The sequence below is a fragment of the Oryctolagus cuniculus genome, chromosome 8 (assembly GCF_051225735.1).
Source record: "Oryctolagus cuniculus isolate XC-2025 breed Fujian yellow rabbit chromosome 8, ASM5122573v1, whole genome shotgun sequence".
Classification (NCBI taxonomy): Eukaryota; Metazoa; Chordata; class Mammalia; order Lagomorpha; family Leporidae; genus Oryctolagus; species Oryctolagus cuniculus.
In genome coordinates this window covers 21,337,987-21,447,028 of record NC_142874.1, presented here as the reverse complement: position 1 = coordinate 21,447,028, position 109,042 = coordinate 21,337,987, and the positions used below count along the sequence as shown (strand labels likewise).

The following is a 109,042-nucleotide window of genomic DNA, read 5'->3' as shown; positions in this document are numbered from 1 at the left end:
CAATAGTGACTGACAGAGGTAGAAACTGTTCAGGAGCAGACAGGGAGTTTCAGAGAAGGGGCTGCAGGACAGAGATGGGGAGAGAGTGTGGAGAGAGAGACAGGAAGTGAGAAACACAAAGGTGCCAGCCTGGAAGCACAGGGAGACACAGACAGACACGGGCAGACAGTGGTCAGATGTGATTGGAGTGAACAGCGGTTAGTTAGTTTCAAGTCAGCAGCAAAAATAGAGCACAAGGCAGTTGATCATCAGACTCCGCTGAGAGCTGTGTCGGGGCCAGGGATGGATTTTGCTACTTGCCTGGAGGGACGCTGGGCCTGCATGGCGCATCTTCCTCTTGGAATTCTTACTGTGTTGCTTCAGTGTTTCCTCATTACCCCAGGATGAGCTGGAGCTGCCTCCAGCATTGTGGGAATGATGTCAGCAGGTGTATGAGGGAAAATTGGGCACATGGCTGCTGTGAGGAAGGCATGTGAAGAAAGGATCAGTGCATTTGAGGTTGGGCTGCATTCTACTTTCTCAGGTCTTATGCATGAATGCCACTTAGGACAGAACTGCTCTGTTTATGAACTTGAGGTTCTAGCCTAAAACACAACTGCTCTTCCCAGAAATGCATCTAACTCTGCCTGCTAAAGCCTTCTAACACATAAAATCAGGCTTCAGTCAAAGGACATATGCCTTCATTTGATTTTGCAAACTGTGTGTGTGTTTCAGACTTTCAGGAAGATTGTATCCAGGCTGAGATGGACAAGAGGAGGCTCCGGTCTGATCAGGCTGTTACAGCGGGGCATTGGCTACCATCATGGTTTAATGGAGTACAAACAGAGACAAGTTGTTGAGACCCTTTTCAGACTGAAGCACGTCAAGGTAGGTGAACTCACTACAAAGCACAGCTTTCACTTTAATTAGGTAGCTGCAGTGGCTATGGGACGGAAGATGCTCTATCTAGCTCTCTCCCTCAATCCCTGCACCTGGGGAGATGCGCCACCTACATTTATCATATTTCCTTCCATACATTTTACATAGTTAATATGATATTGTGTACCCAATTTGGGATCTTGTCTGCCTTGCCTAATATTATTTTAATAATTAGCATGAGGTAATAAACATGTGTGCAACAGAAAATACACATATTTAATTTACTTAAGCATTATACTAATGTTAATTTTCTTTCAACATAGACAATCATTTTTTAAAAGATTTATTTATGTATTTGAAAGACAGAGTTACAGAGAGAGAGAGAGAGAGAGAGAGAGGTCTTCCATCTGCTGGTTCACTCCCCAAGTGGCTGTAATGGCTGGAGTTGGGATGATCTGAAGCCAGGAATCAGGAGCTTCTTCCAGGTCTCCCACTGTGGTGGGTGCAGGAGCCCAAGTGCTTGGGCCATTTTCTGCTGCTTTCTGAGGCCATAGCAGAGTTGGATTGGAAGTGGAGCAGCTGGGACTTGAACTGGCGCCCATATGGGATGCTGGCACGGCAGGCAGTGGCTTTACCCACTGCACCACAGTATTGGCCCCATCGATCATCATTTTAATTATTTATTTAGAATTGATTGATTCTGCTAAGTGAAAGAAATGTCTCAGAAGGCAAAGGTAGCAGGCTCTGGAAATACATAGCCAAATTTCTTTCCAGGATGACTCTTTTTAACTTCATTTAGATTTTGAGTATTAGGGTTAAAAACTGAAGTTGTTATGATGGTACAGAGAATATCTCATGCCACCCAATTTCTCCTTTTATTAACACCTTACACTATTACAACATATTATTGCCACAGATGAATCCATATTGTTACATTTTTATTAAATAAAATCCATTTTTTTTTTGAAGATGTATTTACTTTTTTTTTTTTTTTTTTTTTTGACAGGCAGAGTGGACAGTGAGAGAGAGAGACAGAGAGAAAGGTCTTCCTTTGCCGTTGGTTCACCCTCCAATGGCCACTGCTGCAGCCGGCGCACCGCACTGATCCGATGGCAGGAGCCAGGATCCAGGTGCTTTTCCTGGTCTCCCATGGGGTGCAGGGCCCAAGCACCTGGGCCATCCTCCACTGCACTCCCTGGCCATAGCAGAGAGCTGGCCTGAAAGAGGGGCAACCGGGACAGAATCCGGCGCCCTGACTGGGACTAGAACCCGGTGTGCCGGCGCCGCAAGGTGGAGGATTAGCCTATTGAGCCACGGCGCCGGCCCTTTATTTTAAAGACAGACAGACACACACACACACACACACACACACACACACGGGGGGGGGGAATCTTCCCTCTATTGATTCGCTCCCCAAATGACCACAATGGCCACAGTGGGCCAGAGTGAAGCCAGGAACCAGGAACTCCATCTGGTCTCCCACATGGGTGTCAAGGGCCCAAGTACTTGGTTATTTTCCACTGTTTTCCCAGGCACTTTAGCAGGGGGCTGGGTAGGCAATGAAACAGCCAGAGCTCAAACTTGCTCTCCTATGGGATGCAGGCACCTCAGGTGGCAGCTTAACCTGCTGAGCTACAGTCCCAGCCCCGAAAGTCCATTCTTTGTTCAGATAGCTCAGTCATTCCCCAGTGATCCAGAAAGATAACTGTATAAACTGCAGTGTGAAAATTAAGAGTAAATTAACGGGGTAAAGGAGAACTAATAATGGAAATAAGAAAGTTTATTTATTTATTTATTTTTAAAGAATTATTTATTCATTTGAAAGTCGGGGTTACACAGAGAGAGAAGGAGAGGCAGAGAGAGAGAGAGGTCTTCCATCTGCTGGTTCACTCCCCAGTTGGCCGCACTGGCTGGAGCTTCGCTTATTGAAGCCAGGAGCCAGGAGCTTCTTCCTGGTCTCTCACGTGGGTGCAGGGGCCCAAGTGCTTGGGCCATCTTGTACTGCTTTCCCAGGCCATAGCAGAGAGCTGGATTGGAAGAGGAGCAGCCGGGACTCGAACCGGCGCCCATATGGGGTGCCAGCACTGCAGGCGGCAGCTTTATCCGCTATGCCACAGCGCCAGCCCCAGAAAATTTATTTATTTGCTAGGTAAATAAAATGCTGTATAGACAAACTTCTGTGATGCAGCTAAGCTAGTAGTTGGAGGAAAATGTATAACCTAACTATGTTTATTTTCAAGAGAAGAAAAGGCTACATGAGAAACAAAAATGTATCTGAGCAACCTTAGGTAGGTTTGAGATAAGACAGTTTCCAGCAGTAGATTGACCTTTCTCTAAGAAATGTGAACCCCTCGGTATCTGCAGGGGACTGATTCTAGGACTTGCACAGATACCAAAATCCATCAGTGCTCTAGTCTTTTATATAAGACAGCATAGCTTTGGCATAGAACCAATGCATATCCTCTGTGTCTCTAGGTTACTTACATTACTTAGTGCAGTGTATTGTATGTAAGTAGTTGCTACAGTATATTATTTAGAAAATAATGACAGGAAAAAAAAAAAGACTGTAAGTGTTCAGTACACTTTTTTGTCCAAATATTTCCAGTCTTTGGTTGGTTGAATTCACAGATACAGAACTCAGGGACATGGAACCCAGTGCTTTTTCCTTCCACATTAAAACAGCCAGAATACGTCAGCAAGTGCTTATCAACTCTCTCTCTCTCTCTCACACACACACATGCACGCACACACACACGTGCACACACATGCATGTACAGCCCACATCTCTCCACTAGGAATATTTCCTGTTCAATTATGTCATAATATGTTGTCTAGAATAATCTAAAAGCATTCTGTCAGACTTCTACTTTTGGTAATCACCTCCTACAATTATTTCCTCCCAGAGCTGCCAAATCAATCTTGTAAATATTAATTATATCATATTACCTTTCTTTCTTTTTACAATCTAAACGTCTTAGAATGGTTTTGTCATGCTTATTATGACTTGCTTCCTGCTTAGTCTGACTTTGTATCATTTACTATTTTCTGTTCTTGGAAATCTTTTAACGTGAAAATAAACTCCTTGTATAACATATTGCTCTTATTCATGCCAAACACACACAGACAGTAACACTGAAGGCTTACTGAATGGCTTTGATTTTGTATCATTTTGTTACCTGGAAAATGCTGTATAATTGTAATGTTCAGCAAGAATATGAGAATGAATGAACATCCAAGTGGGATGTAGAGCTGTCTATTCCAAAAGCAAGCATAGAGTTTGATGTTTTGCAATACTGTCTTAACACTGCACTTTTACTCAAGAAAAATAATGTAAGGGGATTTAATTTGGTCAATACTACGTATGCATCTGTGTATGCTACATGAAATATGTTTTCCCAATTTTTTATTTTTTTGCTTTCCATCATAGGTAGTGACAGCTACATCATCCCTTGCTTTGGGAATTAATATGCCCTGTAAAACCGTTGTTTTTACAGAAGACTCTGTTTATTTGGATGCTCTGAACTTTCGACAGGTATTTATAATACATGACTTCTGTTACGGTTCTATATACAGGTATCTGAAATGCTCATTCAGTAGGCCAGGAAAAGCCATTTGTTCTGAAATATTTGGTGGCCATAAAAATATTTGAAACTGAGTTTTTATATATGTATATTAATGAATATGATTACACTTAAAAAACTTGTAAAATATATTGTCAGTAGCTTAGTTTTCCTGAAGATATTCTCAATTTGATAAATATTCTTGAACATAAACAAAAATAATATTGGAGGGAAGTAACTACATCTTTGAGCACCCAATTCATGCCAACCACCAATAATTATATGTTAAGTGTCTATAAGGTTTTGATTTTAGGCTCGTTTCTGGAACTACGTTGGTAAATCAGAAATTGTGCCTGCTTTAAAGGCCATGATTTTAATTTAATTTTATAGGCAGAGAGAGAGAAACGAGAGAGGAAGGAAAAAAGAGACAAAGAGGTTTCCTACCCACTGGTTCATTCCTCAGACACCTACGGTGGCTAGGGTTAGGCCAGGCTGAAGTCAGGAGTCAGTAACTCAGTCCGGATTTCCAGTGTGAGTGATAGGAACCTGACTACTTGAGCTGCCACCTGCTGCCTTCCAGGAAGCTGGGAAGGGGACCAGAGCTGGTGTTTGAACCCAGGCGTTCCAATCTAGGTGTCAGGCATCCCAAGCATCCTACACCAAATGCCTTCCCTAAGGTCATGATCTTTATTTGTTTATTTAAAGATTTATTTACTTATTTGAAAGACAGAGTTATAGACAGAGAGAGGTGGGGGGGGGTCTTTCATCGTTTGGTTCACTCCCCAAATGGACCCAAAGGCTGGAGCTAGGCCAATCTGAAGCCAGGCGCTAGGAGCTTCTTCCACATTTCCAACATGGGTGCAGGGACCCCAGCACTTGAGCCATCTTCCAGTGCCTTCTCAGGCCATGAGCAGGGAGCTGGATCTGAAGGGAAGCAGCCGGGACTCCAAGTGGTGCCCATATGGGATGCTGGCACTGCAGGCGGCCCAACCTAGTTAAACCACAGCACCGATCCCAGATCATGATCTCTAAACACAGGAGCTGGTACTCCATTTATTTTTTTAAAAAAGAGGCAATACTGTCTTAACACTGGACTTTAAAATGTATCTATAAAAATATATCTATAAAATAAAATAATTCTGCAAGATTTGACAACATCAATATACCAAGAAACAAAAAACTCATTGAAGATTTATTTTCAAATGTTTAATGTTCCACATGGTATAGGTAAGTGAGACATTATTTACAGTGCCAGGATTTGAACTTGCATAAGTTTTGTGGTCATCTCTTTAGATGTCTGGGCGTGCAGGAAGGCGTGGAGAAGATCTTATAGGAAGTGTGATCTTCTATGATATTCCATTACCCAAGATAGACCGGCTCTTGAAGTCTGATGTGCCCAAGCTGAAGGGTCAGTTTCCCCTAAACATCACCGTGGTTCTCAGACTCATGCTGTTGGTTGCCAAAGCAGATGACAAAGAGGATGCCAAAGCAAAGGTACAGTCTCTACCCTCTCTAACAGACATAATCATCTTAGCTCAAGTCTAAAGTAAGCCTCGCCTGTTAGGTATCTTGGAGAGAATAAAATCACAATGTGCAGTTCGCAAACTCTTAGCAACATTTGATTCTTGTCTTAGTGCCTTTCCTTCACACAAGAACATGGTGGTAACTTCTGTACACGTGACAAATTAAGTCCATGATTATAAATACACTCTGCATATATGAGAAATTTTTTTCAATAAATATATCTAGCCTAGAACATTTAAAAGTAAATTTTCAAAGAATTAATGGTTGAAAATGTACTAAATACTGGAATGTTCCTAACTCTTACTTTTATATATTCATAAGCTTACATTTATTTCTCAGTGGTTATGAGTGAAGTTGTCATTGTTCATCTCTCCCAGTAAATTTTTCATCCTATTATGTTTTATTCATACATAGAGAATGTAAAACTTATGGCATATCTGTAATAATTATTTAGAGTATATAATATAACAAAGTCATTAGTGATATCTCAAACTTTATAGCTAGCCTGTCTAACTTTGGTGTTTTGACATGTGTGCATAGGCATTGTCACTGCTCCAGTATTCCTTGATGTCCTTCAAGCGACCAAAGGTCAAGTGCATGTTAAAATTTTACTTCATATATTCTTTGCAATTCTTGATCAGAGAGGTAAGATTTAAACCTGTTTTCACTAAAGTGTTCGTACATGTATTTAACTTTACTACTGAAATCTCCTTACTTGATGACTTACCTGTTGGGTATTTCTGAGATCTAGGGACTGAGGCTAAATTGTTAAATTGATTCACAGGGATACCTGAATCAAGAATGTGTTCCCGTTGGATATGCTGGCCTTGTGTCCCACCTGCACTACCACGAACCTTCAAACTTTGCTTTAGTAAGCATGCTGGTGAAAGGTCTGTTTCACAAGCTGTGTGTTCCAGTCATCGTAGATGGTGAGCAGCTATCCTTTTCCCAACTCCTACCCCTTACACTGTACATGTACACACACTGACATCCCGTACGACTGCTTCACATATACCTGCACGTTCCCCAGAACTACATTTGCTTTTGATGGTGTGTCATCTTTAAAAGATTGAGAGGGAGGGAGGGACAGGGGGAAGAAGGGGGAGAGACAGGGAAGGAGGGAAGAAGGGAAAGATGGGGAGAGAGGGGGGGAGGAGGGAAAAGAGAGAGAGAGGATGAATGAATGAATGAATGAGCGAGTAGACCAAGAGAAATCTTCCACTGATTTGCTTTCCGATGTCCACAGTAGCTGGTCCTGGGCCAGGTCAAAGTTGGGAGCTGGAAACTCAATCCATGTCTCTCATGTGGGTGGGAAGAACCCAGTCAATCACTTGCGCCATCATCTGCATTAGCAGGAAGTAAGAGCTGGATCTGAATTTTAAACCTGGGTACCCCATATGAGATGTAGGCATCTTAACTGCTAGGCTAAGCATGCATCTTGGCAGGCCATTTTCTGATTGCCCATTCTCCTAATGTATCTTGAAGGTTTTTCTTGTCATTTTACAAAATTAAATATGTTTATAAAATATTATTAGCATCTGAATTTTGTATGTATAATCATAATATAAATATGATTCTTAATGATTATTTAATATACTTTTAAATTTTAAGAAATTATAACCTTTAGCTTTGTTAAAGACAATAAGCATTATTCTACTGAAAAATTTTTGGAAGTTATTTACATAAAACATTGTCATCTGTAATGATTTCCTTTACTATAATTTTAAATTAGTTTTTCCCTTTTCTATAACTGAAACACAATGCTGTAAGGTAAAGAGGGAAATAGAACGGTGTGATCCAAACACAAATGCAGGCAGCTAAGGCTAGAATATACAGTTAGTGACCCATTGTTCTATTTTATTTTTGGAAACATCAACTTTTATCAAAATAGTACAGAAATAATTAAGATGATATGGTAGTATATATCTTTTTAAAAAATATTTATTTATTTATTTGAAAGTCAGAGTTACACAGAGAGAGGAGAGGCAAAGAGAGAGAGAGAGGTCTTCCATCTGCTGGTTCACTCCCCAATTGGCTGCAATGGCCAGAGCTATGCTGATCTGAAGCCAGGAGCCAGGAGCTTCTTCCAGTTCTCCCACATGGGTGCAGGGGCCGAAGGACCTGGGTCATCTTCTACTGCTTTCCCAGGCCATAACAGAGAGCTGGATCAGAAGTGGAGCAGCCAGGACTTGAACCGGTGCCCATATGGGATGCCGGCACTGCAGGCCAGGTGTTAACCCACTATGCCACAGTGCTGACCCATGATATCTTAACACTAATAATAAATCAAATCATAAAGCCTTTGATCCATGTGAACCTGTTTTTTTTTTTTTCAAGAAAGAGTCATGAATTTTACTTATGATATAAATATTGCGTAGAGGGTCTCAGAATGCTAAAGCAATTTGAAAGCTGGGCACAATTTTCACATGATGCTAACAATGTATAGAAATCAAGTTCGAGCCGGCGCCACGGCTCACTAGGCTAATCCTCCACCTAGCGGTGCCGGCACACCGGGTTCTAGTCCCGGTCGGGGCGCCGGATTCTGTCCCGGTTGCCCCTCTTCCAGGCCAGCTCTCTGCTGTGGCCAGGGAGTGCAGTGGAGGATGGCCCAAGTGCTTGGGCCCTGCATCCACCCCATGGGAGACCAGGATAAGTACCTGGCTCCTGCCATCGGATCAGCGCGGTGCGCCGGCCGCAGCGCGCCGGCTGCAGCGGCCATTGGAGGGTGAACCAACGGCAAAGGAAGACCTTTCTCTCTGTCTCTCTCTCTCACTGTCCACTCTGTCAAAAAAAAAAAAAAAATCAAGTTTGAAAGCCTCACTCTGCACGGCATTTCTCTGATACTGCAGGTAGTTGTAGCCTGTTTCCTAGTCTCTCATGAGTGCCTGTCATTCAGCTCCTTCATCCATCATGCTCCCAGTGGTCTGGACCCTGGCCCTCTGCAAAATGCTGGAGCAGATCAAATATCGGGAATTTCACATAGGCTTTCCCTCTAGGAGATTTAGTCCCTAGTGTATTGCGAGGGTTTGGGCATAAGAAAATATGGGGAATAAATATTCCAGGGAAAAAGCAATATTGGCAGCAAAGGCCTGTCAAGAGGAGCAGGTGCGAGTTCTTTCTGTAACGTGCACCAAAGAGAGAGTGGGCGCAGATTCACGTCACACAGGGCCTGGAAGGGCAGACGAGGAGTTTAGCAAGCAGCTTCGGGCCTTTGTTCCTTGGCAGGGGTTGCACCAAGGTAGAAAAAAATGAGTAGAATGGAGACAGAGGAGCAAAGGCAAGACTTGGAGCCAGTGAGGGAATCCCAGGGCAGTTACAGAGTAGGGGCAACCATCGCTCATTGACCACCAGGCTTCTACAGGTAAGAGTGGGTAGGAGGATGCAAAGCGTTTTGTAGCAAGATGCCATCAGTTAGCCTGCAATATTGTGAAATGCTGGTGTAGTTTGTTAAAAAGTCACCAAATTCATAGGAAGTAAGTTTTCAGCTGTGTCTTACACATTACATTTGTTCTCCAAGGTTTTGAAAAATTTAACTTTTTTTTTTTAATAACAAAATACAGGCAAAAAGACATTTTCTGAAGATGTGATGGAAACCTTGGTGGTGGTTTTAGCGCATCTTTTTGGAAAGAGATACCTTCCTCCCTGTGCGAAAAAGTTTAAGAAGGTGTTTTCTCATTCAATGGTAAGAAAATAAAATACTGCAATACTCGTACTTTGATGTAACCTCTTTCTGCTTTAATAATAATGAAGTGCAACAGCATTTTCCCAGTAACAAGATTTTGCCATCATTCACTCGAGTTACTTCTTCATGCTCCAGTTAGTCTTTGGGATGCATGAGTGCAGATTTGTATATGAATGCTTTGTTTTTTACTAATATGCGTTCTCCATGAACTTTTTGAAGATCCCTTGTATGAATAGATGTCAGTTTGTTTTGCAGTCAAACTTACCTTTTAATTACAGTTTCCATGAACTTTCTGAAGTGTCATAGTGTAGTAATTGCAGATGAATGGAACTTATTCCTAACAGAGATGAATAGCCAGCTAGTCATTTAATATTAATATTAATAAAGAAGAAGATAAGAAGATCAATTTAACACCTATCTGGAAATAGTGTTCTGGGAATTCTAATCCTTGCCAAATGGAAAGAAAGGAAAATCGGATGGTTTTCATTCGATGCAAAGGTGGACAAGGTGAACAGCAAAATACTACAGCGTATGATGGAGTAATGTGCTGGGTCACCCGCCCAGCCCTGCCACTGAACTGATGGCACATTTCTGTACCAGACCTGTTTTCTTATCTGAAAACTGGCAATTGGAATAGCACCCACTTTGAAGAGTTGCCATGAGGATTAGATGAGTGAATACCTGCAAAGTGGGGCCAGCATTGTGGCTCAGCAGGTTAAGCCACCACTTGCAATGCAGGAATCCCCTATCAAATGCTGGCTTGAGTCTCAGCTCCTCTGCTTCTGACCCAGCTTCTTGCTAATGTGCCTAGGAAGGCAGTGGAAGGTGACATAAATACTTGGGTCCCTGCAACCTACATGGGAGAGACCACGATGGAGGTCTTGGCTCCTGGTTTTGCCCTGGCCTAGACCTGGCTGTTGTGGCCATTTGGGGAGTGAACCAGCAGATGGAAGATCTCTGTCTGTCTGTCTGTCTGTCTCTCTCTCTGTCTCTTCCCCTTTCTCTGTTGCTCTGCCTTTCAAATCAATCAATCAATCTTTAAAAATACACGCAAAATGCTTAAAACAATGTTTGGCATATAAAAACACTCAGTAATGTTGGCTCTTATTTTTGTAATTGTTATTTACAGATAAAATCTCTGGCTATGTAAAAAGCCAAGAAAATCAACAGAAAAATGTTTATAATTTGCCAAAATAATCTATTGAAATGTATAACTTTCCCTATACTAAAGTTACAAAGAAAACAAAATGTAAAATCTCAGCTGTAATTAAAGGTAGAGAGTAATAAAATGCTTGGCTCATCTGAAAATGTGGCAAAGATCTCAATGAACAGTTACACTGATCTCATAGATCCTTTAACAACATGCTTTAAGGCGGGCATTTGACTGAGTGGTTCAGGCTGCCAGTTAAGACGCCCATGTTTCATGTTGGAATATCTGGGTCAGTGCCTGGTGACAGCTCCAGCTCTCTGTTAATATGCACTTTGGGAGACGGTAGGTGATACTCGAGTACTTTGGTCCCTGCCACCTATGTGGGAGGCCTGGATCACCTTCCTGCTTCCCAGCCCTGATGGTTATTGGCATTTGGGACACAAACCAGCAGATGGGAGCTCTCTGTCTCTCCATTTCTCTGTCTCTCAAATAAATAAATAAAAATTTAAAACATAACAATTGCAAGAGAAAGTGATTATTAAAAAGGAAAACTTTACATACATTTCAAGACTGTTTTGCACCACAATAAGCTTATCTTTTAATTGCATTTTCCCTGAATTCTTTGAAGTTTCTCATAGTTAAAATTGTATGCACTTTCTAGTAAATGTTCCAGAAAAGGGAGGTTGGGTACCTCTTACCAGCTGTGCATTGACTAGAACACATAGGAAATTTCTGCTGGCCACTATCACTTTAAGTGAGGGTTGCAGGGCTAGAATTACCTAGAAACCCAACCTCAGGCTGCTAGAAGCCTTGTTAGAGTCTGGTCATGTCTCTTAGTGTGGGATTCGGATGGAGCTGTCCTGTGCCCAGAGTTCTGCAGCATTGGGAGAGAGGAGCTGGCAGGCTGCAAATATAAAGAAAAGGTAAGGAGGGGTCGCTGCTGTGGCATAGTGGGTAAACGCTCCGCCGGCAATGCTGGCGTCCCATGTGTGCACTAGTTTGTGTCCCAGCTGCTCCACTACCAATCTAGCTCCCTGCTAAAGGTGTTGGGAAAACAGTGGAAGATTGCCCAAGTGCTTTAGGCCCTGCAACCCACATGGAAGACCTGATGAAGCTCCTGGCTCCTGGCTTTCACCTGGCTCAGCCTTGGCCATTGCAGCCATTTAGGGAGTGAACCAGTGGATGGAGAGAATCTCTCTCTGCCTCTGTATTCTGACTTCCAAATAAAGAAATCTTTTTTTTTTAAAGGTAAGGAAATGGAAAGGCTAATTACCTCATTGATCTGCTTACATGTGATGAAACAGTATACTGTACCCCAGAGAAACGAACAAGTCTTATATGTTCTTCTAAATTTTTTTTTTCTTTAGTATTTGAAGTTCTCAGTAGAAATGCGTGATGACCAAGGATTAGTTTCTTAAAGCTGCTCTAATGAAGTGGTACAAACCAGGTAGCTTACATGGCAGAAATGAATTGCCTCAGCTGGCACCGTGGCTCACTAGGCTAATCCTCCGTCTGCGGCACTGGCACCCCAGGTTCTAGTCCCAGTTGGGGCACCAGATTCTGTCCTGGTTGCTCCTCTTCCAGTCCAGCTCTCTGCTGTGGCCTGGGAGTGCAGTGGAGGATGGCCCAGGTGCTTGAGCCCTGCACCCGCATGGGAGACCAGGAGAAGCACCTGGCTCCTGGCTTCAGATCATTCAGATCAGCGCAGCATGCTGCTTGGCTTCCCAAATAGCTGCAGCAGCTAGGGCTGCCCCAGGCAAAAGCCAGGAGCCTGGAACTCTATCCAGATCTTGCAGGTGGGTACAGGGGTCCAAGAGACATCTTCCACTGCCTTCCCTGGCACATTAACAGGGGCCTGGATTGGAAGTGGAGCAGCTGGGACATGAGCTGGTGCCCACATGGGATGCCAGCATTGCAGGTGGTGGCTTTATCTGCTTGCAATGCTGACCGCTAAAATTCATCATTTTAAATGAAGTCTGTGACGTGGGAAAATGCACCAAATACAATGCTGAGTATGAACATTCTGTTGTGAAGCTGCATACTGCACCCTAGTTAGAAGGTGATTCTAATCACCAAAATCTTTATAACCTATATCCCTGAATGGTAGGATTACACATTAGTTTTTACTTCAGTTTATGTATTTGTGTGTCCATGAGTAAAAGAGTTTATATTTAGAAGTACATTTCCATCTATATTTTTAAAATATACATTTTAAATATGCATTTATTTCATCTACTTGCAAAGCAGAGAGCAAGTGGAGGGGGGGAAAGAGAGCGAGTGCACACGCGAATGAAAATTCTTCCATTTGCTGGTTCATTCTCCAAATGCCCATAGCAATAGGGGCTGGACCAAGAGCCTCAATCCCAGTCTCTCGCATAGCTGGCAGAGGTCCAAGTACTTGTGCCATCATCGGCTGCCTCCCAGGATGCACTGGCAGGCAGCTGATATGGGATGAGGATATCCCAGGCAGCAGCTTAATCGCTGTCCCTAAGAAGATTTTGGCCCCGTGTCTCCCAGACCTTGGCCATGCTCTGCTCCTGGTTTGAGCGGTCAGGCCCATCTGACTCCTTGTTCACAGGTGTTCCTCCGCCATCTTCCAGAGGACTTCGCTGCTGCAGTGAAGGAGTACAATGCCAGGATTCGGAAGAGCTTTGGTTCCTTCCTCCTGACCGTTTCTAAGCTGGCTGATGGGAGCCAGGAATACCGACTCCCTCTTTCAGAAATAGGTAAGAGGAACAGAAGGCCCATAAAGTAAAACATATCTAACTATGCTGAGATAAAACGGAAGTTTGGAAGATAAAGACGTAACTATTGCAAGAGAATATACAAAAAAAACCCAAACCCCCTAAAAGTCCTTCAGTTTATGCTGTGGAAATTTTACCCTGATAAAAATCTTTTATTGTCTGGAATTAGGTAAGTCACTGTAGATTTCATTTGACACTAAATGCTTAAAATAGTTCTATTTTCTTCTGGCACAATCATGAAGAAGCACCCCCTTGCCTAGTCTGAATTTATTATAGAATATTTCTTTACCTATTGATATTATTTGTCCTTTAGTGGATATTGACACTCTCCACTTAGTTCAACTTTTCAATGTGAATAGCTTTGAAACTATGAGAAGAGGCATGTTGACATATTTCTTTAGGACCATCAGTGCGTTGTGACTCCCTCAGTACAAAGTGGGCGGTGAGGGAGATAAGGCATCGCCCATCTGATTCAGGAAGGGAGAAAACTGCACGAGAAAGAAAATGACAAAAATATAAAGAAAAATAATGAATCTATGACAAATAAAGGTTCTGGAAGCAGGTCATGCACTCAGTGTCCTTAGCAGGGAGACAGAGAGAGCTAAGAAGATGTGGGAATGTGGCAGGATTCTGTTTTCATCCACTTCCTGTAGAAACAAGGAGAAAACCGTGGTTCTGGTGGGCTGCTTTGACTTCTTCCTATTTCAGGATCCATGATTATATTGGAATATGGAAGGCGTGTGAGGGACAAGGCAAAATGTTGGCCTTTTCAGCCAGGGAATGAGAAGTTCACCAGTCATGAGTCAGTTTCATGGGAAAGAACCCAGTGTCTCCGAGCCATGGCTGTCATCCAGAATTGGAGGGGTGTGGCAGGGCGGTGATCTCCTTTTCCTCTGGGGTGACTTCTGGGGTTGGCAGGGTGAGTCCCTCCCCTGCCTCCATGGATGTCCGGATCCTCATCTGAGGAGCCTGAATGTTTTGTGGCAAAGGGAGGATGAAGCCTGCAGATCGAATCACATCTTCTGATCTGCTGCTCTTGGCTTGGGGAGACACGCAGACTGGGTGGACCTGATCAAGTTGAAGAGGGAGGCAGGAGCATCAGAGTGAGAGGACATGGCATGGGAAGAGTTAACCGACCAGCTGGCTCTGAAGGTGGGAGGAACCAGAGAGGCAGCTTCTAGGAGCCCTCCCAGGACACCCAAAAAGAACAAGCAGAGAGCCCTGCTTATGACTTGCTTTAGCCCAATGACACCAATTTCTGCCTTCTGACAGATTTGGCTTATGTTACACCACAAAGGTGGTGTCCGTTTCTTACATCAGCATTAGGAAACTAATAGAACTTCCAAGAAGAGCCATGTGAACAAAAGATGACAAGTAACAGGCAGCATGTTTTTGCTGTTGTTGAGGTGAAATTCATGTGGCATACATTAACTTCTTTAAGATGTACAAGCCAGAGGCATTTGATACAGTCAGATTGTGCAACCCCTCCCTCAGGTTGCTGTGTGTGGCTATGGGATTGGCTTGGTCCAGCTTCTTGCCCCATCACAGGAAGGAATTCAAGGAAGAGACGTAGGTAGACGCTAACAGACAAGCAAGATTTATTTACGTGAGAAGTGAAAGTATACAGGAAGGAGTGCAGGCAAAGCCAGGAGAGAGAGTTGCAATCAACATGGCTTGGGGGCTGTCTTTTTATACCATTTGGAGGCATAGGGGCTGTGGGCCTTAATCAGACATTCAAATTCGTGGAGTTTGGAGTTTGGAGTGCCACATGCTTCCTTGCCCTTTGCAATCAGAAGTGTCATGCTCTCAGGTGTGTGATGGGAACAGGCGTGTCACCCATGGTAATATTAGTGACCCTGTGTTGAGCTGAAGATCATCATGGGGGCACAGCCTGCAGCCATATTGAGTATTTCTAGCTGGCACTGGTTCTAAGTTGCAGCACTGCAGAACCTGCAGTCCTCCGCTACACAGAAGGGGTGGGGGGCTGTGCATGAAAGGGGATTTGAGTGGTGTGGGGGCAGGCAGTTTGGTAAGTGTGGGCCAGATCGTCACAAGGGCTGGGGCCAGCAATTCCTCTCTGCTCTTGCTACCTCCCTGCCTCCGTCAAGATGATCATAAAGGTTAAATGTCAAAGGATTATTCTTTATAGGAAAAATAAATCCAAGTTATACATTTAATTGTGGAGGCTTAAGGGTCAGGCATTAAACCTTGGTATTCATAGTCCCCTCCTAAAGTTGGAATCAAATGAGCAATTAATGTGGGAGTCCTAGGGATGAGACTGAGTAAGAGAACATGGTTTTCACGTTCAGTGAAATAAAGCAAAGCCCTGAGTAGAACACTTGCCCGTCCCCCAGGTAGAACTACAGTGCCTGTCTCTTTTAGATGAACAGAGAAGACAGTAGAATCTATCTCCCTAGTGGTCACATGGACCTGAAATACAGAAAGATCAAAGAAAGGCACAGACTGATGGGGGAAGACACAGAGAAGTGTGTGTTAAAAAAGTAAAGAAAAAAGAGACAAAAGCGATGTAGAGACATTCGGAGAGAGAGAGAGAGAGAGATGAGAAACAAACACAGGAAGATTGTCAGACAGATGGAAATGGAGATGTAAATAGATAAATGCATGGATAGAACGACAGAAGGAGAGAGACAGGAACGCAAAGTACAGAGAAAGCTGTGAGGGAAAGAGGAACAGAGGATGGGGTGGGCTTTCGGTGCAGCCGTAAAGTCACTGTTGGGACACCTGATCCCACATCTGAGTGCCTGGTTCAAGTCCCAGCTACTCCACTTCCCATCCAGCTTCCTGCTAATGCACAAGCTGGGAGGCAACAGATGATGGCTCAAGCACTTGGGTCCCCACCACCCACGAGGGAGACCTGATGCAGCTCCAGGCTCCTGGCTTTGGCCCCGTGCCAACTGTTACAGGCCTTTGGGGTGTGACTCAGTAGATGGAAGATTCATGTCTGTCTCTCCACCTTTCAAATAAAATAAAAAGAAAGCTTTTAAAAAGAGGAAGAAATGGGGCAAGGAGGAGCAGAAAGACGGAGAGGAAACAGAAGAGAGCGAATCATTCACAGAGGGAGAGCAGGACACATGGGATCCAAGAAATCAGCACACTAGAAGCACGGAAGGAAGACATGGGGACGGTGGAGAGAGAGAGAGAATGATTTGATTGGACGTTGAGTATCTCCCTCTACCAGACCCACTGTTCAGGCCTGCAGTGAGATGGGTGAGCTGCACAGGGACCGGAAGTGTCCCTCCCCACTTTTGCCTCCTGGTGAGGGAAGTGGGACTTCCTTGCCATCCGCGGGTGTATACACAGTAGAGTTAACACAGGAGAGTAGGCGGTGAAGCCAGCTTTAACTCCATTATGCGAAACTTTGCAGCTGTAACACTCCCCTGCGTCTTGAGAGGAATCTGAATATGAAGCTGTTGTAGAGGGCAGGTAGGTGACCCCGGTTTTTGAGCTCAGGTCCTTGGATCCAATAGGGCTCGATGAAGCATCTGCATCCCCCTTAGTAAACAGTGTCCACATAAGTTCGCAGTGGGTGGACGCACGGAGACCACCGAGTGGTAGAGCCACCCACGCACGGGACCACCGAGTGGTAGAGCCACTAGCAGATGCTAGAATGAGTTTGGTTTAGGGAGAAGAAAGTCTTCACAGTGGTGATCCAGCAATACGATCCCCAGAGTGTTTGCTTAAAAAAAACCTCCAATAAATTTTCTGGGAATAATGGTATAAATGAGTTTGATTAGTTTCAAATGGTTTATGTTTCATAGGAGAACAGTTTTCCATTTGCTTCTTCCTAGACTTTTCGGGTAAAGAGCGTGAAGACTCTGAGCTGGTGTCTCATCTGATGCCCGGGACTGAGAGCAGATCTGCTGTCTCCCCATTTGCTTGCCTGTCCAATATCACGGATCAGGATTTGTTTGGTGTTCACATGACAAATGACGTAAGTCCGTTTTGTTGTGACAATTTCTTTCATTCTGTTTATTCATCAATGAGAAATAGCCTTTATCTGATTAGAACACTAGGTCAGTGTCCATGTCTGAATAGTGATGCTTCCCAGTGGAGTGGGAAAATACTTTTAAAATAAAAAATACCAGGAAAACAGGGAGGTTTCTCAGTCACCATGGCATTAGTCAGCTTTTCAATACTACAGTGAAATACCAGAGGCAACTCACTCTGGTAAGGAAAAAAGTTTGTTTAGCTCACAGGTTTGGAGGTTCAAGTCTGGGGACCTGGTGCAGACCCTGGTGAGGCTCTGTATTGTGTGTGCAGGAAAGATCATGTGGTGAGCCAGGAAGCAGAGAGCCTGGGCCCGAGCTCAGGTGTTAGGAACAACCCGCATCACCTGAAGGCCTCCCACTCAGCCCCACCTCCTAAAGGTTTCCTCTCCTCCTAATGCCACCACCTTAGGGAACAGGCTTCTACCACGGGGGCCTTTTGGGGACCTGCGACATCCAAAGCCATATCCGGACCACAGCAGCTGTATGCACTGCCTCTCATAAGCCCCTGCTACTCCAGGTGTGAGCCAAGGAGACCTGTGCCGTCCACGTCACCTGCCAGCAGTGCAGTCTCGGGAGCGTCTCTGGGTGTTACGTCCAGAGTGCACACTGGAGTTAGATCCTGCTGTCAGTCATTCGAGGGCAATGTGTTTTGTTTCTCCTTGTTTTTATTTTTATTTTTTATGTCTGAATGCATAGAGTGGTGTGTTGTGCAGCATGGAGATATGAATGATTCAGCATGAGCCAAAGAGGTCACTGTGGCATGGTCAGACTCCCAGTCCTGACTGTCCCTGGACAGTTTATTCAGGTAGCAAGTTGAGAGGAAATGAGCCCTGATGACTGGGACTATGTCACTTGCCACGATCTGGTCATTGTGTCCTGGAAAGCAGTATAAGAACAGATATTGTGGAGTGTGGGGAAGAACAACACTCTCACTGTGTATTGTTGCCAAGATAAAGCTTGGACATTCAGAAATATTTTCTTCAGGGAGAATTAATCTAAGAAATATTCGTAATATGTTTCTGAAGTTGTAAAAGTGGCCGTGTAAATTCTTTTACTTATTGAAAGGCAAAGTTACAGAAAGAGAGAGAGAGAGAGAGAGAGAGATCTCCCATTTGCTGATTACTCCCCAAGTGGCTGAAATGGCTGGGGCTGGGGCTGGGCCAGGCCAAAGCCAGGAGCCCAGAGCCTTTCCCAGGTCTCCCACGTGTGTGCAGGGGCGCAAGTACTTGGGCCATCCTCCACCACCCTCCCAGGCGCTCTAGCAGGGAGCTGGTTTGGAAGCAGAGCAGCTGGACCGCGAACAGGTGCCCATATTGGATGCAGGCACTGAAGGCAGTGGCCCAACCTGCTACACCACAACAAAGGCCTGACCATGTAAAATTAATTCTAAATAAATTGGAGCCATCATTTCCATGCTTTCAAAAACAGTTTTGATATTTTATCTGGTCAGTCATATTATAGTTTTGGGAAACTTGGTACACTGTTTACTGTCTGATACTAGTACTAAACATGTATTGAGTTATTGTTTTATTTTAAATGATTTATTTATCTGTGAGGCAGAGTGACAGTGGGGTGGGGTGAGAGATGCTGGCTCATTCTCCAAAAGGCCATAGAAGCTGGGGATGGGCCAGTCAATAGCCAGGAGCCAGGAGCTTCTTCTGGGTCTCCCATGTGGGTGCAGGGGCCCAAGCTCCTGGGCCATTCTCCACTGCTTTCCCAGGCACATCAGCAGGGATCTGGATGGGAAGCAGAGCAGGTGGTCTAGAAAAAGCACTTCAATGTGGTGAGCCTTTATTGCAGGTGAGACTTAACCTGCTGTACAACGCTGCCTCCTGGGTTACTGCTTTAACTAGCTACCGACAATGAACCGTGGTGACCAGATTTTATAATAAAGGTCACTTTAAGAGAAAAATGTGAGTAACCTGAGGCCTCTGTGTACCCTCAGGCTATCTTACGAACACTCAGTGTGGATGTCAGCAATGTTCCTCTCCTTTGCTTGTACAAACGGGATCAAAGTGGCCGGAAGTATTTTTTGAATGCCTATGCACTGGACTTCTACAAGCATGGTTCCTTGTTCTCACTGGCTTCAGACAACTGGTATGACTGCTCCTACTTTAACATGCTCCAGATACATCTGTGTGTTTGTGTAATGGAGGTTAAGGGGGCTGATGCATTGCTATGGTTTCTGTGGCATTAATTTTAAGATGCAGTGTTTAAGAAGGGTAATTAAGAGGCAGTTTGTTTTGAACAATTACAAGGTTTTTTTTTCCTAGAGATGAAGTCCACATGACATAAAATTAACCATTTTTAAGTGAGTAGTACAGTGGCTTTAGGTATATTTGCAGCATTGTGCATGCACTGCTGCTATCTAGTGACAAAACATGTTCATACCCCAAGGGTAAGTCCCTGACCTTCAAGGAATAGTTCCTGTCCTCTCTCTGACACTGCCAGTCTGCCCTCTGGCTCCGTGGGTTTGCCTTGGTCTGGGTGTTTACTATGAAGGGAATCACGTGGCTGTGTAACCTTGCGTGTCTGGCTTCTTTCGCTGTAATACTCCAGTGTCCATGCTGGTGCAGGTTTCAGTACTTTGGTCCGTTGTAGGAGGGGTCTTCCAAATGTTCTTGGCAGATGCATATTATGAAAAGAATGCCTGCCTGGATTTCAAAATATTTTTTGAATGAAAGTAAACGTTTTGTTTTATTTCATTTTTTTCCCCAAACACTTTATATTTGTCTTTTATTTGAGAGGCAGAGAGAAGAGACAGAGAGGGATCTTTCATTCACTGATTTACTTCTCAAATGCCAAATATGGCCGTGGCTGGGATCTTAGTCCAGGTCTCTCATGTGGGTGACAGGGACCCAATAACTTGAGCCATTACTGGTGCCTCCCAGGGTACACGTTAGCAGGCAACAGGAATCAGGAATCAGCCAGAACTCAAACCCAGGCACTCTGAGATGGGATAAGACCATCCCAAGCAGCATTTTCACTGCTGCGCCAAATGCGTATCACTGTGTTTTATTTTTGCAGACTTCTTGAAGTGTCCTCGTGTGTACATACACAGTTCTTTTATGTAGTTGAACATTTGGGTTGTTTCTACGTTTGGCAGTTGTGAGCACTGGTGCTATGAACATGCATGCACACGCGTTGCTTTGCATTCCTGTTCTCAATTCTTTTGGATCTGTATGTAGGGATAGAATTGCTGAGTCATGTTAACTCAATGTGTACCATTTTGAGAGACTGAAAATTGTTTTCCACAAAAGTAAACCAGGTTCCATGAAAGTAAACATTGCCCCAGCAATGTACAAGGATTTAAATTTCTCCACCATCTACCATGCTTGTTATTTCATTTTTCCCCTTTATTATAACCATGGTGGTAGGTATCAAGGGGTATCTCATGGTTCTGATCTAAATTTTTCTAAATACTAACAATGCTGAGCATGTGTTCATACACTTGCATGTCATTTGCACCATGGTGTTAAAATTATCCCGTGTTAACCTTCTCCAGAGAAAGAGTATCTGTCTAGCAAGTCCCTTTGTATCTATCATCCATCTATCATTTAATTTTTTATTTAAGGAGTTGGCTCAAATGATTATGGAGACTACGAAGACCCAGCCAGAGACCCAGGGAAGTCAGTGCTGTAAATTCTAGCTTGAGTCCCAAAGCCTGAGAACCATGAACTCCTGATAGTTCAGGTTCGAGTTCAAGAGTGGATCAGCATCTCGGGCAGTCAGGCCGAGAGAGAACGCATTCTGCCTTCCTCTGCCTTTTGTCTGTTGAGACGTTGTCATGGAGTATTGAAAACTGATGAGGAATTGCTGGAAGAAAGTTTATTTGAGAATAAAGAGTATACTAAAGCAGTGTGTGTTGGGGGAATTAAAAAACTACGACGACCATGGTGACAAGGTCAACAACATGTACATGCCTAAGGCAGAAGGTTCGCTCAGGGAAAGCGTGAGATGAGCCTACGCTTTCACCTCTCGCAGGTCTCTAGGAACAGTGCAAGAAGGGAGTGAATTTAAGACAAAGATCAAAAACGGAACCAGACAGACGGCAGCAGGTTGTTAGATTGCCTTGCCGTGTTCTCAAGGAGTGCCTGCTGCTTCTCTCTCTCTGAGTGCCGACGCAGGCTCCGCAAGGGCAAGTGCCTCACCCCTCCTTCAGGCGGCCCCTGGACAGCTCAGAACTGACAGGGCGGCTCCGCTCCCCCTGCAACCAGGGAACAAGGGCCCCCACAGCGAGCATGGGCTGCTGTCTTCAACAGTGCCCCTGAGCTCAAGGGGAGGATGGAGGAGGGGGAGTAAAGATGTCACAGTTTTCCCGCCTTTTTCTTGATTCAGAGTTAAGCCTTTGTTTCCCAGAGTCTGATAAAGCTGACTGATAGTTTTTGCCTGCTCTCTATTTTATGCTTTTACTAGGGGATGTGTCCTTACAGCAGCCCACTCTGTCTCTCACTGACTCTCCCGTACTGGACACTGTAATATTAATTCTGGTAATATCAATGCCCTAATATACAAGAGCATGGAAAGTTGTGTCTTTTTTTTAGCCAAATGATGAGCCTGTTTACCAGGCTACCTGGAGCTGAACGCAGAAGCAAAGCATTGGCCCTGCCGAGGGCAAGCCAGAGACTGCGCGCTCCCAGAGCTGCGTTGACAGTGTCTCTGGACAGGCCGACAGTGCAGCATCCATGGATTACTCCCCCTGCTTCGGGGGGCACACCAGAACCCACTTCATTCCCTCACGTGTCATTTTACTCTTGTTTATCTGTAGGTTGAACATGGGCGATGCTTTTCACTTAATCAGAGACTTCACACTGACCATTCAGTCCATCAGGTACCGTACACTTCTCAGTGTTGGAAGCCCATAGAACCAGTTAAACATCTCTAGGCACACATCACAGTGCTAATAAACACTGTATGTTTTTATACAGAATTTCACTAAGTGAGCTGTGCGGTGATGAGGATGACAATGTTGTGTTAGCATTTCAACAACTGAGTGATGCCTTCAGTAAGAAACTTTGGAAACGAAGATGACGCTGTCTGTGTTAAACCAGGTCCTAGGAACTTCCTGGAAGATGAAGACGGCTAAGAGCTCCCTGCACCTTAGCGCTTCAGGAAAGAGGCTTGCAAATGGCTGTGCAGGAACCACCCTTTCCCATAAGACTCTGATAAGACACCCAGCATTCCCTCGCTTCCCTGTGCCAATGCTTGATTCTCCCTCCAAATTCCCATTCATGTCTCCCAAAAAAGCCAGCTGATGTGTTTTCTTCCCTAAGCAATCTGGACATAATAGCAGTTACCTTGACCTGCTCCTGCTTGACCTTGACCTGCTCCAACTTTACTCAGGATTCTTCCCTCCTCACAGGGGTCCTGAACCGTGGCCCACCCTCAGACTAAGCCCCGCTGAGTGGCCTCTCCTTAAACAGCTCCCCAGTGACATCTCAGATGATTGTCCCCGAGCGGCTGTGCTTGCACACATCAGCTGTGACTGGCAGTGTCAGCCCAGGATGTTCCCCGAGCCACTGTTCACCTCACTCTCCCACAGCTGATTCTAGAAGTAAAATACGTTGCCTAGCTAAAGTATAGGTTGCGTAATTATTGAAAGACATCATAGCAAAGAAACCCTTTTTTTAAATACCTGAATTCTCAACAGAATCTAACATTTTCCTTCTATGAGCATTTTAGCATGCAAAAGTAATATATGCTAAATAGCTCAAACAGTTGCTATTTTCAAATTATTTTAATTGTACTTACTTGTGGGCTGCAGTGTGATAATTTGATAGATGTATGCAATGACTATTTTGGCCTTGAAATGTTCAGATCATGAGAATTTAAAACTAGAAGTCAAGCTCGATTTAAAATTATGTGATAACAGCCCTTAGAAGGGAGTTGGAATCTTGACATTGACTTCAGAAGTCTAATTATTGCTGAGAGTTCATGTTGTACCCAAGTCCTGTAATGTGAGTGCTCCATTTCATTCCTCCTATCAGACACTTAGGCTCTGGGTACGTTCCCCCATCCCCCCCGAGACCAGCAGGAGCAAGCACACAGGGACTAGACCATATGCTGTTGAAAAAGTCCCATGTGGGATAAGCACAGTAGAACCCTCACCAGGCCATCCGGCTGGATCGCCTTGCTCAGCCTCACCCACCACCGCTCCCGACCACCCTGGTGTGTTGTCTGCTCTGGCTGAGCCCGGGAGTCTTCTGAGCTAAACTCACCTGTCCCTGCCTCTGCTTTCCTTCGTGGCTGGATTGTGGCATCAGTTTGTGTTCTCTCCCAAATCTGAGCTGAGTGTGTTGCTGACCTGCTGAATTGTGGGAGACAGAGGGAATCGGGCTTTACTGATGGCACAAAGCATTTGAGAGTCTTTGATGCCGATCTGAAGAAGTGAAGACAAAAACGTGGAGCGATGGATTTCCTCACATTGCTTGGGCAACTGATTGGCATTACGCTTGGTTGTTAAGATGCCTGGCGTTGTGGCATAGCAGGTAAAGCTGCTGCCTGCAGTGCCAGCACCCCATATGGATGCTGGTTCAAGTCCTGGCTGTTCCACTTCCAATCCAGCTCTCTGCTATGGCCTGGGAAAGCCGTAGAAGATAGCTCAGGTCCTTGGATGCCTGTACCTGCGTGGGAAACCTGGAAGAAAATCCTGGCTCCTGGCTTCGGATCAGCACAGCTCTGGCCATTGTGGCCAATTGGGGAGTGAACCAGCAGATGGAAGACCTCTCTCTCTCTCTTTGCCTCTCCTCTCTCTGTGTAACTCTGACTTCCAAATAAATAAATACATCTTTAAAAAAAAGCCTTTGTCCCACCTAGTAGTGCTTTTGTTCAGTGCCTGGCTCTGGCTCCTGATTCCAGCTTCCTGCTAATGTGGACCCCTGGTGGTGGGGGTGTGGGTGGTTGGTGATTGCTTAGGTAGTTAGATCTCTGCCATTCACATGGAGAACCAACTTTGGTTCCTGTCTCTTGGTTTTTGTCACAGATGGGAGGTCTCAGCCTGTCAGTTTCTCTGCTTCTCAAAATAAAAATTAGCAGGAGATAAGTTGCCTTTAACAGAGTGTTGTCAAATATGCATATCTTATTAGGACATCCAAGTCTCTTGTGAACTTGATATGCATATGTCTGGCTGCATTTTGCTGCTTTATATGCATTTTATTTTATTTATGTATTTTTTTATTTAGTAAATATAAATTTCCAAAGTACAGTTTATGGATTGCATTGGCTCCCCCCCATAATTTCCCTCCCACTCGCACCCCTCCCATCTTCTGCTCCCTCTCCCATTCCATTCCCATCAAGATTCATTTTCAATTATCTTTATATACAGAAGATCAATTCAGTATATATTAAGTAAAGATTTCATCAGTTTGCACCCACACAGAAACACAAAGTGTAAAAATACTATTTCAGTACTAGTTATAGCATTACTTCACATTGGACAACACATTAAGGACAGATCCCACATGAGAATTAAGTACACAGTGACTCCTGTTGTTGACTTAAAAATTTGACACTCTTGTTTATGGCATCAGTAATCTCCCTAGGCCCTAGTCATGAGTTGTCAAGGCTATGGAAGCCTTTTGGGTTCGCCGACTTTGATCTTATTCTGACAGGGTCATAGTCAAAGTGGAAGTTCTCTCCTCCCTTCAGAGAAAGGTACCTCCTTCTTTGATGGCCCTGTTCTTTCCACTGGGATCTCACTCGCAGATCTCACTTGCAAGAGATCTTTCATTTAGTGTTTTTTTTTTTTTTTTTTTTTTTTTTTTTTTTTTTTTTTTTTTGCCAGAGTGTCTTGGCTTTCCATGCCTAAAATACTCTCATGGGCTCTTCAGCCAGATCTGAATGTCTTAAGGGATGATGCTGAGGCCAGAGTGCTATTTAGGACATCTGCCATTCTATGAGTCTGCTGTGTATCCCGCTTCCCATGTTGGATCGTTCTCTCCCTTTTTGATTCTATCAGCTAGTATTAGCAGACACTAGTCTTGTTTGTGTGATCCCTTTGACTCTAAGTCCTATCAGTGTGATCAATTGTGAACTGAAATTGATCACTTGGACTAGTGAGATGGCATTGGTACATGCCACCTTGATGGGATTGTATTGGAATCCCCTGGCACATTTCTAACTCCACCATTTGGGGCAAGTCCGATTGAGCATGTCCCAAATTGTACGTATCCTCCCTCTCTTATTGCCACTCTTATATTTAACAGGGATCACTTTTCAGTTAAATTTAAATACCTAAGAATAATTGTGTGTTAATTACAGAGTTCAAACAATAGTACTAGAACAAAAAAATACTAAAATGGTTATGGGACATGTACTCTATAGAATACTATACAGCAGTCAAAAACAATGAAACCCGGTCATTTGCAACAAGATAGAGGAATCTGGAAAACATTATGCTGAGTGAATTAAGCCAGTCCCAAAGGGACAAATATCATATGTTCTCCCTGATTGGCGACAACTAACTGAGCATTTTATTTTAAAGACTGCCATAGGAGTTCACTTGAACTTTATTGTATTTTTACAGAAGTTTGAAAATTCCTCTAAATAGGATGATCACACAATGCATTTTCCTTGCTGTCCCAAAATACACTAAGGAAAGTCTTGAGTAGATTCCCTGTCGGGTACAGATAATTCTCATTTAAATAAAACCTATTCTGGGGCCGGCACAGTGGATTAAGCTGCCACCTGTGACATTAGTATCCCATAAGAACACCCAGCTGCTCTACCTCTGATCCAGTTCCCTGCCAGTGTACCTGGGAAAGCAGACAAAGATGGTTCAAGTGCTTGGGTCCTTGTACCCACATGGAGGACTTGGATGGAGTTCTAGGTTCCTGGCTGCTTGTGGCCATTTGGGTAGTGAACCACAGATGGAGGATCTCTCTCTTTCATTCTCTATCTCTCCCTCTGTGTTAACTCTGCCTTTCAAATGATTAAGTCTTGAAGAAAAACCAAAACACCGTATTCCATGGCAATATTGTTATTATTCCATCATATACAAATTAATTCTTTGATGATCAAATAACAGGTGCAAATCCTTGATCATAGATTTTCATTCATAGATTTTGGAATAATTTTACAGACAGAAGAGAAAATTTGATCTTGTAGTTTGGTGGTGGTGTGAGTGACAACGCATGTGTCACACTCTGTGCTCTGATGTGTCTGTGAAGAGTGCCCGGCGCTCCCCATCCTCCCCTCTGTGTCAGCAGTCCTCCATGTCACCAGCACAGATGGCCAGCAGTGCCTTCTTATAGTGCCCTGAAGCAAAGTGCTGAAAAGGAAAGAAAAAAAAATACAACGTATATGAAATAAAATTGTCGGAGAAACACAGTGTTTCTGAAGTGCAAAATTAGCCTTCCCAAAATTATTCACTTTTTTTTAATCTAAAGATTTAATGTTTCTGAGAATGGTTCCCAGTGAAACCACTGAAACATAATGCTGTGGGGATAGTCAGCAGTGTGTGGGTGAAAGCGCGTTGATTGACGTCTGCTTAGCACAACAGTGACTTGCAGTAGAATTCAATCTCCTCAGCTGTAGAAAGAGCTGTCTTACATTATTATTGGTATAAATCAGGGCGGAGCCTGGGGAAAAATTGTTGCTGCATCTCCAAAGATTTAAAAATGCTCATATTCATGAATGCAGTAATCCTATCTCAGGAAATAGATTTGAAATTATTAGTTATGCTGTGTATAATAGTGAAAAACTGAAAAGCGGTGTAAAATCATGTGAGGTAGCTTAAGTATGTTACAGTTTATAGAGTGGGATACCATGATTCAGTAGAAGGATTCCTTTTATTAATGAGACATATCAGTAGTTATTTATTTTTAAAAGACAACCCAAAGCAGCCATCTATTTGGGTTGCTATAACAAAATACCATCAAGCTGGAATGTTATAAATGACAAGAACTTATTTCTCTTGGATCTGGGTGCTGGAATGGCCAAGATCAAGTTGCTGGCAGATCCGGTGTCTACCCAGGGTCCGTGCTCATATGGACAGCCGCCTTCTCACTCTAACCTCATGTGGTGAACCCCATTCTATGAAGACATTAATCCCATACAGAGGATTAGGAGACTAGGATTTCCCCATCTGAATTTTGTGGGGTCCTCCAACATTCAGACCATAGCAGCACCTACAACAAAATTTTATTCTGCAGTGGAGAATTAGGGAAGTTTTTATTTTTACTTTTTTGCTCTTCTGTAGTTTCTAAATTTCCCCAAACAATGATAGTAATAAATAAAATATGATAAAAATTTATCTTTGTTAAAAAATCAGCTATCGTATTAATGTTCTCTTGCACAATGTTGTCATGTAATTCTCATTCACGGCTTTGAATGCATCCTGAAGTTGCTCTAATTATGTGAACTCTTAGCAGACTTTGAGGTGGCTGAGATTCATTATGCTAAGCAGCTAAGACCTAGCCATTCATGTGGAGAAGGAGTTATGACCTGCATTGCTCCATGGGAAATATTTAGTGTCCCAAACGAGTTGAAGGTTTCGGAGGTTTTAGAGGTGGATGTAAGGAGAGCTTTAGCAAAGATAAAGGAATTGGATTCCCTTAACTGCTCCACCTGGGCTGCAAAGGGCCTGCAAAGTCTTCTGGATTTATGATCTCTGGGTCTTTGGGTTGTTGAATTGCTTCTGGATCACTCTTCCAATAAATTAAAGAGCTGTTTCCAGAAGTTGAAAATTTCCATTGAAAACACATGAACAAGGATACAGCCCTTAGCTCTGTGCAGATGCAAACTATGACATGTTCTCAGTGCCCCATTGCCAGCATCTTTAGAATTAGTTTGAACAAGAGGCCAAGGAGTGTTTATTTTTCGCTGGGTCCTAAAAATTACATAGCTGATCTTATGTATTCTGATAGCTTTTATCAAAACCCACAGTAGAGGTTAGAGGTATCAGGATGAAGAGCTGACTTGTTTCCTTCTGATGTGTAGAGTGTTCTACAACCAGTAGTGCCAAACTTCACAGTGGCCGGTTGACAGCGTCTGGCTGGCTGCTTGCTTTCCATGGCTTGTGAGAGCCCAGCTGGACTGGTTTTAGAATCTCTTCACCATTAATATGATCTTGCTGCAAAAACGTGTTTTTCCTCATCCTGATCACACTTCAGAATTTAGCTCATAAGGTGCAATTCTAGGGCATGGATGTTTTATTTGGTTACATCTGTGATTTACCTTAGACTAAGAGGAGTCAGCTCTGTCAATTCAGGTGAAGGGGTTGTCTGCGGCTGCAAACTGTTGTACTCAAAGGCAACAGTAGTAGTTGCTCGAGTAGTAACCCAGACTGCCCCTATTAGGACTCTACCAAGAAAGCATTCAAATCAAAGCGTTTAGCACAGTCACAGTTTCAGAAACGATGAGAAGGGGGTCACGTTGCTCACACGCAGTAGACTTACTCTGATATCATGAAACAGGGATTTCCCATATCTCTCTTTGTACCGTGTTCTTATGGTCATCAAGTCTATTTCACTTCTAGCAATGAGGATCCGGATCACGGTTTTATTATGGAAACCAAAGTCCTAAAAGATACAGAAGGGGAGGGAGGTGGGTTGAGGAAATAGTACTTCAGCATCAAGAGAGATTGAGCCCTTGGCTGGAGCGACTGCTGTTCTCCTAGTCCTCAAATGCAGGCACTGCTGTCCCATCCCATGGTGCTCAGCCTGACCCCGAGAGCTGCCTCTGTGACTTCTGCTCACTTCAAGCGCACTTAGGGTGAGTTATTCTGTTCCACCTGACGTCTCGCCTGCCCTGGGTCATGGCCTTGACTCTGACCCCTGTCCTTTCTCCCTGACTCTGTAATAGTTTCTCCCTTTTCCATCCTGGCCAACCTTCATATTGTCTCTGTCACATTTCATGCTGTAAATAGCAAATCTCTTTATGTGTTCTTTCTAGATAAATATCCTGGGGAGGAGAGATTCCAACCTTTATTAGTAGAGCATGGATATAAGACATTACATTGTCATTCTGTAATCTGGTGATTGTTGAAAAGTTGTAAAAATAAGAGCCCCAGGTGCTTGAAGTACTTTCTGATTTAAATACCCCAGAATACAAGATCAATGGCCATGTACTTCTCGCAGATATACTGCTTGACAAATGGTTCCAACTCTTTCCAGATTGGGGAATGGTGATCTCTAGTGGCCAGCAAGCATAATGCAATTTTTGATAATTGGGATAATAGATCTCACAATTTGAGGTGATTAAAATGAATGATCCAACCAAGTTCCCAAATGTAGATTGTAGGTCATTAACTTAGAGTGCCCTGGGGAGAACACAGGAAGATGCTTTAGTGTGTGAATGGGGAAATGGCCTTTTTGACAAATATTTGGCATCTGAGGTCCTCATATATCAGACATTTGATTACCTGACTATGCAGCCCTCCCCCTCGCCTCCCAACCACTTGTGAGTGCACACGCCTTCCTGCTCCCATACAACCTATGGACATATGCGATACTTAGACTAAGTAGCTCTGAATTTAGGCATCAGTGGGATCAGGGTAGCTGAGGTGATTTTCCATGGTCATGGACTAGTGAAGCTTTCTCTGTTGTTAGCTCTTTGGAGCAAAGACTTGAATCACCCCATAGCTTTGCCCAACACACTGCTCTACTTCAAATACAACTTCAATCAAATCAATCTTTTCTCCTTGGAAGGGTTACTTCCTTTCTATAACTGGAACTTACTTCGGTTCTTGTGCGTAAATAAATACTCAACTCAGAAGATGCACAATAAAGTACCCTTGACTATAAGTATTTTCTTGGCATGCTGGCTGCATTTAAGAGGTTGGTGTATAAAAATTACTTTGAAGATAAAGCTACTAAAATTACTGTGTCATTAGATTTTTTTAAGTTTTCAAGGTTCTCTCTCTACACACACACACACACACACACAGATGTATATACAATCTTCAAATATATTTCATGCACATTATGGATAAAGTGTACATGAGAGGACTTCAGAAAGTTTGTGGAAAAATAGAATTAAAAAATAAGTATTTTGGTGCAAAAAAGTTTAAAATCTATGTCTAGTTTTGTTTTTATAATATGAATTTTATATTCTTTTTTTTTTTTTTTTTGACAGGCAGAGTGGACAGTGAGAGAGAGACAGAGAGAAAGGTCTTGCTTTTGCCATTGGTTCACCCTCCAATGGCCGCTGCGGCCAGTGTGCTGCGACCGGCGCACCACGCTGATCCGATGGCAGGAGCCAGGTGCTTCTCCTGGTCTCCCATGGGGTGCAGGGCCCAAGCACTTGGGCCATCCTCCACTGCACTCCCTGGCCACAGCAGAGAGCTGGCCTGGAAGAGGGGCAACCGGGACAGAATCTGGCGCCCCGACCAGGACTAGAACTCTGTGTGCCGGTGCCGCAAGGCGGAGGATTAGCCTAGTGAGCTGCGGCGCCGGCTGAATTTTATTTTCTTAAAGACTGTATAAATGCATGGATTTCAAAATTTGGGCATCAAAACAAATTTATCTTTTAAATCCATTTCCATGAACTTTTTGAAGTCCCCTCATATTATCTGGTGTACCTGTTTGTTTCCCTAAACACAAATGCTCCAAAGAATGTGATTATCATAATAAAATGTGAAAAAAAATGTCAATTATAAAATAGCTTAGAATTTAGCACTGTCTAGCCATTACTTTAAGTATGTTTGGAAAACAACACCTCATGTTTAAAAATAACCATTAGCATTATTTTGTGTTTTTAAACTTTAGGAAAGTAGCAATTCCTTGCCAAGAGTATAATTTTTTGACATGTTCTTCTTGGTGCCACATATTTTGTGTTTGCATAAGATGATGTGTGCTCTTTGGAAATAAAAAGCATTTGAATTTGCCATTTCTGTGGCTGCTGAGACTCCAAAGGACATGGGGGACAGGAAAACAAAGAACCACACTTCTTAGGTACCTACATCTGTACAGAGAGCAGAGCACTACTTTTCTTTGATGAGTCTTATTTCCGTTGCATAACATGATTTTTTTCCCCACTTGGACATATATTTTTTGTACCTGTTTACATACATGTTCAAGAATGGAAATCAATATTTAAATAATCGAAATAAAAATAGCTATTGGAGAAAACAGATTCCATTTCTGAAGAAAGTTTGAAAACGTGTGGGTCTTACTTACATGGATGGCACTGTGCAGTCGATAAGCAAAGTAGGCTGGTTTATCTCGAACACAGAGCACTAGGAGAAATCAGAATGAAAAGGAGGAGCGCTGGGTGTGATAATGTTTGAGAAACAACGAGATGCTTTTTTCCTGCTGTTACAATCCTCATGTTGAATGGTGATTTCAACATGTAGAGCAATGATCACACTTGTGACAGTTTATGACACCAAGGTGAGATCATTCCTGTCATCTCTAGACAGAATTCGGGCTGGGGCCGGCGCCGCGGCTCACTAGGCTAATCCTCCACCTAGCGGCGCCGGCACACCAGGTTCTAGTCCCGGTTGGGGCGCCGGATTCTGTCCCGGTTGCCCCTCTTCCAGGCCAGCTCTCTGCTGTGGCCAGGGAGTGCAGTGGAGGATGGCCCAGGTGCTTGGGCCCTGCACCCCATGGGAGACCAGGAAAAGCACCTGGCTCCTGGCTCCTGCCATCGGATCAGCGCGGTGTGCCGGCCGCAGCGCGCCGGCCACAGCGGCCATTGGAGGGTGAACCAACGGCAAAGGAAGACCTTTCTCTCTGTCTCTCTCTCTCACTGTCCACTCTGCCTGTCAAAAAAAAAAAAAAAAAAAAAAAAAAAAAAAAAAGAATTCGGGCTGGGAAGTATTGCAGGAACGGCTCATGTCTGTCTGTCCGGGATAACAACTTTCTTGAGATCCCAAAGCGATTCTTTCTCTTCTACAAGCACTCCATGCTTTGTACTACTCACACCTGCAGGTATCCACAGATTTCGGGAACAAGGTTGATCTTGAACACTGTTTATGATTGCAGCTTATTCAGACAAAACGCTCTAGAGAGAACGCTTGTCCAGCAATGGACCAACACCCATGAACTGATGTCAACTGCTGCCTTGGTTTTCCAAGAACAAAGAACTTCGTATCCAAGTCCTTGCATAAATTTCTTCCCTTTGCCTAAATAAACCTCCTTGAACCCTCCCATAGTTTACTAAAACACTCATATCCCCTTCACAATGCTCTGTCATTGTCAAATCCATGTCTTCATTCTTTAGAGACTCTCTTCTCTGATTGTTATTTAGACTGATACACCACAACTCTTAGAAAACACATGAAGCAGCAGTGTTGTAATGATTCATTCAGAATTTCATTTAATCTCTATCTTTCTCTTGGAACTCTGTTGGTTCCTGGAAAAGCAAAGTTTGTCATCTTTGAAAAGGAACTAAGTAGGGCTTCCAAAAGGCCCAGTTTATCAGCATTGTTACTGAAGCTTTGCTAATGTGGGATTCACCAAGACATAGCCCCCATGCAGTTCCTTCATCTTCCCAAATGCTACTTTTAGTCCCTTATAGACTTGTGGGTAGATCTGAAGTCACTTAAGCAGAACATGTAAGGGCCATAACTAGTCTAGGCCAGTTTTAGGAGTCATCCAATCAAAACTGCCATAGCATTAGAACAGCATAGAGCCTTGGTCAACAACTATCCTGGATGGAATTCAGTTGATGACTGTAGCACTCAACAGAGTAAGTGGATGAATGCGTGACTGAGTGATTAATGTGTGAGAGGTTATGACATAGAATAACCGTAGAATAAGTGCATCGCAACAGCATTTTCTCTGTCGTTCAAGTAATTGCTTTAGGTTGTGAGCCCACATCTTCCTCCCTCTCCTGAACAGTGAACTCAGTGATCGCCCTTGAGTCCCTTCTGGGATGTGAGCTCCTTGAAGGAGGAGGACTTTGGCTGTGTCTGTTGATGCTTTCCTCTTCCGTCTGCAGTGCCTACATCAAAGGTCAGTAGTGCTCACTGAGTGAGTTAATGACTCAAGGTAAGATGTTTTATGGTGTTTCTGATACCCACTGTGGCCTGTCTTATGTCCACGCTTTGTGCCAATGATCTACATTGGAAAGAGAGCTGGCAAGGTTCAGATGACATGAGCTCCACTCGTAACTTTGTTGCTCATTAGCTCATAGACTTTGGAAGTCACTTAACCTCCTTTGGCCTTGTTTGTAAATGGCAGGGTTTTGATGTGATGTATGGTTACTAGATTTTGTTGAGAATTTTCTAGAACATATGTACCTTATTGTCAGAAAAATACAAAGATGTAAGCAGTCATATACTCTTTCAGGGTTTTGTAAACTCCACCAGACCATTTTCATAGAAACTGCACCCCATGGGAGACCAGGAGCAGCACCTGGCTCCCGCCTTTGGATCAGCGTGGTGCACCGGTCGCAGCGCGCCGGCCGTGGCAGCCATTGGAGGGTGAACCAACGGCAAAAAGGAAGACCTTTCTCTCTCTCTCTCTCTCACTGTCCACTCTGCCTGTCCAAAAAAAAAAAAAAAAAAAAAAAACAACTCCTTTACTAGATAAACTATGAGAATACTGTTCTCAGCTCCATGTTCATGCAGGTATATGCTATTCTATGCATGGAAAATCAAAATGCTCATTGATTTTGCTCATATCCAAGTAATTCCTGCGTACCTACTATGGGGATATTTCACAATGACCTGTCTTTTATAGTCATTGAACTGTCACAACCCAGGACAAGAAAAGCAAGGGTGACTTATGGTTGATTTTGTAGATAACTATCACTGTTTCTCTGCATGGAAGGTAGTGTTTTTCTACCTAGGAAGCAGGGGGAAGTGTGTGTCTCACAATTGTCTGCAGAAATCACGACTAAATAACAACTCAGTGAATCTCTTTTAGGTAGGATTTACTCTTTTTTTTTTTTTTTTTTACTCTTAAACTTTTTGGAGAAGGTGACCAACTCTTCTCCACCTCCCTACCAACCCAAACAAAAAACTAAAACCCCTTTTCTTCTTGGAGGAAAAGAAGCCACATGGCTGGCCTTGATCTGCTCTTGAACAGGGGATCAGGAATCAGAAAATGTGACATGGATTTAACAGAGTGAGAACCGTTCCTGAGAGACAGCATCCGAGAATGCTGTTTGTTAGTCAGAAAGTTGACGCAGATGTTAGAAGAGCGCTCAGTTCTTCAGTAAAGTCATCAGCCTGGCCGTATCGTACGTTCTGTCTCCTGATGTCCTTTCTCTATGTAGGGTTTATATCCCCTTTAAATAATTATTCAGTGGAGAACAGCCAGGCCAGCCAAGAGCTCACTCATGCACCTGTAATTCACTAATTCACTCTGGCACACACAGGTCCGCTGAACCTCATATTTATGATCACTCACCAATGGCAACCAGCAGCTGCTGGAAGTATCCGTCATAACAATCATTGATGGCATCTACTATGTCTTGCCCAGAGATATTTTGAAATTCCTGGAAAACTTCAACAAATTGGTAGAATTCAAAGGAGATTTTTTTGTATCATAACAATTGCTGATTGCCGTACATAATGAAGGTGAACATTTTATGTAAAGCAATGGACAATACTGCTATTGGTTGTGTAAGTGGAGTCAGCATAGATCTTGGACTTCAAGGATCTACTATTCTCTTCTGGGGAATGATCACTACTTCCTGGGGATCACTGCTGATTTAAATTGACAGGAGGCACATGTCTAGCTGTTATTTATGGGCCTTTTGTTTAGGACATACACTCAGCTGTACTTAGATCAATAGCAAACTTCTTCTAGAGCTTAGATATTAGAATAAATAAGTGTTAAAATTCTTTGAGTCAGGGCTGGCGCTGTGGCGCAGTGAATTAAGGCCCTGGCCTGAAGCACTGGCATCCCACAAGGGCACCGGTTCTAGTCCCGGCCACTCCGCTTCTGATCCAGCTCTCTGCTGTGGCCTGGGAAAGCAGTAGAAGATGGCCCAGGTCCTTGGGCCCCTGCACCCATGTGGGAGACCTGGAAGAAGCTCCTGGCTCCTGGCTTTGGATAGCTGCAGCTCCAGCCATTGCGGCCAATTGGGGAGTGAACCATCAGATGGAAGACCTCTCTCTCTGCCTCTTCTCTCTCTATGTAACTCTGCCTTTCAAATAAATTAATAAATCTTTAAAAAAATTCTTTTAGTGATGATTAAATTGTGATCATACAATCTAGGAAGAGGTGCAGGTGTTCAGCCTAGCAGTTAAGATGCCATGTTTCATCCCAAATCAGAGTGCCTGGGGTTGATTCACAGCTCTGCTCCCAATACCAGCTTCCTGATAATAAAAACTTTGGGAGGCAGCAGGTGATGGCTCATGTAATTGGGTTCCTGCCACTCAAGTTGGGAGACCTGGATTGAGTTATCGGCTCCCCACTCTGACCTTGGCCTAGTCGTTGAGGATATTTGGGGAGTGAACCAATGGATGGGAGTTCTCTGTCTCTCTCCCTATCAAGTAAAAGGTAATATGTTAAAAAGAAGCTATGGGCCGGCGCCACGGCTCACTAGGCTAATCCTCCACCTGTGGTGCTGGCACCCCGGGTTCTAGTCCCGGTTGGGGTGCCGGTTCTGTCCCGGTTGCTCCTCTTCCAGTCCAGCTCTCTGCTGTGGCCCGGGAGGGCAGTGGAGGATGGTCCAAGTGCTTGGGCCCTGCACCCGCATGGGAGACCAGGAGGAAGCGCCTGGCTCCTGGCTTCGGATTGGCGCAGTGCCAGCCATAGCGGCCATTTGGGGGTGAACCAACGGAAGGAAGACCTTTTTCTCTGTGTCTCTCTCTCACTGTCTAACTCTGCCTGTCAAAAAAACAAACAAACAAACAAACAAACAAAAAACAAAAAACAAACAAACAAAACAAAACAAAACACACACACACACAAACAAGAAGCAGCAGCAGCAGCAGCAGCAGCTATGGGGGCTGGCATTGTAGTGTAGCAGGTAAAGCTACTGCCTGTGATGCTGGCAGCCCCTGTGGGCATCAGTCTGAGACCTGGCTGCTCCACTTCCACTGTCCCACTGCTAATGCATCTGGGAAAACAGTGAAAGATGGCCCAAGTGTAGGCCATTGCCACCCACTTCAGAGACCTGGAAGAAGCTCCTGGACCCTAGGTTTGGCCTGGTCCTGTCCTGACCATTGTGGCCATTTAAGGAGTGAACCAGTGAACGAAGCTCTCTCTTTTTGTATCTCTACCTCTCTCTCTGTAATTATGCCTTTCAAATAAATAAGTAAATCTTAATCTATGAGGAGTTTTATGAGGACTATGAAATCTCTATTAGGGGCATAGGGTGGCGTTTACTCAGCCAATTTTGCTAAATTAAGCTTCCTATTTCAAGAACTTACTTATCTGGCTTTAACACAGGAAACTAAGTTTTCATTCATTCTTACAGCAAATTGGAAGTGAGGAGGTATCTTTTTACTATGATTTCTAATTAACATATAGAGTAGTGGGGAGTAGGTCTCTCAAAAAATTCTTATAGACTTTGGTGCTTTATATAGAAAAAAAACAGTTATTTTTTTTCAACTTTTAACATTTTAAAAACTAAGTACTGTACAGGATTAAGTGGTACCATGTGGTGGTTCATGGTGTTCAAATCAGGGTAAACATCTCTATCTCCTCAAACACTTATCATGATGAAAACATTCAAAATCCTTTCTTCCAGCTTATTTTGAGAAAAATACAAAGGTCGTTATCTTATCTGTGTTCTCCCTATTGTGCAGGAGAACTTCAGAGCTGCCTGCTCCTATCCAGTGTAACTTAAGCACCTGTTAGCCAGCCTTTTCCCAGCCTCCCCCCACCCCTTCTCTCCCCAGCCTCTGGATTCGACTCTCAACTTCTATGAGGTCAACTTACAAAGTCGATGCTTTCGTTTCTAAGTAAGGGAACAAGGCACTGACATTTGGGGAAAGTCAGACTAATGTCAGCGTCCTTCTGAGACCACTGAGACACTCCTGCTGTCACACAGATTGTGTCAGGAGCAGTGACCCTGGCTGTTACGGACTCATGGAACCATGCTCCTCAGCCAGTTTTCAAGGAAACATACAGTGTAATTGACAGGAAATAGCTAATTTTTGGAGTAAGTTCTTCATCAAAAAATAGATATCAATTTTAAAAGGTTCAGTATTTGGAAGTTTACGCAATTTAGTAAACGCAAATAATAAAAGTATAGAGAAAACTGTATTCCTTGGTAATGCCCTGAGATGAAGCAAATCCGTACCAACAGGATTCAAAAAGTAGCTTTGAAGTAAATGGACTTTCCTTTGTTGCACCTTTTTTACTACTTAGCTACTTGCTTTTTTAAAAAGTTATATTTGTTTGAAAGGAAGAGTTGTGGTGGTGGGGGGAGTGAGAGAGGGATTGATCTTCAGTTCTCTGGTTACTTCCCAATGGGCCAGCTCGAAGCCAGGAGTCAGGAGCTCCATCAGGGCCTCCCGCATGGGTGGCAGGGACTCAGCTATGGGCCATCACCTGCTCCCCAGGTGCATTAGCAGGGAGCTGGAACACAAGCAGAGGACACGGGACTCCAGCTGGTGCTTGATATGGCATGTGATATGGGATGTGGGAGTCACAGGTGGTGGCTTAACCCGTGTCCCAGCCCCAGCCCCAGCCCCATGAATGTTCTGTTTTCTGTGTCATAATCAGTGGAGGAGCTGGAAAGAGCCCCCGCTCATCCTCACCCAGCCACAGCTGCTGGTAGCTCTTGTTGCACAGGATCATCTGGAGCATGGTTTTGTGCGCCCCGGTCTTCTGCTGGCAGGCCTCCCACAGCACCTGGAACAGTACACAGCCCGCAGGTGTGTCAGACCCACCCAGCCGCTCCCACACAGGCTGTACACAGTCAGGGCCAGCGTGGGCTCTAGTTACCATTGCATCCTGGGCGGCCATGGCGGGGTCCGTGTAGCCCTCCTGTCTGGTTGCCTGTAGAATAAGCACAGGTTTTCCTTGTAAGTGACTCAGTAGACGTTGACAAAAATCCTGGAACCATCACATGCTCAGGTCATTCCTGAGCAAATTCTTTTCTTTCTTTCTTTTTTTTTTTTTTTTTTGACAGGCAGAGTGGACAGTGAGAGAGAGAGAGACAGAGAGAAAAGTCTTCCTTTGCCGTTGGTTCACCCTCCAATGGCCGCCACAGCTGGCGTGCTGCGGCCAGCGCACCGCGCTGATCCGAAGGCAGGAGCTTCTCCTGGTCTCCCATGGGGTGCAAGCCCAAGGACTTGGGCCATCCTCCACTGCACTCCCTGGCCACAGCAGAGAGCTGGCCTGGAAGAGGGGCAACCGGGACAGAATCCGGCACCCCAACCGGGACTAGAACCCAGTGTGCTGGCACTGCTAGGTGGAGGATTAGCCTAGTGAGCCGCGGTGCCGGCCCTGAGCAAATTCTATCACTGTTTGGAGTAAGTCTCTATTTCTTGACTACTTCGTCTTCATCCTGTGTGATCCACGGTAGCAGGATCTGGGGCAACCACGCTGTGCTCTGTGCTCTCCTTGCTGCGTGCCCCTTGCTCAGCTCACAGGATTGGGCTCTCTCTCTGTCTTTCCTTCTTTCTCACTGGTTACGCCTCCTCCCGTGAATTGGTTCCTCTTACTTTCCGGTAAGTCCCTGTACTTAGTCACTGACCGTCTTCTCTGTATTTACACTGCTTCTCTTGGTACTCTTATCTATACCTGTGGCTCTGGATCCCATCTGTGTAGTCTCACCCGAATAGTGTGCTGGTACCCAGATTTACATCTGTCATCTGAACCTCTGATGTGTCTATTCCAGTTGCCAACTCAACTTCTCCACTTGATTCTCCTTTATATATACCAAATTCCTCGTTCAAAATCCAACTCTTGGCCTCGCGTCACCACAGGCACTCCTTAAACTCCCGTCTTCCACATCTCTGTTGCTTGCCACTCCGCACCCCCTGCTCAGACTGAAAAACTGAGAGTCACATTTGGGTGCTTCTTTCCCTCGTATCCCACGTCCAGTTTCTCAGGAAACACCAACAGACTTTACCTCCACAGTCCATCCAGAATCTGGGCACCTTTCACTCCTGCCGCTGCTCCCATAAGGGGTCGCGTAGATGCTCTATCATGGCTTTACTAAAGATACAGCCCTCTGCAGGCTGCTGTTTGACTCCTGTCTCCCTCTAGTATTCTCACAAGGCGGCATCTACTGTGAGCATTTGTAAAGCTAAAGATCACATCGTTCCTTTCCTCAAACTCCAGCGTGGAGGGACTTCTCCCCCATTTCACTCAAATAAGAGGTGCGGTCCTTCCAGTGGCTGCAGGATCAGGGATCATCTCACCACTTGCAACGTCTCTGACTCCCTCTATTCACCCACCACTCCCATGCATTTCGCTGGCTGTCCTATATGGCACCAACTGGCCTCCTTGCTACACCTCAAACCCATCGACTATTTTCTTAGACGTTTTCTAGAGTTGTACACTTTGCTGCGACAGCCTGCCATGTCTGTTCATTTGTTGACTGACTCTTTCATGCACCTCTTTCCTCACATTTCACCTTCTCAGTGGGACCTACTCTGATCAACCTATATCATATTGCAACCTGCCTACAACACCTGTCTCTCTCACCCTGCTCTGCTGTGTCTTTCGTCAACTTCTAAAATTCTACGTAAGCTGCCTGTTTTGTAGACTTACGTTGAGTTGTGCATTCCCCCTTGCTAGAACGTAAACAACTTAAGGGGCTGGGAACTCTGTTTCTGTTGTTCACTGATAATTCCCCGAGTGTCTCAAATTATGCTCGGCACACACTGCGGGCCTTCCAGAAACTGTCGTTGGAAAGGTCAGAAACTTCAAAGATCGGTTGGTAGACGTGGGGAGATTTTTCTGGATCATTGACATTTCCTCGGTGACCTCCAGTGTCCCTAGACAGCTTAGTACATTCCGACCCTGGCAAAATTGGTGAGAAAAACAAGAATTCCCTGAAGTTCTACATCTCTGACACATCGTTTGCAAAGATGGTATTTTTGGACATTTAACTTGAAATGGTGCCCATCTGCTTACTTTCCTGTGCAGTCAATTGCCAAAGACACTTAGATATGATGGACTGAGAAATGTGAATAACTAAGTTTGTGATTTTACTCTTTCCATAAAGTCAGACAAGGGTGACTTGGTCGTGTAAAGATCCCAAGATAGTCACTTGATATATTTAATAGGTGCCAGAGAAATGGCAAAAAAAGAGTACAGGACTTAAAGAAGGGTCAAGATAAAAATGTGGAGGGGAGAAACTGAGGGGAGTAACATTTGGCTGAGAATATTTTGGGCTAATAATTCATAGATGAAAGCTCCTGGCAATAGCATCTCTGGAGGCCTCACTGCCAAGTTTGAGAGGTGATAACATGCACAGTCCTGGGAGCCAGAGGGGAGTAAGCATGCAACTTGAGAGCTTCCATTACTTTCTCTCCTCATGTTCTTTTCTCAGCATTGGCTTTCCTTTTTATTTTTTATTTCGGTATTCCCAATTCAAAATTAACAGCACACATGTGCACACAGACACACGCACACAGAATAAAGAATTAAATCCATGTGGCTTGGCACTATGACTTCGTATTCTAGTCTGACATGCATATTTATTAATTCTTCAACTGAATCCTATAAACATATGTGAACTGCAATATGAAGTTGTAGCCATGATTAGATACACATTAAAGGAGACCACAGCCTCTGTGTTGGACGTGTTCGTCCGCCCCAAATGAGGAAAATGGAAGGATGATGGAAGAAAAGAAAGTAATATTGAAGAGTAGGTTCCTTGAGATGTCTTAAGGGAAATGATTACCTCCCTCCCTCCTAGCCTCTTTGAAATTTGCTTGTTTTGTTCCTTATTGAAACTCATCAAAATAAACAAAAATAATACAAACACACATGGGACTAAATTGTGTTTGCGCATACTGTATGGCAAAAATAAAATAGAAGGAATAAAAGACTACAAGTTAGCTTCATCTTTGGCTTTTTATTCATCTCAAAGAAACTATTCCTGGTAGGATCAATTACATGGAAAAATATATCTGATATATTCAGATTAAAATGAGATACTTATGCCCTTTATATGATATTTCCTCTTTGATGATATGATAAATATCATTAATCTACATGAAAGATGGAAAGCAGGACCAAGAAACTTATATGCTGGGTCTCCTAAAAGGTAATTTGAAAGCATGTGCAAAAAAACATAAAGCATGGATAAAAATGCAAAGATATTTTCCTTTTAAAAGTACTTTTAGGAGAGAATGCTCAGCATTTTTGTTTGGTTATACACACTACCCTTTTAGAACTTCTTGTGCCTAAGGTAGTCACCTGTATGAGTTTTCTCTGATTGGCATATTCTTCTCCACTTTACCGTCTTCTGGGGCCCGTTTGCCTTTCCTGGTTGTAGAGTTCATTTCTCTTTACAGCTTTCATGCACGCTGGAGGCTGATCGCCAAACGTGTTTCACTTTCCTTCAAGACCAACAGCTGCACTGTGTTTTGCCCCCTTGATAGAACACAGGGCTTACTTGAGGCTTGGCCAGTGAAACTTAGGCAAGACTACATGCATCACAGTGAAGCTCGTAAAAGCTGCCATTGCCTTTCTACTCTGCGTGTTGGCCTTTCTACTCTGCGTGTTGATGACACGCTTGGGACGCTTGCAAAGCAGGTGCTGCAGTGGGTGGAGACTGAGACTGGAGGTTGCTTTGTGGGGGAGAGCTCCTCCATGATCATAGCAACCTGGTCTGGTCCTCATGTGAGCTTTGCAAATGACATTTACTTTATGATTTTAACTGTGTATTGCAAGAAAGAGATGAGCTCATGGAATAAGGGACTGGCTTGCAAGCAGAAATAAAAGTGAAGAGAAAGTTTAGACATTTGGTGCCTCTAAGAGACTATGAAACACTGATTTCAAGCTGTTCCAGCTGAAACTCAAAGAGGCTTTGAAAGGCAAAGTGCCTGTTTAGGCGGCCCCAAAGCAATGCCAGCCAATTTTCCTGTCTGACAGAGCCTTCAAGGAATTGTCTTCAGATTGTGAAAAAATAAAAAAGAGGTGTGGTAGTGGAGTTGCCGGCTGCAAAGATACCAACAAGTAAGCCATATTTGAGAACTAGATCATGGGAAGAGCTTTGGCTAAGTGGTATGCAGAACTCCCTAGAAGCAGGTGCATCACAGCTCAGCCGGGCACTCTGATGTGGGATGTGAACAACCCACGTGGTCCCTCACAAATGCCTGCCCCTGTTCCTCCATGAAAGCAATGGAATCTTTTCTTAATTTCCCATTCTCATGTACAAAAATTCTGTCTCTCTGTGGCTTTTAGTGCAGTTCTTGGCTAACTACTCAGTAATGTTTTTGATATAGAAAGGAAAGGTTTGGATATTTATATACCTTTGTGTCATTTCAAGTATACACATGTGCATACATACACACACCCTTACACACAAAACAAAAAACCTAAATCCTGGCTTGAAAGACATTTTTTTTTTTCCCAACTGTGGGCTTCATGTGTTTGCTAAATCAGGCGACAAGCACATTCGAGAAACTACATAAAACAAATGATAATTGTATCTTTAAAATAGTATTCTGACTATAAAGCTAGTAAGATGAACGTCTTAAGAAATATTATATGAGGGCCAGCGCCGCGGCTCACTAGGCTAATCCTCCACCTGCAGTGCCGGCACCCCAGGTTCTAGTCTCGGTTGGGGTGCCAGATTCTGTCCCAGTTGCTCCTCTTCCAGTCCATCTCTCTGCTATGGCCTGGGAGTGCAGTGGAGGATGGCCAAGGTCCTTGGGCCCTGCACCCGCATGGGAGACCAGGAGGAAGCACCTGGCTCCTGGCTTTGGATTGGCACAGTGTGCCAGCCGCAGCATGCCAGCCGTAGTGGCCACTTGTGGGGTGAACCAACGGAAAAAGGAAGACCTTTCTCTCTCTCCCTCTCTCTCTCTGTCTGTCTAACTCTGCCTGTCAAAAAAAGAAAGAAAGAAAAAAAAAAGAAATATCTGAATGGAAGCAATTACATACAATTTAGTTGATATAGAAAAATAAAGTAAATGACAAAATCTAACTTAAAGTTGAAGTCATCTTGCTTTCATGATAGGATTTTTTTGTAGGTAGCTCTGGGCGTGCTACACAGTCACATGGGGTCTGTTGGATTCAATTAAACAATAGATGTCCATCTATTAACTCCGTAGACCATCAATGGATAGAAGCTTATACTTTTTGATTCTGTTTCATCATTTCTAATGTGCTTATGGGAATATCCATGTTGTAATGCTTTGATGTGATGAATCAAATAGGTTTCTCATTTACTATGTGTCTGAGGCTCGGAAAAGTTTATAAGCCCTCCATTCAGTTAGCAGTCTTAAAAATGAAATTAATTTCTAATAGAATTATGAATTTTCACTGTAATATTTCTAATCTTTTCTATTTTCTTAGAATGTATCAGATGTGTGTGTGTGTGTATTCCTTGTAAGTATGATGAATTTTAATTATTTGTGCTTGTCTCTCTACCAAGTCAAGTTTCTGAGTGCCCTGAACACAGCTGATACTCAGGAAGGGCTATTGCATAGTATTAACTGTTGACTTCTAGTGTACCACGGCTCTCTGACCTGGTTTTTGGAAATAGCACATGTCTGTCACAGGGCAGAGTGGTGTGAATTGTGCAATGCCATACCTGGACCAGGTTCATGAGGGTGTCTCTGAAGTGTCCCGAGGTCTCTGACTGAATGTCCTCTTGGAGGTTGTTGTTGTATTCTGACAAGAAAAGAGCCACATTACAGTACACCTGTCTATAGCACCACACATCAGTCTGCTCTGAGCTACTTCCTGCTACTGCCCAAGCTGTGATTGAAAGTCCTAGAAAGACAATCAACCTGCCAACATTTCTCTGTCAATAAACTGCCCACCACTAAAATCAGTCACCCAATGACTACAAAGCTATAGGCTTCTTGTCTTAAAAAATTATCTTTATGGGGGCGGTGCTTTGCTGTAGTAGGTTAAGCTTCTGCCTGCAGTGCCGGCATCCCGTATGGGTTCTGGTTCGAGTCCTGGCTGCTTCAGTTCCAATCCAGCTCCCTGCTAATGTGCCTGGCAAAGCAGCAGAAGATGGCCCAAGTACTCGGGCCCCTGCACCCATGTGGGAGACCTGGAAGAAGCTCCTGGCTCCTGGCTTCGGCCTGGCCCAGCCCTGGCAATTGAGGCCATTTAGGAAGTGAACCAGTGGATGGAAGACCTCTCTCTCTCACTCTAACTCTGTCTTTCAAATAAATAAAATAAATCTTAAAAAAAAAAAATCTTTATTCCTAAAGTGAGAAACAGCATTGAGAGTCACTTCATTCTCTTATTCTCAAAATGTAGAATTACACATTCCATTTCTATAGACTGCTGCCCACTCTAGTACTTTTCCTAAGTGCTGCCATGACTCATTTTACTATTTTCAGTAAAGATTTTTATATCATTGCCCTGAGGAAAGTCTTGTCATTCAAATGCATTGGAGGTGACTGGGACATTTTCTTGACATTCAATGTTACATACTACATAATACGTGGGAGCTTAAGAAATTAAACCCTTTCGAAAACAAAACTAGCTACTCCTTCTACTTTTGAAAGGTACAAAAATCTGATTTTGGGATAGATTACAGGAATTAAGAAATGTGCATAAAGCATAGCAAATATATTTGCAGAACTCAAAAATGTCTCCCCAGATGTGGAATTCTGGACAGTTCGACAACCACTGCACTTCGCTGTGTTTTGCCTGTTGAGCAGGTCTCTGCTGTCAGAGACAACTGCCCTCTGACCTGCTGGGACTTTTCTGTCGGGATGAAAACATTCATCTCACAGCAGCTGGTAGCTCTTCAGGGAGGATGTGCTGAGCTGGATTGTCTAGGGAATGGTTTTATTTTTAGCACAGCAGTCATCCATTGCACTTGATGAGTTAGAATCTTGAGTGAGTGATATTTCACATGTAAAAGTATCTTAGAGAGTTCTGTAGAATTCATAGGCTGAAGTGTTTCATCTACTGAGAAATATGAAGTTCACGTATGTGTACAACACATGGACACAGACGCATTTCCTTACGCAAACTGTAGGCTTCCCGCATCTGGAAAATTTCTCCATTGGTTCTCGAAGCTAATATGTCAATGAGGCAGTTCTCATCGGTGCCTGCTCCCTAGAATGAGAAAGGAGAGAGATCCATAGGCACTTTTGTTGGGAATAGCAGTGTGCCTTATGTACTGTACAGGGGGACACAGCATTCCTGGTGGTGTGAGGGGTGGCAGGAGGCAAGGACATGTGTTTGGGATAAAGACAGACCCAGCTTCAGTTCCGGCTCTGACACTGGGTAGCCGCTTCACCCTGAGAAGATGCTATTATCCAAAGGAAACCCAGTTTATTCATTTATAATAAAAAGCATGGGCATGCCTCTAGCATTTCCATTTGCTACTGGAACATCCATTCCATAGCAAGCTGAAGTACAAACATAGATTTTCTGGAGCCAGTGTCGCCATGCAGCAGGTTAAACCGCTGCCTGTGACACCAGCATCCACTATGGGCACCATTCAAGTCCTGGCTATTCCAATCCAGTAACTACTCATGCATCTGGGAAGGCAGCAGAATATGGCTTAAGGGCTTGGGCCCCAGAGGCCCAGATGGAGTTCCAGGCTACTGACTTTGGCTTGACCCAACCCTGGCTGTTGGAGCCATTTGAAAAATGAACTAGCAGATGGAATATCTCTCTTTGTCTCTCTCACTCTCTCCTCTCTTTCTTTCTCTGTAATCTGCCCTTCAAATAAATAAAGCTTCAAGTTAAAAAAAAAAGCACAGATCTTTTAATTTCCCAAAGGAAATTAGGGCTCTTCATCTCCCTAAATGTGGAATTTTGTACAATTTGCCTAAACATTTGGACTGAGCACTTCCTGTGCTCCCTATTTAGACAGGTGCACTTGTATTTGTCTATGATAGTGATTTTCAGGGGCAGTGTGACTTTTTCAGGGAAGCCACAGAAAGCCTTATTGTTCTGTGAAATTTTGATAAAAATATCCATTTATACAGCAACATATGACTTTATTCTTACATTTTTAATCACAGAACTTTGCAAGAAGCTAGGAACTGTATGCAACATTTAAGAAAAGTTGAGTAGTCTAAATAAATAGTGAATTTTATACACTGTCTATTCTGATCTGTACATATGATGACCCAAATCCACATTTCTGTCATTGTTTTTCTTTCTTCTTCCTGTCACACGTGGTTCACAGATTGTGGTAATCTGGCCACTGGCAAGCATCCTCCTGGAACAGGTACTTAATGTCAGTCTCTGGAAAGAAGTTAAATTCACTCTTGTCTCTGTCTCTGGGCAACAAAATCTGTAACAAGCTTGTAGTTGATTTGGTTTACTGAAATGACTTTTTGGAAGAAAGAATTATTATTCCAATCCTTGCAAAGTAAACTTCTGATATATTTGAGCAATTGTTTTTATAAAGGACCAACCTAAGGTCACAAAAATAAAGCTAGATCACTTCTGTATTTTAACTCTATCGCTTCTTGGCCTTTTGGCTAAGATCAAGTGTATTTTGACTCTAGCTCTCCATCCCATTCTGGCTTAATGAACCAGGTCTTTAGAGATAATTTTAAAAGGTTCACATGAGTTTTAATGCATCCCCTTCAATATACAAATACACATTGAGGAGAGGCAAACATGAATGGCCCTGGGCTCATCTCTGGCGTGCCTTTTGGTAGCTCATCTTGCAGCTGACTTGTTAGTCTGGGTTTGTCTAACCACAGAGCAGGCTGATCCCAGCCATGGGCTCTTCCTGCCCAGTTCCTTCCCTTGGCTGCAGCATTTCCACGGTCACATCACTGCTCATGTAGTCCCTCCTCCCTCCCTGCAGGGTCATACAAGTATGTCGGAGCATCCTGGGGCAGTCCACCCGTCTACAGAAATGCCGGAAATGCCAGCCTGCACCTGCCACAGGTATGTTTCTGGGCTAGATTGCTACCTTCATGGCGTGCCAGAGTTCGTGTGCATCATAGGATGGTGGCGGGTACATGAGGCCAACCATGACGTCCTTGAAGTGATCAGAAAGCTGCTCCTTCAGCATGCCAATCAGGTCCTGTGGAGGCAAAAATAAAGGTTTTCACCATCAGTCAGCAAAGCAATGGGAGGAATGGGCTCAATGTAGGAAGGTTTCTAGTAGGACTTCCTTTTCCAGGCCATTCCACGTCACAACCAGGCTAGTTTTGATTATATGTACAAGCATATCTGTGGGTCACACACAGTGATGGACCTGAAGGTTTAAAGATGACTGATTTTTTTTAAAGATTTATTTGAAAGGGAAGGAGGGAGGGGTGAGAGAGAGAGATTATGATGGCAGAAGGCAGGGAGACTGCCTGGTGAGGGCTAGCTGAGGTCATGAGAGCTTGGATTAAGGTAGGTGAAGCAGAAAGGATGGGAGAAAAACAGTACATGTATAAGGAAGGCACATTGTGGTGTATTGACTGAGCCTGAAGCTAAAATCCTCTATCTGACAAAAGTCCCTAACCTTCCCCCTTTTCTTATATGTGATTTGATAGAAAAGCAAATCACATCAGACAAATAACTTTAGAGCTAAAGTATGCAGGTTGTTTACTGATTGGCCGATTCAGTAACTCATTGGTGCACTGTGCAGATACTTTGTGTGCCAGGCTAGTCCAGGAACTGGGAGTCCAGTGTTGACTTTTGTTAAATGTGCCCCCTACTGTTATTAAGCTTATATCACAAAAAGGCAGTGAGCTTAGATTCAGTGAGGACTAATGACTTTATAACAGGTTAATTTTAATGGTCTCTGGTGCTTCTATCCATCTATATTAAGTGGAAATCATTGCAACCTATTTCATTAACAATTGACTATAAGAATTAAGGAAATGAAAGCTTCATTGTTCTTATAAAATATTTTCTGTTTTGATCTGTGTTTCCAGATAGAAGGTATTGGGATTTGTGGAATGGAGTTTTGTACAACTTTCTATGGTTCAGTGACCCTTGAGAAAGCCATCAAGACAGGACAAAAGAGATCCCTGTTAGAGAAGGTGGCACATCTTTTATGTTCACCTGACCCTGGAAGGTCATGAATTTGTCCTCTGCAGGGGCCTACAAACCAAGAGTTAAACTAACCAAGGTGGCGGGAGCGGCACAGGCAGATGGTTACTCGCATGATGCCTTTAATGATAGATACCTGGGAAGTACCAGCTGCCTACCTGGGCCAGCACATTCAACAAATGCTAAGTGCTCTAACCAACAGTAACTACAGTGATCCTGGATAATCCCCTGAGGCTGGCTCCATCGTTCCTGTTCTAATAAGGGAACTGGAGGTGAGCAAAGTTCAATTGCCCAAGCTTGTATCTCTGAAGTGGCAGTGCCAACACTTGGCTCTGACTGTTTCCCAGTGAAGAACTCCGGGCTCTGTTTACCTGCTCTGACCACTAGTAGTATAAATTAAAGGCAGTGGAGTCCGTGAGCCTGAGGCTGTAAACCTTCTCCAGGAGCAGTCAGAGGGCCTTGGCCATGCCCCTTCACAGAGGCAGTGCACAGCCAGGCGTTTCTCCCACTCTGTTCTTCTCCATTGTGCACAGGCTGGTTCTTAGACTTCTAGAGATGGATTGAACACTTGGTTTGGAGACTTCTCAAATCTCTTCCTAAAGCACATCGCTTAAATCGCAGTATCTTTCATTTGCAAATCCAGTGTTTAACTCAATGTCTTTTATAAAATATTTGAGAGAGATAAACAAGGTGGGGGTGGGGAGAGTGAGAGAGAAATAAATAGAGATTCTATCCATTGGATCCCATCCAACTGCCTACAATGACCAGGGTTGGACTGGGACTGAAGCTGGGAGCTAGAAACTCAGTCTGAGTCCCTACATGGGAACCCAGCTACTTGAGCCGTTCCTGGGAGAATATTAGCCGGAAGCTAGAATCACGAGCAGAGCTCTTATTGGACCTAAGCATTCTGATATGGGGTGCGGATATGCCAACCTGTGTCTTAACCAGGAGGTCAACCAAATGCCTGCCCCTAAATCTTTTGACTCTACCTTCTACTAAGAAAAGTTCTCATTTTTAATTTTTAGTCATTTTTTTCTGTGTTCTGCTAATTCACCAGATAATTATAATGATTTTTGTTATGTGCATTATTGAGAGATTTATAAATATTCCTGATTGATTTTTAAAAATATCTTCTTTATTTATTTGAAAGGCAGAGTTACAGAGAGGCAGAGGCAGAGGCAGAGGGAGGGAAGGAGGGAGGGAGGGAGAGAGACAGAGAGAGGTGGGGAGGAAGGGAGGAAGGGAGAGAAAGAGAGAGAGAGAGAGGTCCTCTATCCATTGGTTTATGCCCCAGTTGGCTGCAACAACTGGAGCTATGCTGATCCAAAGCCAGGAGCCAGGAACTTCTTTCAGGTTTCCCATGCAGGTGCAGGGGCCCAAGGATTTGGGCCATTTTCTATTGCTTTTCCAGGTCGTAGCAGAGAGCTGGATTGGAAGTTGAGCATCTGGGACTCGAACCAGCACCCATATGGGACGCCGGCACTGCAGGTGGCAGCTTTACCTGCTACGCCACAGTACTAGCCTCCTGATTAATTTTAAAATACAATACTACCTCCTATACAAGAGACTTTTCCTTACACCTTTTACTTGATTTAATCCTTAAAATACCCAGGCAGGATCAAACTGGTTTATAGATGAGGGAGTTAACAATTTTAGTGGTTGAAATTTGCCTGTGTTCACACTGTAAGCAGGTTGCAGGGATGGGGTGAGATGCAGATTCAGGTCAGTGTGACTCCAAGACCGTGGAATTGATCTTGACTTCTACTACATCTGGACATAACCTTTGGTTGGTAGATTCGATGAAGCCCCTGCTGGCCTCAGGCTAATTGACTTTTTTTTCAGTTGTATTTGTTTATTTGAAAGGCAAAGTTGCTGAGAGAGAGAGAGAGAAAGACAAAGAGAGGGTGAGATCTTCCATCTGCTGGGTCACTACCTAGATGGCCACAATGGTGGGGGTTGAGCCGGGCTGAAGCCAGGAGCCTGGAACCCCACTTCCCACGAAGCTGCATCTCCCAACGCTGCTGGGCTGGGAATCAAGCGTGCATGTGGGATTTTGAGGGAACAAGTCACCCCCAGACCCTGGCCACATGGATCCCTAGGGCGTGGCCCCTAACTGTCCGGACTGCAGTCTCTGGTTTCTCAGTCTTGCTAATTCGCTCTTCCATGATCGCCTACAGCTGCTCCCTGAATGTGGCTGCCACACAGTTGGAGACGCACCTGATTGAGGCATTTCCTTCGATATGGCCTGCAGTGTATCTCTGTGAAGTGCAGAAAGATAATTTATATCTCCAAGTTATGGAGAATTAAAACAAAATAATGACAGCCTATAAATCCCCCTGTTCTAAGATTTTTCTGAAAGGAAAACATCAAACATTTCTGAAAAATATTTACTCATTAAACAAAGATTCATAAAAACATTGAGAAAATAGCTTAAAATAGAAAGCCAACTTGAATTCCTGAAGAAACCACGCATAATAGTCACAGAATTCTGTTTAGATCCATTTAACAGCTACAAAGTCATACCAGGACAGTAAATTGATTCATGAACATGTTTTAGGACTGACAACATGCCTGTGCAAATGGTTTAATAACATGAATTAGGAATATTTGGTTCACATGATTTTCTATGAAATAAATTCAAGAAGAAATTCTGGATATAGCTCATGTCACAATTTTGTAAAAAGAAACAAATGGAGTTGTTTGAATATTTATCTATTTCATCTCTCATATTCTCAAATTGGTGTTCATGCAAAGACAGTTTAGAGTTGTTTCAAGGTTTAACTTGCAAGGGAACTGGTGGCTATTGAAGTTTTATTTGTTGATATATTCTGCTAGATGATTTGCATGATTGTCCATTTAAGTCTTATAAGAAGTTCATTATAGAAAGGACTAAGAGTCAAAGGGAGCACATAAGCAAGTCTAGTACCTGCTAACACTAACCGATAGAATAAATAAAGGGGAGAGTGATCCAACATGGGAAGTGAGATACTCAGCAGACTCATAGAATGGCAGATGTCCTAAATAGCACTCTGGCCTCAGAATCAGCCCTAAAGGCATTCGGATCTGGCTGAAAAGCCCATGAGAGTATTTCAGGCATGGAAAGCCAAGACACTCTGGCAAAAGATCTCTGTGAGTGAGATCTCAGTGGAAAAAACAGGTCTTCAAAGAAGGAGGTACCTTTCTCTGAAGGGAGGAGAGAACCTCCACTTTGACTATGACCTTGTCTAAACAAGATAAGAGTCGGAGAACTCAAGGGGCTTCCATAGCCTTGGAAACTCATGACTGGAGCATAGGGGGATTGCTGATGCCATAGACAGGAGTGTCAATTGGTAAAGTCAACAACAGGAGTCACTGTGCACTTACTCCTCATGTAGGATCTCTGTCCTTAATGTGCTGTGCATTGAGATTTAATGCTATAATGAGTACTCAAACAATATATTTCACTTTGTGTTTCTATGGGGGTGCAAACTGTTGAAATCTTTATGCATACTAAACTGATCCTCTGTAAAAAAAAAAAAAAAAAAAAAAAAAAAAAAAAAAAAAAGGAAAAGAAAAGAAACTATCAACTCCCAACTTGACTCTCACTGGGATTAAACATGACAATAGGTCTGATCTGATTTCATCATCATTTTAAAAAAATCATCTATTATTTTTCACTTTATGTTTCTGTGTGGGAGCAAACTGTTGAAATCCTTACTTAAGGTATACTAAGCTGATCTTCTGTATACTAAGATAATCGAAAATGAATCTTGATGTGAATGGAAGGGGAGAGGGAGGGGGAAAGGAGAGGGTTGTGGGTGGGAGGGACGGTATGGGGGGGAAGCCATAGTAATCCATTATTCGTACTTTGGAAACTTATATTCATTAAATAAAAGTTAAAAAAAAAAAAGAAGTTCATTATAGGGGCCAGTGCTGTGGTGCAATGGGTTAACACCCTGGCCTGAAGCCTTGGTATCCCATATGGGTGCCGGTTCGAGACCCAGCTGCTCCACTTCCAATCCAGCTCTCTGCTATGGCCTGGGAAAGCAGCAGAAGATGGCCCAAGTCCTTGGGTCCCTACACCTGGGTGGGAGACCTGAAGGAGGCTCCTGATTTCTGGCTTCAGATCAGCACAGCTCCGGCTGTTGGGGCCAGTTTGGGAGTGGGCCATGTGAACCACTGGACGGAAGACCGGAAGACCTCTCTCTCTCTCTCTCTCTCTGCTTCTCCTCTCTCTGTGTAGCTCTGACTTTCAAATAAATAAATAAATCTTTAAAAAAGAGTTCATTATGGAGATCTTAAGATCTCAAACATGAAGGTGAGAAATTGGAATTCCTGGTTAAGTCCATTGCCAAAGGCTCCACAGAAAATAAAGAGTGATGTCAGGGTTAGGACCAAGACCGATGAACCTGAAGCCTGTTGTCTTGCCAGTGCGCCACAATTCTTGCAGCTATACTTTTATTTATGCCTTTTATCTTTTTATCAGCCATCAACTTCTTATTCTGAAAACATGCTTGCATTCCCTCATGGTCTATGTAACTTGTCAACAAAGAGAATACAGATAGCATTAGAATTCTTTGTCATCTAGTAGGCATCCCTATGTCTTCTAGTTGTATATATTTTATTAAGTTAAACATGTTTCAATTTATTGAGGTATAATTTATGTACCACAAAAACAGCTAATATGATAACAATGAAAAATCAAATGTTTTCCCTTTAATGAGAACAGGGAAGGAATTACCAATTCTGCTTAAAATTGTTCTACAGGTATATCCCCAAAACAATAAGCTAAATCTCTCAATCTTGTAGAAGAAAGAACAGGACAAGTCTTTGCAACTTGATATAGGTAAAAAAAATTCTTAGATAATACTTGAAAATGCAAATCAAAATAAAAAAAAATAGGGGCCAGGGGGTGGTGCTGTGGTGCAGTGGGTTAACGCCCTGGCCTGAAGCACCGGCATCCCATATGGGCACCGATTCAAGACCCAGCTGCTCCACTCCCGATCCAGCTCTCTGCTGTGGCCTGGGAAAGCAGTAGAAGATGGCCCAAGTCCTTGGGCCCCTGCATCTGCTTGGGAGACTCAGAGGAAGCTCCTGGCTCTTGGTTTCAGATTGGTACAACTCCACCATTGTGGCCAGTTGGGAGTGAACCAACGGATGGAAGACTGTCTCTCTCTCTCTCTTTCTCTCTCTCTCTCTGCCTCTCCTTCTCTTTCTGTGTAACTCTGACTTTCCAAGTAAATAAGTAAATCTTAAAAAAAAAAAAAAAAATTGGGGCCAGTGCTATGACCTAGTGGGTAAAGCCGCTGCCTGCAGTGCTAGCATCCCATATGAGTGCCAGTTCTAGTCCCTGCTGCTCTACTTCTGATCCAGCTCTCTGCTATGGCTTGGGAAGGCAGTAGAATATGGCCCAAGGTCATTGTGGCTAACTCGGGAGTGAACCAGTGGATGGAAGACCTCTGTGTGTGTGTGTGTGTGTGTGTGTGTAGAGCTGTGACTTTTAAATAAATAAATAAATAAATAAATAAATCTTTTTTAAAAATGAAAAAATAATGAATTTGACTTTATGGAAAGGAAAACCTTAACTTGTTGAAAGGAACTTTTAAGGAAATAAAAGAGAAACTACAGATTGTCACTTTACATGTGGACAAAAGACTTGTCTTACACCTCTTGAGGTGTAAGAAGCTCTTTTTTTTTTTTTTTTTTTTTTGACAGGCAGAGTGGACAGTGAGAGAGAGACAGAGAGAAAGGTCTTCCTTTGCCGTTGGTTCACCCCCCAATGGCCGCCGCGGCCGGCGCACCGCGCTGATCCGATGGCAGGAGCCAGGAGCCAGGTGCTTTTCCTGGTCTCCCATGGGGTGCAGGGCCCAAGCACTTGGGCCATCCTCCACTGCACTCCCTGCAGAGAGCTGGCCTGGAAGAGGGGCAACCGGGACAGAACCCGGCGCCCCGACCGGGACTAGAACCCGGTGTGCCAGCGCCACAAGGTGGAGGATTAGCCTAGTGAGCCGCGGCGCCGGCCGATAAGCTCTTAAAACTCAATAAGTACAGGGGCCAGTGCCATTGCTCGCTTGGTTAATCTTCCGCCTGCAGCGCCAGCTTCTCATATGGGCACCGGCTTCTAGTCCCAGTTGCTCCTCTTCCAGTCCAACTCTCTGCTGTGACCTGGGAGGGCAGTGGAGGATGGCCCATGTGCTTGGGCGCCTGCACCCGCATCAGAGACCAGGAAGAAGTACCTGGCTCCTGGCTTCGGATAGGTTAGCTCTGGCCATGGCGGCCATTTGGGAGGTGAACCAACGGAAGGAAGACCTTTCTCTCTGTCTCTCTCTCTCACTGTCTATAACTCTGTCAAATTTAAAAAATTAAATTAAATCAAATTAAAAAATAAAACCCTCAATAAGAACAGTCTGGTGAAAACATGGACCAGAGATTTGAGCTGATATTTTACCAAAGCAAACATGCCAGTCAGAAATCAGCCCTGAAATGACTCTGAACATTTAGACTTTCGGGAACTAAAACCATCACCAGGGGCAGGCAGCAGTTAGGATGCCAGGTGGGATGCCCACATTCCATGTTGGAGCATCTGGATCTGAGCCCTGCTCCGACTGCACATTCCCTAATGGGAAGCAGCAGTGGTCCTTCCTACCCAAGTGGGATACCTGGATTGAGTTCCCAAGCTCCCAGTTCAACCTGCCCCAGCCCTGGGTCTTATAGGCATTTGGAGTGTGAACCAGCAGACTGGGGCTCTGCCTGTCTGCTTGCTCTGCTTCTCAAATAAATGGAATAAACAGAAATGTACAAAGGTAAAGCCATCGTAAGATACCGCTGCACATTCTCTGGAGTTGGTAGAGCGCTGGAGACGATGTGAGGCATCTGGACCTGTCATTCTAACAGTAGCTCACAAGACTCTGTTTTGCTGAACAAAAGCTAACCGCTACCCTCTGCCACCAATCAGACCTGCGTTTACCTTAGTAGACAAGTAATGCTTAATAGACAAATAATGTTTACCTTAATAGACAAGTAATAGACAAATAAAGTTCTGCATACTGGCAGGGGAAGACTTGCGTATGCGCAAGGAGAGAGCAGGAAGTATTGGCAATGGCCAAGTCATCTGGCCTGGCCCAAGCAGCATGACCAGAGGGTTGGGTTTATGACTGTAGGCTGGAAGTGGCCACTGTGACTCTGACCTTATTACTTGGCCAGAGGTCATCAGGCACTTGGCTCTGTCTTTTATTCTCCCTCCTTTAAGGGCATCTGGGGAATGAATCAGTGTATAGGAGATCTCTGTCTCTCTGTCTCTTGTCTTGCTTTCTGATTCTCAAACTAAATAAAGAAAAAATTATAATATCCCGTCTGGAGTTGGGATGTTTGTTCCCTTACTGTAGCAGAATGCCACTGAAATGGAAAGACCAGGACAGATGCATCAATAGCAATTCTGTAATCTATTATAATACTAAGGGGAAAAGGAGTTTGCATTTCTACTTACAGAACTGTAAGAATTCAGAAATGAGAGAGAATATCAATAAAACTAAAGTCCGTGGGAAGTGTACTTTGGATTCACACCTTGAACAGGTGGGATTTGGCCAGGCAAAAGGTGAAGAGACAGTGGCACTAGACGGTGTGCAGAGGCAGAGTAGGCACAGTATGGGGACAGGAGGGTGTGCACATCAAGTGCATAAGCCAGCTTTAAATGGGTGTCGAGTGGACTGGAAATCCAAGTGTCTGCAAGAGACTCTGGGGGTCAGTTATTCCAGCCTCCCTTCAAATGCAGAGGAAACACCTGTGGCAATGTGAGATCAGGCAGAACAGTGTGCTGGTTATTACCATGATTCACTAGTACTGAGCACCTCCTCTCTGCCAGATTCATCCCAGCAGCTGTGTGCGCTAAGAGCTGCAGTCATCCCAGCACACAGATGAGCAAACTGCACGCACAATTACATAGTTCACGCCACCCAGTTCAACAAGTAAGTGGTCCCTTTTGTTTTACAAGGCTACTCCAAAAAGTTTCTAGAATAGGGAATGAAAAGGTAAATTTACCGTGGCATAAAAATTCTTGGAATCCATGCAAACCAGCGGCATTCAAAACGTTCATGGGATTTTTGTATTTGAAAGAAGCTGGGCATGGGTTTCAAAATTTTTCACACCCAAACAAACATGTTTTCCTTGAGCTTTGTGGGGCCTCTTCATAGTGTGGAGGCTACAGAAGCCACTGTGAGGTCTGAACAAGGTGATCAATGAGGCGGATAGGTGGTGAGTGCAGCATTTTGGGACACTTAAGTCTGGCAAGAGTGCACGGAAGGTCTGAATGGAAATGGACCAGTTCCATGCACTTTTGTTATGAGAGCAGAGCAGTAGTTGGCAGTGTATGGAAGGGTGAGAGCAGTTACCCTGTCTTTTCTGAACCTTCCCCTAAGCCCCAAGTGAGGCAGATCGTTCCTTCCCCAGCACTGCTCTGTCTTTGAATTTACTGAACTGTGTTTTAATGATCATGTTCCAGGAGTATGATGAACATGTTATATCTGAGTATTTTTCCCCAAAGTCTATCAGAATATGGACTGTAATGTCTTGTAATGTCTCTGAAATTCAGCGTCTAGCCCTAGTGCATTGCTGAGCATCCAAAATATGTAGGGGGAGCTTGTGCTGTGGTGTAGTAGGTAAAGGCAGTGCCTGTGGAGCCAGCATCCCATATGGGCACTGGTTCAAGTCCCGGCTGTTCCATTTCCAATTCAGCTCCCTGCTAATGTGCCTGGAGAGCAGCAGAGGATGGCCCAAGTGCCTGGGCCCCTGCCACCCACTTGGTGACCAAGGTGAAGCTCTTGGCACCTGACTTTGGACTGGCACAGCTCCGGCTGTTGTAGCCATTCAGGGTGTGAACCAGTGGATGGAAGATCTCTCTATGTCTCTCTCTCCCTCTCTCTCTGTAACGCTACCTTTCAAATAAACAAATCTTTTTAAAAATGTATAATGCATATATAATATGTAAATGAATGTGAAAATAATGTAAATATAGGCAAATGAAAGAATGTGGAAAGGGAAAAAACTTAGTTTACTGATTTTGTATAAAGGACAAAGGCCATGTTCAGGATTCAAATGATTTGGGCCTGCATCAGTTTTTAAATTAATGTTTAGTCACATTTTTTTATCACTAACATTTTGTCTATTATATTATTTTTTACAAGAGCTATATTAGGGACATTAAAAAGTTCTTGGAGAATTAATATTATGAAAAACATATGCATGGGTTTCAACAATTTTCTGGGCTAAAATTTTCAATTTCATTTTCCCATGAATTTTTAAAGTCCTAGCCTATGTATTCCACTGTAAACCACCACTAGGTGTTGCTGTTTATCTTGTTTTGTCACTCGGTGTGTGTGTGTGTGTGTGTGTGTGTGTGCAGATAGAGTAAACTGATTTTGTAAAAATTTCATTGCAGTAATAGAGTTTCAGTGAAGAGAACAGCATCAGGGGGCCTCTAACATCCTTAGAATGTACAGTTTCTGGAGGGAGAGTGTCAGGCTTGAATCCTGGCTGGGGAAAGCACAGCGAGGAGACCAGTGTGTAACTTAGCCTTTTTCTGTCTGCTTCCTTATCCGCAAAGGAAAAATAACAGCACCCACCTCACAGGGTTGGTATAAATGTTAAGATATAACTCAGGTGAAACCCTTATTTTCTGGCACAAAAGAGCCACTCAAAAACATCTTTTCTTCCCCCCAAATAGTAATCAATTTGTTGCAAATCATTCATGATTCATTATGGGTGATGCCAGTACTCAGTTGTCTCCCTCTGACTTCCATCCCCACAGTGTCTTTCTTGCTATCCTTCCATTGTGGTTTTGTGTATTTAGGTGTATTTCTTGCAATTTTTTACTATATTCAATTGTCAGGAAATTCTTTCGCCTCTAACTTAACCAATATATCTAGAAACCGGTGAACCTGTACCACGTTTGCTGCTACAACCCTTGTCAGGTCACCATCTTCCCTCGCCTGTATGACAGTAGCAACCTTCAAGTGAGGTTTCCACCTGTTCTTGCTCCCTCATCCTTTCTCAGCACACCTCAAGGTGTGACCCTGTTAACAAACGAATCCAGCCCGTGTTGAGACACGTATATACAGCCATGTGCCACATGACATTATTCCAGGCACTGATGGGCTGCGTGGATGACAGTGGTCCACAGGACCATGCTGGGGTGGGACATTTCTACCCCCTGGTGACATCATGCTGTCCTAATATGCCACAAGGCACACCCCATACATGCGTGGTATGTGCCTTTGGCATAAACAAACCTGGTGCATGGCCCCTTCTGTGAAAGATTAGCACACGTAATACTTGATCAGAGGCAACTATGCTGCTGGCTTGTGGTTTATTATACCTTCTTTCATCATTTTAGAGTGGACTCCTTTATTTATAGAAGATAATCGATGGTCAGACTCTGTGTGTTGTTTGTCTCTTGAGCGTATCAAGAGGCTACACTGAGTGACTGACCCACAGCATCTGGGTTTGTGTGAGCCACTCCAGGATGTCCTCACAACAATGACATCACCAAGCAATGCATTGCTCAGAACCCAACCCCTCATCCAGCGATGCATGACTCTAATATTCTTAGAGTTCATCTCAGGACAATGCAAACACTCCAAGTTTTTTATTCCATGTAAATGCCAGTCCTTACAGTGGTCCACAAGACACATGATGCATGTTCTGCCACTTCTCTGCCCTCATCTCCTGCATTTCTCCTTGTTCCTAGCTTCGATCTGCTCCAGCAATGTGGTCTTTGCTTTTGCCCTTCTCTCTCATATTCTCCCCACTGCGATTCACGTAGCCTGCCCCTCCTGGTCACCCTGTTTAAATTAGATCCAGCCCTCCAACTCATAGTAGGTTATTTATTTATTTTATTCGAAAGGCAGAGAGATAGAGACAGTAAAGAGAGAGCTCCCTTCTGCTGATCCTCTCCCCAAAATGCTATCTGCAGTCAGGGCAGGACCAGGCTGAAGCCAGGCAATGGGTTTCCCATGTGGGTGGCCAGCAACCAATCACTTCAGCCATCACTTGCTGCCTCCCAGGGTGTCCTGGAATCAAAAGCAGAGCCAAGGGGCTGGCGCTGTGGTGTAGCAGGTTAACCTGTTGCCTATAGTGCTGGCATCTCATATGGTTGCCGGGTTGTGTCTTGGCTGCTCCATTTCTGATCCAGCTCTCTTCTAATGTGCCTGGGAAGGCAGCAGAAGATGGCCCAAGTCCTTGGGCTCCTGTCACCCATGTGGGAGACCTCAAAGAAGCTCCTTGTTCCTGGCTTTGGTCTGGCCCAACCCCGGCTGTTGCAACCATTTGGGGAGTGAAACAGTGGATGGAAGATTCTCTCTCTCACTCATTCTCTCTCCTTTTCTATCTCTGCCCTTCAAATAAATAAATAAATCTTTAAAAAAAGCAGAGCCAAGAGTTGGACCCAGGCACTTAGATATGGAATGCGGGTGTCACAGGAGGCATCTTAGCTACCGTGTCAAATGCTGACTCCTCTTTGACACTTTCTTACCTGGTTTCCCTTTTTAACCATAGCACTTGTTGATTCCTAACATGCCACATTTTAGTAAAGCATTATCTGTCTCAACCAGGGAGCTCCAGCACAGCAGAGCTGTGGTCTGTTTACTCTTGACCATTTCACCAACCCATGGAGATGCACCTGCTAAGTATTTGAGCCCTTAAAACATAGGCGCTAAGTAAACAAATGAATAGTACGACTTGCAAGTCAACAGTTACTCATTTAGAGCCATTCCCAGTAATTCGACGATCCAGAAGCAAAGGTCCCTATCTTCAAACAGTTTCCACTGGTGCAAGGGGCAGAAATAGGGGCATCATAATGACCTTCCAGTGAGGAAGTGGCAAATACTTAGGGTGGGAGGCATAACATCAGGAGGCTGAGAAGGGAGACCACAGCTCTCAGTTGAGAACCTAAACATTGAATAATATGTTTAGGTAGCTAAACTTTGAAGTTCAAAGAGGAACCTTCAAATAGGTTCTCCAATTAGAAGAATTCCCACTTGGAGCTGTATAAAACTGCTCAGATGTAATCCTTGGAGTGTGAGTGCCTGACTTTGCTGTCTTCCACAGGCTTACCCTATAGGGAGAGTGTCACTGCCTGGTTTTCCATTAAGCTAATGAGCACTTGCTTTTATAAATTGAGCCATTTCAGATTGCTGAAAAACCTGCACATTACCCACCTTGCAGCTATCCTGCCCATTCCATCTGAATTGAAACAGCAGCTCCTATCTCTTATTCCTCTTACTTTATCCAGGGCTGGAAGTACTAGGAACATCTTGCTAGTCTGAATATGCGCAGGGCGACCACTTCATATGCTTTTCACTTGTATGTTTTTTTCCATTTTGATAAAAAAATGACACTTGCTATTTAAACACTCAGTAATGCAAACCTACAGAAAGTGGAACTAAGAATTTGTCTTAATTCCACCCACCCTGGCAGTCACTGTGTAAATCCTTGCACAATTTTATATTATATTATAAAGGCGTTTGTGTGAGTTGTTTTGTTACTTCACAGTGGTAAGAGACTATTCTTTCAAACAATTCCATACCCATATTTTCAGAGCTGGATCAGTTGTTTGATTTTCAATGGAAATTTGCTAATTCATTTTTGTTTGATAACAATCATACTACGTTGGTCTTCTTTTTAGAGAAGCATGGTATATTGAGGCTATTGATTCTGTAGTTGTTGTTAGTTCCTAGTTGTTAAGTTCCCAGTTTCACCAAAATGAGTATATCTAATCAAATATGTATGTGAGTGATAAAGTAATTGTGCCATTTTAAATTATATTTAATTTATGCTTACACAATTGATTTGTGATAAACTGTGCAGTGGATTTCAGCTTCCCAGGCTCTAACTGCATCCACTGCGCTGTCCCCACACTACAAGTGGAAAGTAGAGAGTAGGATGCAAGACCTGCCACCAGGGCTGATGATGCGGCAGTTGCACCTACGAGGTAGGTGAGGTCCTCTCACAGTAGCCATTTCCAAGTTATTTTAATACCTCACTGTCAGTATTTTTAATCGTAGAGCTGAGAGGTGATAGGGAAACTCTGTAGTAGGAGAGCACAATGGGTTTGAAGAGGGAACACTTCATACATTCCCATCTATTTGTTAATTCACATCAATTGTTTTAATTAGGTCAAATCGCCATAAGAGGATAGCACCTATCGGCAGGATTAAGCAACAGAAATCTATTTTCTCACAGTCCTGGAGGCTGGAAGTTCAAGGCCTTGGTCTTGGTAGGGTTGGTGGTGGGGGCTTTGTCCTGGCTGGCAGGTGGCAGGGGGCTACCTCTTCTGTGTCCTTGGGTGCCCTTTCCCTGTGTTTACACAGCCCTACAGTCTCTTCTTCTAAGGGACAGGAGCCCTACTGGATTAGGAGCCACCCCTGTGACCTCACTTAACCTTAATCACTCCCTTAAGTCCCTGTCTCCAAATACAGTTATGTTGGGGATTGCAGCTTCAACACATGGGCTTTTAGGGGAACACAGTTCAGTTCATAAAGCCAACTCTGTGGCTGCCACTGTTGTTGGGGACACATTTGGGAACAAAACAGACTACACCCTTCACGGGGCTTGTATTTTAGAAGGAAGTGACAAATAATAATTCAAACAGGTAAATATACTACATAGGTTAGGAGGTGATGAGCGTTGTGGACAAAAATAAGAACAGGTAAGGGGCTGTGGGGGCCAGCCCAGGCCTTGCAGTGGGTGCTAATTTTAGATAGATCTTGCCCTCTTGAGTAGTTGACATTTAAACAAGACCTTGCAGGATATTAGAGAATTAGAAACACAGATGTCTGCCCTATGAAGTCTATTGTTTATTCAACTGAGAACCATGGGCGTGACCGAGAAGCTATGGAAGACATGACTTAGAGTCGGATAACCTTGGCTCAAGTTTTCCCTTTGTGCAAATTAGCCTCTGCAGTAAATTACCTAACCAACAACGTGGGTTAAATGAATGATAGAAATCAGCATGATGCATCCCCATTCCAGATGAAAATGAGAAAATAAATTGCTTCAGTGCTGCATTTGAACTCCTTTGGGGATCACTGTCTGATTATAAACCTTGAGTTTGGCTCATCCTTCTCCCTGTCTCAAAGGTATTTTCTTGTTCCCTTGGTCTCCTTACACTGTCAGTGGACCAGCCCTTGTATGGTGTGGAAGATCCATAGCAACCATATTAATGGTGTTGCGAAATATGCCAATCAGCAGCCTTTCAAATGGCTTTGCAGCTGAGTCTGGGGATTGGTTTCTGCTGTGGGTGAGGCAGAGCTGTTGGTGCAACTCGGCAGCTCTGCACTCCTGTGGAATATCAAGTCACAAGAATTTATGGAGCACGCCTGTGTGCTTTACTCAGCAGCCAAGAGCATCATTCTGTCAACTCTTGACTACCCATGTTAACAGGAAATAAAAATATCTGTGATTAACATGGAAGATAATCTATACACTCTCACCCCAGGAAGGGGAAAGCAGCAAATGGAAAATGGGAGAAGTAACTGTGCATGTGAGTAGTGGGGGAGAACAAGGAAGCCTAGTGGAAGGTCAGGCAGATTCAGCGGTAGTGGCTACGTAAAGGCATGAGGAGAAGAGAAATCCAGATCGCCCATGAGCAGTTACCTTAACTGCAGAGTGGGTACAAGAGGAGGCCTTCCTTTTATTGGGTTTTTAAATAAAAAAAAAAAACATAAAAAGGCAGAATATAATTTCTTAGAATCCCTTTTTATATGAATGAAGCACCTCTTCTATGTCAGACCTTCGTTGAGCTCTTGGAGGGATAGCAGCAAATGATCCAATCCCTGCTGTCCCAGGAGGCTGGGGGCAGCAAGGTGTGGAAGTAAAGTAACACAGACCAACAGGGCATGCAGCCCAGAGCAGAAGGTGAGGGCAACAGGCTGGGAAGGTTTCTGCGAGCTTCCAGAGCCCAATTGCCTCTTATTGGAGGCACTGTAGCTCTCTGTGCCTTCATAGCATCATTCAACAAATGTTCATTAAGCCATCTGATGTTAGACATTGGTGCTGAACTCTAGGATGAGCAGGAGCCATTTCAACTTTCAAGACTTCCTGCTAGAGTGAAACGGACTTAACCACACTGAAGATGTGATGTGAGGAAGTGGTGAAGAGGACGCCTTAGCAGCTCAAGACTCATCACTCTGTTTGCGGGGAGGGTGTGAGGCATGGCATTTAGGATGAAGACAGGTGGGTAGTTTGTGGCAATGAGAGGCCACCGCAGACAGATGGAGTGCCTTGAATAAAGGTGAGGGGCAGGCAGGTTGGTCTGGAGACCTACAAGCAGTTCCATTTGGCCACAGCTGAGTGTGAGAGGAGGGGAGGAGTGTTAAGATGGAGACCAGAGGGGCTGGTGTTGTGGCACAGTTGCTTTGCCAGCATCCAGTACTGGATGCTTGTTTGAGTCCTGGCTGCCCTATTTCAGATTCTGCTCCCTGCTAATGCACCTAGAAAATCAGCAGAAGATGGTCCAAATGCCTGGGCCCCTGCCACCCATGTGGGAGACCTAGATGGAACTCCAGGGTTCTGGCACTGACCTGGCCCAGCCTTGGTTGTTGGGGCCATTTGGTGAGTTAACCAGTGGATGGAAGATCTCTCTGGCTGTCTCTCTCTCTCTTTCTCTCTGTCACTCTGCCTTTCAAATAAATAAATCATCTTTAATAAAAAAAAAGATGGAGACCAGAAACAAAGCCAGCAAGGTTCTGTGTGCCCTGGGAAGGTATTTGGGTTCATTCCATGAACATCTGGGTATACCTGGTGGGATTACTGGGATAAACACTCAGGGATTAAAGTGGGCAACGCGTTCTGTGAAAAGTTTAGACTTTGAGTCATTCTGGCTTCTTTGGATGGTGGACATGAGTGGGAAGGGCATGAGGGCAGCAGGGAAATTTGGCTTAGTGGGGGCGCAGAACAAAGGTCCAACTGAGGACTGTGTAAGTGAGGAAGAGAGAAATGCGAAGTGCTAAAGAATTTGCAGGACGTGGTGATTGGCTGTGTGACACTGGTGTTTCAGAGGAAAGGGGCAGTGTGGTTCCGTGTCTTTCAGTGTGGGCAGTTTAGTCAGTCAGCCAAGATGTGCAGAAGTAGGGGTGGGGCTATTCAGCAAAGTGAAGTCTTCACCCTGAGACCTCCTACAAGGAGTCTCTACAGTCATGGGAAACCACCATGCTTGGGGGCCAGCATTGGGGCACAGTGGGTAAGATGCCGCCTGCGATTGTGGCATCCCATATGGGCGCTGTTTCCAGCCCTGGCTGCCCCACTTCCGATCTGGCTCCCTGCTAGTTTGCCTGGGAAGGCAGCAGAAGGTGGCCCCAAGTGCTTGGGCCTCTACACTTACTTGGGAGATCTGGATGAACTCCTTAGCTTCCGCCTGACCCAGCCCTGGCTGTTGTGGCCATTTGGGGAGTGAACCAGTGGATGGAAGAGTCCCCCCAACCTCACCATAATTCTGACTTTGAATTAAATAAATAAATAAATCTTTAAAGAAAAGAAGCCATGCTTGGGTTTCAAAACATTTTTGTGCCAAAAAAAGTGTCTTTTAAATCTCTCCCTATCTAACATCTGTCCATCCATCCATCTGAAGGGCAGAGAGACAGAAACAGAAAGGGGGAGGGTCATGTGGGAGGAGCACCTCCCACTTGGGTGGCAAGGGTCCTGACTACTTGAGCCATCACTGGCTGCCAGAAGTCAGAAGTGGATCCAGCACTGGAATCCAGTACTATGATATGAGATGCCAGTGTCCCAACAGCTATTATAACCATTGCAGCAAATACCTGCCCCTAGACATCTTTCAATTCCATTTTCCACAAACATTTTGAAGTAGCCTTGCATGCATAGTGGAAAGTGCTTAATTATAGCATAACATTTTAAATGCAACTCATTTCTTCATTATTTTAATTTGTGTCATTACAGTTTGATAAAGTAATGCTTTAGCCTAGATTAACTTGTTATATCAAAAGCAAAGAGGAATATAAACCTTTAGGGAGTTACTGAAAAATGGCAACCCTTATAGCACTTTGTATAGAAACCGATTTAGATTGCCCATGATGCAACTTTGACATTCTCTTTCCAAAAATCTAGCTGTGGTGTCATGGGAGCAGAAGGTCAGGGAAGAGTCTTATGTTAAAAAAAAAAAAAATAAGTACCTGTTCTCCTTTGAAAAAATGCAACTAATGTCACTGTTCGTAGTGGCTTTTTGGATTATTTATTCATTCTAAAATGGAGGGCTACCTTTTATTTCATGAACTTAATAAAATTCATGGAAAAATGGAGTTCAAAGATAAGCTGGTTTTGCTGCAAAAGATTTTGAAATACATGCATGGTTGTTTCCTAACATGCATTTCTGTGAACTTTTTTGAACATCCTCGTGTTATAGTTGTTCAAAGACTGAGGGTTGGAGATGGAGTTTCCGTGGACTGGCTCTAAAGAGAAAGTTTTATGATAGTGTTTCATCCAGAGTGCTCAGTTGACAAAGTAATTGCTATTCCAGGCCCTGTGGGCCAGAAGAGTTTTTGTTCTCAATCTGTGGTTTAAATGCATAACAAAAGCAAGGGCTCTTTAATGGCTCTTGCTTTGAAATTAGAATGTGATTACTTCACAAACACCACGGATGGTTTCCTGGCCTTAAAACTATTTTTAAACTGCCATTCTTTTGTAATGGTCTCTCTAACCCCATGCTGTGGAGAAGAAAAGCCTTGGAGAATTTGCTTTGGTGGAGAGGGAGGCAGGGGCCTGAGCAGAATTGCAGGGCGAGTTGTTATTTTTTGACCTGGTGGTCATTAGTTCTTTTTGTCCCTTCTGAAAGTGCCACACTGGGGCATTCCCAGCACACTTTTAGCCTTAATGGACAAACCAGCAGCATAAGGTCACCAAAACTCACTCTGGGTGTGCTTGCGTGAGTTTTGGGAAAGAGCTGTGATCACCATGAGTGTGAGCACACACACACACACACACACACACACACGAGGGCACTGCAGAAAGTCATGGGAAATGTGAATTATGAAAAAAAAAAATGCCTGGCTTTCAAAATTTCCCATACCAACCCAAACTTAGCTTCTCATTTTTTTTTCCATGCAGTATTGCAAGTGCGCCCGTGTACATTTCACGATACAGCTTAGGAATACAAACTATTTCTGACACACAGTGAGGTCTGAAATCTTTGTGATCTGTGAGAATGACAGACGTGACAGACGTGGCCACGTCTCAGGAGCCCGCCCCCAGCAAAGGTCAAGGAAGAGGCCTCACCCGGCCGTACATGCTCTGGTAGGCCTCTGCAATCATCAGCCTCTGGGCATTGCAGCGCTGAGTCAGGATGTCAATCAGCAGGTCTTTGTCACACTCTGGGGAGGAACAGTATTTGCAGATTAGTCAGGTTTGGGAAGAACCCATTATCTCAGGATCCAAACCAATATGCCAGCATTACTAGCCCTGAAGGCGCATTCAAGCCAAGAATTTTCTCGCAGACGAGAAATTGCACAGCAACCCCACATGAAACCCAGATTCTTCCTAGCTCTCATTTTAGTGCTGTTACTACAGCGGCAGCTCCCACCCCTGAAAAAGACCTCACAACAAACACTGGGAGTAAAGGAAATACTGGCTTTCTCCCACCACCTCTCATGCCTCTGCCACCTGGCTCTCCAGCCCTCATGCTGATGCGGGTTTCAGTGGCCAGCGCATAGAGACACGACTTGCAGCTGACATGCATCAAGACAAAGCTTTCTGCTCATGTGCAGAACCTCCAGAGGAGGCAGATGTCGTGGAGAAAGAGATTGTTCCATTTCAAGGCAACTGTATGTCTCTGAGGGGTCGTGTGAACCCATCACCCTTGCATTAAATTCTGTAGAGACCAAAGATCCCTGAAATGTAAAAGGTTTGTCTGAGCTATGACAGATGCTATCCAAAATAAAAGGATTGGTCTTGGGAAAAGCTACCCAAGCCACCACCAGCATGGTGGCTACCACGTACACTGACTAAAGTGTCAGGGTATTTTAGAAAACAAATTTTGGAAGGAGAAAACATGAAACACTTGCTGGGAACCAGCAGTAGCTAGAGCCAAGGGGATGGGACAATGCACAGTGGGCCGAGGCCTGAGCTAGGAGCACGCATAAAGAAAAATGCTGGCTGCTTCCAGCTTGGTCAGTTCTGCACGCAGGTGGTGCTGTCGCCTGATGGTTAATCTTCCACATACAGGCAAATCCTCTTTTTGTCTTGTCTTTGTTGGTTTAGCCCCAACCTGTCAGTTGGATATAACTCCTCTTATCTCTTATGCTTATTTAACTCCTTCTGTTTGCAAGAAGAGATGTTAACCATGAACCATGAGGCTGTATGTGAAGCAAACCATCATTTCAAAATTGAAGCCATCCTGGATGGTGTTAGGGTCTTAGGAAGACTATGGGTCAGGTACTGGACTATAGAACGAATGAGGGCAGGTGACTCGGGTTTACAGAGGTGCAGGGTGCCAAGGAGAAGTCAGGTAGGAAGGCGTCACGTGGAGGTGCCAAGGAGAAGCAGGAGGCAGAGCTGGGTGTTTCATGCAGGCGGGAGAAATGATCTGAGAGTTGTAATAGGGAAGCAGGAAGATCTAGAATTAGCCCCAAAGACTGAAATTAGTGGCTTCTGAGAGAAGAGGCGTCGAGCCACGTGGTGTGGGGCTAGCCCAGTTATGACTCTGGACTCACAAGAAAACAAGTGGCTGTGGAGGAGTCTTTTATCAGCATGAGGGGAACTCCAAAATGAAGGTATTTCTCACATTAGAATATTTTTCGATGACTTCCATTGCCTTGTGATTTTGCTACCATCACAGTGATGCAATTACTATAGAATTCTCTTTTTTTGTTCTTGGCCTATTGAGATCCTCTACAGTCTATCTCTCTGAGTTATTTTTCACTTTTGAAAGGTTTCATAGCAATTCTTCTTCATTTTTCCTTCCAGAGCATCTCAGAATAATTTTATGTTTATCTAAACTTTTATTAAAATTTAAAGTAACTGTAAACTTTAAGAGTCAATTTTGAGAGTTGTCTTTGTGTCATCAATGGTATATTTGCCAACTGATTGAAATTATTTTCTAAAAAACTTAGTAAAAATTTGTAGATTTTACAAAGGGCAATAAGTATTACTTGACTAAAATTATTCTTGCTTATATTTCTGCAGGTATTTGAAGTTGTTGTATTTTTATTTTATTTCTCAACACATAATTGGTTAACTGAAGAAGTGATATTGAATTTATATTCACTTTATATCCAGAACAACAATTGAATTCTTTATAATTTTTAATAACTAATTGTTTGGTTACCTTGGATTTCTAGTTAAATAAGCATTCTTTAAAAAGTTCATGGAGAATGGGACTTATGAAAAAACTTTGCATGGATTTCATTATTTTTTGCAAAAAAGCAAACATCTGATTTCATTTTTAATGAACTTTTTGAAGTATCCTTCCAGAATATTTTCTTCAAATAATACCAGCTTTGATTTTTTCTTTAGAATTTTTGTATATTTCCCTCTTTCTTTTCCCATTGTATTAGGACAGGGATACCTAGATAATTCTTATTTTCTGGTTTTAATGGAAACTTGGGGCATAATGAATCATAGCAGTTTGGTAGGCTTTCAAGTTGTGTAGTCAACTCTTGTTACTCCTGGTATTTATTCTCTACAAAGTTGCCATGAATATTGAATTACTGAAAGCTGCAGTTCTCTGGTTGGGTTTTTTTTTTTTTTTTTTTTTTTTTTTTTGTCAAAACTGAAGTGCTGGATTGGCATTGTGATGCAGCAGGTTAAGCCACTGCCTGTGACAGACACCCGCATCTCTTACCTGAGTGCTGCTTCCAGTCCTGGCTGCTCTGCTTCAGGTCCAGCTCCCTGCTAATGCACCTGGGAAAGCAGCTCTAGAAGGTGGCCCAAGTCCCTGGGCCCCTTCCTTCCCACCCTGGTGACCCAGATAGATTCCAGGCTCCTGGCTTTGGTCTGCATCAGGCCTGACTGTTGTGTCCACTTGAGAAGTGAATCAGTGGATGGAATCATTCTTTCTCTCTCTCTCACTCTCGTGCTCTCTTCCCCATCCCTGTCATTCTACCTTTCAGTTTGGTAAAATAAATATTTAAGAAAAACCCGAGTATAATTTGTATTATAGATTTGTTTGCCAATGTCCTTGGGAAGTAACCCTAACTCTAACGCTAACCCTAAACCTATTTAGGTTGGGGTTAGGGTTTCAGCATTGAAAACCTATTCTTCTATATATTCTTTTCCTGTAGCGCCGAGGAGGGTTTTAAACATTGCTCTGCTCCCCGTGATCTGCAGTTGTCTCCTCTGTCAGCCAGCACTACTCTCAGGAGAGAGCTGGCCACTCTGCTGCTCTCTCAACTTTCTGTTGTTATCAGCTATCACCTGATGAACCGCACAGCTGCTGTTTTCATCCTTGGCATCGCTTCACCCCATAGAGTGGATGTGGCTTGAACATTTTCCAGGCAGCCCCCTGCACACATCAATGGATGCTCTGTTCTTTCTGATGTGCTGTATTATTAATTTATTAACATAAAACTCCTGGCCAGCAACACTGCAGCCCATGCTTATCTAGCACACATATTTTCTCCAAAAACTTCATTTTGCATTTGTGTACTTTTTGTGTGTGTGTGCATAGGAAACCAATCAGTATTTTACCATCATTCTTGGGGCCATTTTTACTTTTTTAGAAGTCTGAGGCTGCTGGTTTTGAAAAACACTTTATTTATTTGAAAGGCAGAGTTATGGAGCCAGGGGAGAGGGAGAGAGAGAGAGAGAAAGAGAGAGAGAGAATCTTCCATTTGCTGGTTCATTCCAAATGGCTACAGCATTTTCTCCCCCGGCCCCCTTTTTTTTTTGCTTGGGGGCATTTTAAATAGTAAAATCCCCAACAAACACCATCAAAATTGCAAAAACAATGGCACTTATAATAGACAACAAAAAGAACATATATTTAATGTTTGAGTACTAAAAGAAGAAGGCGTTTTGTGAAATTCTATGATCTCTATTAGGATTATACATCCTAGTGATTCTGATTTTTTTTCTTTCTGCACATGTCTGCAAAACACCGTAAAAGCACTACAAGTATTGATTTTGGGGCTATAAACGATTTTAGCAAATAGACATATTTGTAAATACAGAATCCATGAATAATGAGGATTGGCGGTATGGTAAGATAGTTAAAAGTTGTCTACCAGGGAAGAAACTAATCTTGAATAAAATTTCCAATATTTTTAAACAGCACTGGGTGGTTCGTGGTCACTTAATTTTAAATGTAAATTTATTTTTTTTTTATTTTTTGACAGGCAGAGTGGACAGTGAGAGAGAGAGAGAGAAAGTTCTTCCTTTTTCCTTTGGTTCACCACCCCCAATGGCTGCTGTGGCCGGCGCGCTTTGGCCGGCGCACCACACTGACCCGAAGCCAGGAGCCAGGAGCCTGGTCTCCCATGCGGGTGCAGGGCCCAAGGACGTGGGCCATCCTCCACTACACTTCCAGGCCACAGCAGAGAGCTGGCCTGGAAGAGGAGCAACCGGGACAGAATCCGGCACCCTGACCGGGACTATAACCCCAGGTGCCAGCGCCGCAGGCGGAGGATTAGCCTAGTGAGCCACGGCGCAGGCCTATCCAATTTCTAAGGAAGAAATATCACTCTGTACAATCTTTTCCAGAAAACTGAAGCAGGGAGAGTACTTCTATCTTATTCTTCAGACCAAATACTGAAACTCTAACACCAGAACCAGATAAAGCAATTACAAGAAAACTATTAATAGTATCTCTTATGTGTAATTTTTATGACGTAAAAATTCTCAAAAATATTAGTAAATTGAATATAACAACGTGTATGAAAAACTACGCTTCTTGACCAAGTGGGATTTATTCCACATGGTTCAATATTTGAAAATCAGTTCATGTAATCCATCACTATAATAGGTTGAAGATGGGGGTCGGCACTGCAGCGTGGTGAGTTAAAGCCCTGGCCTGAAGCACTGGCATCCCATATGGGCGCTGGTTTGTGTCCCGGCTGCTCCTCTTCCAGTCCAGCTCTCTGCTGTGGCCTGGGAAAGCAGTGGAAGATGGCCCAGGTGCTTGGGCCCCTACACCCGCATGGGAGACCTGGAAGAAGTTCCTGGCTCCTGGCTTCGGATCAGCATAGCTCTGGCCATTGCGGCCATCTGGGGAGTGAACCAGCAGTTGGAAGACCTCTCTCTCTCTCTCTGTCTCTACCTCTCTATGTAACTTTGTCTTTCAAATAAATAAAATAAATGTTTAAAAAAAATAGGTTGAAGATGAAACATCATATGAGTACTCCCTAAAGTGCAGAAAAAACATTTGACCTAATGTAATGCCTAGTCAGGATTTAAAATTTTCAGTAAACTACAAACAGAAAGGAATTTCTTCAACTTGATAAAGAATATCTTCAAAAAACCTACAGCTAGCATCACAGTGGTGAGAAAGATTAGGAAAGGGAGATATCTACTCAAAATAGTACTGTTTCAAAAAAGTTTAATTTTGACTTATGGGCTCCTTTGTTAAGATTTAGCAACATATGAGGGGACTTCAAAAAATTCGTGGAAAGTGAAATTAAAAGATAAAAAGATAAGCGCTTTTTTTGCCACATTGTCTTGGCTTTCCATGCCTGAAATACTCTCATGGGCTTTTTAGCCAGATCTGAATGCCTTAAGGGCTGATTCGGAGGCCAGAGTGCTGTTAAGGACATCTGCCATTCTGAGTCTGCTGTGTGTCCCACTTCCTATGTTGGATTGTTCTCTCCTTTTTAATTATTAATTAATTATTTTTAATTATTTTGTAGTCAAATTAAAAAATCCATGCAGTTTTTTCAAATTACACGTTTATTTCATGAGCTTTTTTTTTTTTTAAAGTGTTTGTTTATTTGAAAGGCAGAGTGGCAAAGAGAGGGAAAGACAGACAGAGAGCTCTTTCATCTGCCAGTTCCCTTCCTAAATGCCTGCAACAGATGCAGCGGGGCCAGGCCTGAGCCAGGAGATGGGGGAAGCGGACTGAGCTTTTAGGAAGAAGAGTGTCCCTTTTTAGATTGAGTCATATGAGACAAGTTGTGTTACAGCTACTCATTTTGATTTGTTTCAAACACATTTTGCCTTCTTTATTTTCACCTTATTTGCAAAGGGGGGGGGGGAGATGTTCCACACACCGGTTCAGTCCTCAAATGCCCATAAAGCCAGGCCTGGTCCAGCCCAGAGCCGGGAAGTGCCAGAGACTTAGGTATCTGAACCATCTCCTGCTGTCTCCCAGGTTGGGCATGAGCAGGGAGGGGAGACCAGGACTGGAACCAGGTACTCCACTGTGGGATGTGGGCACCATAAACTGCGGCTTAACTCTTAATGCCAAACAGCTGCCCCTCAGGTTTCTCTAAATAAACTCCAAAAGCCAGGGAGAATAGTATTATCTTTTCCAGTGGCGCTTGGCCAGGGTCGTCAGCACGGATGGGCTTTTCAAGCATTTCCACTGTGATCCTGCTCTGGCATGCTGCAGGGGGCACTGTGCAATCAAAAACCAAAGCCTGCTGAAATCCTCCAGGCTGAAACACGGACAGGCAGAGAATTAGGATGGTTGGAATGCATCCACATTCTGCCCCTAAAGCTGCCATGAGACGGGGCATGGAGAGTGGGGGCAGAGAAAATGCTTGGGTAGTAGAGTGCACGAATTGCACTCCTGAAGAAGTTCGTCTCGAACTTTTCCTTCTCTTGTCTCCGTGTTTTCTGGTGATCATGGATACTTTAAAAGGCTTGAAAGCGTTCACTGCAAATTACCGAACTCAGCTGTAGAGAGCACATTTGAAGTCCTCTATTGTTTTCCTGTGGGATGTTGCTAGTGAATAAAACACATGGATTTACAGATGCACACACACACAAGCAAACACTCAAGGAAGTCTTGTAAGGCAACCTTGTCTTTACAGTTAAGAGCTTGCTTTCTTACGAAAGGTTTTGTAGGTCTTGTGCAAACATTTTTTTTAACATTTTTATTTATTTATTTGAAAGGTAGAATTATAGACAGTGAGAGAGACAGAGACAGAGAGAGACAGAGAGAAAGCTCTTCCTTCCATTGATTAGCTCCCCAAATGGCCGCAACAGATGGAGCTGCGCCAATCCTAAGCCAGGAGCCAGGTGCTTCTTCCTGGTCTCCCATGCGGGTGCAGGGCCCAAGCACCTGGGCCATCCTCCACTGCACTCCCGGGCCACAGCAGAGAGCTGGACTGGGAGAGGAGCAGCTGGGACTAGAACCAGCGCCCATATGGGATGCTGGCACTGCAGGTGGAGGATTAGCTTAGTGTACCACAGTACCGGCCCCACAAACATTTCTTTTATGTTGTCTATGTCTATCTTTGGGCACACCAAAATTTTTCTTTACACAGTTTTCTTTTTTTAAAGGATGATACATGTATGTTTAATACCTCCATATTATTTCTTAAAGATTAAATCTTTTGGGGCTGGTGCTGTGGCACAGTGGGTTAAGGCCCCGGCCTGCAGTGCCAGCATCCCAAATGGGTGCCAGTTTGAGTCCCGGATGCTCCACTTCTGATCCAGCTCTCTGCTATGGCCTGGGAAAGCAGTAGAAGATGGCCCAAGTCCTTGGGCCCCTGCACCCACGTGGGAGACCAGGAAGAAGCTCCTGGTTTTGGATCAGCTCTGGCTGCTGAGGTCATTCGGAGAGAGAACCAGCAGAATGGAAGACCTCTCTCTCTCTGGCTCTACCTCTCTCTGTAACTCTTTCAAATAAGTAAAATAATTCATTAAAAAAATAAAAGAAATCTTTTAAAAAAGAATCTCAACTTTTTTCTTCTTCCTTTTTCTTTAAAAAATTGCAAATTTTTCATATTTTTAAAATATTTCTTTTTCTTCATTTGAAAGAGTAACAGAGAGAGGGAGAGACAGAGAAGATCTTCCATCTGCTCATTCACTCCCCAGTGGCCACAATAGCCAGGACTGGGCTGGGCTGAAGGCAGGAGCCTGGGACTCCACTGGGGTCTCCCAGGTGGGTGGCGGGGGCCTAAGCACTTGAGCCATCTTCCTCTGCTCTCCCAGGTGTGTTCGCAGGGAGCTGGCACAGAAGCACAGCAACTGGGACTTGACTTGGCTCCTGTAGAAGCAGTAGCTTAGCCCTCTGTGTCACAGTGCCGGCCCCTCCTTTCTTCCCTCTAAGTCCCTTTTATAAACTATTAGTCTCATTCATTGAGCATCCATTTATTAAACACCTGTAGCCAAACTCCAGTGTCTAGGAAGTTGCAGTCAGGAGAGAAAACTCAATAACCATGCAAATGAGATCGAGGAAGCCAGGGCGCCTGGGGCTGCCGTGCCTGGTTGAGTTTGGAGGACTCAGAGAGAAAGTCTGGAAGAGGAAGGCTCATTTTTTACAGAGTGTTGAAGGAAGGGAATTTGGATAAAAACTAGGAGAAAATGGGCTTCCAGGTAGGGGGATGATTTGGGCTAATAGAGATACGAACAAGCGGAGCCATTTGGCAAAATAGGAAGGCATCTGATTTGACTGAAATAGAAATGAAACAGGGCAGGCAGCAATCCAAGGCAGAGGCCAAGAAAGGTGCTCCATCGAGTCCGTGGGGTTTAGTAGTTAGCAGTGAGGCCCTGGTGGGTTTCGGACAAACATGCTGAGCTCAGATCTGTCCGTTGCTGTTGTCCATTTTGGTGATTTTTCTTGTCATTCTGCTTGTTAGCCTCATTACAACAAATCTGCTATTTTACAAACACAGGAGAGTCTTAAAACAAGGGGAAGCCAAAAAACATTTTAGTAAAATGGTTAGACTTACCAAATCCCTGGAGTGCACCCCCCAGCATTTGGGCATCCATCACGGGGTTGAAGTTAGGAGCTGGGAAGATGGTCCCTTGCACCTTGTGGGAGAGTCCATAAGAAAGCAAGTGTGATAAGTTGAATGAAAGGTTTCAACATTTTTTTTTTTGCCAGATAAATAACAGTGAAAATCTACTCTTTTTAAAAATTTTTTAAAACTTTATTTAAGTTATATAAGTTAAGTTATGAATGTCTGTCGCTCCCCCTCTTCATGGAGGAACGACACTAAACCCTGCCTAGGCTTCATATCCGAGTCACGGCACCATTATGTTGCTCCCTGTCTTCGTGGAGGAACGACACAGGACCCTGCGTTGTTCTTTGGTCTGCTCGGCCCTCCCCAGGTTTGCTGCTGGTTCTTCCCGGGTTGGCTACCGTCCCTTCCACCTCCGTGGAAGGGCGGTTCCCCCTGCCACTTTCCCCACTTCCGTGGGGGAGCGGCACACCGCCAGCCGGCTCTCTCGGGGGCTGCACAGGTGTTCCTTCAGATAGATGTTCCTGGTGCATGTTGTCTCTCTCCTCCTTTATAGTCCTCTTCCACCAATCCCAACTCTGCTACCCACATGCCAAGTACGCTGCTCTCCTGCAATCAGGAGCAGGTCCTGCTGTTTATTGGTTGAACTGGAGGCAGCTGTGTAGAAGCTGTTTCCTCCTCTCCCAGCGCCATATTGTGGGAGAGCAGTTGCATAGAATAAGTCTTAATTCCAGTAACAGTCTAGTCCGAGTTGCTCCCAGTTGCTCCCCACAGATCCCCCTTTCTTTTTATTTTTTGGCGTTGATATGCGCCTGTCTTCAGTGCCCCGTGGCACACACTCTGCTCTGCTTGCTGGAGTTGCCCACAGGTGCTTACAAGCCCTACCAGTCAGGCAAACCGAATCCGGGTCCTCTCTTTGCCATGTTGTGAGGAGGTTTTTAGGCGCTGATGCGTGCCTGTGTTCGGTGCCCTGCAGCGCATGCTCTGCTCTGCTAGAACTGCCTGCAGGTGCTTACAAGCCCTATCAATCAGGCAAACCGAATCCAAGCCCTCTCATTGCCGTCTTGTGGGAAGACTTATTGGTGTTGATAACGTGCCTGTCTTTGGTGACCTGCGGCACATAAGCTGCAAGCCGCCTGCAGGTGCTTATCGTCTTACTGATCAGGCAGACCGAATCCAAGCCCTCTCATTGCCATGTTGTGGGGAGGCCTTATTTTTCTCTATTTCTCTATCTCTGGGCATTCCTATTTCTCCTATTTTACTTCTTTCTGCCAGCATTCCTATTTCTCTCATTTTACTTCTAAACTTCTGTTTCTCTTATCCCCGCGGTTTCCCGGCACCCGCCCGAGGCTGCTTCTCGGTGCCTCACCCGCGGCGGCTTCCCGGCTCTGCGCGCTCCGCAGTCTCCACGCCCTTTGCGCCCGCACCACGGCCTTCGCGCTAGCCCCGCGTTTCCTACTACTTGCGCCTCGGGCGCTCTCCCCATTCGTGCCCCGCACGCTCTCTCTGTGCACGGAGGCTTCCGCGAGTCACACAGCCTAGCTCACGTTTCCGCCACCGGTATTCAGTCTAAGTTCCCCAGGCTAACCTGGCGAATTCAACCTAGCTCACGTCTGCACCTTTCGGTTTGGCTTCCCATCTTTTGCTCCCCGGGCTAATCTGATGGATTCCAACCTGGCCCACGTCTCCGCCTCTGGTTCCAGATCTTTGCCTTTTGTTCCCCGGGCTGACTTGACAATCCCAAGATAGCTTACGTCTCCACCTCGGCCTGCCCCCATGGCTTCATCCTCCCTAACATTTTTTTCTCTACCCGGTATGTTTCCCAACTTTTCTTCCAACAATATTCCCCTCTCATTTCTCCTGGCTTCTCCCCACAGTCCGTATCCGAGTCTAAGTTTCTTCTAGGTTTCACTTTCGCTTTCAACCTTAGAGATTTCTCCCAGCTTCCCCCCGTAGTCCGTATCCGAGTCTATGCCTAGGCTTTTGATAGCTTCTTCCGGCACCTTTTCCGTCCGGCTTTTCCCTAGGCTCTTTGCTAGTCTCTCTCTCCGGTATTTTCCCACTTCTTCCCGCTTCTTCCCTCCTAGGTTCCCTATCTGAGTCATGGCACCATTATGTCGCTCCCCCTCTTCGTGGGGGAATGACAAATGTCATAGTTACGGACAATCTATTCTTTTTAATGAAACATTTAAAAATATTTTGACTTGTATTTTAAAAGCAGAGAGGCAGGAGAACTTCCATGCATAAGTTTAGCCTCCAAATGCCTGCAACATCCAGGATTGGGCCAGGCAGCAGCTGGAGTTGGAACTAAATTCGAGCCTCTCATGTGGATGGCAGGAATCCAAGTACCTGACCCGTTACCTGCTGCCTCCCAGAGCATATTGGCTTCAGTCTGGATTGGAAGTGGAAGAACCAGGACTCAAACCAGGCCCTCAGGTGTGGAATGCAGGTGTTCAAATGAAGTTTTAACCAATGTGCCAAACACCAGTCCCTTATTTGTTTTAATTACTCTAAGACACACACAAGTCTATTAAATGAAGGCCCTAATTGTATGTTAATCGTAGACCGCTAATTTGGTTGTGTTTATTTCACCTATCGGCTTTCATAATGTTGACATCTACTATTTTAGACAGGAAACTGATGCACCCGAAACCAAGAGTAGAAAAATATAGGAAACAAATGAAAAACACGTGTCTTGTTAACAGCAGGAAGCGTTTTCTTAGGAGTTGGAGAGTACTTCACAGAAAGTGAAAAGGAAACTTTTGGGGGGAGAGTTCATGCCGTTCACACAAATTATAAGCAGCACAGCCTGTTTTTGCACATAAAGGACCCTAGAATCACATTGGAGGAAACTGAAAACGTTTGAATTTGGGTTATGAGATTTATACACATGTGGGTCATCCAGGTGGGCAGAGATTATTTAGCTTGCATTCATAGCTGCAGGGGCAAGCCAAAACCAGAGTGACAGGCCATGGAAATTCTCCCTCTTGCCAGCAATAAAATGGCAGAGCAGTGAGGGCAGGCTTTGGGTCCACATGGCCCATTTATTTTAGACAGAGCTGGCCCAGGCTGGGCACCATAGGATCACAGTCAGACCAGCAGAGCTTTCTGTTCAGCAGTATCATCTTAGCTGGAGACAAAGCTCTCAGACAGTAGAAGGTTGGTTAATTAACGAGAAAGGAGTAGACCATAATTTCTACTTAAACATACACACGCCAACACCCAAGTGCTCATGGGAGGATTAAGAACAGTGTTCGCTAGCTCGGAATTAAACTCGTTTCAAACTCGATTTCGCGGATGCTAAGAAACATGGAGTTCGCTGTTTGAAGAAGACCAAAAGCCTCATGATGATTGTGAGATGGCCATGTTTTCAGTGAACTTCTTAAACGCCTGTTTGAAAGGTACCTGTAATTAAGGGAAAAGCACAGTCTGCATCTTACAGAGTTCAAGTTCATTCCGGTGCTTCTGAGTCCCATGACAAAGCTAATCTGCCTTGAGCTCTTCTCTCCCTAACATCCTCGCACTCACAACGGTGCTGTTTGTAGTTAGTACCTTCTATTTTCCCAGTTTGGCACCCGTTCCTCAAATTGGGAATTTAGCTGTGCCACAGAGTGTATTGTTTTATAATGCATTGTTGTGCCAAGTAATTGCTCTAGGGCTTCATTCTTTTATCTTTCAAATTGTATTTTATATTCTTTGTCTGCATAAGTTGTGTCAGATCTTGACCAAGATTGTCTATGTACTGAATCTTCTTTTTAAACTATTCCATTTTATTAGTGATGTCACTTGTATTAAATGGTTGATTTAAAAATTATTTAGTGAAAATTTTGGCTGAATAAACTGGCTTTACATATGAGATAATAGAAGTTTTTAAAATTTTTTTTGCAAATACAGAGCATATATGAATTAAGTTGATTCTTTCCATCATTATATTTATCATATTGGAGAAACAATAATAAGTAAATAAGAGAGAAAAATTAGCCTGAAAAAGAAGGTTGGGGAACAGCTGTTCATAGTTGACAGAGCAGCAATTTCTCCCTTATAGGTGTGTGAATGAGCAAGTGATCTGGAATGTGAGGGCACAGGCATGATATGCTAGTTGTATATGAGTAGAAAATAGAGTTAGGGGTGGCAGGTACAAGATTACTATGGGATGTTAAAAGTCTTGAGCAAGAGGCTGGCACTGCGGCTCACTAGGCTAATCCCCGGCCTGCGGCACCGGCACACTAGGTTCTAGTCCCGGTCAGGGTGCCAGATTCTGGCCCAGTTGCCCCTCTTCCAGGCCAGCTCTCTGCTGTGGCCCGGGAGTGCAGTGGAGGATGGCCCAAGTGCTTAGGCCCTGCACCCCATGGGAGACCAGGAGAAGCACCTGGCTTCTGGCCTCGGATCAGCACAGTGCCCCAGCTGCAGTGGCCATTGTGGGGTGAACCAACGGAAATGGAAGACCTTTCTCTCTGTCTCTCTCTCACTGTCCACTCTGCCTGTCAAAAAAAAAAAAAAAAGCCTTAAGCAAGATATTGATAGCTGATTTGAGTTCCAGTGGTGACGCTGGAGCAAGGGAAAGAATGAAAGGAAAAAAACTGCAGTTGGCAGGGCGACTCGTTGAGAGCCCCAGCGGACATGTAACGCGGACCTGGACCCGGCCAAACAGCGCGCGCTCCACCAGGGCAGCTGCTCCGCTGACTGCATCTAATCTGACCTGCTGGTTCTCCTGAGACACAGCTGAACGTCCCCCAGTGAAACTGAAAGAGCCACAGGCTGTTGCTTCAGGTGTGTTTTCAGAATGTAACACCGCCAAAGCAGCGCCCTGTCCATTGAAGGATCTTATGTTTTTGTGGCCACAGGGCCAACTGGAAAATTGGAATAACAAGTACACTGTTCAGCATGACAGTGAAAAATGCTATGTGCATGTGTATGCGAAGATGATTTTATTTTCCTTGCTTTGAAAATGGACAGGGTTGGAAGTAGTATCACTCCTCTAAGGCAAAGTAGGATCTAATGCCTGTCGTTTCAATTTGAATTCTTATTGATTTATTTAATTTATATAAGGTGAAGAGATTTCATGTATTTCTTATATATGGATTTAGGAGCTTAGTGAAACTTCCCACCCTACTCTCCCTCCTGCCCATGCTCCTACCCTCTCTCTTCCTTCCTTTCTTATAATTCCTTTTAATTTTCACAATGACATATTTTCAGTTAATTTTATAGTTGAAAGCTTAACTCTCTACTAAAGAATTCAACAAGTAGCAAGAAAAAAACAAAACAAAACACTGTTCCTTCACAGTAGAGACAAGGACTGTAAGCAATAATTCTCAAAATGTCCATTTTGCTTTATATACATTACATTTTTTATGTTATGTTATTAGTTAGGACAGATCAGGTAAACATATGGTATTTGTCTTTTGGGGACTGGCTTATTTCACTAAGTATAATGGTTTCCAGTTGCATCCATTTTGTGCAAAAGACAGGTGTTGATTCTTTGTTATGGCTGAGTAGTATTCCATAGTGTACATATACCACAATTTCTATATCTAGTCATCGGTTGGTAGACATCTGGACTGATTCCATATCATACCTGTTATGACTATAAATGTAATCCAAATACAAGTTCTACTCCTAGTCATATATAAATTTGAGTTGTCATAAGACGTTGCTCCAGTTAGGATCACTCTGACTTACTACTTGGTGATTCACCTTTCCATATGACCTACAGGGTCCTCGGTGAAGTCTGTTGTGCTATTTTCTTTTCTTTTCTTTTTTCTTTTTTTTTTTTTTTTTTTTTTTTTTGACAGGCAGAGTAGACACTGAGAGAGAGAGAGACAGAGAGAAAGGTCTTCCTTTACCGTTGGTTCACCCTCCAATGGCCGCCGCGGCCGGCGCGCTGCGCTGATCCGATGGCAGGAGCCAGGAGCCAGGAGCCAGGTGCTTTTCCTGGTCTCCCATCGGGTGCAGGGCCCAAGCACCTGGGCCATCCTCCACTGCACTCCCTGGCCACAGCAGAGAGTTGGCCTGGAAGAGGGGCAACCGGGACAGAATCCGGCGCCCCGACTGGGACTAGAACCCGGTGTGCCGGCGTCGCTAGGCGGAGGATTAGCCTAGTGAGCCGTGGCGCCGGCCCTGTTGTGCTATTTTCTTATCTTTAAAGGTAAATGCAAGGTGTCGGGCGCATAACAATGTCGTGAGCAGATCTAAACTACTGCTCAGCTTTCCTTACAAACGATCTGATTAATACTAAGATGCTGTTACTCCCTTTTTATTTCATCAGTAGTATATTATTTATAAATAACTGTCATGACATTTAAATATAATAAGCATAAATGCATTATTTAATAATTGATATGACATTTGAGCCTAATGAGCGCATTTAAGTACCAACTAAAATAGTGTGTAAAATTTGCAAATCATGTTTTTTGAGGTGAGGGAAACTACTATGATTTGAATAGCACCTTTATACACTTTATCTCATTTGGTGGTATCAACAAGACTGTATCAGACAAGGTAACTTTTCCTGGTTCTCTATTATATATGAAAAATGATGACTCAATATTTATACAAAGCTACTGGCTTAATAATTGGCCGCCCAGGATAACAGTGTTATTCTGACTTTAAACCTAGGACTCAACTGGGGTAGCTGTTAGTCTGTTGAAAATATTCTTTGTTTGCTATTATTCTCATATTTCAAAAAATTAAGGAAACTTTATATTCGTATATGAGCTAATAACCTTTTAAGCTGTTGAAAGGCCCACTACACATGAATTAATCCAGAGGTGATAAAACATATAAAGACTTAAAATTTTGAAAAGGTTAGATGTGAGGCAGCTTCAGTACAGGCTCTCAGTGTGTTCTCCTGTTTGGGAAATGCACCCGGCCCCGCGTTTCACACGTGAGGCAGAGGTTATGCTGACTGTCAATGTGTGAAGAATTTCACTCCAGAGGTAGATTAGAGTAATTTCTACAAAGCGATGTTGTTGTCTCAGGTGAATGGTGATTCTAATATTGTAGCGACTTTTGTCTAATTTGATATTTTTAGAGAGGTTGGTCTCTAAAAATACTCTGAAAAGCATAGTAATCTGTTTCACAAATAGAACCAGACTGCTGGTGATTACAGATTCTTCGGGTTTCAGTAGCCGACATCAATGATCCTGCTATGCAGTGAACTGTATGTTCTTGAGGTGTTAGTGAGGAAAAGAGTGATCCTTTGCTTTTCCATTTTTCTTCCCTTTTGGACACTGATAAAAGACAATGGAAAGTATCATAAAGTTGTATTTCCAACAGATTTTTACCTTTAGGAGAACACCTGGTTGTGGCTAGTTTTGCTTTTTTTTATTTTTCCTTTCTCTGAGTTAATACTGGCTACAGCAAGATAATATGATTGCAAAGGAAAGTCAATATTCAGAGAAATAAAACCTTGACTGGGTGACCCATAAGTAAGTTGTTTAACTGCATAAGGAGTCTTCAAGAGTTCATGAAAAATGTGTATTATGAGCAAACTAGGCATGGATTTCAAATAGTTTTGCACCAAAAGGATCTTATTTCTTAACTTAGCTTTTAAAAAATTTTTTACAAAATTTTGGAATACCCTTGTATAATGAGGGTAGTGTCTATTTTCCTGTTAATGAAAACACGAACAAAAATTTAGAATTTATCTGGACAGACATATGATTAATATTTATTACCAAGGTAAGGGCAGCTTTATTGAGAGTGCTTTTTACCTCTAGCTGTTTTAAATAAGTGTCTTGCATAGTGTTTCTATTCTATGCAGTGAATAAAAAGATGTAAAAACCTGTAAAACAAGAATTACATGGGAAAAAAACCCTCGAGGTATCATTTACCTGGGTTGAAGGCGTTGCATTGTGAGAAGGTGTTGTGCAGACCTTGTTTGAACGGCTGCTATAATTTACTTGGGGCATGGAGACAAAAGCAGTGCTGCTAGTCTTGATTGGTTTTTTATCAGTTGGTGAACAGGTTTCTACTTATAAAATGAGGTGCATTGATTACACGATAGGAAAATAAGATAATTTAGATAATTTAGTTGCATGTAGCTGTAATCATTTTAAAAGTTTAAAGTATTTGAAACTAAATTTTGATTTCTCAAGGGTACCTTGTTTTATATAGACATTGATTTACAGTGTAAATGTTAATCAATGTTCTAATAAATAGCAATTAATAAGTGATCTCATGAAGTATATGTATCAGAAGGTATAGGAAGAAGAAGATGATTAAAAAATATTGATGGTCATCAAATTACATGATAAGGAGTCTTTCTCTCTGAATTTTGAATATTTAAATTATTCTTTCAACCATTTGCCAAATCACACAACAATGCCTGGAAATGATGATCACCCACTCAAAGAGGGCATTGCACTGCTTTTTTTTTTTTACTGTTTTTTTTTTTTATTTGACAGAGAGTTAGACAGAGAGAGAGAGACAGAGAGAAAGGTCTTCCTTCCGTTGGTTCACTCCCCAAATGGCCGCTATGGCTGGTGCGCTGTGCCAATCCGAAGCCAGGAGCCAGGTGCTTCTCCTGGTCTCCCATGCGGGTGCAGGCCCAAGCACTTGGGCCATCCTCCACTGCACTCCTGGGCCACAGCAGAGAGCTGGACTGGAAGAGGAGCAGCTGGGACTAGAACCCGGTGCCCATATGGGATGCCAGCACTGCAGGCAGAGGATTAACCAAGTGAGCCACGGCACCGGCCCCCATACTATTTTGTTTTAAAGAATATTCAATTGGCTCTTTATTTTTATACGATGAAGCATTGGGAAGGCCCCTAAATATTTCTTATATGAACTCAAGTCCAACTCTACCTTCAGCTATAAATTACATTTGGGGTGCTTTAATATAATTTTCTTCATTTAAAAAATGTATTGGCTGCAATGATGGACAGAGTAACAGTTAAATTTTGGTAATTTAACAAAAAATGAGATCATATGCCTAAGAGATGAAAACTCATCAAAATTCATATGGTACTTTATATTTTTTTTTAAACTTTTATTTAATGCATATAATTTTCCAAAGTACGACTTATGGATTACAATGGCTTCCCCCCGATACCGTCCCTCCCACCCACAACCCTCCCCTTTCCCACTCCCTCTCCCCTTCCATTCACATCATGATTCATTTTCGATTATCTTAATATACAGAAGATCAGCTTAGTATACATTAAGTATGGATTTCAATAGTTTGCTCCCACACAGAAACATAAAGTGAAAAATAATAGATGATTTTTTTAAAATGATGATGAAATCAGAGCAGACCTATTGTCATGTTTAATCCCAGTGAGAGTCAAGTTGGGAATTGATAATTTCTTTTTTTTTTTTTTCTTTTTTTTTTTTTTTTTTACAGAGGATCAGTTTAGTATGCATTAAGTAAGGATTTCAACAGTTTGCACCCCCATAGAAACACAAAGTGAAATATATTGTTTGAGTACTCGTTATAGCATTAAATCTCAATGTACAGCACATTAAGGATAGAGATCCTACATGAGGAGTAAGTGCACAGTGACTCCTGTTGTTGACTTTACCAATTGACACTCCTGTCTATGGCATCAGTAATCTCCCTATGCTCCAGTCATGAGTTTCCAAGGCTATGGAAGCCCTCTGAGTTCTCCGACTCTTATCTTGTTTAGACAAGGTCATAGTCAAAGTGGAGGTTCTCTCCTCCCTTCAGAGAAAGGTACCTCCTTCTTTGATGACCTGTTCTTTCCACTGGGATCTCACTCGCAGAGATCTTTTGCCAGAGTGTCTTGGCTTTCCATGCCTGAAATACTCTCATGAGCTTTTCAGCCAGCTCTGAATGCTTTTAGGGCTGATTCTGAGGCCAGAGTGCTATTTAGGACATCTGCCATTCTATGAGTCTGCTGAGTATCTCACTTCCCATGTTGGATCACTCTCCCCTTTATTTACTCCATCGGTTAGCGTTAGCAGGTACTAGACTTGTCTATGTGTTCCCTTTGACTCCCAGTCCCTTCACCATGACCAACTGTGAACTGAAACTGATCACCTGGAACAGTGAGATGGCATTGGTACATGCCACCTCGATGGGATTGAATTGGAATCCCCTGGTATGCTTCCAACTCCACCACTTGGGGCAAGTCAGCCTGAGCATGTCCCAAATTATACATCTCTTCCCTCTCCCATTCCCACCACCATGTTCAACAGGGATCACATTTCAGTTGATTTTCAACACTTAAGAATAACTGTGCATCAATTACAGATCTAAACCAGTCATATTAAGTAGAACAGATAAAAAAAACTACTAAGAGGGAAAATGTATTAAGTTGTTCATTAACAGTCAGGGCTATGCTGATCAAGCCACCATTTCCCATAGTGTCCACCTCACTCCAACGGGTTTCCCTCTTGGTGTTCAGTCAGTCGTCACCGATCAGGGAGAACATATGGTATTTGTCCCTTTGGGACTGGCTTATTTCACTCAGCATGATGTGTTCCAGATTCCTCCATTTTGTTGCAAATGACTGGATTTCGTTGTTTCTTACTGCGGTATAGTATTCTAAAGAGTACATATCCCATAATTTCTTTATCCAGTCTACCGTTGATGGGCATTTAGGTTGGTTCCAGGTCTTAGCTATTGTGAATTGAGCTGCAATAAACATTAGGGTGCAGACCGCTTTTTTGTTTGCCAATTTAAATTCCTTTGGGTAAATTCCAAGGAGTGGGATGGCTGGGTCGAACGGTAGGGTTATCTTCAGGTTTCTGAGGAATCTCCAGACTGACTTCCATAGTGGCTTGACCAGCTTGCATTCCCACCAACAGTGGGTTAGTGTCCCTTTTTCCCCACATCCTCGCCAGCATCTGTTATTGGTAGATTTCTGCATGTGAGCCATTCTAACCGGGGTGAGGTGAAACCTCATTGTGGTTTTGATTTGCATTTCCCTGATTGCTAATGACCTTGAACATTTTTTCATGTGCCTGTTGGCCATTTGGATTTCCTCTTTTGAAAAATGTCTATTGAGGTCCTTGGCCCATCTCTTAAGTGGGTTGTTGGTTTTGTTTTTGTGGAGTTTCTTGATCTCTTTGTAGATTCTGGTTATTAACCCTTTATCTGTTGCATAGTTTGCAAATATTTTTTCCCATTCTGTCGGTTGTCTCTTCACTCTCCTGACTGTTTCTTTTGCAGCACAGAAACTTCTCAATTTGATGCAATCCCAATAGTTGATTTTGGCTTTGACTGCCTGTGCCTCCCGGGTCTTTTCCAGAAATTCTTTGCCTGTGCCAATATCTTGAAGGGTTTCTCCAATGTTCTCTAGTAACTTGATGGTGTCAGGTCGTAGATTTAGGTCTTTAATCCATGTTGAGTGGATTTTTGTGTAAGGTGTAAGGTAGGGGTCTTGCTTCATGCTTCTGCACGTGGAAATCCAATTTTCCCAGCACCATTTATTGAATAGACTGTCCTTGCTCCAGGAATTAGTTTTAGATCCTTGATCAAATATAAGTTGGCTGTAGATGTTTGGGTTGATTTCTGGTGTTTCAATTCTGTTCCATTGGTCTATCCATCTGTTTCTGTACCAGTACCATGCTGTTTTAATTACAACTGCCCTGTAGTATGTCCTGAAATCTGGTATTGTGATGCCTCCGGCTTTGTTTTTGTTGTACAAGATTGCTTTAGCTATTCGAGGTCTCTTGTGCCTCCATATAAATTTCAGCACCAATTTTTCCAGATCTGAGAAGAAGGTCTTCGGTATCTTGATTGGTATTGCATTAAATCTGTAAATTGCTTTTGGGAGAATGGACATTTTGATGATATTGATTCTTCCAATCCATGAGCATGGAAGATTTTTCCATTTCTTGGTATCCTCTTCTATTTCTTTCTTTAAGGTTTTGTAATTTTCATCGTAGAGATCTTTAACGTCTTTGGTTAAGTTTATTCCAAGGTATTTGATTGTTTTTGTAGCTATTGTGAATGGGATTGATCTTAGAAGTTCTTCCTCAGCCATGGCATTGTCTGTGTATACAAAGGCTGTTGATTTTTGTGCATTGATTTTATACCCTGCTACTTTGCCAAACTCTTCTATGAGTTCCAATAGTCTCTTAGTAGAGTTCTTTGGGTCCCCTAAATACAGAATCATGTCATCTGCAAAGAGGGATAGTTTGAGTTCTTCCTTCCCAATTTGTATCCCTTTAATTACTTTTTCTTGCCTAATAGCTCTGGCTAGAACTTCCAGAACTATATTGAATAGCAGTGGTGAGAGTGGGCATCCCTGTCTGGTTCCAGATTTCAGTGGAAATGCTTCCAACTTTTCCCCATTCAATAGGATGTTGGCTGTGGGTTTTTCATAGATTGCTTTGATTGTATTGAGGAATGTTCCTTCCAAACCCAGTTTGCTTAGAGTTTTCATCATGAACGGGTGTTGTATTTTATCAAATGCTTTCTCGGCATCTATTGAGATAATCATATGGTTTTTCTTCTGCAGTCTGTTAATGTGGTGTATCACATTGATTGTCTTGCGCACATTAAACCATCCCTGCATACCAGGGATAAATCCCACTTGGTCTGGGTGGATGATCTTTCTGATGTGTTGTTGCATTCTATTGGCGAGAATTTTATTGAGGATTTTTGCATCTATGTTCATCAGGGATATTGGTCTGTAATTCTCTTTCAGTGTTGCATCTTTCTCTGGCTTAGGAATTAAGGTGATGCTGGCTTCATAGAAAGAATTTGGGAGGACTCCCTCTTCTTCGATTGTTCTGAATTGTTTGAGAAGAATTGGAGTTAGTTCTTCTTTAAACGTCTGGTAGAATTCAGCAGTGAATCCATCTGGTCCTGGGCTTTTCTTTGTTGGGAGGGCCTTTATTACTGTTTCAATTTCTGTCTCAGTTATGGGTCTGTTTAGGTTTTCGATGTCTTCCTGGTTCAATTTAGGCAGGTTGCATGTGTCCAGGAATCTATCCATTTCTGATAGGTTTCCCTGTTTGCTGGCATACAAGTCCTTGTAGTAATTTCTGATGATTATTTTTATTTCTGTGGTGTCTGTTGTTACATTTCCTTTTTCATCTCTGATTTTATTGATTTGGGTCTTTTCTCTTCTTTTTTTAGTTAGTTGGGCCAATGGGGTGTCAATTTTGTTTATTTTTTCAAAAAACCAGCTCTTCGTTTGGCTGATTTTTTGTAATGTTTTTCTTGATTCAATCCTGTTGATTTCTTCTCTGATTTTAATGATTTCTCTTCTCCTACTAGATTTGGGTCTGATTTGCTGTAGGTTTTCTAGATCCTTGAGGTGAATTGAAAGCTCATCTATTTGGTGTCTTTCCAATTTCTTGATGTAGGCACCTATTGATATAAACTTTCCTCTTAACACTGCTTTTGCTGTGTCCCATAAGTTTTGGTATGTTGTGCTGTTATCCTCATTTACTTCCAGAAAGTTTTTGATTTCTCTTTTGATTTCTTCTATGACCCATTGTTCATTCAGGAGCATGTTGTTCAATCTCCATGTGTTTGCGTATGCTCTAGGGATTCCTGAGTTACTAATTTCCAACTTCATTCCTTTATGGTCTGAGAAGCTGCATGGTATGATTCTAATTCTTTTGAATTTGCTCAGACTTGCTTTATGGCCTAGTATGTGGTCAATCCTAGAGAAGCTTCCATGTACTGCTGAGAAGAATGTAAAATCTTTAGCTGTAGGATTGAAAGTTCTGTATATATCTGTTAGATCCATTTGGGCTATGGTGTCGTTTAAATCTACTGTATCCTTGTTGATCTTCTGACCGGATGATCTGTCTATTTCTGAGAGTGGAGTATTGAAGTCCCCCAGTACTACTGTATTGGGGTCTAAGTCTCCCTTTAAGTCCGTTAATAAATCTTTTAGATAAACTGGTGCCCTGTAGTTAGGTGCATATACATTGATAATTGTTATATCTTCCTGTTGAATTGATCCCTTAATCATGATATAGTGTCCCTCTTTGTCTCTCTTAACAGTTTTTGTGGTAAAGTTTATGTTGTCCGATATTAAGATGGCTACGCCCGCTCTTTTTTCATTTCTGTTGGCATGGTATATCTTTTTCCAGCCTTTCACTTTCAGTCTGTATGGATCTTTGTTGGAAAGATGTGTTTCTTGTAAGCAGCATATAGATGGGTTTTGTTCCTTAACCCAATCAGCCAATTGGTGTCTTTTAACTGGACAGTTCAGGCCATTCACGTTCAAAGTGACTAATGATAAGTGGTAACTTTGCCCTGCCATTTGCCAAAGATAAGTTCTAATATATGCTTTGAATTCCCTGTGATCTTTTGCTGTGAGGTTTCCTTCCTTGGTTTCCTTCCTTTACCTTCTTTCATATTGATGACCGTGTTTCTGTGTTTCTGTGTGTAACACATCTTTAAGCATCTTTTGCAGGGCTGGACGAGTGGCAACAAATTCTTTCAATTTCTGTTTGCAATGAAAAGTCTTTATTTCACCTTCATTCACAAATGATAGCTTTGCAGGATATAATATTCTGGGCTGGCAGTTGTTCTCTCTTAGTACCTGGGCTATATCTCGCCATTCCCTCCTAGCTTTTAGAGTTTCTGATGAGAAGTCAGCTGTGAGTCTGATTGGAGATCCTCTGAGAGTAATCTGACGTTTCTCTCTTGCACATTTTAGGATCTTTTCTTTATGTTTCACTGTGGAGAGTTTAATTACAACGTGTCGTGGTGAGGATCTCTTTTGGTCGTGTTTATTAGGGGTTCTGTGGGCTTCCTGTACTAGGATTTCTCTGTCCTTCTCCAAACCTGGGAAATTTTCTGCTAATATCTCACTAAAAAGGCCTTCTAATCCTTTCTCCCTCTCCATGCCTTCAGGAACTCCTAGAACCCGAATGTTGGGTTTTTTAATAGTATCCTGAAGATTCCCGACAATATGTTTCAGATTTCTAATTTCCTCTTCTTTTCTTTGGTCTGACTGTATCCTTTCCTGTTCTCTGTCTTCTAAGTCCGATATTCTCTCTTCTGCTTCACCCATTCTGTTTGTAAGGCTCTCTATTGTGTTTTTCATTTGATCTATTGAATTCTTCACTTCAGTCACTATCCCAGTTTCCTGTTGTACTAGTTGTTTCGTTTCATTTTGATTCCTCCTTAATATTTCATTTTCACGAGAGAGATTTTCTATCTTGTCCATTAAGGATTTGTGTAGTTCCAGAATTTGTTTTTGAGAACTTCTTAATGTTCTTATCAATTTTTTGAGATCTGCTTCTTGCATTTCTTCTATGTCATCATCCTCATAATCTTGAATTGGGGTGTCTTTTTCATTTGAGGGCGTCATGGTGACTTCCTTGTTTTTATTACCTCGGTTTTTGCGTTTGTTATTTGGCATATTGGAGATATTTGGTTTCTTCACTGTGGTGCTTTTTCTTGTTATACTATGACTCTAGATTAAGTGGACTATCTGTTTTTGATGGAGCCTTAGGGCTTGAGATGGGTGTGGCCTGAGAGCTCTGTTTGGTGTGCCAAAGGTGACACTCCCAGGTTAGGCTTGGTAAATCTCTCTCTCTCTCTCTTTTTTTTTTTTTTTTTTTTTGATTCAAAAGGGAAGTAATTCCGCACAGCTGAATGAAGTTGGAGGTAGTTAGCAGGCAAATGATATACCCACAGGAGCCAGAGATCGGAAGCTCTTTCCCAAGATCCCCACAGGGAATCTTTTCGGCCCTCAGAGTGGGCTCAAATTCTCCTTCAGCCTCCCACTGGGTTGCCAAAGTTACGGAATTGTAGCGTCTCTGGAGAGTGCTCACGTGAATTCCGTGAGTTCTCTCCTCCACCGTCTCTTTTTTCACAGTCTCAGTTCAGTAGCACCACAAATTTACTAGCTCCTAATCTCCTGTTAATTCGCCCCGCCCAGAGTCAGGTTTTTCTGCTAGGCTCAGGGCCGGTGCAGACCTGAGGTCGCTCTGCTTATGACGTATGTCCAAGATGGCGCCTGCTCTTTGTCTTGCTCGCCCTTGAGAGGTGAGCAGAGAGAGAGAAACCCGTGTCCGTACTAGTCACCCTTTTTTTTTTTTCTCTCTCTCTCTCTCTCTTCCAGTTAGCCTTGTGAACTTCCCCCCCCCGGGGGGTCGTTCCCTCTAGTCTCCTCTCTCCGCTTGCCTGCCGGTGTCTCGGGCTATTGAGGTTCGGCTCACCTCGCGTTCCAGCGCTGGTGTGTTGAGTCTGCCGCTGATGTCCCAAACTGTGGGCTCCCACGCTGTCCACGCAGGTCCGCTGTGAGTCACGCGTTCCGGAAGAGTTTCTTCTGCTGTTTCCTCCCCTACTCTTCCTTGAACCTGCAGTATCTCCACTTTTATTAAACTATCTCTCCCCAGACTATCAGTGTGCTCCCTTCCTATTCCGCCATCTTGCCGGGAGTTGTACTTTATATTAAAATGAAAATTTCTGCCGTGTCAGTATGCTTTGTTGAATGGGAAGCAGTTATGGATTGGTGCGCACACATACAAACTCACACACACATACACATGTACACATTAGGATACATGGTTTACATTCTATAAAGTGAGCATTAGAAATGTTCATTTATAAACAGTAGAAAGAAAGTGGTTAATGATCAAGAGGGTTATATAACAATTAGAAAATGAAATTGTTAATGTGCAGAGAGGTATTCACTAGAAAAAAAAACTATAAACACTTAAATTGTTCCATTTCCTTCACTAAAACTGATGCTTTTGCTTCACTCTAATACTCTCCCATCACTGATTTTTCTGTGTATGTTCATTTCACCCCCAAAGATCTCTTTAACAGATTTATAATCAAGCAAATCAGCCTTTTCTCTTTTTGCTAGATGTGCTTATACTGTTGTCAACAGAGTCCACGTGAAAGGCATCTCAACAAGGTGATGGTTTTCCAGCACCCTTGATCTTTGAAGAGGCTCTCTTCTTTCTTTTTCTTTTGTGACTTGGGGGATGCTCCCTCTCAAAACTCCATAAAAGTGTCAATGCTTAAATGTGACTAGCTTCAGTTCCTCCACCTCATGGGAAATACATCTGCAAATAACAGCCACTTCTATGCACAATGCATCTTTGTTCTGTGTGGTTGGCCATATTCTGACTAGGAGAGGAAAGGTAGGAAAAAAGCATGCATCTAATCAAGTGAGAGAAAGTTGGAGGGAACAGCATGTGACCAGGAATGGTCTGTGCTTGCCCGCTTCCAGCGCTGTGATAAACAAGGGGCTGGCAGGGAAGACTCCTCCTCCTCTCCTTTCTGCCCCTTCTCTCCAGATGAGGAGCACATCTCACTAGCACACGGCAGGCCTGATTTCAATTCATTTTTGTTCCTCGCTGGACATTGTAGAAAGTCACCTAGAGTCTGCCGCTTCATACTTTGTGAGTTAATTATTTATTGATATGTTGCAAGCTTGAGTTATTATGAGATGCATTCAAGTCCTGGCTCCACTCCCGATTCCAGCTTCCTGCTCATGCCTACCCTGGGAGACAGCAGGTGATGAATCAAGTACTGGAATCCCTGCTACCCATGGGGAAGACCCAGATTGAGTTTCTGGCTTCTGGCTTTGTCCTGTTCCAGTCCCAGCTGTTGTGGGCATTTGAAGAGTGAAGCAGTGGATGAGAGTTCCACCTTTATTGTCTCTGTTTTTCATATATATATATATGTGTGTGTGTGTGTGTGTGTGTGTGTGTGTATATATATATATATATATATATATATATATATATATATATAATATCTGTCTGCAAACTTGGAATCTGGAACAAACCCAGTTGGGGATCTCATTGCCCACAACAGTAGAACTGAATGCATTCATCTCCCTGCTCCCCTGCCGCAGCCTGCCCTAAATTGGGAACAAGGCAAGAATGGCCCCTCTCAGAACTTCCTTAGTGTCTTCCTGAAAATCCTAAGCAGTGAAACAGGAGAATCAAAAGAATTAGAAAGCATACATATTGGAAAAGAAGAAGCAAAATCATGCTGACAGTAATTAAAGAAGGCCCGTAGAAATGAAGCCATATTATTTCTATGCCTGGAAGGCTTTATATTGTTATGATGTCGAGTCTCCATAAATTGGTTGATGGTTTCTGCAAAATTGCAGTCACAATTCCACTTTGTAGATCTTGATAATTTTATCTTAGTTTTTTTTTTTTTTGTGGAAATATAAAGTACTTTGAATAGCTGAAACAAATTTTAAGAAGGAAAAAACTAAAGGAATAATGCTAATTGATCTTAAGAAGGATTATAAAGCCATGATGCTAACAAAAGTGTGGTATTGGTTGGAAATCTATAAAAATAGATTGGCGGAACAGAATAGGAAATTCACAATGGACTCATATACAGATAAGAAATTTTTGGCAAAGTTTGCAATGACAATTCAATGGAGAAATAATAGTTTCCCCCCAACTTACACTAGAATAGTTGTCATCACATTCAAAAATTAAGCTCGACAGTATCTTATACCTTACACAAAATTTAACGTAGCTATCATTGACCATATAAGTAGAAATGCAAGTTTAGAACTTCTAGAAGAAAATATAGGAGAAATTCTGATATGTGTGATTTGGGCTAGACAAAGAATGTTTAGACATAACAACAAAATATGAGGTATAAGGCAAAATAAATAAATTGGGCTTTGTAAAAATTAGAAACTTCTGCTCAGTTCTGCTAAGGTAATGAAAAGTTACAGAATGGGAATAAATATTTGTAAATTACATTTCTTGTGGACAAATTCATCTAGAATATGTAAAAGACAATAATTATTAAAAATTTCAAGCTTTATAGACACATCTCCCAAAAAGGTATGACAAATGAGCATATAAAAAAGATGACCAATTTCATTATCCATAAATAAATGTGAAGTGAAACTACAATGATATACTACTTTAATACATTGGTTGTAAGAATATAAAATTATACAGCCACTTTAGAAAAATTGTTGGTTTCTTTTTTTTTTAAAGATTTATTTATTTGAAAGGCATAGTGACAGAGGGAGGTTGCTGGTTTCTTATAAGCATACTGTTGCCTTAGTATGAGTATGTTACTGTTAAGTATTTACTCAAAAGAAAAGGAAGCTTCTCTTTATTCAGAATTTTTCTTATGAATATTTATAGGAGCTTTATTCTTGATCACTAAAATCAGGAAACAACCAAGATATCTTTCAGACAAAATAGATAAATTATATTACATCCATAGAACAGATAACTGCTTAACAATAAAAAGAATTATGGGCTAATACAGCAACATGGGTAAGTGTTAAATGCATTCTACTAAGTTAAAGAAGCCCAATTCAAAAGTTTTCGTTGTCTCTGATTTCATTTAGATGACATTCTGGAAAAGCTGGCCCTACAGGAAATGAAAATAGTTCAACATTTGCTAGAGTTTAGAGTCTGGGCACAGTAGGTGAGTGCAAATGTGGGATGTGAAAGAGTTTCTGGATGATGAAAGTCTTCTATAAGAGAATGTATTGGACACATGACTCAAAATTCAAAATTGTATACTACAGGTAATCTATTTTATTACTAGGAACTTTAACAAAATCATCTTGAATGTGAGGGGAACCCAAGAGGGCATGAAGTTTGAAGCAAATTATACTATGCTAGAAAATTACATATTGAAAATGAATATCATAACCACAATAAAGTAATTGAAGGTAAAGGACAGGTTGTAGTATTTTGGTAGACGATTGTAAAATTAGAAAAGAAAAGCATCCAGAAAATGTGCTCTTCTGGGTGAAGGTGTTTCTCATGGGGCAATATCTTAGTGAATTTTAAACTACTTGAATGGTAGCATTGAAAAAATAAGAAGGTGTATTTCACATATTGATAGTTATGGTTTTATTATTCAAGAGAGAAGTTATAAATAATGAGGAAGTTGCTGGAATTGTGATGTCCATTAGGTCAGAGTTATTGGAATGAAGCTAGAGGATAGTGATAGAAAGATATAGTTACATACATTTATATGACAAGAAATACATATAGATGGGTAAAGATAATTGGGTTAGTGTATAAAAAAAATTACTTTGCTTTGTACTCTGAAGGGACTTAGGAGCAATGACATCCCAGTAACAAGGAGTATACCTAACATTCAAATCTTGATCTTAACTTTCATTCGAAGGAATCAGAGATCCTTTAAGAAGCAGTTAATTCCAGGGTTGGGATAGGAAAAAATACTGGATGAGACTAGTGTATCTTGTTCCAGCTCAAAGTTAGGAAAAGCTTACACTAAAGGCAATGCTAAAAATAAGAGTCAAGGTGGAAGTGTTCCCAGTGGCCAAAGATAGAAACTTTTGAGCTACTCAACTATTAATCATGATAATGGATTATAAATCAAGAATGAAATACATACCCTCTTGTCTTTGCTGTACGGATAAATGTATCAGTAAAATGGTTTAAAAAGACATCTCTTCCAAAAAGAATAATTTTTGGAAATCAGTAAGAGAAAATTTAGAAAGAATAACAGAATTAGAAAAATATCATCATACAACACCACAGGAATAATCCTGCAGGTAAAATCCACTGTAGATATTCAAATCGTGATAGAAAATTTAAAGAGCAACAGGATGACTGGATGTCCTCAGAGTGTTTGCACTCAGTAAATATTTGTTAATTGCAAAGAGAGTCATAGCATCTTCACGGTGAAGAAATCTGCAAAACACAAGTGAGCTAAGTGCATGGTGACTAAGTGATTCTCACCCTCACCAGGAATGACATGTCCACATCATGTCTCTTCTCCTAGGGTGCACGTTAGAGGGGTACATTGCACACATGTTGTCCCTCCTAACAAGATCCATTCTGAACCTATTCAAGAAAAATATACAGTTCCGTACTGAAGGACATTCTACATACAATTGATGTGACTCTTCATCAATCTCAAGATCTTAAATAAAGACTAAGCAACCATCACCGATTAGAAGAGATTAAGAGACTTGGAAAATAAATGCAGTGTAGAATCCTACATTAGTTCTTGGAAGAGGAAAACAAAAGAATACTTTCAGAAAACCTGGTATAATCCCAATAGTGATTCAGGAATAGCGTTATGATTAGTATCCTTGTGATAACTTCAGTATTATCTTATAAAATGTAAACTGGGAAAGCTGGGGAAAAAGCCAGTGGGAATTTGACTTATTTTTGTAACATGTCTGTAATCTTTTTTTTTTTTTTTTTTTTTGACAGGCAGAGTGGACAGTGAGAGAGAGAGACAGAGAGAAAGGTCTTCCTTTGCCGTTGGTTCACCCTCCGGCCATGCATGTTGGAGACCTGGATGGAGTTCCTGGCTCCTGGCTTCAGCTCGGTCCAGCCCCAGTGGTTGTGGACATTTGAGTTCACACCCAGGCCCACTGGTTAGGGCCATTTTGGGAGTGAACCAGTGGATATAAGATTTCTCCTCTCTTTTTCTCTTTGTCTCTTTCTCTCTTTGTCATTTTGCTTTTCAAACAAGCAAATATGTTTAAAAAGTTAAAAATGTGTTATTTATAGGTGCAAATCAAGTCTCATGAAACCAAACATTGGAAACTTTAAATCAGAAATTATTACATTGGCTTCCATTTAGCTCTAAGCAGTAAACAGGATACCACAAGAAACAAAGCTGGAGGGTTAAGATACAGGTTCAAACATGAGACTAATAAGGGGGTGTAACAGCAAACACATCCCCTTTGTGGTTTTTTTTTAAGATTTATTTATTTATTTGGAAGAGTTACAGAGGGAAAGAGGGGAGGGGAGAGAGAGAGACAGAGAGAGATGTCATCTATCTGCTGGTTCACTCCCTCAAACATCCACAAGGAACCAGTGTGCTTGTGTGGGGTGCCAGGGTTGCAGGCCGTGGTTTTATCCACTTTGCCACAACGCCAGTGCCTCCCATAAGTTCTTTTTTTTTTTTTTTTTTTTGACAGGCAGAGTTAGACAGTGAGAGAGAGAGACAGAGAGAAAGTTCTTCCTTCCATTGGTTCACTCCCCAAATGGCCTCCATGGCCGGCGCGCTGCGCTGATCCGAAGCTAGGAGCCAGGTGCTTCCTCCTGGTCTCCCATGCAGGTGCAGGGCCCAAGCACTTGGGCCATCCTCCGCTGCTTTTCCAGGCCACAGCAAAGAGCTGGACTGGAAGAGGAGCAACCAAGACAGAATCCGGCGCCTCAACCGGTACTAGAACCCAGGGTGCGGGCGCCACAGGCGGAGGATTAGCCTAGTGAGCTGCAGTGCCGGCCCTCCCATAAGTTTTTAACTGTACTTGGAAGAGCACCTGTTACAAGGGGGAAAAGCAAAGCTCTCAGAGCTACAAATGAGTTAAACTGTAGGGGTCTTAAAAAGGGACGGTGTTTGTGAGTAGAGGTTCACGGTCATGATGGCTTTGTGGAGTGGGTCTCACACGTTGACACACTCAAGTGTTACAAGGTCTCACCAAGCATGTGATCCTGTAGGACAGTCTTCTGTCCCACTCTGAGCCAAGAAGTTTCTTGTAAATCCAAATGGGGTACGAGGAAAATAAACTGCCACATAGCTGAGGAGCTGAGGACCTTGGATTTATCCTTTCTACCTGTCTGTCTAAACCACTGAGAAAAAGAATCTCAAGTGGGAAGTGAAATTGACACTTTAGATGTGTTGACTTTGAACAGCCCTTGTCTCCACTGTTGAAGAACAGTTTTTTTCCATACTATTTGTTGAACTGTTTACATTTTCATGCATATAAAGAGTCTTCAAAACATTTGTGAAAATTGCAAATTACCAAAAAAAACTATGTATGGATTGCGAATGTTTTTGTACTGAATAAACATATCTTCTAATTCCATTTTCCTGTGAACTTTTATGAAGTATTTCACATATAAGAAAAAGACCATGTCCATCAAGTCACGAAATTAGAAGTCCTTCAGGATCTTGAGGGAAAATCCGGCATAGTCACAGTCATCCTGGCATTCACAATACTCAGAATCAAATAAGACCAGAACTGTAGAGGCGTGAGATGCTGAAGATGTTCTACTGGCTGTCTAAGCTGTGACAGGTTCAGTTGTGACTCCCCATTTCAAAGCTAGTAATTCACACATCACTAAGCATTGGAGTCGAACCGAACCCTTTTTGCTGAGAAGAGATTACTCTATCGGCTGTGAATATTTACTCTTCTATGTCTGAGCTGCATGCCTGATTAAACACCAGAAGTCAGAACAGCAGGTGAGGAAAGGTACACAAAAGGTGTGCCTGCCCCCAGGCACGAATGCCTCTACCTTTTACCACCTGTGTCTGTTTCCCTACTTACCCTTTATAACAATGATATTTTGAGCCTGGTATCTAAGTGATTGCCCCAGGAGCATGAATGAATATTCAAAATCTCTGAAAAACTGAATGATAATTCAAGAAGATGCAGTTGTGACCGGGTGACCACAGAAGAATGATGCAGCTTTAATTACAGTATGATCTATGTGTCTTTAAAAACCATTAGTAGCAGATATGTGTCTGCTAGGGTTAACATGCTTTCTTTTTTATAATTTGAAAAATATTATTACATTGCTTTTAATTCTGGCCTATTTAAAAATAAAATAGCACAAATGTTTCAATGAAAGGCTAGCATGATAAAATATACTGAGGCACCCTGTTACTTTATTATCTATTGCCACACAATAAAGAGGAAAAGTCAATCCACTGTAGTTGTGAGTGAAGTTGATCCAACTTTATCCATAATAGGAGTGCAGAGAACACATTATCTTGTCTACAAATTACTTTTATGTTTTGTACATGAGACTTGTCATGGACTGTTAATTTTTTTCTGGGTCCATCTAGTACAATTACCCGAATGTCTGAAGACATAAATAAAAGAGTAATTGAGAAAGAATGTATTCAAAGCTATGTGTTGTGCTTACGTGTGAAGCTGGTCAAGAAAATGGGCCCTAAGAAGCACTTTGTACTCCTCCTGGGACGAAAAATACTATAATCTATCAGCAAAGCTTTATGAATCATTGGAGATTATTCAGAAGGGACTGAGACAGGGAGACTGACAGCACAAACCCTAAAAAACCTTTAAAAGTTCAGTAATGCCTTCCTTTTAGATGATTCAGGCTGAGCTACTTCTGACTGCAAAGAATTTCTGCTGATGGAAGAATTCCACAGGAGAGAGAAGTTCTGTTGGCCAAGGAGGGTGCCCTCCAGAATGAGACATCCTGAGTAACTCTGTAAATGGATTCTTTTCTGCATTTTCCACGCCACCTAATTACAGAAACACATGACTTGTTAAAAGGAGTGTGACTCATTGCTCAAACACAATTTCTCTTATCTTATGATTTAATGAAAGACGTATAGTTTTTGAACTTGATAAACTGATCATTTAATGACTTCCTTTCTATAGGGTTTGTTAAATGCATTGACTAATTAGGATAAATAATATAAAAATACACGTAACTACCATTTCTTTATTCATTGAGGATTTTAAAACTCCCATGCTGTTTAAATTCAAAGAGAATTCTAGGTTGACATTTATGATTATTTGAAAGAATATAATGTATTAATGTTACTGATAGAGGTGAAACAACAAAAACAGTTTTCCAGATAGTTTTATAATCATCTAGAAAATTCTAGCATTCCAAAGAAACTAGTAAGTCTAGAGAGATGTCTTATCATCTACAATATCTCTGATCTGCATTCTGAAAGCACGTGGGAAAATACACGATTCTCCTAATTTATTTCTTACTACTGTTCTTGCTATTTCTCAAAGAAATGGTCTTGTCAAAACCTCCTCTTGGGTGATTTTACTTCCTAGTCCATTACTTTATCCAACTTCAAATTTATGATGGTTCCTGTACATCAGTGGAAGGCGGGTCTCAAGAGGGCACCATTTTTGACAGTCATCTTCACAGCTGCATTCCCAGTGCTTTAAGGGCAGCAAAGCGTGAATCAGCAAGACCAGGCAGAAGCTACTGCATAAATTCGGTGGGTGATGACTATGTAAGGTGTGAGAGAAAAAGGAGAGTCAGGGAAGCTGTGCACTATTGTCTTCCATCCTCCCCCCAACCCTACTAATAAGAATGAAGTTTCCACTCACAGAGTATGTAAGTACTTAGTTAAAGGCATCTGGGCATCAGGAACAAGTGCCAGGTTCAGATACAGATTCAACAAAGATTATAATTAAAACCATTATACCAGATGCTGTGACCCAAAGAGTGACTGTGAGCTGGGAGGAGATGAGTTTCAAAATTGTAGTTCTGTATCTAGTAGTTTATGTGTCCAGTAAGATGAGCAGTGAGATTTGGGTATGGAATTCTGCCATGTGGAGATCACCACCTACCATAGTAAGAGGACTTTAGGGATTTAGGGAGAGAACTGGAGGAAACAAATTGGATATAATGAATGCAATACACTTTTGAGGGTTTTTTTTTTTTTTTGCCAAAAAAAAGCAAAACTGGCAGTACATTGATGAAGGAAGTGAGTTTATAAAAATTTTTACCATGTTAGAGTCTATTTACAAATAAAGATGATGCTGAGTTTAAGAGAAAATAAATTTACATTCATGAACTTTTGATATTCAAATTTATTCATGAAATTTGGGATAATTATAGAATAAATTTATAATCAATTTATTCAAATTTATTTGTGAAATTTGGGATAATTATACAACCACTCACACACATGCACACACACACGTATGTATAGTCATTTGTAATCAGTGGAAATTTTGCCCCCTCTCTGAAGAGCAGTTGTCCTGGGCTGTGAAGCCGAAGTTAGAGTTGAATTCAAGTTTTGGCACTGGTGCTTCATAAAACTGAATAACACCTCACTTTTAGGGGCTGTTTTCTAAGCCCCTATTTCTGTTCTTAGTGATTTATCTGCCAATTAATTCTCAAGAGACCCTCAAATGGCAGGAGCTGTTATCACACCCTCTTAATAGGTAGGAAAATTGAGATGCAGAAAGATTAAGTCGCTTGTGCTTGGTCAGGTGGATCCTGCATGCTGAGTGTAGGGCTGACTGTCTGGGTCACCTCTGCTCCACAGTCATGCTGCCCAGATCCTACATTAAAAGCCGTAGTGGTCATTGTAATGGGAGTTTTGAAAAGATTCCAGACCAGAGCATGCCCATATGTCATTTCAGTGAAGAGCAAACACCTTTAATTTTCCAGTCCAATACTAGTTAAGCGTCACAAAGCTTCCGTAAAGGTTGAAGCCATGGCCAGTGTGATTCATCACTTCTGTTGAATCAGTGTGTAAAGTTCAGAAAATGTGGTCTTGTGATAGTGAAAATCAATCCGAAGAGTGAATAATAACCTTTTAATAATGTTTGTTCAGTAAGTCATATTGCAGATAAACAATCAAAGTTAGATTTCTTGGATGGAACTTTTCCTCCCAGGAATACTTGGCCATAGAAAAAGTCTGCTTGGAAAATAATCCGGCTTTCTCAGCAGCCTCTGTGCCCAGGCGAGTTTCCTCTCAGCCTACAATCACTGCGGGGTAGTACTAGAGGTCTTGAAAAAGTTCATGGAAAATGGGCATTATGAAAAAAAAAAAAAACCCTATGCATGGATTTCAAAATTATTTTTGCAATAAAATAAATATATCTTTTAATTCTTTTTGCCATGAACTTTTTGAATTGCTCTCATATGCCCTGAATTTGTTTCTTTCCTTAAAGAATTGTTTGTTTAGGGGCCGGCTCTGCGGCACAGTAGATGAAGCCTCTGCCTACAGTGCTGGAATCCCACTTAGGCGCTGGTTCGAGTCCCAGCTGCTTCTCTCCCAATCCAGCTCTCAGCTAATGGCCTGGGGAAGCAGTAGACTATGGCCCAAGTGGGAGGCCTAGAAGAAGCTCCTGGCTCCTGGCTTTGGTCAGTCCAGCTCTGACTGTTGAGGCCATTTGGGGAGTGAACCAACGGATGGAAGACTTCTCTGTCTCTCCCTCTCTGTTGGTAACTCTGCCTCTCAAATAAATAAATAAATCTATAAAAATTGTTTACTTAAGATTGAGACAAAAGGAGAGCAGGAGTGAGAGCAAGAGAAAACTCCAGTGCCCTGGCTCACTCTGCAAATGCCTTCAAGTGTCTGGGACAGGGCTTAAGTTGTGAGTGGTGAGTCCAATCCAGGTCTCCCATGTGGATGGAAGGAATCCTATGATTTGACCCATCACTGCTGCCTGCCAAGGTCTACACCAGCAAGAAGCTGGGTTAAGGAGCCAGAACACTGTACTGAACCCAGGTGTGCCAGTGTAGGACCTGGGAGTCTCCTGCAGCAGGCCAAATGCCTGCCCTGTTTCTGATTCATGGAGTGTTTTTCCATCACTACATGAAATTAAAATTCATTGTTGAAAACCAAGGCATGTATCCATCCTAATTGGGCCTAAATGTCTTGAGCCATTCTGGGGGCAAACTCATGAGTAGGAGCATCTTTGTAAAGATACTGCTGCTAATATGACATCTCTGATTTGTGTTCACAAAGAATCTACTCTGCTTCCAACATGAAGCTGGAAATTACGTAGCGTGAAAATATTTAGGTGTTTCTCTCTCTCTGTCTAGTGCTTGACATGGATGGTTTTGGAGTTTGACAAAATTCTATATCTGCCACTTTCTGGCTTTTTGCCATTGGGAAGAGTATTTAACCCCTTCAAGTCTCAGGGTTTTCATCTGGAAAATGGGGATGACAGTACTTTCTCGGAAGGCTTTGAATACTAAAAATTATACAGGTAGAAGCACCGAGTAGAATTTCTAGAACCTCCTAAAAAAACTTCAAAACCTTTGTGTGTTAAATGGTCTTCTTGCACAACAATTTTCTGTGAGTATCATGTTACTAAGGCAGGCAAAACCCCAGTTGTCTAGTGAGCGCTCAAGAAATCCTAGTAATGATTTTTCCTCATGTAAAACATAATGCAATTTCAGGTGTGGAATATGGTCAAAACGTTAGCTTGCTTTTAACACTACTATGACTATCATTTTTCTGTCGGTTAGTGAATAAGAGAGCAGGCCTTGTGGCACAGCAGGTGAAGCCACTGTGTGGGACATCCCCCTCCCATGTTGGAGAGCCAGTTCCAGTCTGGGCTGCGCTGTTTCCCATCCGGCTTCCTGCTAATTCACATTCTGGGAGGCAGCAGATGATGGCTCATGTACTTGAGCCTCTGCTATCCACATGGGAGACCTGGGTGGAGTTCAGGTCTCCTGGCTCTGGCCTGGGCCAGCCCCAGCTGTTGCAGGCTTTTGGTGAGTGAACCAACAGATGGAAGAGTCTTTCTCTCTCTTTGTCTCTGCCCCACCCAACCTCCATCATTCTTCTCTTTTAAATGATAAATAAATAGAGGACTTTTGTCCTAAATTGTATAACACAGGCATAAAGGTAATTTAATATGTAAAAATTGGCAGAAGTAGGAAAAGGCACAAAAGAATAGAGGAGTAAATAGTATTAAAGTTGATTTAGAGGATAAAATGATTTCATTACATTAATAATTGTACAGTAAGTAAAATGCTAATATTCCAAAAAGAGGGTCTCTGTTGATAATGAAACAGGACAAAATTAGTTAAAATTTCTCTAGAAGAAACACATAATATTGCTAATGAGGCAGTGTGTTTTAGTAAAATACAGTCTGAATTCTAGGGACCTATGGATGCCTGGATTTGGATGTTGGCTTGGGCCAGTTTCTTTCTTTTTTTTTTTAACACACTTTAATGACATCTTCTCCTTTCTAAGATGGAAAGATGGATATTGCAATAACATCTTCCTGAAATGTAATTTATATCTGACTAATTAATGAACCAAAATAGTTCCATGTTTGCAGAAATCATTTAAAATCTTGCTTTTCATAAGATGGTTTTACATTCCAGCAAATAAAGTAAGTCCTTATATATAATAATAAATGTATATTTCATGGGGCCAGCACTGTGGCGTAGTGGGTGAAGCTGCCACCTGCAGTCCCAGCATCCCACATGGGCGGTGGTTCGAGTCCTGGCTGCTCCGCTTCCTGTCCGGCTCTCTGCTGTGGCCTGGGAAAGCAGTAGAAGATGTCCCAAGCCCTTGGGCCTCTGTACCCACGTGGGAGATCTGGAGGAGGATCCTGGCTTCAGATCGGCACAGCTCTGGCCATTGTGGCCAGTTGGAGAGCGAGCCGGTAGGTGGAAGACCTCTCTCTCTCTCTGCCTCTCCTTCTCTGTGTAACTCTGACTTGCAAGTAAAATAAATAAATCTATAAAAAATAATAAATATATTTCTTAAGTAAATAATAATCTATAAATAATTTGTATTTATATAGAATGTATAATAATAAAGTAAATTTACCTTCTTTTTGAAGATTTATTTTATTTATTTGAAATGCAGAGTGATAGAATGAGAGGGAGAGACAGAGAAAGAGAGATCTTCCATCTACAGGTTCACTCCCCCAAAATGGCTGCACCAGCTGGGCCCAGGCCAGGCTGAAGCCAGGACCTGGAACTCCATATGTGTCTCCCACGTGGATGGTAGGACACTAGGCATTTGGACCATCTTCTGCTGTTTCTCCCAGGCACGTAGCAGGCAGCTGGATTGGCAGCAGAGCAGCTGGGACTTGAACGAGTGCTGATATGGGATGCCAGCAGAGAAAGCGGCGGCTTAACCTGCTGCACCACAGCTCTGGCCTCTCTATTTACCTTCTTAATGTCAGAAGCTCCCTTAAACTTCCTTAATCATTGGTGACCATCTGACCCCATCACTGCAGAAAGTAATTCTAAATATTAGTTATGCATATTTCTAACAGAAATGTAACAACTTTCTGTGGTTCTCACCTCTTGATTATATTGAAATTTTCTGTATTTTGCAACAGACAGTAAAGAAATACCGGGTGACTCTCAGAAGTGGTAGCGTTTATATCAAGTGTGTACATTCAGATGTCATGTATACTGAGTTAGAACAGCTCAGCAGGGGTCTAACAAACAACACAGCTAGTGGTTATCTGCTGTGAGACATTTCTCTCCAGCGAGGAGTTGTCTCTTGCTGAGAACACCAGATCCCAAATGGAGATGAAATAGATGAACATGGCCTTAGACACAGATCTCCTTAATACCAAACTCCAATCACTTAGACCTTATGTTTTAGATAGAAAATGCTTTATAATTAATTATATTGATGATGTGAGACTGTTGTACCATACACAGTTGCTGAGACAATACACAAAACGTAATATTTATGCAAATATAGACAGCCAAGAAGACTTAAATTTTTAGGAATGCTCAAATCCAACTCTTCAATCCTCAGTTTCCTGTATGTGTTCTAGAATAATAGCAAATCATTACAACTGTTAAAAAATTTTATATCATAATCTGTAATAATCCTGGAAATATAATTTAAAAATTCTTTAAGTATTTATTTTAATACATAGACATAAATAGTAATATTAGGCTATCCAGCACACAGAATAATATGAATTTGCCCTAAATTATTTTACTTGAATAAATGGAAACAGAAAACTATACGCGTTTACAAATTTCATCATTTACTACACTGACATTTCTTTGTAGTAAAATACAACTGTCTTGTAATTAATAAAACAAAAATGGGAACTTTCCACTGCAAAATGAGATCTAGCAATCTGAAGATGAAATTAGTATTGCTAAAACAGTGGAAATGTAGCCACTTTTGAAGCCTTCATTTCAACATTTAATTTGAAGCAAAATAAATAAATAAAATTTTGTAAGAATTAATACTTTGTGAACGAGTGAATTGTATAATACACATACACACACATAATTTTTTTGCCAAAGCTTAATTAAATAATAATGTGTTTTTTTTATATAAAAATTTCCTGGAGGGGCCAGCACTGTGTCATAGTAGGCTAAGTAGGCATCCCATATGACTGCCTATTTGGTCCAGGCTACTGCTCTTCCAATCCAGCTCTGTGCTTATGGCCTGGGAAAGCACTAGAAGATGGGCTAAGTTATTGGGCTCCTGCACCCACGTGGGAGACCTGGAAGAAGCTCCTGGCTCCTGGCTTCAGATTGGCTCAGCTCTGGTGCTGTGGCCATTTAGGGGAGAACCAGAGGATGGAAGACTTGTCTCTCTATTTCGCCCTCTCTGTCTGTAACTCTACCTCGCAAATAAAGAAATAAATCTTTAAAAAAAAGTTTCCTGCAAAGCCTTTTTCTATAATATAGATTAAAAATCAACATATAGATTTATATTTAGTTTTTGAGATCATATTAAAAGGATACATTTTCAGGTAATATATATTTAGATAAGTCTTTTTCAATTCTTAACAAGTTTGCACACTGTTAGAGTAGTTGTATGAACTGATTTAGGAAAGGGGAAATATGAAATTATTAAACTGAGGTAACCATCACTCATATTCAATAGGTGATTATTCAAACTCAACCCAGATAATTAATCTTAAGAGAACTTTGGGTTAAAATAAAAAATATGAGAATTAGTCTAATTTCTTAATTTTTGTTAAAATGTTCTAAATAAAAATATCCTTATTTATGGGGTACTATGTGATGTTTCTATATTTGTCTACATTGTGTAATGTCAAATTAGGATAAATATGTCATCTCAAACATTTAATATTTCTTTATGATCAAAAAATCAAAAATTTTGTTAGTTTTTTGTTTTGTTTTGTTTTTTGACAGGCAGAGTGGACAGTGAGAGAGAGAGACAGAGAGAAAGGTCTTCTTTTGCCATTGGTTCACCCTCCAATGGCCGCTGCGGCCGGCGCACTGTGCCGATCCGATGGCAGGAACCAGGTACTTATCCTGGTCTCCCATGGGGTGCAGGACCCAAGTACTTGGGGCATCCTCCACTGCACTCCCTGGCCACAGCAGAGAGCTGGCCTGAAAGAGGGGCAACCGGGTTGGCTAGTTTTTTTGAAATAATAATCTTATATAGCGAAATTAAACTGGAGACAAAAATCTTAAAACCTTTGTTTGAAATCTGAGTCAAGCTAAGTAGGAGAGTACACACAACCAAATTGCTTCCATGGGATAATATACTAGTACAGAACTGAAATTTAGTAATAGTAACTCCATTTAATCATCACATTAAATACCTCCTGATTAAAAAGTTAATGAAAACGTCAATATTTTCTGTAGAAAATATCAAGTAACACAAGTGAAATTTTATAGGTAAAGATCAGATCTTGAAAGATTAGAAATTTTTACAGAAATAACCAGTATACTTACATAGTCCCCACAAAACATTTTGATGACAGTGGCTAATTTCAAGGCAGATAACAGGACTCAGCAAGTGTTCAGTTGCGTAGACAAGTCTCACTGTGAAGCCAGAAAGAACTGAGGGTCAGGACTCCCTCTGATTTATATATGTCAGGCAAGACAATGGAGGCATGGCTACGGATAGAGCGTGACTCAAGATAACAGTGCTCTGGTCAGCCATCAGTTGTGAGCAGGCAGAATTGCACAAAATAAATAGAACCATTAGCCTAATCCCTGGTTGTGTGTTGATTTAAGAAATACAAATTAGCCAAACAGTGAAGGAAGGGTAACCCTTGGAGAAAGCCGATGACTCATGGAAAGGCAAGCTGATTAACCACAAAGTTAATGATTTATTTTCTGCTCGGTCGTTGTTAACACCCAGACTCTTTTAGGGGTTCTGGCCCTCCATTCATATTATAGCTTGCTGGATATCATGTGCATCTATACTATTTTTTCCCCTAAATATTTATTTTTACTAATTTGAAAGAGTTACAGAGAGAGGTAGAGACCGAGAGAGAGGTCTTCAATCTGCTGGTTCACTCCCCAGATGGCCGCAATGGCTGGAGTATCTGAAGCCAGGAGCCAGGAGCTTCTTCTGGGTCTCCCACATGGGTGCAGGGGCCCAAGGACTTGGGCCATCTTCTGCTGCTTTCCCAGGCCATAGAAGAGAGCTGGATCAGAAGAGGAGCAGCCGAGACTAGAACTGGCCCCCATATGGGATGCTGGAGCTTCAGGCCACGGCTGGCTTTAACCCACTGTGCCATAGCGCTGGCCCCTCTGTACTATTTTTTTTTATTTTATTTTTATTTGATAAGACACTTTACTGTTCTTTTATAAAGATTTATATGTTTATTTGAAGGGCAGAGTTACAGAGAATCAGAGAGAGAGAGAGAGAGGTCCTCCATCTACTGGTCCACTCCCCAAATGGTCTCAATAACAGGAGTTGGGCTGATCTGAAGTCAGGAGCCAGGAGCCTCTTCTGAGTCTGCCACCCTGGCACAGGGGCCCAAGCCCTTGGGCCATCTTCCACTGCTTACCTAGACCATAGCAGAGAGCTGAATCGGAAGAGGAGCAGCCGGGACTCAAACTGGTGTCCATATGAGATGCTGACACCACAGGCGGAGGCTTAGCCTCCTGGCCCCTAGCTTCAGATCAGTGTATCTCTGGCCGTTGCAGCCATTTGGGGAATGAACCAGCAGACAGAAGACCTCCCTCTGCCTCTGCCTCTCTGTGACTCTGCCCTTCAAACAAAATAAACAAACCTTTTTTTTTTTTATCTTTTATTTAATGAATATAAATTTCCAAAGTACGACTCATGGGTTACAATGGCTTCACCCCCCATACCGTCCCTCCCACCCACAACCCTCCCCTTTCCCACTCCCTCTCCCCTTCCATTCACATCAAGATTCATTTTCGATTATCTTAATATACAGAAGATCAGCTTAGTATACCTTAAGTAAGGATTTCAACAGTTTGCTCCCACACAGAAACATAAAGTGAAAAATAATAGATGATTTTTTTAAAATGATGATGAAATCAGATCAGACCTATTGTCATGTTTAATCCCAGTGAGAGTCAAGTTGGGAATTGATAATTTCTTTTTTTTTTCTTTTTTTTACAGAAGATCAGTTTAGTGTACATTAAGTAAAGATTTCAATCGTTTGCACCCCCATTGAAACACAAAGTGAAATATACTGTT

At 42.7% G+C, this 109,042-nt stretch overlaps 2 protein-coding genes across 2 annotated transcripts; one reads left to right on the top strand and one right to left on the bottom strand.

Moving 5' to 3' along the window:
* Positions 1-768: 768 nt before the first annotated feature.
* LOC149124900 (putative ATP-dependent RNA helicase DDX60) lies at positions 769-24,327 on the top strand. The gene is made up of 11 exons (XM_089302138.1): positions 769-871; positions 4,290-4,390; positions 5,712-5,912; positions 6,483-6,587; positions 6,727-6,871; positions 9,503-9,624; positions 13,353-13,500; positions 17,328-17,470; positions 19,474-19,625; positions 22,297-22,359; positions 22,457-24,327. The coding sequence occupies exons 1-11, from the start codon at positions 811-813 to the stop codon at positions 22,557-22,559; spliced, it is 1,344 nt and encodes a 447-aa protein (XP_089158264.1). The 5' UTR covers positions 769-810; the 3' UTR covers positions 22,560-24,327.
* A 1,100-nt stretch (positions 24,328-25,427) lies between these two features.
* Positions 25,428-107,521, bottom strand: LOC149124899 (annexin A10). Its single transcript, XM_089302137.1, has 12 exons — positions 107,314-107,521; positions 75,301-75,382; positions 66,749-66,843; positions 47,415-47,528; positions 45,499-45,589; positions 44,097-44,176; positions 38,321-38,374; positions 38,134-38,227; positions 34,826-34,921; positions 31,646-31,704; positions 28,925-29,047; positions 25,428-26,796 (listed from the first exon to the last, which is right to left on the bottom strand). The coding sequence occupies exons 1-12, from the start codon at positions 107,329-107,331 to the stop codon at positions 26,728-26,730; spliced, it is 975 nt and encodes a 324-aa protein (XP_089158263.1). The 5' UTR covers positions 107,332-107,521; the 3' UTR covers positions 25,428-26,727.
* Between the last annotated feature and the right edge of the window lie 1,521 nt (positions 107,522-109,042).

Excerpts from the sequence above, each read along its gene's own strand:
- LOC149124900 (XM_089302138.1), top strand. The coding sequence starts at position 811 with ATGGAGTACAAACAGAGACAAGTTGTTGAGACCCTTTTCAGACTGAAG. Across the intron at positions 4,391-5,711 it reads ATGCTCTGAACTTTCGACAG|ATGTCTGGGCGTGCAGGAAG; the intron begins GTATTTATAATA and ends TCATCTCTTTAG. Across the intron at positions 19,626-22,296 it reads TCACTGGCTTCAGACAACTG|GTTGAACATGGGCGATGCTT; the intron begins GTATGACTGCTC and ends GTTTATCTGTAG.
- LOC149124899 (XM_089302137.1), bottom strand. Across the intron at positions 66,844-75,300 it reads GGGTGCACTCCAGGGATTTG|AGTGTGACAAAGACCTGCTG; the intron begins GTAAGTCTAACC and ends GTTCCTCCCCAG. Across the intron at positions 47,529-66,748 it reads ACCAGAGCATGTACGGCCGG|GACCTGATTGGCATGCTGAA; the intron begins GTGAGGCCTCTT and ends TTGCCTCCACAG.